The sequence below is a fragment of the Pholcus phalangioides genome, unplaced genomic scaffold, assembly GCF_987345545.1.
Source record: "Pholcus phalangioides strain wild (caught in Gottingen) unplaced genomic scaffold, Ppha-v1.0 ptg000004l_1, whole genome shotgun sequence".
Classification (NCBI taxonomy): domain Eukaryota; kingdom Metazoa; phylum Arthropoda; class Arachnida; order Araneae; family Pholcidae; genus Pholcus; species Pholcus phalangioides.
Window position 1 is genome coordinate 27,045,692 of NW_028301597.1, and position 121,896 is coordinate 27,167,587.

General features: G+C 35.9%; 1 long non-coding RNA gene across 1 annotated transcript; it reads right to left on the minus strand.

The window, feature by feature from the left end:
* Window positions 1–10,662: 10,662 nt before the first annotated feature.
* Window positions 10,663–120,107, minus strand: LOC149087025 (uncharacterized). The gene is made up of 3 exons (XR_016192567.1): window positions 120,011–120,107; window positions 19,413–19,511; window positions 10,663–10,888 (listed from the first exon to the last, which is right to left on the minus strand). It is a non-coding gene; the product is annotated as an uncharacterized LOC149087025 (long non-coding RNA).
* Between the last annotated feature and the right edge of the window lie 1,789 nt (window positions 120,108–121,896).

The following is a 121,896-nucleotide window of genomic DNA, read 5'->3' on the forward strand; positions in this document are numbered from 1 at the left end:
CTATCAGTAGTTCTGTAATTATTTCTCCTCTCTCTTTCATTAATTCTGTTATCATTTTTTCATCGATTATAAATTTTCATCAATCATGAAATTATTTTTTTCGAATCATTCCAAAGTCATTTCTTTCATTAAGGGGTCTTTTTGCATTTCTGTAAATTCTATAATTATGCATGCTTTTTGGATGCCAAATAAGAAATCATAGACCCAAAAATTTGTTTTGGCTCAGGGTCCTCCGAATTCGTTACGATGACTCTTTTAATTGTATCAAATGCACACTTTACCATTGAATCTAGAAAGTATCTCACAGTTCTAAATGCAGTAGTACAGATTACAGTGATCAGAACGCTTTAACTATTTCTTTTTTCAGAATTCAATCGTTTTTCTATGTTTAGTAACTATTTTCTAAAAATGGCCGGTGGGCCACAGCATAAAGCTCAGAGGGCCACATTTGACCCGCGGTACATGGGTTGAAGAGCTCTAATTTAGAGGATGAAAGATGTGTGTGATTTCCGAGCTCAAACAGCCTTATATTTTCAAACACGTACGTAGCCTTTGACAACGTTGGAATAGGTACTTTTGTTGATTTATTAGATTCCGTTTCGTCTTCTCCGATAGGAAGATTCATAACGTGACTTTATATTCTTCACCAATACGTCCGCATTTGTAAGTGAATCACAATTTCTTGTTAGAATTAAACAAATGTATGAACCTCGCTTGGACATGGCGAAAAATGTTGCTAAGCTTTATCGATACAAAAGTAAGAGAATATAAAGAGTATTCCAAAAGGAACGATCATTAATACTGAAGAGGCATGAATGTCCAAACTATTCGACAAGACAAAATTGACTGGGAATACAGCATTCCAGCTTTTAAAGAGTGCCACCAACCCAAACATACGTGTTTTCTAAGTACAAGGGTACATTTGCATCCGTCATTAGCGGGTGATAATGAAGTCACTGAAGATCCAGTAAAACACCAAACACAAACTGCAGCGGGAAGACAAAAGCCAGTGTGTGTAACAGTTAAAGAAATTTTTGCTTCTAATTTACATCCATAACAACAAAATCATCATATTTTGTTCATTGCAACATTTTACTTTAGGCTCTACATGTTTATATTGTGCGGAAGATCAGTCATCCACGGAGCAACAAGAAAAGGTGACTGAAAGTTGATCATGAATTATGAGAAAAGTGACATTTTGCAAACGACACATCTGAATCAAATGTTGAATTATCTAAAACATTAAACAACTAATTGGAATAAAAAGGTGATTTCAACATTAAATTGCATAGGAAACATGATCCGAAAATTAGAATCAACTATGTTTTGCCCGTATTATTTATGTTTTTCATGTCACCGATTTTCTTGAATTCATTGCAAACATCGCTGTTAATTTAGCTCGTAAAAGAAAATAAATAAATAAAATATAAATAAACGGGAATGAGAATCCCGTCATCGATGTCATCTTACGATGCTATCGTAAGAAAAAAGGAAACGAATGCTCATAAGATGCGAGGAGCTTTTTACGCCTTCCTTTATTCGACTATTTATTCTTTCCAGGATCGGCTTATGGTATCTCCGGCCACAAAATGTCAAGATGATTAGATATTACGGTTATGTGTAGTATATTCTTTCACTGATAATGCACATTCCCCCGGAAAAAAAAAATATTAAGGAAAGATGCCAGAGTCATCTCCCGCCAGCGTTTGCAACTCTGACTAACATACAAGATAGCGAATGGCGTAATGAGAGGACATAGCCAACGCCGAAAATGATGCCCTAGGCGCTGAATGCTATCACAGTCACTAAATTACTTATACAGCTACTAAATGCCTTCCCTTCGAGGAAACTTTCGGAGATGCTGTTTATTTAGTTCTCCTTTCTCGGAATAAAAAGCCGAGGCACTCGACGCCTACGTGACGAATTTAACATTGCGACACACAGTTTTCGCGTTGCAAGGCCTGAAGTCGAAGAATTTTGAGAATTTAAATCACGTTGAATTTGTCTAAGAAATGAGAATGCATCAGACATTCACCTACAATTCTGTATAATAAATGGAAAAGGAAATACGGGTATACTTCGGAAAATCTCTCCCTCTCGAGAGAGCTCTGGAGTAGGTGATAATGCTCTAAATCGGGAGGGCGGCCAACTTCTCTGTGCTCGAGTGACCATATAATAGTCAGACGCAGTGAGCCGCACCAGGGCCAAAAGAGACGTACTTTGTTCTACTGAGCGACCGAGAGTCAAGATTTAGTATCCGACTCAAGTGGGACCCTCGGTCAGCTTTTTCCTCTGAAGATGACACCCATTCTATGTCAAAATGCATTAGGAGTTTTTGCATTTTCGTGTATTTGCCTCGGTAACTTCTTAATATTCTTGGGTAAAGTTGATATAGTCTTCCATACGCAATACAATTTGCATAGAAAACCACCCCGTTAGCACTGATTACTCTCTCTCACTCTTTTTTTGCTCTTAATTTCTTTTCCATACTTTAAGATGTTCCCAGTCTCTTACATTTCTGATTGCTAGTTGAGAATATAGACAGCTCACAACATGACTACTTTAATTATTGACACCCTGTACAAAATGAGATCAATAAAAATTATCCTACCAAAAAAATACATGCTTTTTAAATCCAGAAAATGAGAAATATATCATTTCAAAGCTGAAGGAAATATCAAAATTCGCAAACATAGTTTAGTGCTTAACCGTATATATAAAAGTTCATAATATCATATTTCACACTTGAGCGCATTTAATGGCTTCAGACGGTAAGAAATTTACTAAAAAAACCTGTTATTTTTATGTATCATACCATGTGAACACGTCATGAAAACTAGCCAAGAATTTACGAGTCATGTGATACATGTAATGTATTATACGTTCGGTAATACACATTTCCACGAGAAATTGAGTGAATTCAACGTTCTGGAATGAAAAGGGCATTTCGAATATATTGGATAAATATATATATACGTAACAAAATTTCAGATCATAAATAGTTATGAATCACATCATAAATAAAATGAATTTCAATGCATGAGTACTTGCGTCCCTGATGTGATTATTATTACTCACTAGCTATATAATACCCGACGTTGTCCGGGTTTTCTTCAATTACTGGGAGGATTGAAAAGGTGACAAACCATTATAAAAAGGAGTAAACTATTACATATAATACTGAGCGCATTAAAGAAGTGATAAACCATTGTAAAAGCATACGCACGCGTCCGAAACTGATTGCTAGGGAACCACGGTAACCAAAGTAAATATTCCGAAAGTGATTGTTGAGGCCCAAAAATCATTGTTGTCCGACAGTTTTGTTGCCCACTTCGGCATTCGCTCAGCTCTGACGAAGTTTTAAAGTAGCCTGTCGTTCAATCCGGGTCCTGTTTCGTATGTATGCAAAATTTGGCGGCGATCGGTCTAAAATTGTAGATTTGTGTGGAGAACACACACACACAAAACAAAACAAATAGTTTGCTTTTGTTTGATCAAAAGCTGCTCCTTCTCTGTTTGTAGAGGGCTGATCAATCGATTATTGAAGATTTAAATTACTGTAGACGGCTTGAAGTTATTAAAATGGCATATAGATGGCGCATAGATATGTTGCACTCACGCACGACACACACACACACTCTCACGACTTTTGCGGGGGTCGCCAGAGATCTTCCAAAATAAAAACATTCGATAGGAAATTTATATTGCAAATAAGAATTGATAAAGGAAATAAAATGGCTTTTATATAACTTCGAATTGAACTATTTACAATATATGTAACATACAATGGGAATTATACATTTACGATATCCAATACACACACTATTTGGAATTAATTTGTATACAGGGTGTCGCATAAATCCGTAAATAGTTTAAAATTTATGAAAATTAAAGGCATCGGTATAATTGAATGCGGTTTGCAAAAAAAAAGTTATTCTCAAGGAGGGATGTTTTTTTTGGTACAGAAAGAAACCTAGCTGAAGTTTTTTGTCGATAGAGGACATCGAAAAACGAAAGCAAATCGTAGAATTCTATCCTGAATCTTTCATATCACAATCTCTTCTGTGTCCGAAATATTCGTGAAGCTTCAACCAGCGATTCGCAACTGAGGTAAATCAAGTTCACCAATAGTGCGTTATCCACCAATATCAACATCACTATGAAAACCTTATGGAAGAACGAGTATTCAAAAATGAGCTGTTAATTGCACATCCTGTATTTTATACCGATTTGCATATTTCTAGCGATTTGATTTTGTGTAGCACTCTCTATTGACAAAAACATGAACTAACTTTCTGAGCCAAGTAAAATTATCCTCCGCGAGAATAATTTTTCTACAAACCACATGCAAAGGAACCGATTCATTTTTTCGAATTTTTATACATTTTACAAATTTATGGGACACCCTGTATACAGAAACAATGAGGAACAAATGAAAAATTAATCAAAAAATCTTATGATAGGACATGGCTGTCACTGTTTTCATTAGAATGAATAAGAAGGTTGACAGAGAACGAACAGAAGAGATAGAGCAGCCCTAAGGCTCTCTCACTCACGTGGTTTTCGCTCATTGCCCGGGAGGACACGGTCACGCTGGAGAAAATTCTGAAAGACAAGGAGGAACATTGGGGGCTCCTTTCGTAGGGTACAAATACATTCGCGAATCGTTATATATCGTGCAATTCGTTATACGTACAATCGCTGTGACAATATACATTCATTCGAGATTCAAAAATAGAATTTACGATGTGTAAATGCAAAATTACAAAAAGAAAAATCGGCAGCCCTATCGTAGGACCCTAAAGGAGGTGGAGCCTGTCACCGATAAATTTTCAGAGACATTAATGCCATAACTATCATTATGTCTACGATAATTGTCAAAAAAGGGCGTCACTGATGTACTAAATTTTATCAAAGCAAAGGTTCCGATTCAGAAATATTTGAGAACCACTGACTTGGAGGACCTAAAGATAGTACAGAAATTTATCTTTTTCAGAAATAAATTTTTTGACGTGATGCTTTTATGATGACGGGCTACAATTTGAGAAAGCTTTTTGTGTTGATCGAAAGTGCCCTCCAAGACTAACTGTTTAGATGCTGGGTACTGACACCCTGTATATACAGTCGAATCCCGTTATAACGAACTCCAAGACACCGTAGAAATCACTTCGTTATAACGAAATTTCGTTATAAAGGAATCCCAGGTTATTTAAAACTGTCCCTATGTAAACTTATCTGGGGAATTAGAAAAATGTTCGTAAAAACGAGATTTTCACTATAGCGGTATTCGTTAAAACGGGATCCGACTGTATTACAAATATAAACAAACTATACATCTCACAGAGATACAAACTGCCGTAATCACAATGTAGATCCCCCATAGGATGGCTATCTTGCAAGCCACTGGAATAACCTGGTACTCTCTAAGGAGCTCAGTATCCTTATTAGGAGTTTTCCCGGAACCGTGTGTTTTAAGCTTCCTTTCGATCCAGAAACTCGGAAAAAAACCGGATACAACCACGGGAAAAAAGAAACAATTCCTTTATTTTCATTATTATTATTGTTATTTTTTTTAGTACATACGATCCTTATAACCGTTAATGGTCCCAAACCGTGAGGAATTTTCTTAGCAGTACAACGTGAGAACATTTCTGCTAATGCCTTGTACGTGTCTCCGTGAAAACGGCTGTTATTCTTCGTTTCCAGGAAAAGACCACTGGGATCTTTTACTCGTTCAACAGTTCCAATGATATAACATACTAATTTCTCTAGTTTCTTTCGATATCATCCCTTATACGAGTATAGAGAGCAATTCTATCAATCCTTATTTCTTGAGTGAAACAATTGCTGACTGGCTTTGAATGTATTTCACAAGTACATTCGTGGAATGCTCAATCAGTTATATGAAACATTTATTATGCAGGGTGATTCCTTAACGTTTCAAAAACAATTAGAGGCGATATTTTACAACAAGACTAATAGCATTTGCAATGAAATCTAGGGGATTCCATTCATAGTGCGAGAGAAGTGGGTGGTGGATTTTGGACGTAGTTTGAGCTGTAGCATGACTTTTCCTGGACCTTAGCTACATTTGATTGGTGTCCACCAGTAGTACAGTCCGTAGAGCGTAGGTCTACCACTCCAAATATCCCCGGTTCGATTCCACCTCAAAGCATCCAAAATTTTGAAATGGTATTAGGTTGCTTCAGTGGTTAATGTACCGGGATTTGGGGCGGTTTAAAAGAAATAAAGATTTGTTTTTTAATTATTATCTTTTAATTTCATTTTGTTCTTCGTTCACGTAGAGCAGTGCCTCCCAAAATACCTCAACAGAGACGGGACAGACCTACAACATGATACTCACATAACATGAAAAGAAAATTCAGGTATTTACAATCTTCAATTCGAAATATGGGAGAAATATGGCAGCATCAGTATAATACGAAACAAGAGAACTCCAACAACATGAAATACGTTTTAAGGCCACACATGCACCCAAAACACAAGTTCCGGTATGTACTGATTTGTTAGAAAATTCGTAGAAGAATGTGCGCGAGATGCATGCGCTGTAAAGTAATAGTAGTTGTAGTTCCCAAGGTGTGGGTCGTGCCCCCCCGGGGGAGGGGTCGTGTTGATGGGAGGGGGTTGCGAGAGAATTTTCGTGATAAGGCCTCGTGATAAATTTCAATTTGAATCTTTCGCAGTGTTAATAAAATATATATCGAAACAATAGAGTTAGTGTCTTAACTCTCAACTGACCTGTTAAGTAGATACGTATATATCACTACATTATATTTCACTTAAACGCAAAGCTCCTATTATGCAAAGGGTCCTTTAAACGTTCATTACTGAGGCAGTTTGAAGATCGAACTAAGAATCGCCTTTGCACATAAGGTTACGACATATTCTTTACATTTTGTATTTTGAATTTGTTGGTAGATATCCAGCAGACAACAATATCGACAACAGCTTGTTGCAGATTACGTGTGTGGCTATGATTTCCCTAATTTATTAAAATGTTTTGTTTGCTTTTGTTTCACCTTGAAGGTTACAATCCAAATTTTTTTTCTTATAATAGTTTTAATCATAAAGATGGCAGTCACATAGCTACATACGTGTCATTAACTACAAAAAAATATTAGCTCGAAAAAGAAATCATACATTTTAGATTTGAAATTCTACATTTATAACAACCAATGTATGTTTAAAATAAATTAGTATATTAAGGAGCTACTTGATATACGATGATAGCAGATTGCAGAGAGTCGCTGATTTTCCCTGAATGATGTTCATTACGAAAAAGCTTGAAATTTCTTATACAAAAATTCGGGGGTGGGGGTCACCGATGAAGTTATTTTAAATATTGGACGTGGTGGCTTGCCAATAAAATTCCAATTTAAAGGGGGGGGATAGCACTTCAAAAAAGTTTGTGAACCACTGGTGTAGAGCAGGGGTTCCGACTATTGATGCCTCAAGTACCACATAAAATTTCCTATGCGGTTCGTGCGTAACCAATGAAAATATTTAGCCAGCTCATGTACCCTTAGGAAAGTGTAGAGTATTTACCCCCCCCCCCCCCCCATAGATATGTGTGAGGAATTTACTTGCAGATTGCTTTACTCTCAGATATGTGTAGGAGACTTGCTTTTCTGTTAGAAAAGCTCCTCCTAGTTCATAGGAGGAGCACATTTCGCTAGAAATGTGTAAAATAAGATTAGATATTTATTACTTTATTTTTTACGAATGATTCTTTATGCTAACGTCGATTGGATACAGACTTAATTTTTATTTTTGTTATCGAAAGACCAAAAAAGACATTTAACTTTATTCTGTTCTGGTATTATGAGAGAAAATCGGCCCTATAAAACACGATTCCATTGCAAATACTTTTTCGTCTTAGTGGGTGCTATTGAAATTTTTTTTTTAAACAGAGTTTGCGATCACCATGTTGTAGAATCGAAAACCGAAGAATCTCTTTTAACTCGTGCTGAAGGACTGAAGTTTGTTAAACAAGTTTCCCAGAATACAAAAATCGTTTCGGGTGTTAGTTTCACGGAAGATTCGGAAGACAATCAATCATTTCGTAGACAAATCGAAAAACTGCGTTTCTCTCCTTAAAACTTTTGCAGGTTTCTTTCACGTGTGGTGTGTGTGTGTGCATGTGTGTGTGTGTGTGTGTGTGTATGTGTGTGTGTGTGTGTGTGCATGTGTGTAGCTTGCCGTTTTCCTCTCAGTAAATCCTACACAAGAGAAGGGGAAAAGATTTTTTTCCCGATCATTTTCAGCATTTCTATCTTTTATTCTCAACAGTAGAAGATTTTTGTAATATGGAGAACTGTAAATAAATATGATATAATAATAAAGCTATTGATTTAATTAAAGATATAATTTCTTTTTATTTTACTTAAGGGGTGTCATAAATCTTAAAGTCGATTTTCCAGAAATGACTTAGAAAAATAACCCATTTCGACGCAAATCAAACGTAAAAAAAATCATATCGATCCGTCAATTTTTCCTTTAAAAATGAAAAGAAGTCAATATAGTATAATTGTATACAAGAGAGAAAAATACTTAAAACGAAATTTTTCTCAGATTGTAGTTTTTGAGCTTGTCTGTAACATTAAAAAAAAAAAAAAAAAAAAAAAAAATACTGCACTAAAAATTCTGAAATTTTGTAAAAATACGTGTGTTAGTAAACGAGTTCAAAATTTGTTACAAGAATACTTTTATATTGCCATTCCATTACTCCTTCTTTTCATTTTGAAAGAACCAATCAACCAGTTCACAGGTTTTTTTTTTGTTTTTGATCTGCAATTAACTAAAATATTTTTTAATATTCATTTTTGAAACATCGATATTTTGGAGTTTAAAAGTCCGTGACAAACCTTAATTGAAGTTTCAGATATTAAACCAGTTTCCCCTCGGGTAAATATAACAGTTGTTATGTTAAAGTTAATGATGTATATATAAATTATTAAAAAATATATATAAATTTTAAAATATATAAAAGTACAAATAGTGCAGGGGTGTTCGTTAAGAAAGGGTTTTACTGTTTATCGTTGTAGTGGAATTTATCGTTGTATCAGGTACCGTTGCAGTGTGTATACTATTTATGTATATTTCCCCTCATTGAAAACTCTCATATCCCCTTTCAGACTTCATCAATCATTTTTTTAGAATTTTAAAGACGTTTTTTCGCATTTTTGATACTCAAAAAATTCATTAAAAACATCAATGTCTGCACAAATCTTTCTTTTTTTTTTAATGTACAATTTGATTTTTTTGTGAAGAAATAATTCATTCCGTTAAACTTTTTTCTGCTCAAATGTGATGCAAGGTATATATATGTTCATCTTCACATACAATTTTTAATTTTTCAAAATTTCCATTTTTAAAATCTAAGAATTTCGTTCTTCAATTTTATGTAATAAGTCACACTTTTCACAGAAGCGCTTTCTCCTTGAAGCCATCTTAAAAACCCCTAAAAGTTCAAAAAGAAATACAAATATAAACACAAAGGTCCACAGGAGGCAAATTGCTCAACGAGGTGGATGAAAAAACGATGTCCATAAAAAATACGGATACACAAATATAACCAAAATACAGCAACCTAATATAAAAGCATATATCACAAAAGAAAAAAACATTAATAATATATAATAATTGCCTATAAAAAATATTATGATTGTCATATTTAAGTATGGATAGCTTCTCGATTTACCACAGTATGTCTATCGTACTTCTTTTTAAACGTGCCAATTGTGTTAGAATTCCCACCAGGAGGTAAGTCATTTCATTTATTAACAACCCATGCGACACTACGACTTGGAATTGTCCCTTACTAAACAATAATGGTGTCCATAGGCGTAAGCAGACTTTTCTCGAGGCGGTTTCAGAATTTTTTTCTTTCTGGGGGGTGTTTCCTGCAAAATAACAGTATAATCTTTGGCTCGGGGGGGAGGGGGTTAGAACCCCAAAGAAACCCCCTTTGCGTACGCCAATGCTAGCGTCCCCTTGTCGAAGAAACTGTTGATTGATGGTGTATTAATAGATTCACGGTCCATCGCATCCATCGCGTTGAAAATTTTGAAAATTTCGGTCACATCGCCCCGACATCGCTGCGTTCTTCCAATGTAAAACATGTTCAAGAAATCAGATATCTTTTTAAACGCCAACAAGAGCTCGTGTAGCTCTTCAAAGCTTCAAATTCTACGACTTTATGTGCTGCCCTCATAGCTTAACTCTCTGAGGTTAAAAAAAAAAAATTGTACAGTGAGAAAAAAAAGCAACCGCACATTCGTGCCCGCAAGGTCTCAAAGAGTTATGAATGAATGATATTTGTGGTTTATTGAAACAAAAATATATCATTTATTTTAGGAATGATATGAATCACAATCTCATAAAATATGTCACACTGAGACAATTAATCATTGATAAATATAAAAATAATTTTTCACTAAAAAGTGTGATTTTTACATGATTATTTTTACTTGATTTCAATTCACAATAACCAAAGACCACGATACAGTACGTACATTTAAGTACAATACATTAGAAAAAGAATAAGATGGACGCATATTGTGTGTGTTTTTTGGTTGAATTCTCGATCCGTTCCGAAAAGAGCAAAAAAAAAAAAACGAAACCAACCTCATTTACCAGAAAACAAGAATTTTTTATTTGCGCCCCTTCGCGGAATAAAGCGTATGGAATAGGATCATTAGCCAGATGTGCATATGGTGGGATTTCCGCGTCTCCAGTTTGTCTGTTTCTTAGCGGCTTTTGGTTTATTTTCTTTTGCTCTCGTCTTGTCTGCAGTTCTATATCGTGTACGTCGTATATGTTAAGCTGATCTGCTAATGACGGCGACACATCCGACAACCAAGTAAATCTATGGCCAGAGCAAAAAAAAAAAAGAATATAAAAAAAAACCAAGTTGTCTCATGGAAATGTGTGTTCGAACACACCATACAAACATACATAAAATAATAATAACAGTATAAAAAGAGCGTGGTACACGCTATCTGGAATCGATAGCTTCTGGATGCAAATTTCTCGAGATTTATGCAACGGATATCATTAACGACACGAAAAGAATTGGGCATACTTGAAATAATGATCTACTGCCATTTATTGTTCTATCGACTAATCGATAAAGCAAATTAGCAAAGAAACGGACCAAATGTGGCCCTTCCAGTCATTTTATGCGGCCCGCGACCTCAAACCTATAACTTTGTAAAAAAGAAATAAAGTCCACATTTACCGACCACTAAAGTGACCCGCGGTGCAGTTTTTACATCATTTAAGTGAGTTTTGGAACATTTTCAGGTCACTTAAGGGATATGAAGCATATTCACAGATAATTGAGTGACCCGCATCCCTAAAGTGACCCGTGGCCCATTTACACATCACTAAAGTGACCCGGAGCACATTTGCACATCACTTAAGTGACCCACAGCATATTCGCAGATCACTTTATTGATATGCGGTGCAATTCTAGATAATTTAAGTTACCTGCAGCATACTTCTAGATCACTCAAGTGGCCCACGTCAATTTTTTAGATCTCCCAGGGGATTCGCGGCATGCTTAGAGATCACTGTTCACCAATACGCATGTAGACGCGTGATTCATGTATGAAAATTCCATTTTACTCCCCCAATTTTCGTTGAGAATTGAAAATACTTATTAAAATTGGAGGCAAAATTTAGTTTTTTTAAATAGAGTTATATTTCTCACTAATAAAAAAAAATACTCCTTAAAATTTTGGAAAAGAGAGAAAATTACACAAACTTACTCTCAAATTTATACTCTTCAAAAATATATTTTCGGATAACACTGTTACTGATCACTAAAATGCCCGCGACACGTTTGCAAACCTTTACTCTCTTAAAGGCTGAGCGCCCTTATTTTAGTACAAAAATCACACACTCGTAACCTCACAGTAATTACAGTTGATGTTGATTATGAAGCCATTACAAAAAAAAAAAAAATTTGAGGTAAAAATAGAGTATGAGAACTTTCTATTTTCTGCTTATGATCGGTGAAATTTTTGCTAACAAAATATGAATTTAAGTATTAACTGCAGCTTTTTTTTGAATGTTTTAATTGAAATAGGCCAAGGAAAATGATTTCTATCGAAATATTTTTAACCTAATTTTATTTAGAACTCATTTTTCTTTTATAAAATGAAAAAGAAAAATGCGAAAGTAGAAAATTCAAAATGTAGTTAAATTATCCTCTTCTCTTTCCTAAATAAACTTACAATTTAAAAAAAAATTATAGATAGCATATAGATTGTGAGTAGAAAAATGTAAATTATTTCTTCAATAGCGTGACTGAAAACGCTTTTCATTCCTCGAGATTTCATTATTGGTGAATAGAATTTGCATCTACAGGATCAGACATTAGAAAATACGATAATCGATCTGTAACAGTTTCGCTTTCGGAAATCTTCAATTGAGAAGTATGCAAGAATCAAAATTTTTATACGGTTCTCAATCAAAAAATTTCAGTTAGTGAAATATTTTTGTCAATTTTTCTCGAAGAAATAGAGTTTTGAAAATGCGTCGAGCAATTGATAAGTAAAATTCTTGACTTGCAAATTTTTTGCGTATTAAAATGAACAAATTTGAAGGGGAAAAAATGAGTAATTGGTCTTAAAGATGAAAACAATCACAAATTTTCAGATCAGAAAAATTCACCTCCGAACACCGCCCCCTGACGTTTAAAATCACTAATATTTAACCCCAGACGAGGCCAAGTGAGCAGGTGAGTGGCCGTATGAGTGAGTGATAGTTTTCGTGACCGAATAACGAGTGACCGTACGAGTGCCGAAGTGAGTGGGTCATTGACCGTATGAGTGACCAAGTGAGTGTATGTGTGACCGTAAGAGTGCCCAAATGAGAGGATGAGTGACTGTATGAGTGAATGAGAGACTGATCGTGTGAATGAGTGACTGTCACCGGAAGCTCTGATTATTCCCGTCGCAGTGGAGGATCTGTGTGTGCACGTATTGCATATCCCGTAAAAGGAAAGAGAAATAAAACTGCCCAGCACTGTGGACGGAGGCTTTGCTTCTTCGCTTCCCGTCACAGTGGAGGCGTTGTATATATGTAATTTGTATTCATTGTATATTTAGACCATAGTTTCCCACCCTTTTCTGCCCCATCTCGCCCCTTCAGAAATTTTTTTCTCCCATCGCCACCAACGCAATCTAACCCATAGAATCCTATGTTATACCTGTCGCTTCTACCACCCCCTTGGAACATTCCTTCACCCCTAAGGGGGCGTTGGGAATCACTGACTTAGACCATTCTCAAATCTCTCCCACTTCAATATATGCCAGCTTCTTCTTCTTTCCTGCCCAGAAGTCTTTTCCACACTTCTTTCGAAATCCCAGGCTGCGGTCTCCGGCCCTTATGTGTCACTGGGCTCGCACGTGCAATTTTTCTCCCTAGTCATTGGGTTCAGCTATCGATTTTAGTCAAATGGCTTGTACGTTGCATCAAGTTGATGGCTGCCTTCATGGGGAGAAAGACGCGAGTGATTCGATATTTACGAGCACGGGGCATGGGGAGCCATCACTATAAATATATGGTAACTTTTCCTACACAACTCTGCTTCTTTTGATGTAACGGAAGTAAGGTGCTTTGCGTGAGTCCGGGGTTGTGAGCGGTTCTATCTATCTATCTGTGATTGAGTGGGTGAGTGATCGTATGAGTAAATAAGTGAGAGTATATGAGTCAGCTGGTGAGCGAGTGAGTTTTTCATACGGGCACTTTGTCAACCACTCACTCAGACCGACCTACTCAGTCGGTAACCGACATATTCACCTGGTCAATCAATCGCATACTCACTCGGTCAATCATACTGTAACTTATTAACTCACTTGGTCACTCATGCAATCACCCACTAACTCACACGGTCACTTACACTCTTAAGTGGCCCCCGTCACTTGAGAAATGTCGGGGACAAAGTTTCCCATACACACCATTAATTTCAACCACCTATTATGTCGACGAAAGTTTCTTAAAATGTTCCAGGTTCAGGGCCGGGTACTGGGTTATAAAAAAATTTAAATTTCTTCCTCGCAAATGTTGCTAAGGCCGGTATTACACTATAAAAGTTTGATAAAAATCCCTTTTATAAAACTTGAAAAATCTAACCAATACCGTTATTGGTTACATTCTAGAAAATGTAACCGTTGACCTTATTGGCTGCATTTTTCAAGTCTTATAATAGGACTTTTATCACACTTTTATAGTGTAATACCGGCCTAATTGACATTTTTTGTTAAAATTTTTAATCTTAAACTGAATTTTCCTTTACTGCTAATATTTTTTTCATGCTTATAAATTTAATTTTAAAATCTCCCGTCGAATCTTTGTTGCTTCCCGGCATTCTTCATAATAAGTAATTGTATAAACTATACTGAATCGGAAAATAATAGCTATAAATATTCCCGTTGATGACGCGAGTGTAAAAGAACCACGATTTATATAATGAATATTTATTCACCGGATCGTGACTTCAAACAAAGATGACGCCGAGATTACGCCAGGATTGAGAGGATCAAACTCCATCATTTCCGACACGAATACTCATTTTTCCGGGAGCTAGTCTCAAAGAATTCCTCGAGTGTACTTTACACTAATTAAACTCCAAATGACATTCATGTATGTATTTTGCTTAGGGAGAGAGACAAGGTAAAGGCGACGTTACAAGTATGTTTCCGATGAGCGTTCATTTTCTGATAATACGCGACTATTATGGCTCCCAACTTCCGAAGACATTACGAATTCACACAGTTTATTCTTTCCTAGTCCTTCTTCTCTAATTTCGCTAGATCCTAGCCATTGTGTGTAGCATTAATAGCACGTTGTCGAAACTAATTGTGGTAATCTTGGAAATCGTTTCGAATTTTAACGTATATAATCTCTCCTCTGTTTTTGAAGTATAAGAGTTAAAATGGTTTCCATTTGCATTTAGTGTAGAGAGAGAGAGAGAGAGAGACTTTATCATGGCATTGTTATCTTCCGCTCTCATTGGTGAAATGCTATTTAATTTGCTGTTCGTTGTTTATGCCGATAACCATCAAAGGCAGCCATTAGTAATGTAACCACTAAAAAGTGTTCATTTAGTTAGTGTACTTTTGTCTGGAGTTCCACGTACCTAAGTTTCATACGTTATCTTAACAGAATATTTAAAAATAGTCTCAATGATATTTTTTATAAGAGATTAATGTCTTTACGTTACCCGATTTTCTTTAGGCTTTTCTATAAAATGCAGTGAAAGTGGCTCAAAGTGGTGAAAAAAATAATAAATGTTGGACTACCTATGTGTCATTTTCTATGAAAACGGTTATTTTTAAGCAACATTCATGTAATATTCGAAACACGATTGCAAAAAACTTTTATGAATAAATGTTTTGTTTTTCACAGTTACATTCACCTAGCAATGATTCATTCATTCAAAAGGTTATGGATTATTATTCATATACTGTGTAGAACATTTTTTCCTCAATGGGGGGAATAAGAAAATTCTAGTACTGGTTTATGGTCTTCCGTGTTTGACGCTTATATATACAGAGGGCATGATCTATGGTCAGGTTTACAAGTTTGATGTCCCACGTAACTGGATAATTACATCACACACACATTTTGTGTCTTATAGCTCATTAAAATTTGTCATATATATGTGAAGAGATTTAATTTTTTTTAGAATAAAATTTTAAGAATTTATTTCTAATTATTCTTTTTTAAGAATTTTAGTAAAAAAAAACGAAAGCAATTATTAGAGTAAAACTGGTAATTTTTGAGACTTACTTTTTCTTAAAATATGGTATCAATTTTATTTTAATGAAGTTTAGCATTAAATTATCTAGTTTTTACATTTTTAAAGACAATTTTTAATTTAAATGCTTCGTGATTGCAATAAGGATCAGAATTTTTATAACTTATATACTAGTTGAATGATATCTGACTACTTAACCGTACATTCACCACGTATATATACCTCCGCGGAATTTCTAACATCTTGGTACACTCGAAATGTGTGTTCTGTGTGTAAGTGTGGCTCCAAGGCCGGGATTACACATAATGTTTGATAAAAGTTCTGTTGTAAAATTTGAAAAATGCAATCAATGACTGTATCTATTACATTCGCGCGAATGTATCCAATAGCCTCATTTGCTGATTTTTTCAAGTTTTGTAAACGATCTTTTACCAAAAGTTTGTAGTGTAATCCCGACATAACGTATTCATATCATCAGAGCTATACTCGTTTCGTTTTGAATTCTTTCTTTCAAACTGGGGACAACTCTAGTCTATCTTCATGGGCATGTCGGAATGAGTCAATTTTGTGATGATTTCATGTAGTGATGCAGAAATATTGTTATTGTTCTGTTATTTTATATACTGGGTAGTAAGGGAAGTCCCTTGGTCGCATGTTACAGCTGAACTGGGAAGTCTAGAGGCATACATTCAATCACAGAATAAATATCCAAATAACGTCATTCATTTTGCAGAGGGGGGGGGGGGGGGTAGTTAAAAAAAATACAAAAATTAACTTTTTATGCGGATATCGTGTCCTAAAAACCACAATTGGAGATTAGAGTTGTTGCCCTGCCTCTCCTGAGACCAAAGAAAAAAAATTCTACGTTCAAATAGCAATATTCGCTGAGATAATTGAATTCTAAAACACTGAAAATGTAAAGAACATAACCTAACGAATAAGCTCATTATGTTGTTCTTACCCAATTGTTTCATGTTTTTTTTCTTTAAATTCCAATATTTCAGTGAATTGCATTCCGAAACATGGAAAGTTTTTTTTTTTGTTAGTCTCAGAAGGGATAGTGTACAAGTTGTTTTACTTTAGCCACGAATCGCTGGATGAAGCATTACGAACTTTTCGGACTCAGTTCCAATCACTTCCGATTTGCTCTCGTTCAGCAACAAAAGTTTTAATTTTTTTTATTCCCTTTGTTCCAAATATTCTTTCGTGAGAATAACTTTTTCGTAAATCCCGTATTCAAACATACTAACTCCTACAATTTGTAAGGGTTTTTTTAAACAACGGTCCATCCCGCTTAATCGGATAAACGCGTATACCTCGGTTAAACGGATAAAATCGTCCGGTACCAAAATTTCTGTCTTAGAGAGACTATGTTGAAGTTCCCCTCTTAATATACACTCATGTCCATAAATTAAGGATAATTCAGAATCACTAAATCGAATCAGAAATCAAATCTAAAGTAAAAATTTCACCTGTAGAATTATCACACACATCTGCAAGAATGATATGCAAATTTCAGGAAGCCACAAGATGATGCCGATAGTACGTGACAATGACGAGAGTGTAAGAGGGGGGTATATACGGAATGGTGGCAAACAAGTGAAATTGTTCACAAGAGTTCTGTAAGGCGCTCAGTGCCATAAGCGAATAGTTATGACACAGAGGACGCATGTGGATGATTTTTTACGTGGTAGAATTATCGGCCGCCTGGAATGTGGGCGTACTCAGATGGAAGTATCCGAGGAACTTGGAATTGCCCAAAGTGTCATCTCTAGGCTTTGGCAACGATTCCAAGATAACGGAAATGTCAGTAGACGTTACAGTACAGGTCGCCCCCGAGTTACAACGCCGAATGAAGACCGGTATTTGGCAGTAACTGCCAAAAGAAGCAGACGGAGCACAGCATCCGACCTGTCTCGTCAGCTATCTGTAGTCACGGGTACCACAGTTTCAAGGCAAACCGTGTACAGACGTTTGGGAGATATTGGTCTATATGCTCGCAGGCCTGTCAGATGTGTTCCGCTCACGGCAACTCACTGTCGGCAGCGATTAACCTGGACCACTGTGACGATGTCCACATGCAATGTGGACATCGTCACAGTGGGCTTGTGTGATGTTTTCCGACGAGTCCAGGTTTAGCTTGCAGTCTGATTCACATTCGGACTTTCATATGGAGAACGCCAGGTAACCGTTACCACCAAGACAACATCATTGAACGACACAATTACGGTGGTGCAGCATTGCTCGTTTGGGGTGGAATTATACTGGGTTCCAGAACAGATCTGCATGTTCAAACCGGAACCATGAAAACCCAAATTTATCGGGACATCATTCTGGAACAACATGTACGTTTGTTTAGGGGTGCCATGGGCGCAGAATTTGTGTTTATGGATGACAACGCCCGTCCTCACCGAGCAAACATCGTAAACGAATGCCTTGAATCTGAGGATATAACCCGTAGGGAATGGCCAGCATTCCCACCTGACTTGAACCCGATAGAGCATGTGTGGGACATGCTTGGCCGACGAGTTGCAGCCCGTCACCACCTCCTACATGTGTACCGGAACTTCGGAGAGCATTGCTTGCTGAGTGGAGTGATCTTTCCCAAGATCAGATCGATAATTTGATACTCAGCATGCCTAGGCGTTGTACGGACTGTATTTCATCGCATGGGAGACATACAATGTATTAACCATCATACCAACCATGTAATAGTAAGTTTTTGTAAAGGAGATATTTTTTACAATTGCTCCAGGGAGCAAAAATCGTAGTTTTCATGAATGGCATCATACATACACCATCGTTTTTGTTCTTTATCTTTTGTTTAATAAATGGGCTTTATGAATAAGTAACGTTTGTTTTGTTTCTGAACCTTTATTTGCCGGAGCTGGCATTATCCTTAATTTATGGACATGAGTGTATGATAATTTCAGCAACTCTCCCCCCCCCCCCCCAATCGAATATTACGCTTCACACGTCAACTGTTAATACACATCAACCACTATATACATAATGTTTTTATTGAATGAAACATTTCGAATTAATAAACAATATGCTACCAGATTAAGATAAATAGATTTGGTAGTAGGTACTGGGGCCTCCAGGTATTAAAGTTCTCTTTTCAATACGTGCATTTAATTATTTCATTTTTGTTCCCAGTTGAACCAATAGAGGGCGCTAACTTTCTTGATGAAAAGTAAAAAATCTTAGGTATTGTGATCAATGTCATTAAATATAAATTTCATTCCATTTTTGATGTCTGATTTATTCGAGAACCTTTATTGGTATTCATCCTCCATCCCCAGTTTTCACCATACAAACTACACTAGCTTTGGACAATGGCGATTGAATTGATCCTCGCATAATCCGATATCGTGCGCTGGAATCGTTGATATCCGGTTAAAAGGGGCCCACTGTGTTCACGAATTTATGGGACACGGTGTATTATCAATATTCTCTATTAGAGAATAATAGGCGTCTATTCATATTTTTCGGTACTGTATCTACCACACGAGCTAAATGAGAAAAACTGAAGCTTAAAAACTAAATTATTTATTAACATTCAAACGCGTATTTAATCAGCTATTTTTAATCAAAATCATTAATTAATTCAGCCAATTACCTCCTTTTCATTTTATTAGGCAAAACTGAGCTCATCAGAAGAATAATGACCATAGAGTTTTCCATGAATGTTATCCTCCAATGTTTTCAACTTTTTTTTCTGCGAATAAACGAAAAAAAATAATCAATTTAAATAGTCAAATTATCAATAAATAATTAAAAATACTAATTATAAAACTGAAAAAAAAAATATTAATTACAGTGAAGTCGGGAAATTCAAATAATTCTCATACCATAAAGAACGCTCTATATTTATCTAATGTTATTAGATTTTCCGAGTTGATTTTTTTTTTTGAATATAATTATTTATGATCATAAGATACAAGCGAGAGCAATAGCTCTCCTATATATATTTGAATATTTTATAACGTTACCGTACGCCGCAGATTCCTCTGGATAACAACATTGACTAATAGAGAAACCATAAAAGAAGAAAAAGCTAAAGCAACGTGAAATTTATTTCTAGAAGTATTTATAGGGATTCTTTAATTAGAATTGAAAATATTAATGAGAGAAATCGAGAAAATTTCTTTTTGTTTTTACTCTTGATTAAATTTGTAGAGAAAATGATGAAAAACATTTATTAATACAAAATTAATTGCATCAACTATTTATTGTTTTACGATAATTAGTTTAGTAGTGTATAATTTTTGAACATAAGGAAATGAATCGTAGTCAAGCTGTGATTACACTATAAAAGTTTAATAAAAGTCCTTTTATAAAACTTGAAAAAATGCTACCAATAATTTCACCGGTTGAATTTTCTAGAATGTAACCAATAATCTCATTTGTGGCATTTTTCAAGTTTTATAAAAAGACTTTTATCAAATTTTACAGTGTAATCTCGGCCTTAAGGAACGATTTGGATATGTTATATACTGTATAATATGTTACGGTAAATGTAATAAATCTGTTATCATACATAATGATCTGTTATTATGCATATTTGGCAGTCGACTTGGTAAGTTTGATAAATTTATTACTTTTATCGACGAATGCGCCTAACCTACACACACCCACAAGCGTCGTTGCTAAATTTTATAAATACTGGGAACATTTTATCACTTTTACTGGTAATTATGCAGAGTACAAAGAGTGACATCTTTATGCATAATTACTAAGTGCATCAGTAAACTTGATAAATAATTGAAATTTATGGTCTTTACCTGTTATTATGCCTTTATGTTTTATATTATGTCTTTATGTCTTACATTTTGTCTTCATGTCCTTATTATGTCTTTATGGCCTTATTATGTCTTTACCTTATTATGCATAATACCCTGGTGTACTGTGTTAATTTGATAAATATGAAAAAAATTATTTCAAATCAGTCTAATATTTGTGACGAATATAGTCGGACTCGGATATAATGGTAAGAAACTTTATGATCGTACTTATATGTATTCATTACAGTATATCGTACAGTACAGTATTATTCATCATGCTTATCAACGATTCAACGCTTGGGTATTATGCATAATCACCGGTAAATTGATTAATTCAGGGAAATGCATCAAATTTACCAACGACGTTAGAATACTACTCATAATCACCGGTGAAAGGGATAAATTTAGGGGAAATTCATGAAACTTACCAAAATGCTCGGCGATTATGCATAATTAACCGAAAATTACGCATAATAACCGAACATTACGCATATTCGCATATCTTAGTCAGAAATAAACTCAGTGTTTTTCCTGAAGGAAACTTCTTCATTCCATTAATTCTTCATTTCCCTGGAGCTCGCCACCCGTACACACGCCGAAATTTTGTATTCTACTGTAATTTCTCCTCATTTATTGTTTCTATTTCCCCGTTACATCGTTTTCCGGGATTGTTTCGGCCCATCTCATTTGTCCGAACTGACGCAACACACTCCGATGTTACGGTCCTGTAACGTTATCGGTCTTTTTCTTTTCTTGCCTTTTTGCTGAACGATATAAATCTCGGCAAAATGTTGAAAGAGAACTCGGATATACTCCCTCCTCGTTCAGATTATCATCAGGAATTCCGGATGATAAATAATTTACAGCGTACGTTGGTTTCCTTTGGGATGCGTTTATCTCAGCAAAACCCCCTTACATTCTCTTCCAATGTGTGTAACAAGTCATACGAATAAATCATATACACGTGTGTGTGTATTCGAAAGTTTTATTTTCCATATTTTCCTGTGGTGATCATCGTCGGCGTTGCTTTGCTCGGAGCACTTTCCACGAACTTTTCGCTGCCCTGTGCGAGTAAATTGAAATAAAGGGTGCCCCATAAACGTGTAAACAGTTTAAAAACTCGTAAACATTTAAGGAATTGGTAAACTTGGATGCGGTTTGCGAAAACATTATTATCACAAAGAAAATATTTAGTTCCAGTACAGAAAAAAACTAGTTTAAGTTGTTGTCGATAGAAGACGCTGCAAGAAACCAAAGCACTGGAAATATGCAAATTAGAGTCCTATGAAATACAGGCAGGCGCGGATAGGGAGGGTGATCGCGGTGATGATGACCCCCCCCCCCCAAAGTGAAATGCGCATATGGTAATATTGCATTCAATAAATCTGTTGTAAATTATTGTATCAACGTTTTTTGATTGAATAACAAATTTAAGAAAACTTTGACTAAAAAACTGAATAAACTGGGGAATTTCTTTTTTCTTTCAAAAAAGTCTGGACGGGGAGAAAACAGAGACTGTCCCGGAATATACCAGACAAAATACGGGGAGTATAGTTACCCTATCCCTAACAATGTGAAAAAATCACCCCTCTCAATAGCGAATTCTAGATCCGCCCCTGATGCAGGGTGTACGATTAACAGCTCATTTAATCATTTTTGTCTCACCACGGTCATTTTCTGTGCACGAAGTCTAGATAGACAGATTGAACCGCTCACAATCCCGGACTGATGCAAAGCGCCTTACTTCCGTTACTTCAAAAGAGGCAGAGTTGTGTTGGAAAAGTTGTCAAAGATTTATAGTGGTGGCTACCCTTGCCCCGTGTTCGCAAGTATCGAACCGCGTCGTTCTCCCCATGAAGTCAGCCATAAAACTCGATGCAACGTACAAGTAATTTCACTAAAATGGATAGCTGTATCCAATGATGGGAGAGAAATTGCACTTGCGCCCGTTGCACATAAGGGCCATAGACCGCAGCCTGTGATTTCAAAAGAAGTGTGGAAAAGACTCGTGGGCAAGTAAGAAAAAGAAGAAGTTGGCATGTTGAAGTAGGACAGATTTGAGAGTGGTCTAAATACACAATATATACAAAATATATGTACAACAGTGCCTCCACCATGACAGGAAACGAAGAAACAAGGCCTCCGTCTACAGTGCTGGGCACCATTTCCTTTTACAGAATATGCAAAAAACACACACACACACACATGCACGCACGCACACACACACACAGAGAGAGAGAGAGAGAGAGAGAGAGAGAGAGAGAGCCAGCCTGCACTGCGACGGGAATAATCAAACAGAGCCTCCGTTGACAGTACTGGGCATTAACTTTACTCACATATGTTATTTACATTACAAAAATTTCCCTTTTTCATACTATTGGGAATGCACATAAACATTACTATGAAGGTAATACATATTGGGAACAAATATCACCATCAGCTCATACGAATATTCAAGGTAACAAAAGTATTATCATACTATGAAAATGCGAAGGGAAAAATCAATCACAGCCTACACGAGGGCTAATTAGCCCTATAATTTATTGCCGATTCTGAATGGCAGCCTTTTTTTTATACTCATCGAGAGGTTGTTGCGCTAACACCTCGATGTGGAACTCCCTGCGGCAGCAATCTTTTTGTGAGGTTATGTCGCCGTTTCTGTTGTACCCCGTGTCATGAAAGTTTCTGACTAAGACGAACCGGATATCGAAGTCGCGACACCTCTAAACATCTTTTGGTAATTCAAGCGAGTATCTCATCGACCTGGGCTACCGCGCCCCAACAGCTCATATCTGAATTTTACTGTTACTGGCGCTTACATAAGGTTTTCATTGTGTTGTTGGCATTGGTGGATAAAGCACTATCGGTGAAATTGTTTTATTCAACCACGAATTGATAGCTGAAGCTTTACGAACGGTTTCGGACTCATTAGAGATCGACGAAAGGTTCAGATCCAATCACTCTGACCGGACTCGCGTTCAGCGATTTCTATTGACAAAAATTTGAACTATTTTTGCACTAAGAAAAAAATCTTCCCTTTCGTGAGAATAACTATTTTGCAATCCTCATTCAAATATACCGAATCCTTTGATATTTGTGCAATTTTAAACTGTTTATAAATTTATGAGAAACCCCGTGTGGGGAGCCAAAATTTTAGGATATCTTAATGAGACCACGAAAGAGAGATTTATGAAATAAAAAAATAGTCCAATTTTTGACCACCAGGGGAAAAATGGAGAATTTTACTGCGTTTCCTTTTTTCCGTGGTCCATACATCGTATAGACCAAGTTTATGTAAGCGCCAGCAACAGGGAAAATTCAGAAATGAGGTGTTAATGTTACATCCTGCATTTTCTGAGGACTCTTTATTGTATTATTCCAGTGGTTTTCTTCCATGAAGCACCATTTATGAACAAACTATTTAAATAATTTTTCTTCCGTACCAAAAAAACATCCCTCTTCGTGAGAGTAACTTTTTCGCAAACCGCATCAAAATATACCAATTCCTACGATTTTTATGAATTTTTAAAGTATGTACGAATTTGCGGGACACCTTGTATAACTTTTTCTTTCCACATATTGGGTGCATAAGTGCATTTTCTTGAGTATCGAGAAGCATCGGAACATAGCATTAGTACCCATCGCAGAGAGTGACGCACTATTTGTAGAATGATTACATTAACGCCTCTCATCCCAACGTCCAACACTCATATCGTTCTTATTTCTCCTTTGACTTATCATGAGCGGTAAGTGCATTTGATGGTCACTCGCACATGTCATTTCGCGCAAATGAAGATTTACTGTATCGCTCCGAATGCACCACGTAACATCACGAGACACTTACCAAATGGGTTTTTTCCCTGATTTATGAGTCAATGACGTTTATGTGCCCTAAAAAAATTAGTCTCCTGAACATTTCCCCCCATCATTTTTATCATAGTCTATCGTTCCTCGCATGCCATAAGCCCGAATATGCAAATATCCACTATTTTTGTTATGAAGCTATGTTGCTATGTAAATTTTGCATGAAAAGCGAATGTGTATGTATTTTCAAGACCGCTTTTCGACGAAGAACATGACCAGACTCAATCAAATACTCAATGCATGAAGTTTTAATTTTTATTCTACTGTGATTAGAGTAATTGGGTGGTTTGGTTGTGGAAAATTGGGAAAAAAACAACAAAAACTAACGGACAGCACTTCTTTTCCAACATTTCTCCGATATTTTGATTCAGATATCTCTACGAATATTGCACTTACAAACGTGGGAACTTTTTTTGTTGGCCTCGGGTGATACAGGGCAACAACTTTCCAATTGGAAGTTGGGCGACAAGGAGACCGTATTAAAATTTAGATTTTTTTATTCCAATAACTATGCAATCCCTTGCAACATGAACGACGTAGCTGAAATTCTTGACTTCGTGCATTTCTAATCAAAACAATCACTTTGCCCGAAACTATACAAAATATTCACAACGTGAAGACAAATGACATTTTATTTACACACCGACATATGTTTTGGCATTCGTGTCTCGTGGATGCCGTTATCAAGGTGGCAAAAACATTCTGTCCAAACGAAAAAATGCTGTCAGAATGAAAGAACGATCAGAGTTGTTTCCTTCACTTCAGTATTTTTATTATCAGTTTTGACGTCACCTCGTGATGCAACGATACTCTGTGAACCAAGAAAAAATATCGTTGTAAAGAGGTTGGTTATATCACGAGGCAGCATTATCATCAAGCACCGCCAAATTTATGCTATTGTTGGTATTTATTTTCACCCCCCCTCGCCCCCCATAAAATGCATTTAAAGTATACAGGGTGCTCAACTACCAGCATGCACCACATTTTACTGGCAAAACGTTGATCCTACAGGCATGCTTCCAATTAGTAAAAAGTATCCAAATAACCTGTAGGGACTCAGATACGTCACTCATGTTGCAAAGGATTGTATAGTTATTAAAATAAAATAAACTGTTTACACGGACATACTGTGCTTAAAAGACATATGAGAAAGTTGTTGCTCTGTCTCTCCTGAGGCCAAATAAAATAAAAAAAATTCCACGTTGCCAAGTGGATATATTTGAATTCGAAAAACGCAGAAAAGTTGGATAAAACAGGATAAATGCAGGTAAAGCGTGTTTTATCCCCTGCTATTTTACGTGTTTTACTAGTGTACTTGAGATTCCAGGCCTGCCCATTAAACGAAATGCTCGTTTCATCTTTCTACCTGTTACCGTTTGCAAGTTATGCCATGCCAAAGTTGGAGAATCTTTTCCTGAAACACCCGGTAGCCATATTTTAATGTCTGTAGCATACCAATATGGAATTTCATCCGCTGGAAATTCCCACACAAACCCTTGGATTCAACAGCGATTAATTGATAGCAAACGTAGTTTGTTATCGAAAATTCTATAGCTAATTATCGAATGAAAAGCTGGAGGAATAACGGTCCCGCCGCATGAAAGGCACGCTGTTCCACTTTCTACGAAATCGATTTGATAACAATCACCTCGGAATAAGTATAATGACAAACTTAACATGCGCGTAATAATTCAGATTGGTGTATTCCCTGAGGCAGGTTGGCATCTGAAGAAATAGGATTTGAATTTCCTGGAAACAAGGTGAGAGAAATTTTACCTTCGCACCCCCCCTCCCCCCCCCCCCATATCATCATGGTGGATTATACGTCCGAATTAGAATCTGATTCGCAATCAATTATCACGCCTCGGAATCTTCCGGATTCGCTGGCATCTCCTGTGCCGAGATATCAAATATTATCGCTGCCGTTTTCTACTTTCATCTCCGATAAATGATGGAACATTGTCAAGTCGCAGAGAAGGAGCAGTTTATCTTTAATTAAATCATCTCCGATATCGATTGCTGGCTTCGTATTGTATATACGTTTTCGCCAACGTCTGAAGACGTCATATAAATCATAAGGGAATAACATCTCTAGAGTTATCTTATCAAACCTGATGCATTGAAAATAAAAGTAAAACTGTTCCAGTAAATTTAACGTTTAGAGATTCCTGTGGATTGTGCGTCAAAATTTAAAAATTTAAAGTATTCATTATATTTATGTATTTTCAGTGTTAGTTATGGATTTTCATTAATTCCCAGTTGAGGATATTGGGTTTTAAAACTGCATTAACTTGAAATTTATTTCTTTCATCAACACGCAGCGTTTTCAAAAGGAATAAAAATTCTGCGTTCGATTCCTCAAGTTGAAGTAAAATATGGAAAGGAAAAAACTTTAAAAAAACACATAAAATATTCACACTTCCATTAAGTTGTTCCGTTTATAAGAGAAAAATCGAAATATTTTAATTTTTGTCAATCAAAATAACGTGCGTGAATTACTACAATTCACTCCTTTGTCTATGATTCCGAAAGTAATTTATCTCGCAATGTTTTGATAAAAATTCGCCAAGATGTAGGTGACTGAAATCAAGGATTTTTGTCAGATTCAAATAACAGTCATTAAAATTTCAGCACGAGAAAAGTGGCAAGAATCAAGAATTTCAATCATCGATTAGGTCGACGAAATTTTTTCTTTACGTTACGAAAATACTGTAAATGGTTTTCGGAGTAATAGATGTAATATTTGGGTGTATTTTATATAAAGTCCTTACATTAGAAATTGACAATTTCTTTTATTCAGGTCATAAAAAGCACGAGTTTTCTGTATCCCTTTACGATTCCAGTCTCACTGTAACAACTATATTTTTCTCTTTTTACTGATCACTGAGAAATGAATGGGAAATTAGTATACCGGGAATCATCGGCCGGTACACATGCAGATTGTACGTAAAAAATATCGACTTTGACATGCCTCACGCGAAGTAAATGTTGTGGTATGGTTGCGCAATTTTCATGTGCGGAACTATTGACGTCGATCTCTTCGAAGATGACGTCTGGGATGTACTCGTTGTAACCGTGAACGATCTCCAACTTCGAGTCGTGAATGCGAGCTGGTATCCCATTTGCAAAGTATCTCTGCAGAGAGCTGGCAGGTCTACTACATAGGACTTACATAACATGAAATTTCAAGCATTTACCATCTTTACTTCAAAACATAGAAGATGGCATCACCCACAAAAACGAAAAACAAGAGCTACTCTGACAACATAAATACGTTATTAGCCAACAAATCCACTCAAAACACACATTCCTGCATGTACCTATTCGTTAGTTCTGCGTCACACTCCCGGAAACGCAACTGGTAAAATGTTAGGCAAAATATATACAGTAAAACCTCTTTTTTGGACATGAAATTTTGCCCATAAAAGAGGGATAATCTTTAATGACAGACAGACAGATTAGATATAATAATAATAGATAGACAAAGATTATACAGCTGAGTAATTCAGACTAACGTACTGAGCCTGAGAAATTCTAGTCTTTGACGTGGGTTGTAATCGACTAGCTCTCTCGGATGCTCGTATTCGGAGTTTCCCATTTTTTCAAAGTGTTCCTCTGAGATTTGTTGGATTTAGCTGAGGGTAGTTGGAATATTCAGCTCTTTTCTAATATCAGCTCCCCCCTAATGTACTTTGGGGCACGCACAAGGGTTCTCAGTATTTTATTCTGTTGACTTTGCCCCCACTACATATTGGTCTTTGAAACATGAGCCCATACTAAGGTGGCGTAGGTCATGATAGGTCTAATGATCGATTTAAACAATATGACTGTTTTTATTTGTCATTAAAAAAAAATCTGGCATCTTCAATTATTAGCTTACGGCATATTTCTACATTCGATGGTAGATACTCGACATACACTGAAATTTACATCCAATAACTCTCTAATAACTTCACAGTCCTCAACAAAACCATCATTGCCAGCATCATATTGAGCTCGAATCCAGGGAAAGAAATTATCCGCAAAGGTTTCGAGATCCCTTCCTTTGCCTGCGAAGCCCGAAAATTTGGGCCCTGTCAATGGAATAGATACAGCATAGTGGCATGACGCAGTTGAAGAAGTGTAGAACATACCCCGACGAACCGCATCTATGGTGGGTTTTTATCCTGGGCAAGATACTACGACCAAAAGAAACCCCGGGAGAAGCTTTCAGACAACCGCTGCCCGTTGAAGTAACAACACCGTTGGAATGCGAGCCGATCTCCCCGTTAAAAAAAGTCTCGCCACAGAGAGCAACAGTCCTACAAACAGTACAAATATTCAGTCACTACACATCACTCACTTCACTTCTGAGACTGAGATATAGATGGCAGCACTGAAAATTATACACAACACTGGATACGCACTTAGACTGTTAGGTACACGCACTTACACTTCCGGCACAACTCACTAGGTAGTAAATTGAATATGGCAATAGACCTGAGTTGTGCTCGGTTTGAAAAAAAACAAAAAAAAAACAACACCGTTGATTCGTGACGATACGCGAAAACTATTAGGCGAAAACACACGTCATTATACTGACGATTCGAAATAACGCTATTAACAGAGCAAAAAGCCGCTGCGACTAGTCAATCCGGCAGCCAATAATCTTTAATGAGAGGTATGAATTACATAAATCTTATATATAAATGTGAAAGTATGTCTGTTCTTTATACAAATCTACAGTTTTAGACCGATCATCGCCAAATTTTGCATATATACTAAACAGGACCGGGATTGAACCGTAGGCTACTTTAAAAGTTCGTCAGAGCTAGGCAAATGCCCGAAATGGACGAAACCCGTCGGGCAACAATGGTTCTTCGGTCCAACAATCACTTTCAGAATGTTTACGTCGTTACCATGGTTCCCTAACAATGCGTTTCAGACATGTATATATGCCTTTACAATGGTTTGTCACATCTTTAATAATGCCATTATAACAGTTTATTCCATTATAATGGTTCATCACTCTTTCACCTACCAGTAATTTCAGAAAACATGGGTATTTTTTGCTAGTTTATTATACAAGTATAAAATATTATTTGGCCGTAAAAGAAATGTGACCGCATCTGAGGAGTACCCGTTATATAAAAAGGGGTTTTACTTATATTTACATCATACTACATGATTGTTCATTTTAAGCGGCAAACCGGTCTGAAATCAACAAATAATTTCATTCAAAGACCATCACCGATAGTTGTATTTTTTTTCGATAGGTGACAGCACTAGTCCATCACAAAAATTTCCCCTTACGTATAATAGAGCATATTAACTACTTATACTTTTAGACTTGGATATGCTAGTAAATACATTCAAAACTGTAAAAAAAAATTACATCATTCATATAGTTAGCATCAATCTTAAGGGGAAAGAAACGTTTTCTTGAAGTGTATCAAGTAAAAAACAAATTTCCATGCTGGATATTATCCAGGATTACTATTTTGTTTTTTTCCCACTTATCGTTTAGAAATCCTTGAATTTTTACAGATAATCTGGAATAAAAAGTTATTGTAAGGATACAGGAAATTTTTTTTCCCCATGAAGAAATGAAACCTCTCTTGTTTTCTATGAAGACGGCGTCTTCCAGAAACTGATGCGCCTATTTTTTGTTTTATAATGTATATATTATTATTCTTCTACAACTAGTGATTTTGATGGATGCTCTAGGATTAACCCCCGAAAATCCTCCTAGATCCTTCATGATTGAAAGCTATAACAAAGTTAACTGTTGAAGAGAAAGGGGGTAAGGATAAAGAAGAGTAGATGGACGGTATTGTCTAGACTTCGGATTATGATGTATGCTTTCTATTGGTGATGTGGAGGATAAACTCTTCAATCGCATCAAAATTGAGAGGAAGGGGCACATCGGATAAAACCACACAAAATAGGATATTGCTTTTCTTTACCCTTTTGCTCTTTTCCCCCTTAAGCTAGTTTGGAAAGAATTTTCGGCTTTGTTTGCTACAAATTATACTTATAGTCTTGTTACTGGTTGTCAAGAGCACTGCGAGATTAAGACAATAAGAAGATTAATTAAATATTTATGATGAGGATATCTTTCGTTAGAGCGCGAATTCTTAAGCAATCGTAGTCGTGAAAAAGAACTTGGTTCAAGTTTTGAATTTTTTAGTGTTAAACTGTGTGTGTGTGTGTGTTATTAGATTAAATTGATGGTGCTATTGAATGCAAGACAATTTCTTATATGCTTTAACGCTGAGCGTGCTCCTATCATCCAATGATGATCAGTATATAGCAGCTTACTCAATTATCTAGGGATGATTACAATGTTTTTGCTTTCAAAATGGAATAACGTATACATGGCACATGCATATATATGTATGTTACTGCCAAAGCTAGAAGTCTGGCCAATTCGCGACAGGGCCGGCCACATCTCGAATTGACCAAGTGTTTTGCCCAAAGTCCGAATTGCAGAAATGATTCGGACTTTGGCCAGCCATTTTGCGAAGTTTTCAGAGATCTCTGGACAAAGGTCAATGTGCTGATGAAGTGAACTGATGTGAGGCGGCCCAGTAGACGTAAGACGTCATTTTTTTTAATCGCCAACGTGATACATGCCTATATATAGCAGTTATAGAGTTATTACTGTCAAATTTTGGAGAAAAAGTGATGAACGCATTGTGACTGCGGTTTGATGGGTTGCCATAATGTGGACATAATTATCAAAAAAAAAAAAAACGCCAAATGGGGCCGATAATCACGAATCATGTCCTATGTTATCGGACTTTGATCGGGGATCACCACTTTGAGTCCGAAATTCGGACATTGGCTGGGTTAATATTTAATGAAATCGGCGAATTGGTCGATTCCGTAATTTGGCAGTAATATATATATGTTACGGTAAATGTGTAAATCCGGTATACTCAATAACTGGTTATTATGCATAATCGCAGAGCATTTTGGTAAATTTGATAAATTTCCTTAAATTAACCACTTTTACCGGTGCTTAAGCATAGTTACTCAAGCGTCGTTGGTAAGTTTAATAAGTATTAAAAACATTATCACTACCGGGGATTATATTCAATTTGCAAATCCGAGTTTGATTGCCATCTATCTTTCACAAATGTCAACTGAAAAACAGGGATTTTTTTTTAATTAGTCGCATTGAGAGCAGCTTTTTGGACTATTTCCGCAGCCTAGAGGAACAAAATTCAATTCAGAAATTGTGAGGAGTTCGAAAGGAACCGTCCGGTCCTTTTTATGATAAACTGTATGTTCCATAGTTTCCCTGATGAAAGTGTCCCGGCCGAGAAACTTTGAATGTGTCCATTTGAAAGAAACTGACCATGAATTGATATAAAAGGGTTTCTTTTTACCTTACACATTCATTATAGAAAGTTATTGCAAAAGGAGCTCTACACATACATGGATCATGTGGTTATTGCTGCCCGATTCGTAAATTATGAAGTGAATACAGAAATTTTTGTGAATATAGAGCCTTTTTCTGACCTCCTTCACTCTTGCTGATTCGTAGCGATAACAAATAATAAAGGAAGAAATGAGTCTGGTTCAACTTTAGCTTCAAAATATGCAAAAAAAGAAAAACATTTTTCGTCAAAAGTGTTTTCCTTTTTTGCGTATTTTGTCCCGTTGGGGAAAAGTCCAAAGTCCCGTTGACTATAACGGATTTTTTCTTATGCTATGATATCAGTACGTTCAGTATTTAGCGAAAGTGATGTGGCGCTGATTGTCTTGTGAAATTTTTACATTTTCATTATGTTTTTTATGCCACCCACTAGCTAGGCATTATCTAGTGTCTTCATGTATTGGAGTTCAGTCTGGCTCCAACTGTCGACCGAACATGTTGTAAAAATCTCTCTCTCTTCTATTTCTTCTATTAAAAAACTTAAAAAAGAAAAGGAGTCACGACTCAGCATGTTTCCAAAAATAACGGGACATTCACCAGCACTCGCGTCACCACAGTGATAACAATACCCGTGATGCTAATAAGCGACACGTCTACTTCCATTCGAATACCAACTGATTAGATTGCATTTGAACTTTTTCCGAAGCATTTAGTTTCTCACTCACAAATATTTAGCAACTAAAAAGTGTTTGTTTTGAGAATACGGGAGAACAATGATTATGAAATAATAGAAAAAATGCGGAGGATACGCTGATGAGCGGCTTACTTTAAGCTCACAAAAATATTTCAATTTTTCTACTGTACGGTGAAGTGCAGTACGAGTATTTAACATTTTCGAGTACTGAAATAACATAAATCATAAATTTATTCCTTTTTCCTGTTTAAATAGGACACTATAGATTGTTTAACATGGCATTTAAAATAATTTAGGAATATAAATTCTTTCTTTTCACTTGCACAGAATATGAAAAAAAGAACCTTCCCGAAACTTATTAGTACGTTTAATCCCAACATAATTTAATAATTTTATTACTTTTGTTCCTAATTACAAACGCATATATCGTCACGTCCAAATTGTTGGAAGTAGTTTTTCTAATTTTGATAATTATACGTATATAAGGGGGATAAAATCCATTACACTGCTCATTAACTGAAAAGTTTTCCTCATCATATTAACACTTTTTTTTTTCTTCTCATTTCTTCGAATCTATCTGTAGGAATCTATCTTTTCTTATTATTTTTAATTTAAGCAACTTTTGCTAATCTCTCGCTTTCCATGAAACTGAAATATAAAGTTAATCCGATACGGTATATTTTGTTCTTTTTTGTCTGATAGCTAGAATACGCAATGTTCATCGGTTGAGTTTCCTTATTTTTCATTTCCTTGAGAATCGTAATTGCCTTTTGCTTACTACTTTCAGTGAAAGAATGGTTTTCGTCATTCCCTTTTATTTTTCCGGCAATTTTCTTAAAGAGATTCAGTTTGAGTTTTAGAGCAAATCAACGAACTGAAAATTAAATCCCCACTTAAGCTGGGATCCACTTAGGATTCTTCGAGCATTAGAATGAAACAATAATAATAATAATAATAGTGATAAAAAGAAGGGTCCTTTTCTGCGAACAGATGAAAAATTCGGAATTTCTAGGAGAAATGCATGTTTTTTTCTTTCCCCGTGTATTTATTTCTTTTTAAATTGAATTAGGAAATAAGGTAATTATCTTATCATTTTTTATTATTACCGAGTCACTTTCAAATTTACTTAAATTATGTTATCATTATTTGATTTTTTCTTTTTTAAATTTCTTTATTATTTCAGTCTTTTCGCATTCCCGTTGTTATTATTAGCGGAGTGCTTCAAATATTCAACGGTTTTAACTCGGATTGACGGAGAAAGAAATGATCGAAGCATCGTTATTTTCTACTGTAAAATTTCTGAATATTTTTTACATTTTGGGAATAAATTCAATTTCTTGGTAAGACATTATTTTTATAATTAACGGGGATAATTGATTACCCAGCCTCGGCAATAGTCATCGTGCAGTCGACGGCCTGGTTTCGATACTTGCAGGCACAGTGGTGGCCAACTGAAGTTGATTTTCTGTGGTTAACAATTTCGAGCCGATTTCCCCGTTGAAAAGTCTCACCACACAGACTTTTTAACGTAACAAGTATTCAATCGCCATATTTCACTCATTGCTTGAAAAATAGACGGCAGAAGTGAAAATTCAAGCACAGCACTAGATACGCACTTAGACTGTTAGGTGTATATACACACGCACACACACACTGCAGTGGAGTTGCGCTCGGTTCAATTGAACGAAAGAATAAAACTGAGATTACACTAAATGTTTTATAAAAGTTCTTTTATAAAACTTTAAAAATTCAACCAATATACTTATCGGGTTAAATTCAAGCGAATGTAACCAACAGGCTTATTGGTTGCATTTGAAAAGTTTTATAAAAGAATTTTTCTAAAATTTTTATAGTGTAATTCCCGCCTTTGTCACAAATATTAGCAAAATGGATATCAATGATCGGAATAACTTTCTGATAAAATATGTGTTGAAATGTAGACAACTTTCCACCTTTGGTGCCCGAGGGGTTATTTTTTTTAACAAACTATCTACCACATTAAGGTAGAAGAAAATGGTAATATATTCTATCTTATATATAAATGTGAAAGTATGTATGTATGTATGTATGCTCTTTATACAAATCCACAGTTTTAGACCGATCGTCGCCAGATTTTGCATATATACCAAACAGGACCGGGATTGAACCGTAGGCTACTTTAAAAGTTCGTCAGAGCTGGGTAAATGCCCGAAATGGGCGAAAAACTGTCGGACAACAATGGTTTTGGGGCCTCAACAATCACTTTCGGAACGTTTACTTTGGTTACCGTGGTTTCCAACAATGCATTTCAGACGTGTATATATGCCTTTACAATGGTTTGTCACACCTTTAATTCTGTTATTATAACAGTTTATTCCTTTATAACGGTTTGTCATATTTCCAATCCTACCAGTAATTGAAGAAAACCCGGGAAGCGCCGGGAATTTCTGCTAGCCTATATACAGGGTGTCCTGTAAGTGATAATGCGGCCTTTATCTGATCCGCCCATCGTATAGGTATAGTTTCAATTTAAAAAATGCGTAAAAGGCGTTTGAATAATATTCGCTGCACAAGCTGGACGTATGACGTCGCTAACAACAGAGAACAACAACTACGCTGGCAAAACTGGGAATAAAAATGTTCAACGCCAACTGATGAACTCAATGCTTGCCTCAAATCATCAACACTCTGGCACGAAGTTAAAAAATTATCATTATCCACCAACATGCGAGTTCAACTGCAAAATGACTCAGCACTGCTATCATTTTCACATCAGTTGACCAACCAGTAGACCCAAGCACTGGACCGATTACGTTCCCAAATGGATTTTGCCAGTTGTTAAACACAGTTCAAGAACTTGCAGACAAAGTCTTCCCAAAAATTCAACAAAATGACCAAAACCATGAGTGGCTTTCTGACAGCGATTCTGGCACCGAAAAATGACAGTGTGCACAAGATCAACGAACAAATCCTAAAAATTATTCCAGGAGACTCCACATCTTACAAATCGGTTGACACTGTCACAGACATTTAGTGCTATATCCTGCAGAATTTCTGAACTCCTTTGGATATTCCGGGTGTGCCACCACACAATTTGACCCTCAAAGTCGGAGCACCTATAATGCTTTTAAGAAATTTGGACACACCGAGACTTTGCAATGGCACCAGACTCTGCGTGACGAAATTGCACAATTGCATCATTGAAGCAACGATTCTAACTGGATGTGCCAAAGGAGAAGACATCTTCATTCCACGTATCCCAATTATCACAAAAGAAATGTCATTCGCTTTCAAGTGATTCTGATTCTTTTAGTTTTGCCATGACAATCAACAAAGCGCAAGGCCAGTCATTAGCAGTGGCAAGGAATCAACTTACTTGAGCCCTGTTTTTCACACGGACACCTTTTCGTCACCTGTTCGCGTGTTGGTAATAGCAAAAATTTGTACATCTACACACCAGATGGAAAACGAAAAAATATTGTGTATCCACAAGCGACTGGCTGAAGATTTTAATTAAAATATTTAAAAATAAAAGTAATTTTTTCTTACTTGATGCAGAATTTTTTGATTAACAAATAATTAATAAGCTATACGTATATAAATTTTTTACGGGGCGGGCAACGTCGCCGGGTATCAGCTAGTTATATATATAAAGGGTGAGCAAAAAGTTCGTAAAGACTTTAAAAGTTCATAAAAACGGGGAAAAATAACAACCGAAATAGAAAACGATTAGCAGGGTTAGCATCGCTAGGACAAGGGGATTTTTTTGACAGGGAAAAAAAAAAGGGAAACTAAAAAACCCGCCGATAGGTGGCGCTGACGTACCCAAGTCAAGGAAAAGATACGCAAATAACGAACAGAATGCCTCCTAATCGTTTATTATAGAATAGTTATATCAGTATGAGTTATTACAATTTGAAAAATTAATATTAAAAAAGCGTGAAAAATGTATAGAGCAGGCGTAAAAAGGCGTTAAAGGTAAATTGAAAAAAGGCATTAAAAAATTACTCTGCACCAGTTTTGAGAGTGAAAATACAGTGTGTCACAAAATAAAAACACTTATCATCTAACTTTCAACTAGAAAATTGTTGGCCTGTCTTTCCTGAAGCCAACAGACATAATTAAATGTTTTAAAGTTCTAAGTGCAATGTATCCTATGAGATGAAGGCCGCATTAGCATTTACATGATACCCTGTATATAAAATTGATTTTCTATGTACGTATGTTCTGTATGCAAATCAACAATTTTAGACCGATCGTTGCCAACTTTAGTATATATATATATGCGAAAAAGGACCCAACTTGAACGAACTTAAAGGGCTACTTTAAAAGTTCGTCAGAGTAGGGCAAGTGCCCGAAATGAGCAAAATAAAAACCAGTCTGGTGACAATTGTTCGCGGTCATCAACAATGATTTTCGGAATGTTTACTTTGGTTACACTGGGTTCCCTAACAATGCATCTCAGACATGTTTATTCCTTTATACATGGTCTGTCACTTCTTCAATACTCCCAGTTTACTGAGAAAACCCAGGCAGCGCCGGATACTATAGGTAGTTTGACTATGATATTGCATAGTCACGTGCGTAATAAAATCCACGCCGCTTAATGTGACCACATCGGGCCACAAGGTTTCTGATAATAACCGAATGATACTATATAAATATCCGAAAAAATCCTGTTTTCAAGTTCGTGACTATACATCCCTTTTGGTCAAATGGGACGTATAGTAAACAGGTATTGGTAAAACGTGACACACACGCACACATAGCTATCTTTTTCTTTTCTACGTGCAAAATGTTCAATCGTTCGATTTTTCCTTATTCTAAAATGGGACTTTACCCCCTTTTACCCCCTTCAAACTAAAAACCTGCTTTTTTTTTCTTCTATTCAGATATTGTGAGGTGATAGAATTGACTGTCGAATGAATATCATGAATTACATTTTTTAATGTGCAGTACGTTTCTTAGATTCCTTGAGAAAACCTGCCGGAAAAATAAACTTGAATCTGGTCAATTGAAAGAAACTAATCAAGAACTCAAGGAAGGAATGGGTTTTTCTTTTACACATATATCAGCGAATAGGGGCCGTTCAAGTATTACGTCAGCAAAATTTTTAGCCATTTCTGACCCGCAGAACTCTAACCTTCCACCACCCCCCCCCCCCGTCAGCAAAATTTCATCACCTTTGCCCCCACCTCCTAACGCATATGGATGGGATCAGAGATCTACGCCGGGGGTGGGGAGGTGGGGGTGCTCTTGGCCCCCTTCCCCCATACGATCAAAAATTTATTTTTCTAGTGCAAAAATATATATTAAAAGAAAATATCTTTATATTTTATTACAACCAATTTCTGCAAATTTCAATGCTATTTGAATAAATCAAAATTTCTCTCTAGGAAATTCATTGCGAACCACCCTCCAAGCTATATATATGGTAAATACTTGGCACCGCGGAACACCAATGTGGCCCTGGGATTACGATGTGGTTTGTACCTCTCAAACATAATTTTGTAAAAATGAACTAAACGGCATATTTGCATATGCTTACGTCACCCGTGGCACAATTCCAGACCATTTAAGCGGCTGGTGGAACCTTTTTAGATCACTCAAGTAGGCCCGCAGATCACTTTGGTGACCCGCGACACCAAATATAATTGAAAGTATGTTTCTAAAATCCACGGTTGCAGAAATATTTTCTGTGCAAACAATTTGAGACAACCTGTATCGGAACGTGATTGTTTTGACAAACGCAATAACAAACGTTATAAACATTAATCACGCATCGTTTGCATCATATTTTATGTCGTTTTCTATGATTCAGCGCCATCTGTATTTAAAAATTTTAACCTTTTATTTTATTCATTCAAAAAATCCCTCTACGCCATGACAAGAATTTCAGTACTAACCACACTTTTTTATACTAATTTTAAGCGATTTTCTATTTCTTTTTTAAAATGTGTCATGGATTTTCCATCCATTCTATACATGAAAATTAAATTTGTTTTTTTTCTAAATAAATTGCCTGTAAATTGGGAAGCGGAACAAATTCATTTCTAATAAACTAAACTAATTTGTGATAATTGGGAAAAATCGTCATCCGTAAATATACATTATACGATCAAATTAACAAGTTTTGATTTCTGAGACTATCCCGAATACATTTCTCAAGTGATTTCTACAGCATCCTATTCTTACCCTCCAGAAATAAATTAATTTCTCCCTGGAAATGGAAATTACTCGAGTTTCAAATTTATAATTGGATGATTTCAACGAGCGGAACGTAATTATACGTTTTGTGTAAAAATCGATTCTCTCAATTCTCTCTGTTTTTATACGTTCGCCGGCTCCTGAAAGTTCCGGTTTCCTCATTCTTAGAAATATCTATCGTCTCCTTTTGTGTTTTGAATAAGTGACTTTTCAAGGCGAAAAGTTTTCCCTTTATGACTATCTCATGAATTTACTCGTGGAAATTTCTTTTAAATTTATTTTTCATATATTATGAGTGTTAATAAACTGCTTCTCTCACTTTTGAAGAGCCTCACAAAAGTTTGTAATTTCAGTGGAAAACTCTAAATTTGAAGTTCGTACGTATGTGTGTGTTTAAAAGAGTGCACGCATATCTCTGGGAATATCTTAAGATTCTTCTCACGGCGCCGACGGAAACGAATCTTCGCCGTCATTTGTTTTAAATATCTATTTGTTTTAAATATCGCAGTCCCTAATATTAGAAAAATTCACTGTAAACAACGATGTTATGGAATTTCAAATTAAAATTCACTAGAACACTTGAGTACACATACATACAAACCCTTTGCATATATACCTCATTAGCAGAATGCTTCTCCCTTATTCGAAAATTTCTATACTCACTTTTGAAGAAACATTTTTCCCATCAATGATGTGTTTATTCAATCTTCTCCGAACTGAAATTTAAAAATTCTGGAAAAAATTCTGTTCAAAAATTAAATTCATCTCCTCCTCCTTTCTCACAGGTTTCTGAGAGGAGGAATCGGTCGCGAAAAACTTATGGCGTGATTTTTATCCTTACGGGGCGAAGTAATTAAGAAGATTCAGGAAATCTAAATTTCAATGTTGGATTATAATTGAATTTGAACATTTATTTTATTTTTTAGTAGAGTTTCGAATCGACTATTTTCTGAAAAGTTAAGCAAAATGACATGCAGATGAAAAGAGTTTTAATTTATGAAATGTCTTTGTATAAATTGTTCTATTCTAGTTATCCGCGTGGTATTAGTGAAGTTATATTTAAGGTGGTTGGGATGCACGCAAATTTGAAGTTTTTGTCCTACCTGTAATAAAAAATAGTTTTTAAATATTTTAAATATAACTGCTGGCAGGCATTATATATGCTAATGTTTTTTTATTAAAATGCGTTTTCCTCAAAACTAAGTTTTTTGTTAGATAAGGAAAATTTTTTCGAATGCAACTCATTCAAATGTCTTGCAACTTTGTGCGTCTCTCAACACTGTAGTGTTACATACTCGAACGCGGGGATTTTTTATTTAAATCATTCAAAAACATTTTATGGAAAAATATACAACTTTCGTGATTTTTGAAAAAAATTGAATTTTGTTTAAGTTGAAATTAAAGAAAAAAATAACCAAGAATTAAAAACTTAGGCAGGCGCAAAGAGTGCGGGTGCACTGGGCCGTAAAATTTTAGAGGGGGGGGGGTGGAAACGGGATGAAAATACTTCGCTTACATTTTGACATAACGTTCTTTGACGTTTGATTTAACGTTAACAAAGCAAATACATAGCTCAAAATTCGTATACCATAGTGTTGAGAGACACGCAAAATTTAAAGACATTTGAATGAGTGGTGTTCGAAAAAATTTTCCTTAATCTAACAAACAACTTAGTTTTGAGAAAAAGCACTTTAGTGAAAAACATTACCATATGTATATAATGCCTGCCAGGAGTTTATATTAAAATATTTTAAAAATACTTTTAGTACAGGTAGAACAAAAACTTGAGCACAGATTAGTCACAGAAAATTTCAAAATTGAAAAATTGGAAAATGCGTTTTTCGGAAAATGTGCGTGTACCAACCCCCTTAACAAAAACACCGCATTATGAAATTCTGATCAAATAGGAAAATTAATCAAAACATTTTCATTTCCGGGTGCGAATGGTATTTATGGATGGTGATTTAAGGCTTATGTTACAGATTTTAAGGTATGGGTAAGGCCATGGAGATCCCTTTACGAAATAATATTCAATGCATAGCAATGTAAAAACAATGAGTTAATTGTTTTTGCGTTGAGTTCACGGAACTCCTGAAATCTCTAAAAGGCGTTCGTAGGCTTCTAGTAATGGTTGAACAAAGAATGCATGAGACGCAAGTGACGCTTTACGGCTTTTGCTGTCTATTTAGAAGCCATTGATGCACTATTGAATTAAAGTGTAATTGCGAGGAAAATAACAAAAGAGCTACAATTTTTTTTTCGCAGCATTCCTGCTCAAAAACGGCATGTCTGGCTTTTCGAGATTCATAAATAAGCCCATGCACAAAACCAGTCTTAAATGATCAGTCTAGGTTACTGTGATGAACATTCAGGATAGTGGATATATTTCAAGTATACACTGAGCCAAATAGTTCCTTTTCAACGTGTGGAAAAAAATTCATTGTGAATGAAACAAAACAACACATAACAAATAAGGAACTATTGTTTGGACATTGTTTTCACATAATAACACTAGGAATGGATCGTTTATTTCAGAAAGGACACATGCCACATTTTTTAAAATTTAAACCAGATACATAAAACTGTTTGTTTCTACCCCACCCCCGAGTCTATTCCTATAAAAAGTAAATTTTGAAAAAAAAAGTGACTTGTGCATTTTCCGAAATAAACTATTCAATTCAATAATACATTAATGGTGCTCAAATAGACCGCTAGAGCATAAACGAGCAACGTTCACCAATGCATACATGCTTTGACAAAAACATTTTATCATACGAAATCACCCCTTGAACTTTGTACCATGAGTTTAGAATCATCTTGTATATATATGGCTACCAAAAATACAAACAAACTTATTTTGTGAAAACAACGTATGTCATAAGATTTATGGTCGAGAGCTTTCCAAGAGCCGATTGCCTAATTATTGCCTGAAATCATATCTATCAATCATTAGATGGAGTAATGATTAAATGCAATGCCGTCCTAAGGCATGGGCCCACCCGGGCATGGCCCCGGGGGGGGGGGCTTCGAAAAATAAGATCTGGTTGAAATTTTACAGAATTTGCTTAGTAGGGCCTCAGAAAAATCACTCTTCCCGGGAACTCATGGTGCTTTTTAGAATGGCATATACAGCGTAGTCATAAAATAGCTTTGCTGGTATACGTGTCCCTTAGCGGCCCAAAAAATTGACGAATCCAAATGAAACTTGAAATTTTGTTGCTTCGAAGTATGTGCTCAAGCTTGAAAAGAGAAATAAAAACCTAGCTCTCTCGTTGTTACGGTTTTAGCAACGGAATTTCGAATGATTCGAATGGCAACACACTTTAATGCATTGCAAAGTGATCGGCACAATAAAAAACTATAAATGGCGTTGGAACGGTAACTATCGCACTTAAACAGACTAAGAAAAATGTGGAAACATTCAATGCACAATACATTAGTGTCACCGGAACTTTCCTACCCGGGTTAGCGCCGATCACGTACGAATACAGTTCGAGCCGATTAATGTGATCACATCGCGAGTCGGGGTTGCTGATAACAATTACCGAATGATAAATATATCTGAAAAATGTCCCGTTTGCACGTAGGGTGACAATATATCTCGTCTGGTTGAACGGGACCTGTGGTAAATGGGAGTTGGCAATGCAAGGACAACAGTTTTTCTTTTCCAAATTATTTGCAAAAATGTCCAATCGTTGCTTTTTGTTTTTCTATTCTGTGTAACGCGCGCGGGACGTCATTTTTTTTCCTTTAAGCTAAAATTTTGCATTTTTGTTAATCCATAATTATGAGGCGTCAAAATGAAACTATATAATATATATCGTGGATTACAATACTTTTTTTGGTGTACACAATACGTTTCGTGGATCCCTTGGGAAAGTCTCTCGGGAAGAGATTTGAATTTGGTCAACTGAAAGAACTGATCAAGAACTGAAAAGTAAAGTGCTTTTTTTCATCATATAATTTATTTCTCATCTCTACAGGAAGGCCATTGCAAAAGCGGCTCCACACGTACATGGATCACAGTAAATAGTGTATTATGGAATCATTATGGCATCAAGTACGGAAATGCTTGTCAAGAAGGGGGAGGGGGTGGGAGAGAGAACACTTTCTAGGCTCCTACATAGTCTTGCAACATAATAACAATAATTTCAGGGAAAAAATTAAGTTTGGTTCAACTTTAGCTTCACAGAATGCGCAAAAAATACTTTCCATGGGAAAAAAAAATTGTATTATCCGAAGTTCCGATAAACGAATTTCCCCCATGTTACGATATTGGTCCGTTCCGTTCATTGCAAAAGTGATAACAATACCCGCATGATCACATTAGCCATGATTCTAATGAACCGCGTCGACTGTACATAAAACTTAGTGTTGGGTTTTTGAATTTTTCAAAATTTTGTTGCTAGAGATACGAAGAGCAGGAAAATAAATATAAAATAATTAGCCGGACCTCAACTTTCGAGTCGGATATCCATGCAATAACATTGATTTCAACCGTTAATTTATATCTTCTCAAACATGAAAATTAATGTCTCCTCTTATTGTCTTTTAATATTTAACTGCTTAAATTCATACAGTTTAGGATGTTTTAAAATTAATTATGCGCCTGTAAAGTACATCGAAGAAATTCCACAGCTTTAATTAAGCATTTTTTGAAGCAGGAACAGACAGATGGATAACTTGAAGTTCAAGAAGAAAAAATCGTAATACCTAGAATGTGCCCATCAAAAAGAAAAAAAAAAACTATTAATTTCTACGTTTCTTTAAATCTAGATTTGTTTCTTTCATGAGTCGTGGAGGAAGTCGCCATATTGGTTAACTTAGACACGGTTTGCGTGTGCCTCAAAGAAAGAGAAAGATATCACGTGATCCAAAAAGCCTCATTGAAGAAAACCTGGTCAGCGCCGGGTATTATAGCTAGTCATATTATAAAACTTAATATGAGTATTAATGAGTACATTAAATATTTTTATCAGTCAACTCCTATATTATACTTCGTTCATTTATAGTCATCTCATAGAACTAACTTTATTTTCCTCAGTTGAAAATTTCAGGGTTAAAATATGTAGCCAGGGGGACTGTTGAACCACAAAGTTCTTCGAATGATTTTGTCAAGTTGATTTCATATTCATTTCCCAATTCTCTAAGAATTAAAATGAATCCTAGCTTCTAAAAGAATCTAAATATGCTTGGAAAAGAACGCACTCCCATTGGGCACATCTAGTTAATTTTACTCATGTTAAGTTCTCCAATTATTAAAAAATATATCAGAATTTATCAGAAAATTTTTTTTCTTCTAATTATTTCCTTCCCGTCAACTATAAGTGTTCCCACAATATCAATTTTTATCTCTGGAATAAAAACCTCGGTTTAACATTCATTAACGTCAAGATGTTTCATCTTAACACACTGCGGAGAGTTGAAAAAAAGAAAAAAAAAATCCAATTTATCATTTTTGTGCCCGAAGGGAAGCAAGAAAAAGAGCATGAATTTGGCAATTTCTGTTTCGGTGCTTGAAAAACGAGTCTCGCGGTAATTGCTTTCCCAATAGCCTTTCCTCGCAATTTTTATTTATGAATATTACATTTTTATTTGCATTTTATTTTGTCTTTTTCCCCCCTTGTTTCCCATTTTAACGAATGATAATTTTTTTCTCTCTCTAAATATTTAACCTTTAAATTATAATTGAAAAAGTATCAGCTAGATTTTTTCGCAATAAGATATCACAAAATTAACGAGAAAACTAGCTATTAATTTTAATACATTCAATTAATGGTTACTTTGTGGAAGTTCATTCATCTCAACAGTAGTATTACAGTAGGACCTCAATTACACTAGCTAATGCAGACTGGACCTAACTCGGATAGTATGGACCTTACACATTTTTTCTTAAGTTTAAATGACATATATAAAGCCGCTAACGATTGAAATTGTCAGTGAACAAATATTCATTTGATTTTCAAGAGAGTATTTTTCCCTTGAGAATTATCAAAGTTACATGAAGTAATGTAATGTATTTACACTTCATGCAATAGCATTTAGACGATTATTTTTCATTCGGTACCAATTTTACATTAATCGGCCTTTCTTAAATGCTTCAGGGAGTACCAGAGCTATCTTAACATTATCATGGGCACCCTAGGAATGTGATGTTCTAGGGTAGGGGTTCTTAACTTTTCGGAAAATGCTGGCCACTTCACTGGTTTAGAAACGTGTCGCGGACTCAGTTCACAATGTCCTAATGGGCCTGTAATAGCCGCTTTGATCATTTACGTGAAGCGCTTCTTTTGCAATTTATTTATTTTAGTGAAGCCATGTGTAATGTAGAAAAATAGTTCCTTTTTCTTCAGTTTATGATCAGTTTCTTTCAACTGACAATGCGTCCTATGCATGTTTGAAGGTTTCTTACATCATCAACCACCCTTTTTGAAAATATGTAATATTCTAAGCTGCTGACGACGGGGGAGGGGGGGGGGTCAGTGTTTTGCTGACTTTTGCTGACAAGAGGGGGGAGGGGGGTCAAAAATATCTAAAAATCTGCTTACGTAATACTTGAATGGCCCCCCAAGCACCTATCTAAATCATTTAAGCGACCCTCGTGACACACCTCAAGTTCGCTTAAGGTGTGCACGTGGTACATTTGTAGATTACTTCAATGGATAGCGGTATGCTTCGAGCTCACTCGAGTGACTCGCAGCACACTTAAAAATCACTTATAAGCGACCCGCTGCATATTTATATATCAGTTAATTAATTGGTTTGTGACACATTTCCAGATGACTCAAGTGGTTCTTGACACATTTTCAGACCATCTGAGTGGCTTGAGGCAGATTTCCGGATAGCTCAAGTGGTCCGCGACACATTTTCCGAAAAGTTAAGAACCCCTGTCCTAGAACATCACATTCCTAGGGTGCCCATGATAATGTTAAGATAGCTCTGGTACTCCCTGAAGCATTTAAGAAAGGTCGATTAATGTAAAATTGGCACCGAATGAAAAATAATCGTCTAAATGCTATTGCATGAAGTGTAAATACATTACATTACTTCATGTAACTTTGATAATTCTGAAGGGAAAAATACTCTCTTGAAAATCAAATGAATATTTGTTCACTGACAATTTCAATCGTTAGTGGCTTTATATATGCCATTTAATCTTAAGAAAAAAATGTGTAAGGTCCATACTATCCCAGTTAGGTCCAGTCTGCATTAGCTAGTGTAATTGAGGTCCTACTGTAATACTACTGTTGAGATGAATGAACTTCCACAAAGTAACCATTAATTGAATGTATTAAAATTAATAGCTAGTTTTCTCGTTATTGTCCCGGATGAGGGGGGCTCGGTGATGTTGGGTGCTTTATTGAGCATATATAGCAGGCCTGTAATACACGAAAATAAAACACATTAAAAAAAAAGTAGACACAAATTTATATAAAAAGTTACAATTAAAAAAAATTCCCAGTATACAAAATTTATGTCTATGACTTTGTATCACGAGCCCTTTGTTATTTACCGTGGCCAGGTCATAGACTATGTCTACTCTTATCGGTTTGGTGGCTCGGAGATGCCCTTCGTGTCGTAGTGGCCAGCCTAGGTGCAGGGCCACATCTCCCCTCGGCTAGGTGGCTCTAAGTGAGCTCTCTACCGTGACCAGCCCAGGATCTGGACCACGTCTGACCACGTCGGCCTGGTGGCTCGGGTGAACCCTTCGTGTCGATCTCAAAATATACAAGAAAAAAAATTAGACTAAAAAAAATAGCAAAAACCGTAGCCCTGATAATTATAAACGAATTTTTTCCCATGTGACGACACTGGTCCATTACGAACTTTGCAAAGGTGATAACAAAACCCAAATGATCACATTGTCAGTGATTCTAATGAACGGCGTCTACTGTATTTTTTTTTGTTTTATTGATAGATATTTCATTCTTTCTTTGTATTTGTTAGTGTGATATTACCATAAATATTCTCCGAATAAATAGGAATTTACTTAGAAAAGCCTTTTTTTACAATAAGTCACGCATGAGTCACGCTTATAAAAGAAAAAGTAAATTTTTCATTTTTTTTAAGGTCTGCTAATAATATCACACACACGAATGTACGCCCTTTATTGGAATTACATTTTCCTTACCTACCACCCTCCCCTACTCCCACGAGCACCCCATAGGATCCCATGTTTAATCTGCAATTTTCATGGTTCCCCATAAAGATCAATATCGCCCACTTTTTTGAAACAATGATGTTAGTTAGCATCATTTCGTTAACCAGTTCTGCCTCGACAACAGCTTCTTCACAAGTCATTGCATTGCACCAAATCGTTAATAAAGTATAATCGCCATAATATTCTTTATGGGCATTGTATCATGTGTACATCCATATTTGTTATGGGCATCTTTTTCTCAGCCACCTCGTTGGACATTTTGCCTGTTGTGCCGTTGTATTTGTATTTGCATTTGAAATCAGTTTATGAAAATTGCCTGGGATAACCCAAAAACTCGGTTCATCGAGGTTAGTATAATCGAGGCCTTTTACTGTACTTCGAAAACTGTTCATAAATTTATAATAAATTTCCTGTCCACAAAAAAGTATTCCTTTCTTGTTTATACACATTTTTTTCCTTTCACGTTAGTTAGTGTACCATAAAATTTTTGCTACATAAAAAGGAATTTACTTGAAAAAGTCCTTTTATAATAAGCCGCGCATGACTCTAATGGTTGTAAAAGAAGGTTATTTTTTTTGAGGGTCCACTAACAATATCAGACAACGGAACGTTTGTTGAAATTACGTCTTTCTTTAACTCTTTAAAAAAAAAGACAATATACATCGTTAATCTCTGAAACTTTTCTGGAAGCCATTTTTTTTTTGCTTATTTTATAACCAGGGATTCTCTTTTTTTTAGAGCGTTTTTCTATTCTGTCTTTTATAACGTCTATAAATCCTTAAAATATATCTTTTTCCCCCCTTGTGTGTTTGTTTTTCTTTAACCAGAACAACATCTGATTGTGAAATATACATCCCAACACTTGCATTTTTTTTTTTGCTACTTGGAGGACTGTTTTCATCCTCCATGAAGTTGATCCCTGAAATTTTTTTTTTGTTATCCCGACTTGAAAATCTTTCTTTTTCCCAAAAAAAGGAAACATAAACAAATGTCTGTCGTTTTAACTTTTTCTCCCGTTTCTCATTATTTTGATGATCTTTATGTGAGGAAAATATTTTACTAGATACTAATAGACTCGAAATAAATGAAAATAAATAATGCATGTCGTTTCTTTTTTTTATTTTTATGAATTCTTACGATGATAGTATGGATGTAATTTGATAATGGATGTGAGATGTAATGCTATCTTATGGGAGGAGATACGGGGGGGGGGGATTGCCCTCCCTCCCAGCGTCAAAGGTGGAGTCGACCGATCTAATGTATATATGAATTGACATCATCATCATAATCGTGCCCCCCCCCCCCCAGACTTCCAAGTCTATCTCCGCCTATGTGCTATATTGTGCGGAAACACACATGGTTGTGTAAATGCATTTGATGACTTGGAATGTATTATACGTGTGTAGATTACCTCATGAACATCAAGATGGATTAGGGTTTCTTAGATGTTGTATTTATTTACTGCGAAGTATATAAAGCCCGAAGTATTAACATCGTTGGCCAATTCGCGAAGTAGCCAAGGGTTTTGGTCAAAGTCCGAATTGCAGAAAAGATTTAGACTTTAGCCTGGCATTTCGTGAAGTGGCCGGTGATCTCAGGACAAAGCTCGATGTGCTAATGTACGACGGCGCGGTAGAAGCCAAATCAATTTTTTTAATCGCCAACGTGTGATACGTGTCTATACATATAGCAGCTGTATTGTATTAGCTCCCTGTGAAATGAGAGCGAGAAAAAAGTGAAATTTTAGAGAAGAAACTATATATAAAAATGATTATATAAACATATAGTTTTTTCTGAAAAGTTTTTGGAGAAAATAAAATGATTACCGCATCGGGACTGTGGTTTGATGCGTTTCCATGGATAGCGTTTTATACATTGATATAACGACGTTAGAAATATATCGTGGACATAATTATCACGATGAAATCCGCCAATTTAACGATGATCCCTAATCATATCTTTTTTTGGGACATGACTTTGGCCAGGGATCACCAGCCACTTCACGGACTGCCCGGTCAGTGTCCAAAAATGTTGGACATTAGCCGGGTCAATATTCAACGAAACTAAACGAATTTCGTGAATTTGCCGGGTTTTTTACTAGTGTTATGTTGCAGGAAAAAACGTAACCCCCCCCCCCCCCACCTCCCCGACAAAATTCCGCGCAAAAACGCACGCACCCACACAAAGTACGGTTATTAATGAACTCCATGGAGAAGACTAACTTGTGAACTTGGTTGATTAACATTATTGTGCGTGGATTCACTCTCATTTTCTTATATAAATTTCGTATTGCAGAAAATTCAACAAATCCCGTATAGTAGAAATTCAATTTCAAGGAGATTCACATGAAACTTTTCGTTTACGACGTTCAATTTGGTGGCGTTATTCATCAGCATCTTATTGATGGACAGCTAATTATTAGTGGAGAAAATCTAATTGAAAAATGCAACTAATTTCCAAGTTTTGTCTGCGGATACATCTTTTCCAAGGATGATGTCACTCTCCGCTATCCATACGAACGTTTTTAATAGCTGGCTCATGCGAAGATGAATTTAGGAAAGAAGGAAAATTCAACGGCCGTACCGGGGTATCGAACCCATGTCCACTCACTTGCCAGGTGAGTGCTCTAGACCAGCGTTTCTTAACCTTTTCTTCTCCGTGGCCCCCTTTGAAGCCCATTTTTTTCTCTCGTGGCCCTCCTGTCTTACCCAGAGTCTTCGACCCTCATCTAGAAGCAAGATCCTTTATAGCTATTGAATTGATTTTTTCAGTGAATTTATACTGAATGAAAATTTTGCAAATAAGATTGGCCTCCAGACCAGACCACTGGCCTACAGAATGTATTGAGCTCCTCGCTAATCCGAGTTCTATTCAGGTCCGTCTCAACATCATGGACCCCTAGGCAAAGTGATGCTATGGTAGTCCCATACTTAGCCGGAAATAAAAACAGCCTACATATTTCCTACTTATTTTTAAAATTTATTGTACTATACAAAATATCATAAGGTGGGGTCACTTATGGACCTGAGAACACCGGACATGACCTCTCACAAGAGTGGGACTGACAGAGTTGCAGCCCGGGGCCTCATATGGTTTTCATCATTTTTTGTTTTTCACACTATAAATTTAATATAGAGGAGGGGGCCTGCGAAAAACCCCATCTTAGGGAACCTGCTGCAAAATGTAGGCGGTGAGGCCCGGGTGGGTCCATGTTCTAAGACGGCTCTGGTTTTGTGGGTGGTTTTGTTGGATTCTGTAAGTGTATAGTCATAATATAAAATCATTATTTCTTCACACCTTAATTTTTCTTCTCAGCTCTCCGGAGCCCTCCAAACCACCTGTCATGGCCCCTATCTAAATTTTCTTCCGTGGCCCCGTTGAAGTATCCCAGTACCACTAGGGAGCCATATGGCCCCCGGTAGAGAACCACTGCTCTAGACCACTATACTGCAAAGAGAACGAGCTTCACCTTTGGCTGCATTGAACGGGACCGCACATGGCAAGTGAGAGGACGTGGATTCGACTACCCACAAGGGCAGTTTAATTATATTTTTTGAATTACTCTCCGCATTAGCCAGCTGTTAGAAATCTTCGTATGTATAGCGGAGAGTGACATCATCCTCGGATGAGTTGCCATCTGGTGGCAGTGTCAGCAGCACTTATGAGCTTGGCCTGAGTTGGGTCCGACTGTCCACGTACGGTCCTGTTCAGTGCACACGAGCTCTATTGGAAAGATTGAAATTCGTTGCGCTTGTAGTTTAGTGGTCTCGGGTTTCACCCGGCAATTCCCAGCAAGGACAGTTGGATTTTCTTCCTTTCCTAAATTCATCTTCGCATCAGCCAGCAGTGAAAAACATCTTTATCATACTTACATCATACATACATCTTTTACGAGTATTCCGTATTCTTTATTTGCGTTATGCATATTTGGTGTGGATATGGTTTAAAAATCGGAATGCTTAATTGAAACTTCGGTCGAATGAAAAGTGTAATTTGTGCATATGTTAGCTTGTTTTTTTATGCTCTTGCGTCTGTTACACTATACGGAGTGATTCTAAATCCAAGGAACACACTTCAAGAGATGATGTAAGACTCCTATGCCCCGCTTACAAATTAAATAGGAAAAGCTGGCTCTATTCCGTTTATATGGACCGACACTTGACAGAAGTCCTAAGAGGTAACGTGGGTCGGCCCGCTCATTTCGCCGCGCAAAGGATTATAGGAAATTAGATTCATTTTTATGGGCATCTTTTTTTTTTCAGCCACCTCATTGCGCAATTTGCCTGTTGTGGCCCTTATATGTGTATTTGAAAAGAGGTGCCTTACCAAGTATCCACAACAAAGAAGGAGCAATTCCTGTTCCCCCATTTCTTTCCCTACGAGGAGAAAAAAGACGTCAAACGAGTTCCAGCACTCCGAATGCTACCGCAATACAGGGTGTGATATCCTGGCCCCCTATACAGGGTGATTCTAAGTTCACGGGAAAAACTTTAAGAGATGATATGACCCTCTAAACAAACATTTTTGGTCATAGAATGTGTGATAGAATCGAAATAGCAAAGGCGGTAGAGAGTGATTTTAGACTGACGGATTTGCTGCAATACGTGCAATAAATCATTCGAGTGTGTAGGGTATTGTGATGAGGTATGCCTTTTAATGGTGAAACCTGGTGAAACAAATTCCACCACAAGTCATTCTACTGCTTGATCATTGTGTGGCGAAGCATAATCTTGATGGTCCTTGCACCAAATAAAATTCAAACTCCAATCTAATCCGAAGGTACATGTGTACCCGCGAACGGTTGACATCACATCGCAGTAAATCCTTCGGACAAATATGATATTTGTTTTTTTTTGTGAAATGTGGTTGTACACTCTCTAAAAATACCCTCTACCGCCTTTGCTATTATGATTCGATCGCACATTCTATGAAAAAAAAGTGCCTTTTTTTTTGGTGTCTTATATCATCTCTTACAGCTTTTAAAGTTTTGTCCCATGAATTTAGAAGCATCCTTTATAATGTCAAAATTTACTTTAGACAACAAAACCAAACTGTTATTACCCTTAAAATCTCTTATGTAATAGGTGCGTTGGAGAATACAGCCACCACTGTCAATGAACATACCATAAAATTTCAGCACCACATTTTGGATATGAAAAACTTACAGACATATCATAGGAACCTACAATTTACAAAAATACCTTTACAAGATAAGTGATCGGCACGTTTCAAGTTTTGTGACTGCTCTACATTCTTTATATACGTACATAATTCTTTAATTAAAGGGGGGGGGGGTCTCATATTTTTAAATATGGTAAAATGCATCAGAAACTATGTTCTAGTGAGATGCTGTTGAAAATATTTTTGGTCATTGATTAATTTCAAATTTGGTGCGGATATGTTCGGTTGTATATGCTATGCTATGTATGCCAACCCAAAGTTTTATAAATCTCCAATCCTTTTTTTTGTAAAGTTGTAAACAATAAGAAAGAATAATTCGTTGTTAAAACCTTGCACGACTGATAAAATAGCATGCCATCAATATAATTGACTAAAAATTTATTTAAAAAATTGATTTCATAATCCATTAAATGGGGCAGAAAATTCAAAATCCATTTATAAACACTTGTTTTTATAAAAATATTTATTTATTTATTTTTTTTTACATTTTGAAAATTTTAGATTTGCTTCTAAATAAGAATGAATCAATAGAATTTCAATCTTTTGCTTCATTTTATGATTTGAATAGTTTGATTCATTTTGAATCATTCTTATTGAATTACATAGATGCCAGGTTATTGTGCTTGCAATGTGTTAATATTACTAATTCCTATTCTTATAACAATGTGTTAATATTTTTCTAAACACTAATTTACTTCATGTTTGAAAATTCATAAAATAAAGTAAGTATTAGAGATTCGTAAAACATTGCATTTAACGTAGCATAAAAATTAGCCGTACGTGTACCGAATTTGAAACAACTCAGGGGATAATTAATGTTTTTAAGAATATTCCTATCAGAGCATGGTATTTGATGATTTTTCACCATGTTAAATGATACTTGAAGAATAGACGCATTTGAATCAATTGATATTATACAGAGTGTCCTGTAAGTGCCTAAGCCGCATTTATCTCATCAATCATCTGTCGTAGAGGTATAGTTTCGGTTTAGAAAATGCTCAGAAGTCGTTCAATAATTAGCCTGTACCAGATAAATGAGAGTGAAAATATAGTGTGTAACAAAATAAGAAATTTTTAAAATTTTATATGGTCCCTCCGTCACCTAACTTCCAATTAGAAACTTACTTGCCCCGTTTCTTCCGAGGTAAACAAAAAATATTTAAAGTCCCTAAGTGCAATAGTCGCTGAGATATTCTAATTCAAAATACGGAGCAAAGGTAGGGGAAGGACAGCTTGAACGAGGAAAAGGAGCGTTGTCCGTTGTTAGTTTTTGCTCTTCTTTCACAACTTTTCCCAGGTTTTGAATTAAAATATCTTAGCGAATATAGCAAATATTCCAAACATGAAATACTTTCTGTTGGTGTTGGCCTCAGGAGAAACATAGGACAACGACTCTCTAAATAGAAGTTAGAAGACAAGGGGACCGTATGACAATGCAGATTTTTTTTATTTTGTAACACACTGAATATTAACCCTCAAAACTGGTAGAGGGTAATTTTGAATGTTTTTGAGCATTTCTTAAATTGAAATCATACCTCTACGACGGACGGTTGACTAGATAAAAGCCGCATTAGCACTCACAGGGCACCCTGTATAAAATATGCGAATTTGGGAAACCAATTTGCCACATCAATTCATCAATTGGATCAAATTGTGAATTTTTTTTTTGTTTTTTATACTTTGGAGAAAATTACAAAAAAAAAAAAAAAAATTCTTTTAAAATAGAAAACAAATGTGTGCCGCTTTTTGTGCATTTGAGTTCGCCCAAATTTACCACGATTGTCAGAATTTACTGCTGCTTCATTTAACATATCTTTCCTTTTTCCTCCTCCGAAAGTTCGTCATCTACTGTTTGTACACAATCAACTCTCCATGTAACAACGAGTTCCGATTCTAACAGGAAAATTCCTTTTTTTTTTTGAGAAATTGAAGAAAAAATACTAGCGTTAATTCGCTACATAGATAAAAAAAAAATATATTAAGGAATAAAATTCTGCTGCATACTGTATTTCTCTTTCGGCTTAAAATGGTGCCCGGAATTTAATTTCGAACATGGGTGCAGACATCCACATCGAAACTTTTTCTGTATGGCTAATAAATGCGTCGTAAATTACTTTAAATAAAACTTTTCAAGATACCCAGCATACAAATCATATAACTAAACGAAAAGGTTTAAAACTTTAACCGATATTATAAATAACTTTACTCAAATTAATTTCTTCGTATGGTATAAGAATAAAATACCTATATATAACAATTGAACAATCACGCGAACAAATTTCTTATCGTAAAAACCCTATATAACAAGCAGGAAAAAACAAAACATGGCAATGGGCAAAAAGAATGGGCAAAATAAAACCTCTATCCGGTAAACAAAAAAACCGCGTTTTTAAGAGGATTCCTTTAGAAATGTAAGGAAACAATGCGAAAATCTCTCTTAACTTAAACTGTAAAATTTGACGGGAAGTGGGTGCAAAAGAAGATTCTTATGAATGCATTTGAATATCGAAGAAAAAGTTTCTCTGCCCAACGCATTTAAACAAGGAAATAAATAAGCGTTGGGGAAATGTTTTCTTGTTATAATGTTGTGTACGAACTTCTTTTTCTTCCATTGCTGTTTATTGAATAAGAAACTACGAGCTAAGATTTTCGATAGGACATAAAATTGTGTATTTTTGACGACATCTTCTGGATAAGACATGTATTATTATTACTGATATTTCTTTTTTCGTTGTTGTTGAAAGAATCGGAACTCCCAAAAACGATTTCAAAATCGAATATAAGATCGCATTACTAAGTCAAAGAATTACTTTATCTATACGTGTATTTTTTTTTCTCTCATCTATTTCCTGGATATAGTACATAAATATTTAACTCGATAAATTCGGATGGCTCCTTTTTTTTCATTTTTTTATGAATATATACGTACAGTATATCGTTGTAGATATATAGAGATAAATGATTGTCATGTCGATGAACAAATTTCAGAGAAGTTACGATCTCTTTTCAGATGTCTTGATGTTCTGGCATTTATGTTCTTTTTTTTACGCTTTATAAGGATTTATGAAACTTTATTTGCTCATTTTGTGTGCGTTATAAGAGTTTATTTTGTGGAATTTCGAAAGGGAAATCGTAGTTTTTGAATTGCTGGAGAATGATGTAACTTGAATGAAGACTGAAAGCAATTTTTTTGTGTATTTTGAATTGAGGGATTAAGTACAGTAGGGCGGGACAAATCACAACCGCCAGATAAACATAATGACTAAAAAATTAGTTAATATTGGCCAAATATTAATCAATATCTCCGCTGACATATGAAAGAGCTATAACGAGCTAAAAATACAGGGTGTCTCATAAATTTGTAAAAGGTTAAAAAATTCAAAAATTAAATTAATCGGTATATTTGAATGCGGGTTGTGAAAGTTATTTTCCCGGAAAGGGAGATTTTTTCTTTTTTGGGTACAGAAAAAAAAATTCAGTTCAAATTCTAGTCAATGGATGATGGTGCACGAAACTCCGGCAGGATGATTGGATCTGAGTTTGTCTTCAATCTCTTCTGTGTCCGAAACGTTTGCACAGCTACAGCCGGATATTTATGACTAAAGCGAAACACAATTTCACCAAAAGATCCTTATCCACCAATGCCAACATCACAATGAAAACCTTAAGACAGCGCCAGTAACAGGAAAATTCAGAAATTAGCTACTAATCATACACATTGCATTTTATAGGACTCTTGATTTACATATTTCCACTGATTTGCTTTCGTGCAGCATCATCGGACCATATAGACAAAAATCTGAACTGAATTCCCCTTCGTGAGAATACATTTTTTGCAAACCACATTCAAATATAACGATCCGTTCAACTTTTATTGATTTTTAAACTATTTAGGAATTTACGGGACACACTGAATGACTCGTCGAAATTAACTTTCTCATAAGGATTCCCATAAGGATATAAAAATGAGACAATGTGCGTATTAAGAAATAAAATATAAAATATTGCTTTTCTAACAAACAGAAAAATTATTTCTGGATTTTATAAAACTTTTAGGGGGGAAAATTCTAGTAAAATGAATAAACCAAGAGTATTACAAAAAAAGAAAAAAAAATTCAATTTCCTACATGTTACAGATGACATCGCTGCCGAATAGCAATAAAAAGTAGTTTAAGGCGGTTAGTGCACATGATTTTGGCATCCCATGTTCTCCTGTGGGAAAAATATCTTTCCTTAAAGGAACATTTAAAAATTTTCTATTCACTTGAAGCAGTCTATGTCTTTTTCTTAGATACTATAGATATTTTTATACAATTTAACACCAGCTTTTAGGATTTTAGTTGTTGGTTAATACTCGAAAATTTTAACTTCAACAAAACTTTTTCAAAGATGAGCAAAACTTACCCATATTTTGTGCCATAAGTTTCTTAAAAATAATTTTAATAAAAAATCCTCGCTTTGAAGTACGTAACATTATGTAACATCGTGTAACATCATAGTGTTAAGAGGCAGACAAAGTTTCAAGACATTTGAATGAGTGGTGTTTGAAAAAATCTCCCTTATCTAACAAAAAACTTAGTTTTGAGAAGAGAGCATTTCAGTGTGGAAAACATTAGCACATGTATAATGCCTGCCACCAGTTTATATTGAAATATTTTAAACATATTTCCGGCACAGGTAGAGCAAAAAAAACAAAAAACAAAAAAAAAAACAAAAAAAAACAAACTTGGACACAGTTAGACACATAAAATTTCATAGTATTTGAAAACTGAAAATTTCGAAAATGCGTGTTTATAGGAAAATTTTGCGTGCACTAACCCCCTTAATGCATGCAATAAAATGATGAAACGTGAGTCTAGATTCACTGTGTGTGTGTGTGTGAAAATTACAGCTGTAGATTTCTTGGTTTTCAAAAAAGTAATATAACCTTATACTAACTTGTGATGAAGGGTGCTGAAAATATCTAGGACATGAGCGAATATATATACATTAGAACCTCTCGTTAACGGACACCAATGGGACCAAAAAATTTGTCCGCTAATGGGGGGAGGTATGATAATGATATATACAGTGGAACCTCGTTTATACGACGTTTGGCGTCGGTCGCAATTGCTTCCTATGCACATTTTAATGTTAAAATACATACCTTACTGCAAAAGTGATATACGAGTGGTTGTGCATAGCCACGAATCGTATCGATAAAAGAAGTTCGATTAAATTCGACAACATTTAATCACTTTTACCGATGATTATGCATAATTCCCAAATAAAGTTGGAAAGCCTGATAAATAAATGGAAAAATTTATAACCTTTCTTCTTGTTCATTAAACCAATTAATTATTTTTTCCATGCATGATAGTGCATTTCACATCTTTTGCAATAAAAATTAAATTAAAATAAGTGTGAGGAGAAAGTAAAAACCTTCATAGCAAAACATTATCAGTCTTGTAATGTTGGTTATCTTCACACGTGTTAATATTACCATTGGAATTCAACATCCTAGTTATGCTCAGTTAATTAAATAATTAATTGAAGACTTATCATATTCACCAACAGGAGTTTGGGAATAAACATAATCTTAGTTGAATATGATAAACTCTTGGCTTGTGATCGAAAACTAATAAATTAGAGTTTGGCCGATTTTACTGTCCGATCGACAGTTTTCGCTAACGGGGATGAAAATTAAATACATTAAAGTCCTATTCCGCGGGACCGGGGATCAGAAAAGTGTCCATTAAGGGAGGTTCCACTGTATATATATCCGTAGAGCTATGAAATAGCTATAACAAACTGAATTTATGTCTTACTCATAATTGAAATATTAATAAATATAATAATATTAATAATAATATAATATATATTATATATAATAATATAATATAAAAAATAATATATATAAAATAATAATCATAAAATAAAAATAATAATAAAAATAAACACACACACACACACACACTGGGCACATTTGTCAACTCATATCACAATATCATGCTTGCTTAATAAGAAGCATAAATTATAAATTGAAAACAAAAAACCCACTGAAGTATCCAATATTGCTTTCTCATAATTAACACGAAAAATATTGCTTGCGATTCGGTAATTTTATAGAAAAAAAAAGCTTGTAAATCAATGTAACAAAATAAATGAATAAATTTCCTGTATGTTATGGACGACACACGAACCAAATGTCATTAGTGCCAAATACAAAAAAAAAAAAAAAAAAAAAAAAGCAGTATAATACATGCAAAAACGAGTACAGATTTATACTGAATGTTACAATTTCTAATTACTATTATATAATTATTAATTGACAGGAAGAGAAAAATAATGAAAGATAATGCATGCTTAATTGAATGGGCAAAAAAAAAATAATAAAATAATGTAGTGTGATAAGTGCGATGAGATAGGGGGGGGGGGAGGAAACCTTTTAGCCGTGTAAAAATGGAAGAAAATGGTACTGGAAGTACATTTTTTTTCTGAGATGAAAAAATATGAAGAAAACAGAAAAATTTCACGCACATAAAGGATAGGGGAGGCAAAAAAAACTCAATATATGGTTCTTAGGTTCCTTCAAGATTAATTTTCCTCTCCTTCCCAACGAAGAAGAAAAGATCACGAGGAAACGTAATTAGTTAGAGATTTTTCTATCTCTTATTTTTTACTTAGAAACTCAGTTTTTGGTCAAACGCTAAATGCATTTCCCAAAATAGTGTCTACGCTTCTTACTATGTTATAGAACAAGACTTCGGCCGGCCACGAAAATGAAACTTGACTAGCTTTTTTTTTTCCTGTCTCTTATTGCTTCTGTTATAAAATATACTATTGTGTGGTCAGTTTGTAGTCAACTCTAAAATAAGCTCTGTTCAAATAAATAGTGACGTCGCGATGTTTGCGATAGATGCTAGGTCTATATTGCTGGAGGGTTGTGTGAAAATAATTCGCGGTAGTTCGACGGACTTACGACCATTTAAGAAACGATTGTGAGGGTGCGAAACTGTGGAATTAGCATCGGAGAAACAGCTGGATTTTGAAACATTCGATAAATCTAGGGATAATAACTTTTAAGCTTAAGAAAGAGATGCCTTAGGCCAATGAAAAGTGTCTGGTAATTCCCATTTATTGAACGATGTATTTGAAAGCACCGCACTTCGTGGGTTTAAATGAAGGCTACGTGAGAATATTATGTGAAATAAGTGATGCATTTGATCATTATTTAGTTATCAGTAACTTTATCAGTTAGATTTCCGATTGCATTCTAAAGTATTATTCTTAAAGTATTCACGGGATCGAAAATATAGTTATTGCAAGGTCAAGAAATCAGGTAATATAGATAAAGAACTCAGGAAATATTGGATCAAGAACTCGGGATATTTTGGATCGAGAACTCAGATAATGCAATATACATTATACATTGTACGGTATAGGGCAGGCATCTTCAACCCGTTGCTCGCGAGCACCACGGTGCACCCTGAAGCACCCAGAGTGCTCGATGCTCGTGTCTGATTTCGTGCTCGCGAGCACTTGATTAACGTTCCAATGAAAGACCTTGTACTAGGTGCATTCATGGCCTGAAATCATGCTGATTTCATGCATTCGTACGTCAAACTTGGCGTAAGGGTGCTCTTCTCTTAATGATGGACACGGGCAGTGCTCGCGACTAGAAAAAGGTTGAAGAGCTATACTATAGGGAATGAAAAGAAAATGAATGATTACGAAATACACTACATGTTTTTCCCTACAGAGTCTTGAATGACATTTTGTGTTTTCATTACCCTGTTTTTCTTTCACTTTTTTTTTCATCACCGAATTTAAAATGTTTTTTTCTCACCTCCCTTTACTTTCTTTTCCTCATTTCCCCATTTTTCAATGTTTTTTCTCATCTCCCCGTTTTACAACTTTTCCTCACACAACCCTATTTTCTTTCTTTCTGATTGCCCCATTTTTCATTTCTCCATTTTGCAATTTTTTTTCATCTCCTCATTTTTATTATTTTATTTTCTTCGTTGCCTTATTTTTCAATTTCTTTTTCTCCTTAATGTTGCACCTACTATGACACTCCCCGTAAGATCTCATGTTATATTTGCAACTTCTATTTTACTTTTGAAGGGGTGACATCACACATTACGGGAAACGCTGAGCTACACTATCATTAGTTGGCTAGTGGGTGCAGAGTTATAATGGGCGATTTACATTTCCTAAGAAATTTCGTTACAGTTATTTTTTGCTGTCTTTTTCATACTAACATAATTATCCATACTAACATAATTATCCATACTAACATAATTATCCATACTAACATAATTATCCATGCTAACTATCCATATTAACATAATTATCCATGCTAACTATCCATATTAACATAATTATCCATGCTAACATAATTATCCATACCAACATAATTATCCATGCTAACTATCCATACTAACATAATTATCCATGCTAACTATCCATACTAACATAATTATCCATACTAACATAATTATCCATGCTAACTATCCATACTAACATAATTATCCATGCTAACTATCCATACTAACATAATTATCCATGCTAACTATCCATACTAACATAATTATCCATGCTAACTATCCATACTAACATAATTATCCATGCTAAATAGTCATATTAATATCCTATGGTAGCATACCTAACAAACTTTAGCAGAAAATATTTCACACTCAGATACTGATTTGTCATAGATGCAGGACGATACTTGGCAAATGACTACTACTAAACCAGGCACATGCACCTCGTCCATATTCCTCTGCGGAGCTTCTAACGAATTGGTACACGTGTGTGTGTGTGTAGCGAAGCTTCCGTGAAGTTTGTTATGTGTAATGCTGCCATCAATTTTTCTAATTATACATGAAGTGTAATGGCTTAATCTCTTCGGCGAGACGTTTTAACGGTCGGATCAGCTCTCACATTTGTGAATCGAAGTTGGGAACCACAGAATACCAACTTCAGCCGTACACCACTGTAGCGACGGTGGGGTTCGAACCAGGGTCTTCACGATGCGAGGACGTCACTATGGCCACTCGACCACCACACCGGAACTTGAAAAATGACTGTGAGCTCTGATATATTTTTCATCCACGTCTCCAGATAAATACTCGATGGTTAGAATGTACGTATAACTAAAATCAAACTTCTGTAACACATGGTCCGAAAAAGATGTAATCACGAACAAACCGCGAACGAGGGTGATGTTAGTAGTTTCATAAAATAAAACTATGAATCACGTATTCTATTCTATCACTTTTTTCAGCCGTGAAATCCGAGTATTTATTACCAAAAAAAGATAGTATTATAATATGCCAAATATTTTGTTTTTCATCATATTTATAGTGAATAAAAAGGAATGATAAAAGGAAAATGATAAAAGGAAGTGAAGGTATTTTTCCCCATTGTTTTACAGATCCTGTTAATATTTTTATCTAGTTTTTTATCACCCTCGTTTGACTTGTAAATAACTTAATTATCTTAAGAAAAATAATACGTGAGATAAAATGAAATAAAAACAAATATCGGGGAAAAAATGGCGAAAGGAAAATCATTCCGTAAATATTTGGAATATATACGGAATGTGAAACAAAAAATTCAAAATACAATTCAAAAAAAAATATTTTGGAAAGAAATAAAGGGTTGCTTCGGAAGATAAGATTATTAAAAGAAGAAAACACAGTAACTAAAAAAAAGTAGAAATGAAGGAAAAAAAAATGATGATTTTGTCTCATGTTAAAGAATTCCAATTAAGCCATTATCATAAGAAAAATAACGTGACTTTTCTGGGGGAAAAAAATACGTGTATTAATATTTAATTTCATATATAACTTGCTTCTATGATCTCTATGAATTTTTTTTAGGATCCATTCAATGTGAGATTCTTTTTGAAAAAAAAAGTCAATTATGCTATTGAAAGGAGCGTAATTTGATTGCAAAATTATTTACCGTGTGCGCGTGTAATACGTAGAAGGTATTGAAATAATGAGTCAGAAGATCAAATATAATTCTTTTTTTTTTGAATAAAGCAACAAAAATTACAAAAAATATGTACTGAAGGTTAACAAGAGAGTCGAAATTCATGTTTATCAATTGCCATGCTGTGAAATTGGACATGCACAGATTCTTATAGGTGTTCTCGTGAAACGATCATTTAGGGCTTGATTACAGTTGCGGTTGATTTTGAAAGAAAATTTCCCATTAGCAAGATATATTAATATCGGGTCATTTGTCATAATATCTACGAAAAATCTACATATTGAAGATGTGACGCGGGTGTATGCGGAATGTGTAACCAGGGTCTGTTCAGCAGAAATTTGAGTTAATTTTCCGGACCATTCAGAAAATACAATTTAAAGTAAACATAAATAAGTACATTTCATGCTTTCTGGGGTTATTATTGTAAATAAATTTTTCGTTTCATCTTTTATGTGATAAACTAACTAGATTGTTTTAATTTCAACGGAATTACATAGATTTCAAAAACTTAGGGACGATTTTCACAAAAATGCGGAACATTTTCCAAAAAAACAGGCCCGAATAAAGAAAGGTCTGAACAGACTCCCTGATTACAGTCAACGCTCATGATAAATGTTTGGTGATGTAATTGCGTCAAAAATCATCCAGCAAAGTAAACGACAAATCCAGGACTATATAGAAGCGTTGTCTGATCCTATTGAATTTTCTCTTGTCACCTTGGCTCAGCGGGCGTGGTCTCGGATCAGAGATCACTACTCCAATTTTTTTTTTAACTAAAGCGTGACCTTGAAATACCATGGTAGCCAATGGTGTCAATGACAAACGGTCAGGGTGATGACGTCAGCTGGTACCGACTCCGGTGTTTCATGAGACATTCCTTATTATATGGTCCTGGATAAATACACGAGCCGCAATTCGAATTCCACACTGTTGCTGTTCCGCAACTCGTTATAAAAGTAATAATATTAATTTTATCACAAAAAATGAGTAACTTTGCCTGGTTTTAATTTATACAAAAATTGCCACGTTTTTAAGACAAATAAATTCAATTGGTCGAATGGTCGACGCGTTTCGGCTCTTCAATGGAGAGCCGTCATCAGGACCTCGTGGTCAGAACTCACACGAATGAAAAGTGATGTTTACGTCTGGTCGTCCGAAGAGTTCGCCTTTGTATTTGCTGCGTCCGAGTGGTCTTTGGATGCGAATTGGGGAGCCATCTGTTGTAAAGTGTTGAAAGTTTTTTCACGACTGAGGTTAATAAAGCCTGTCCAAGCTGACGAAATAGGTGGTGTGTTTCTTCCATCATTAACGAGGAAATTCTGGCATGTTCTGATGAAGTATCCCTCGAGAAAATTCAATTCCGAATTGTGTATTGCTTTTTTAAAAAAAAGCCACCTCATGCAAAATCCTTTCATCCTCCCAATCAGAAACTTTCGGCATTTTCTTCTTTTGTTCATCGAGCACTAAAACTTTGCAGTGATTCAGCCTCCCTCCAGAATGAACTCAATATCCTTCGTGACATCGCTTCTAATCGGGGTTTTTCACCTTTTATCATCGACAAGGTCCTCAGAAAAATGACCCAGACATGCACCACGAACCTGCTTCCAGCTGACTCAAAACAGTTTTCTAATACCGTTGTTCTTCCATTCGTTTCTTCAAGTTTCATGATCTCTTCTATCTTCAAGAAATTTGACTTCCATACAATATTCCAGCCAACAAATATACTCACCTTTTCCCATCTGAAAGATCCTATCTCACCCTCCAAAGAATCTGGTATCTACTTCATCCCATGCAAGAATTGTGAAAATGGATATATTGGCCAAACTAGAAGAAATCTAAATATTCGTGTTCTCGAACACCGAAAGCATGTTGAGAAGGGACGGACGGATAATTCGGCTATTGCCCAACACTTTTGGCAACATTCACATCATTTTGATTTTGACAAAGCATTTGTTTTTAAAAAAGCAACACACAATTCGGAATTGAATTTTCTCGAGGGATACTTCATCAGAACATGCCAGAATTTCCTCGTTAATGATGGAAGAAACACACCACCTATTTCGTCAGCTTGGACAGGCTTTATTAACCTCAGTCGTGAAAAAACTTTCAACACTTTACAACAGATGGCTCCCCAATTCGTATCCAAAGACCACTCGGACGCAGCAAATACAAAGGCGAACTCTTCGGACGACCAGACGTAAACATCACTTTTCATTCGTGTGAGTTCTGACCACGAGGTCCTGATGACGGCTCTCCATTGAAGAGCCGAAACGCGTCGACCATTCGACCAATTGAATTTATTTGTCTTAAAAACGTGGCAATTTTTGTATAAAATAATATTAATAACATCAATGACAATATCGAACTTCATCGTCCCACTAGTCAAGTGAGGCTTTTGCCAGACAGAGTTTGTTTTGTTTAGGTATAGATGGTGATGAAAGATCCATAAACATAGCGAGAGACATTGCTATTGTTTGACAAAAGGGTCCTGCTAAAAAACCATACATGCATTTCGTCCATTTTCCTCGATGGAATTTCTAACGAGGGCTACATGTTGGAATGTGTGAGTGTGTGTTGTTAAACAAATGCGAAGCTTGTTTCTTAGGAAGGCTTCTTATGTGTTGAAGTAGTACTGTGATCTGACTTCCTAATTCAGATCCATACAACTCGGCAGGTTAAATTTTGCTTACTGTGTCATGTCTGAATTTTTTAAATGTTGTATATACCTTGAAGTTAACTCAGAAATAAATATCACACATTGTTATTTTCACAAGCGACATCTTCCTTTCTTTCTTTCAAACCGGACACGGTCCATGCTAAATCGATTTCGCGAAATTTTAGCCATTTCCCCAGTGGGGCTGGACCGTACCGCATCAATGCATGATGCGATGGCACCAAGTAAAATCAGAAAAATTAGAGAATATATACAAATAGGTGAGGGGCACACTGCATGAGGAGTGTGAACTCGTAAGAATAACGAGTACGTCGGATCACAAGCTAATCCTGGGTCACCGGAACCTTACAGATCTTCCGACCATTTGTCGAGTGTGCTCCACGTGGTCTGCGTTTCTGGTCTGATCCTTGTGAGGCTCCCTAGTGGCGTGATGGTAAGATGCTCGTCTACCACAGTGAAGGTTCCCGTCAAGTCCCAGTTTTGAAAAGGGGGAAGAATATGCATTCATTTTCAACACAACTAGTTGATGGCAGCAAATTACAATGTAGGATATGGCCGGAGTTCGTGAAGAGGCGTGATCCCTGACCATCTGCGGAATCACCTTAATGATTCGAGTACATTTCAAGCGACATCGCAAACTGATAATCACATGTTATGTTATGAAGCGTTGGGTTCATCTCCATCATCCACCCTACGGGCGGAATACTCGAAAATTTGATTGACCCTGACGAAATCAAATCTCAAATTCAATCTACAAATTATTTTCGAAATCAGCGTCAAAAATTCATCTATTCTCTCTTCGAATATTCAACATGACTTTTAACTCATGATATGGGGAAAAAACCCCCTTTCGAGGACTTCGTCGACGATTCACGAAATCACTATCTTGAATCAGGTCAGACGTATCGATGCTGTTTCAACCACTCAACATGAGTGCATGTACGATAAGAATATCAAAACCAATCACATTTCCAACACCGCATGAATAAATTTAAAATTACGACAGCAAAAAAAATACCGTTTTTTTTTTGTATTTCACATATTTTTGAAAGAGAAATGAATATTTTTATATTTTCCATTCTTTTTTTTAAAAAAAAAGAAAAAAGTGAAATTTATTTTGACGTCACATTGGCTTTCCTTTATCATTTATTATTATTATTATTGCTTTCTTCGCTTTCATATTTATTTTTCACTTCCCTCCATTTTGTTTTTTAACTCTTGAATTCGAAATTCCATAGAATTCGAAAGCAATGGAGGAAAACAGCAAGGGAAAATAAAATATGATTTTTTTTGTTTTTTATCTTCTCAGAATAAATGTAGAGAAAAGAAGAATTCACTTTAAAAGGTGTGAACATGGAAGAGAATTTGTGAGACATGCGAATAATAGAAAAGTATGACCAAATAGAAAAAAAAACCCCGTTTTTTTTCAATGTCATACTATAGATAGGAAAAATAAAAAGTTTCTAAAATAATGGAAAGCATTCGAAAGCAGGTCGATCGAATTCCTGTAATGTCAAGTCGATTCAAATTCAGTACTTTCTTTTTTTCAGTTCCTTTTTTTCCCTTATTTTTCTCCATCACTGTACATTGTTTCAAATGCTTTGTAGTTCGAATGGAATGGAAATTCTGAAAGCGTGAAAGAAACGAAGTGAAGAAAAAAAAGAAAAACCTGGAGAAAACCTTCGATTTTGGTTCCCCTCAAAGATTCCTTTTCCCTATCTCTCTTATGTTATTTTCCATTTTTTATTTTGCTCCGAGATATTTTCAAGCCCCTGTGGCTATACGAGCCATGTTCCAATTTTTATTGTCTCCTCTTTACTTTATCCGTCAATAGAGAAAAAAAATGGACCGAAACTCATGGTATTTTCTGTAAATGTGGGTAGATTGGAAAAACTTGCTTACGCCAAATTTTGTCATGAACTGCATCTTGTATTGGTTAAATATCTCTGATTAGTGTGTCTCGGATGCGTGACATTTTATAATGTTTGGAGTTTTTGGGTAGCATATAACATCAGCTAATTTTTTTTTTCCTTTTATGACTTTGTTTCTTTCGGCTATGTTGCTTTGTGTTTTGCCTTGGTGAGCACTCATTTTACAAATATTTGTAAACAATCCTCTTCTGGCTGTTTTTAATTCTCTGCACATGCATACATATCCTGCATATTTTTTATATATAATATAACAAGTGTAAGATAACAGATGAGATGGCATGGGGAGGGGGAGGGCTCAATTGCTTTTAAAACATACCTCCATCCTAATATGTGTAAATTCATCTTAACTAAACCCCGAAACTTCTCCAACTCCTAATCCCATCTCGTCTTTAATCACCACAAAATTTGTTAATCGCGACAGTACCCAATTATCCGGGGAAAATATGCTGTAAAAGTTTGTATGTTTTTTTTTTTCTTTTTTTTTACACAAAATAAAGTGTTCCAGACTCCGCCACGATGCCTGGCTGGAAGAGATCTCGGCAATTGGATAAGTCTAGTGGCAAAGTTCTGGCGTTCATTCATTCATGCACATACATACACTAAAAAACTCACGCACATACAAAAACTTGTCTTTCCCCTTCACATACCGCCTCTGCTAATTTGTAAGTCGCCAGACAACCTGAAAGGGCTACGCGACAACAACGGAAACGTTCAATTTTCTTGTCTAGTATGGTCTGGTAGGTATATCGCGGACGATTGATCCAACCATTATATTAATTTGATTTTGAACTGTCCAGGCTGCGATTGAAATCTACTAATCTTCTGGAAGGTAACCAAAATTTCTGGATGTTAGACCAGCGCGGGCGCGTCCTGTTTTTCGGAAAAAAATCACTTTTCTGAATTTTTAGTCTGAGTGCAAAGGTGAATTTGACGCTAAATATGCAGTAGAACCTCTTTTGTCTGACTATACTCAAATATTAGTTTACAGGAGGCAGTAGGAACTTCAGGCAAAATTGAAGACCGGTTTTAGGCTGATTTGGCAACCTTTCTGGCTATATGGAATTTAGGTAACTTTTTTTCCGTTTATAAAAACAAGGCACAAACATTATTCTTAATTAGCACTGGGTAATGCTACGTATATTCTAAATCATTGTTCTTCAACCGCGAACCGGCACGGAGCCGTGGGAATTTCCTGCCAGTCTGCCAAAAATTTTGCTAATTTCTAGAAGCAACTACACGATTAGGAATCTTGTTCCGATATGATATTTTTGTACAGAAGAGAAATGCTCATAAATATTGCTTGAAACAAAGAAGCTTTGTGATGAAATCATGTTGCCATTTATCATATGAGAACAGATGTATTTGTTTTTAATTTTTCAAGTAAAATTGACTATTGGTTTGATACCACTGTGCAGCATGTAGCCGAACAATATGTGCGATTAATATCATACATTTTTTTATTTCCATGCTGCATACCGATGTAAAATTATATATATGCGCCGTATATATAATACCGGTAACTAGATTTTTATGTATGCTATAAATTAGTTTATGGTAAAATTAGAAAGATAAAACAATAATGCTCATAAAATTTATATAATCTCTAGCACAAATACAATTATATGTATGATATCATACCGCGTACTATGTATCTTCATGTCACACACCGGTTTAAAACATTTAGCCAATTCAAATTCAAAAATCATAACAATTTACTTGTTTTTATTCGATAGATGGCAGCTGGGGTCCAAGTGTAATTTTTTTTCGTAATGGGTCACAAATGTACGTATTAAATAGTAACAGGTATTATCGTTCTTAATATCGGCGTGCATCATAAAAACAAACAAAAAAATTGGTATCACACCATTTAATATTCATTTTAATGCTGCAAAGCGGTTTAGAAACCATAAAAATTTTATATGAAGAATCATAACAAATAGTTATGCTTTAATTTGATAGATGGCTGGATAATCAGATGGACAGAAGTCCCACACATCGGCAAAGTTTCTCTCATGGTGTATTAAGTTATACAAGATTAGGAATTTTCGCTCCCAAATTTTTTTCGCCTGTTCGTAAACTATTTCTCTAGTTCATGCCGGACCGCGAAATTGTTCAGTTAATCTCATCGTTCCGCAAGTAGAAAAATGTTGAAGAACACTGTTCTAAATTATCATAGTGTCACTCTATATCCGGAAATTTAATCCAAATTTCTTCCTCAGTTCAGTAGAATTTGGTTATCACAGCAACGGAACGCTGAATTATTTTCTTTTTCAACATCTCACCTTGCGTAGCTTCACGCCACGATAGTCTTTACGAGAACTTCGTGATCATTTCTTTCAGACGAGGAATTAATAATGAAGAAAACCAGATGCAATCTAGGAGAATGAAAAAGTAACAGCCGTAAATGAAAATCATGCAAAAAAATTTAATTAAGAAACTTCCCTGTCTTTAATGAATTGCGCAACTGCTCATACACTATTATTTCAAAAATTACAAGAATCTACTAACGTACGGTCAGGAATAATAAACCAACTAATCCTACAAGATGTACAATCAATGTTGAAAAAAAACAAAATCTGTGTATCCATATACGTTGGTTTTTATAGATATTTCACCGTTTCCTTGATTTCCCAAAGTAATAAAAATTTGTTAGAGAAATTCAAGATTATTATATTTTGTTTTTCACCGCGTGAATATTAAAAAACATGGCATCAAAAGGTACAAACTTTAGTTTCTAGTGGATCTTTCCCGAGAGAGAGGGAGAAGAGAGAAAAAAAAAATCATTAAACAGCATTGTAATTTCATGGAGACCGTCATCGGATTGAACGGGTACAGAAACAAAAATAATAACGATGAAAGAGAAGAAGTTCAATTCTCTCGTGAGAGCATTGCAATGAGTGAAACTGGGAACTTTAATTAGTGATTTTAAACTGCAAGAGAAAACTGTTCGAAATGTGGTGTCTTATTTCTTTCCAGGAGGAAAAAGAAAATAAGAGAAGGAGAACGAATATTTATTAGTTTCCGTTCATGTTGAATACTAATCCTCAACATCATTTGGAGAAGGTTATTGGCTTGGAAATTATTCCGTGTGGAAGCTCGGTTTTTAATCTAAGTATTCCGTTTTTGAATTTTTCTTTATCAGGGGTATTTTTGGGGAAATAAAATTTCACAGTTTAATGGTTTGCCCTTTGTAATGTGGGATTTTGGAACATGCGGTGAACGTCGATAGGACGGCTTATCGCCAATACAAGTATCACGAAAATAAAGTTTTTGGATCTGGTTGCTGGATTTGAATTCCTTTTTCTGAATGGAATTAGCGAAGCGAAATTTTGAGATATTCGACGAAACTTTAAGTGACTGTTCAAACTTTAAGTCAAAAATGGATGATGGAGCATGTTCTTCGTTATGAAGCGGTATTTATCTGATCGGGTTCCTATTGCACATTCAGGTGATTTTCTGTTTGTGCCGTTTGAAACTACAATCCACGATGCTTAATATGATCACATTGAGACTCGGGGTTTTTGATTGCAATAACCGAATGACAGTTGTATCCGAAAATACGCGTTTCGAAAGTACGGTGACCATATATATCCCGTTTGGTCAGATAGAGCGTATGGTAAACGGGTATTGGAAAAATGCGACACACACAACTGTATTTTTCTTTCCTAATTTCTTGTAAGATATTCAATCTTTCCCTTTCAATCCCTTCCCTTTTCCCAATCAATTCCCTTTTATTATTATTCTAAGACGAGATATTTTTTCCCCTTTGAATCTTGCATTTTTTATTCAGCCATATTGTGGGCGTTAGAATGAAACTGCCTAATGAAGGGATTTTCAAACTTTTTTCACCCGTAGCGCCTCCTTACCCTAATAAACGCTTATCCGCGACTCCCCAGAGCAGTTAAAGAAACTTTTGAAATATTTGATAAATATTAGAAATTTATCGCTTTTATCGGTGATTGTGAGTAACACGCAAAATAGTGTAATTGGTGAATTTGACAAATGTGGAATAAATTTTCAACTGAACGTAGTTTGAGTAATAAATATAATCGGATGCTAAAACCTACGCGGTTTTTTTTTTTTCCAATTTTGACCAATACGTGGAACGAATTAGACGATTTTCTATAGAAACCTATGGGAAATCCCGTTTCGGCTAACACAAATATGATTCGGAAATGAGTTATCTTCGCTAGCAAAGGTATCATTGCAGTGTTGGCAACTTTATATTCCTTTTAAATTTTTTTCGGCAATAATTGGTGATGCATGAGTCCGGTTCATGAAGGAAATAATGGTCAGTCAAGGGACAATTATATCGTTTTATATATATATTGGCAATTTTCTACCAGAACACTTTTTGTGGGTGGGATGGAATGTTTTGGCGGGCCGCATTTGTCCCGCTAGTCGGAGGTTGCGCACCTCTTATATAAGTAGTTCGAGCTTATAAGTGGAATTACGGGCATTTGCGATGTTAACTATCGACTCACAGTGACTACTTCATTCCCGACGTCTTCATTGACTACGTCTTCCTGAAATATATGTGTTTTGATAATCACTAAAGATAAATTCACTTGAAATTGTGTGAATCATCCAAAAAACTGACCCGTGACCGAGTGAAAAACGAATAACACTGGAACTATTCAAATGTCTTTCGAAAGCTGTTATTACGTGACCGATCATTCTCGAAGAGGTTCCGCTGGTAGAGAACAATCAATCATTTCCACAGTAAAGTGTTGCTGGATGATCCGCAGACCTCAGCGACTTCGTACGGATTTCCCCGCAGGCCACACGAAATAATTAAATCCACTCGACCACTACTGATTCGCAATTGATTACTCTAATTACTGGCGTAGACTGAAGTGGACGCTCGTCATGAACGCCTGCTTCGCCACTGTTTGGATATCCATTTAGCGACGGAGCACTAAAAATATTCCGATATTTCAACGTGACTAATGGTTCCGGAGTACGGCATCGTGATTGCCTACGCTCCTGGCACGGATATTACGAAACGTTATCGGTCATTCATAGAAATGCTGTATCCGTCTGTGGTACAGAGTTGAGCAGTCATTAACAATGTACGGTTAAAACAGCGTTGATATCACTGGAATACACATCTGGTCTGGTGATGGATATTAATTTCGAGACTGAAACACGGGAAGAGATGTGCGGATATGCCGGGTGTTTCACAAAAAGTGCCCTGAAGAAGTAAAAGTTAGGGGTAGTATTATGCACACTTGAATGCGAATACGCTGCACTATTACTACTAATACTTTACCGTACATGCACCTCGTACACATCCCTCTACGAAATTTCTAACAAACCAGCATACGGCGGAATGTGTGTTCTGAGTGTACGTGTGGCCCTCACGTATTTATGTTGTCGAGTTGCTCTTATTTCGTGTTCGTGCTGTCATTTGTTTTCAATTTTCAAAGGTAAAGACGGAAATGTTTGAATGCTGAATGTTCACGTTATGTTCGTATCGTATTGTAGGTCTGCCAGCTTTCTTGATCTCTGAGAGACTTTTTCTAATAAAAGACCGGCCCACATCCGTGCCTCGAAGAATACTTTGCACTGCAATTCGAATACTTTGCACTGCAATTCGAATACTTTGCACTGCAATTCGAATACTTTGCACTGCAATTCGAATACTTTGCACTGCAATTCGAATACTTTGCACTGCAATTAAAGAGAGAATACTTTGTACTACTAATAGAATACGTTGAACTATAGTTGGATAAACTAGCGGATATTGAAAATTGGGAGGTGAATTGACTGCACTTTGGATGATATCTACTATAAAACTTTGCAGTTTAAATCAGATACTTTTCACTAAGTATCCGTTTCTCAGCACAGTCAAATCCCGTTTTAACGAATAGCGTTATAGCAAAAAAAATCTCGTTTTAACGAACACTTTTCTAATCCCCCAGATAAGTTTACATAGGAACAATGCAAATATCTGGAATTCCTCTATAATGAAATTTCGTAGTAACGAAGTGATTTCTCCGATCTCTTGGAGCTCGTTGTAACGGGATTCTACTGATCCAACGGGGTTTTCGTAACAATTTATTATCGTTATTATTAATCATTTTTTAGTTGCGAAGTATCAAAAGTGAAATCGGTAATTAATTAATTAACGATTATACTAAATTCAACTGAGTTTTTGAAGGATGAACTATCATTTATCATATGTCAATCAACATATGTGTTAGTGGGTGAATGACCATATGAGAATCCAAGAAAGTGACTGTATGAGTGACAAGTTTGTTTGTGTGTGTGTGTGAGTGTATGGTCATTTTCCTACTGACTTGCTCACGCATACGGTAGCTCATGGACTTAAACGGTCATCCATATGGTCACTCACATACTCTATAACCGTCGATATACTACACTGGCGTAAGAAATTAAGAGAATTTGCAGACTTGGTCGATTATCCCTAGAACTACTGTACCGATTTTAATGAAATTTGATATGTACATACATTGATACAACACAAAACAAATAACCATTCAATAATTGTAATACACACGCATGATCGTGCGTAACACTCGTTAGAGTCGGAAGGTATGAAACAGCGGTTGCAGAATAAACAAAAAAAAAAGGGTTAATAGATGGGTTAATAGGGGGTATGGTACCCTCTTACAGATATACAGGTTTCGCAGCGTGATTTCATACTTGAAATAAGACAGTTTATCATTCAGTTCAGTTCTTTTCATGAAATTCGATAAAATATGCAAATTCTCTTAATTTATTTCACCAGTGTAGTTTTGATGCATATTGGAACTAGGATCTTTGAATACCCCATGGACGGGCTTAGATACCAGAAAAGTATCCCTTTCTTAATTTTACAGGAGATACTGAAAATTAATTTTTTCGTGATAGTTGTTCGAATTTTGGGTTGCTGTATTCAAGTTTTATTTAATAACCCTATTTTAATTATGAGCATCTTTTATTTTCGGCCACTGGGTTTGTTTTTTTGCCTGTTGTGGCCTTTATATTTTTCAATTTACAGTCAGCCCTGCTTAATCGGATAAAGGGATATACAATCCTTCCTCACCAAAATTTCTCCTATAGAGACAATGTTAATGTTCCATGACTTTTCCCCGCTTGTATAATTAATTGAGTATTATGCTTCGCAGGTCAACTGTTAAACTACACATCCAACCACCATACACATAATGTTTTGATTGAATAAAACATTTGGAATTAATGAAAAATATGTAACCAGATTAAGATAAATACATTTAATAGTAAGTACTGGCCTCCAAGTATCAAAGTTATCTTTTCAATACGTGCATTTAATTATTTTATTTTTGTTCCCAGTTGAGCTAATAGGAGGCGCTAACTTTCCTAATAAAAAGTAAAAAGTCAGGTATTGCGATCTCATCGTAATTAAATATAATTTTCATTTCATTATTGATGTCTGATTTATTCGAGAAGCTTTATTAATATCGATCCTTCCTAAGTTTTCAACATACAACCTATACTAACGTTATAAAATGAACTGAATGAACAACTGAATTGTTCCCCACTTAATCGACACTATATGCTGGAATCGTTGATATCCGATTAAGCGGGTCCGGCTATATTTCTCTATTTGTATTTTTTTTTCTCCTTTCTAAATCCATCCTCCATCTGAATTGTAGAAATTGAATTCCATCAGAATCTCTCAACCCATGCATATAAAATTATTACGTCATCTGAATTAAAAAAAATTGTAATCGCAATCGCATTTTCCTGCTCCGAATTGCGAAATCTTTTCATAAGCTGTGGTAAACAACCACAGAACATGATACTCCATTTCAAGAGAGATAACAAGATAAACTAACTCGGGCACCGGACTAAGCTTTGAACAGATAATACTCTACGTTGAGCACACACACACACACACACACACACACACACAGTTAGAAAGAGAGGCTCTAGTTACCGGGAGTGAGTAAATGTATACACTTCTGCGTAAAATTCCCAGTTCCCTTGTCCAGTGAAGAAGGTGTAGCAGTAATAACATCCGTGCGAAGCTTCTTTGCACTCACGCGGGACTACGGCGTTAATTCGTTACACCGTAATCTCTCAGCCAGTCGCCAAATAGCGAAGAATTCGTTCCCGAGTCCCAGATGAGATTAATCTCCAAGCAGCAGCCGCTAATTAGCAGCAGGGCGGTGCCATGATTTTATCATTTAGACCAGAGGACTGACTAATACTGAGTTCTTTCGTATAAGGCAATAGCAAATATTCGATGTAAGGTCACATCAGTGCTAAATGAAGATGAAAATGAGCATTTGCTTTAATGTATTTGTACCAAAAATATTGCTCTAGTAGCAGAGTTCAGTAAAACAGATTGAATAGAATTTTTAGCGCTATCGAAACTTCCAGTTTTTAAAATTTTGTAACGGGTAGGACTATGCAGGGTGCATAACGAACAGTGGTGGGGGGGGGGTATATGACATTTTAACTGGCGAAATGTTGATCATAGAGGGTGCATAGCGAACAGAGGGGTATGGGATTTGATTGGTGTACCGTTGATCTTAGAGACATAATTCCAATTAGAAAAAGTGTAGTACTCAGATATGTCATTCATCTTTCAAGGGGTTGTATCGTTATCAAGGGGTTGTATAGTATTCATCGAGATATTAGAATTCGAATAACGAAGGAAATTTGGGGGAAAAACAGCTCTAAATGTGGAAAAACCATAGAGTAACAATACTACATATATCTTTAGTCTATGGGAAAATCCATTTTACCCGCATTTAGAGCTATTTTTTCCCAAAATTTCCGCCGCCGAACGTGGTTTCAGCTCTTTGTGTATGGCATTGACTGAGATTTTGCAAGTTGGCACGTAAAGTAAAAAAACATATGTGTTCTTGTTTTTTGCTGTTTTTCTTCTCAACATTTCAAGTTCAGCGGATTATATTTACTAATTATAATCTATGAAATCACCTGATGAACCATACCAAGTGTTCAATCGTACAAAGCATCATGAAAAACGTATTAACATTTTTCACAAATAATAGAGCATTGTGTACCTTGGAACTGTATAAAAATTGAAATTTTCCTAGTTTACCTTGGAATATTAAATTTAAAAGAACAGACTTGGAAAACTTGGAAATTAAAGGAACAGACAGAACTAAAGATTTAGAAACATAATCCACAAGTATAATAAAGAATAATTATGCATTTTATCCATATGTACGTAAATATGTTCCTATCTGAATTATTGTTATTATTGTTACTTTTTTAAATATATATTAATAACCATATTTGCGTCATTATTTTGATATTTTATATTTTAACATACGATTTATGTTTTAAAAAAATATATTATTTTTCCTGTAAAATTTGTATTTTTTTTTCGTCTTTGTAATTTTACCCTTTTTCAAGGTACAACAGTGCATATTTCAAGGTACAAGACTCCTTGTTGTACCTTGGGATATTTTTACTTTTGCAAAAATCCATATTTCATGATTACAGTCAGCAAGAAATATAATTTAAATTTCACATGAGGTTTGGCACAGTATGCAGATACTAAAAATGAATTTAGTGAAATTTTTACGGTAAAAATTGATTGGGAAAAAAAAGTTTGAAAAATAATGTGCCTAAGTATAAGTCTCTCCAACGTCTATATTTTGAAGTGAAAACGACAAATGATTGAATCTTCATATGCAAGTATCGCTTTGAAGGTCCTCTCTTCGGGGAATTTTTTTTTTCAAATGAGAGACGAATATTGGAGTAAAAAAATGAGTAATAGTGGATGGTAAAATCGTTAAAAAGGCAAAAATATGATTCAAATATTCGATAGTTTGTTTTAGAAGCTTTTCCGAATCAACTGAAATGCAATAGAGAAATCGCAAAATCGACGTATAGTCAACACTTGCATTCGTAATTCAGGTATAATTTGAACGCCAAGCGAAAATTTTTCATCATTGAAGTTTTTAGAAGAAACAAATTGGAGGGAAATCGTACCAAGAGGAATTTGGAAGAAGATGTCATTCGATTACAAGCGCCAGTTGCCACAGTGCCAACTTCATAACTTGATGATCGTTCCAAAATCGGATTCGGTTCTGGAGTTGAAACTCATCGCCGAACACATACGTGACAAAAGTAGAGGTTTCGAAGGGCAAATCGAAGCCGTCCAGAAAGTGAGAAAGCTGCTGTGTTCGAAGAATATCAACAATACGCTGATAGGCAATGTCATCGATTCCGGGATGCTGCCCGACCTTGTCCAATGCCTCCGGGAGAACGACAGTCCGATGCTTCAGAGCGAATGCGCGTGGGTGCTGACGAACCTTGCCTACGGGAACTCGGAGCACACGCTGGCCATCACCAGCGCGGGAGCAGTGCCAGCTCTCGCTGACCTGTTGCTTTCGCCGGACCGACGCGTCTGCGAACAAGCGGTCTGGGCACTGGGGAACATCGTGGGAGATGGCGGCGAGCCGAGATTGCAAGTCATCAGTCAAGGCATCGTGGAGAGGATCATATCCCTCGTGGGACCAGATACGCCGGAGAAATTTCTGCGGCTGATATCGTGGGTGATTTTGAACCTGTGCAGGAACGTGCCGCCGTTACCTCCAATCGAAACAATCGCAGAAATAGTTCCCGCGGTTAAGGAACTCGTCCAGAACTCGGATTTGGAAGTCGTGCTCGATTCCGTGTGGGCTGTATCGCTACTCGCGGGCAGCAGTTACGAGAAAATACAGATGTTGATCGATTTCGGGATGGTCCCTCTCATTCTTCCTCTGCTGAACAACCGGGACCAAAGGGTGGTGAAAGTAGTCCTCAGAGCGATTGGCAACATAGCAGTCGGGAGCGACGAGCAGACGCAGGTGCTACTCGACAACGGCCTGCTGGGATACCTCCCGGAAATGCTGCATCATCCCGTCCAAAAAGTCAACAAGGAAGCGCTCTGGATTCTGTCCAACATAACGGCGGGGAATCGACGGCAAATACAAGAGGTTCTAGACTCGCATCTGATGCCTTCCGTGTTCACTCACTTGAGAAAGAACGACGCTCTTTTGCAGAGGGAAGCGACGTGGGTTGTCCGGAATCTTGTAGTCGGCGGCTCGCATAACCAAGTTTCCGAAGTGATCCGACTTGGAGCGGTACCTCTCACTTTCGACGTGCTGAAAGACAGTGACTCTCTGGATACAACTCAACTTGCATGGGAAATTTTGCACCTCACCGTGGAAGCTCCAGGAAGGCAATACGTTCTCCTCTATCCCTGAAATGAAATCCATTTCTCTGCAAGTGTGTGAATCATTATGATTCTCTGTGCTAATCTATATATACGTAGAAAGAAGAGTATCCGTTTGTTTGTATGTGTGTGTATGTGTATAATTCATACAAATCTACACTTTCATTCCAATCTTGATGAAATTTTGATTTCGAAAAACCACCCCCACGTAGGGTTACCAGGTTCGAAAACTGAGAAAGAAGGACGCCTGCGTGCACCCTTAGTGACGTCACTTTCCCCAATTCAGATTATTCTGACCGTCAAAACCGGCCACAACATTTTTTTCTCCGACTAAACCACAACCAAAAAAGAAAAAAAAACTGGTAATTTTGACGGTTATTGGTTAACGGAAAAACCACAAAAAAACACTCATGTTATTGAAAATATGTTTTTCAAAGTGGAAATTTTTTTTTTCTAAGTAGAAAAGGGAAAATTATGCCACAAACCTGAAGAAAAGGAGGACAAAATCGTGAATTTTCCGAAACGTAGGAAGACGCTTGAAATTACATAAAAAAAAGCAGGACATGTCCTCCTAAAGCAAGATGTCTGGTAATTTTACTCGCCTGAATTGCGAGAGAACGTAGGTTTGAGATTCCAGTTCGAAAGGAGTTGAATTTTCTTTCCTCTGTTCATCTTCGCATCAACCAGTTGTCAAATCATTTATTTCAATTGCGGAAAGTGGCATCATCTTCACACAAATGAATCTTCTAATTCAGTATACAGTAATGCAACTTTGGTACCTCTTGTTGATACCAACCACTAGCATTGCGGAAGCATTAAGAGGGAAACTATTTCGTATCGACGAAAATCAAATCCAATCCGAGGTTTATTACTGATATATCCCGTATCATTACCAAGCATACTTTTCTGTTGCCCGTCCACAGAATATTTAAGGAAGATCCTGTTTCCGATATGCATAAAAACTAGTTTATGTCTAAGAGAATATTCACGTAGATAATGAACAGCAAACCTCCCTATGGTGTTTCCTTTCTGCAATGGCCCATACACGTTATTTAGTAGGGACATTAATAGGCTGCGTCAAGGGCATCGTTCACGACGCAACTGCCGACCATTACAATACCCCATGTGGATTACGCCACTGCACTTTCGCTCTTCTCTCTATATATTGCAGGTATGGGATGAATAAACCATTGTAAAGAGTCGCGTGGCTCGACACAACGTTGATCTGAAACATCATTTTTTTTCTCCTAATGTAGTATCCTCTTGGAGTTTCGGGATTATGAAGCAAAAAATTGCTACATAATCTCATAGTTTATCTTGTTTACTTATTGGTCAATTCATAATTTCCGTAGCCATATAACTCCCATAAGATTTCATCTACTACATATCCATACGTGATGTGTGAATGTACTATGTCGATATGCTGGCTGCATACACAAGGTGATCCAGAAGTCACAGAAAAGATAAAATTCAGAAATTTCATATATGGCTTCAGAAACAAATAGCATAGACCAGAGGTGGCCAACCCTTTTCCAAGTCGTGTCACGAGAACGATCATTTTAAATGCGAGTGCTACTCTATGAATTTAACACTCAGACCATATGCCCTGTTTTTACGGGACATGAGCATTGTCTCCGTTCCTGCAGAATATTGTTCGGCTGTTTTATTTTTGTAAAAATGTTCAAAATGTTCAGTTTAACATTTTTTTGAGTTCTAAATTGGTTTATTTTTGAGTCATAATTTCGATTACCGCAATGCAGATTGTGTATGGACGTATATTGGTAGGAGTTCATCTTACGTACACCATGTTGGGCATATATACCGGAACCTGAAGACTCGGGGGGGGGGGGCTTGTATCTCCCAATAAATTTTGTAAGATGGCTCACAGCCTCCCCCCCCCCTCTCCCCAAGAATTCTTGTATATACGATGTAACTGTATTATTACACCTGTGTTACTCGGAAACCCACTGGTCACTTAAAATGCCACTAAACTGTACGAGTTGGTGGCACACCTCGGGCTCTGTAGGAAGTTTCAATTTGGCTTGTCATGTCCGGAGGTTGAAGACCTCCCTGATATAGTTGAATTTTTCTATCGCAATTATATGAAATACCCATGACATCTTCCCACGCAATCTATTTTCAAGCAAACGTGAGCTTAATTTACTAATTTTCTGTACTTGTTATAATTACACAACAGAAAATTTCTTTCTACAATTTCGTTTTGCCAATAAAACGTTAATGAAAAGCAAACATTCTGTTAACTCAAGTGCAAATTTTATTTCCTATTTGTTATTATTATTATTATTATAAGACATTTTTTCGTTTCTTACTCGTGGTGGATCGAGGAATTCTTAATGTATCGAATCGAATATCACAGAGAAGATGTCGGGGAATTCCGTCCGATATGAGTTCGGTAATTGAGTTTATTATCGTGGCCATTGTTTAACTTCTGTTATTCCATTATTTGTGTCTCTTATGCTCTCGTAATTATTTCTCATTCATTAGGACGTATTATTTGATGGCGGCAGGGCTAATTAGAGATTCTCAATCATGAAACGAACATGCACTGTGATAATGCGTTTTGAAGGTTTATTAGCGGGAGACACAATCGAGAGACTATTATAATTCCTCGGAAATCAACGAACATAATCATATCGGAGAGATAATACATATAAAACTGAATATGAATGACATATTGGAAGTCGTATCTTGGAATTCCTAAATAACCTAGGAGTTTTCTTCGAGTACTCGTTTCTATGTGACCTCAGTTTTAGCCTGGGTTTCAATCGATAGCACATATTTAGCGGAATCATTATTCATCGTTAAGAGTTCGCAATTATGGATTCCGACAGCTCAACTAGAAACCTCTAAAATCCATTATGCAAAAATGATATTTTCCAATAGTTATTGGACATTCTCTTGAGATAGAAAATGATAGGCCTGATGCAGGCAAATTCGCCAAAAAAAGAAAAAAAAAATTTAACACTAAATTTTTCTGCGTCTGTGTTTTTGGTTTTTGTTCAGTGAAAAGTACGTATTTTTTAAGTATATAAACCGTAGATAGTTATATATAGTACCGTGACAGACAAAGTGATTGTGGTCACTCACTTGGTCTGCCATACGGTCACATATACTGTCACTCACTCATAAGGTGACCCCACTCACTTGTTCACTCACACAATTACTCATCCCTTCAATTGGTCACTCATACATTCACGCATCCCCTCATCTGGTGACTCATTCACTCACTTATACACTCATACGGTCGCTCATACCTTCGATTGCTCACTCACGCATTAATTTTGTCACTCATACATTCACTTACTTGGTCACTCACATACTCTAGGGACGGCGAAAAAGGAGTTAATTTCAGGGGCGAAATGTACGGGAGACGAAACGTTCCGGGGGCGAAATATCAGAAGCGAAATTTCCATAAACTAAAAACTTCAAAGCATTTTATAGACCGACATTTGAAATTTATTTAATTCTCTCGTATCATCACCGTTTCTTTTCCGAGAAATAACATTTTCTATCAAATGTGACAAATTTGCCCCATTTTTTCCGCGAATGAAAATTTTCAAATTCCGATAAAAACGAAATTAAATTCTAAAAGATCAAAAGTCATAAAATATACGTAATATATGATGACATTCTTTACACGGAAATACCCGATTTCTGTGAATTGACTGAATTTCTATTCATTATTTAATTTCAAAATAATCTCCTATTGAAATTCGTTTCTGAAAGGTCCCATTATACTTCGTATTGAATTGAAAAATATTATCAACGTAATGAAAATTAAGGAAAGCAATCTCACTTTAAATATCGAAAAATTTCACTAAACTAATAGGAATTTTTTTTAATCCCATTGAAAGAGAGGTAGAATAAATTTCTCGAAAACGGTAATTCCAGAATTCTTAAGAAATCATGAGAAATTATATATTCAACGAAATGATAAATTCATGAAAAAGAAATTCCGGAAACTGTCTGAAACACGCGAAATTTAACGAACGTTCGAGAGACAAATTTTCCTTTTGACCGAAATTCTCGGAATTTTATTAAAAGTTCTCGTAAGAAATTTCCTTGGACACAGAATAGGAAATTTCAGTGAGAAAAATCACAGTCGGTTTTGACTTGCGTGGGATGCAATTTGTATAACGCGTCGGATTTAAGTTAGGAAAAATTATTCGGGGAAAAAACCACGTTATTCAAATTCTGTATTCGAATTGGAATTCTTATTTCCCGTTTATTTATTATTGCTGTTGGGTTTTTTTTTTATGTTTCGCATCTTGTTACGTTCCTCGTCTGAAAATTTCTCTCTTTTGAAAGCTCGAATTCACCGACTGCGAGTTTTTGAACAAAATAATTAACTAATGAGCTCGTACTTATTTTACATAGCGAAATTTGATGATATTCTGTGAGTTCTATCTTTTCGTAGAAATCCCATTCCTTCAACACAGGTTTCTTCAACGCATTGTTCGCAGGCCACATTTGGTCCTTGGGGCCATTTGTCGAGGCCCGCCGATCATTTACAGAGAATTATTGAATCATAAAAAAAACAATTATTTCTGGAATTGAAGAAAGAAATTAAGAATTTTTTTAAGTTCATATTTTTTACCTTGACTACATTACATTACTACATTACTACATTATTAACTATATATACATTAATTTAAAAATATTGTGTGATCAAAGTTAGCGAAAACGTGGTTTTGTTATCATAAATTGCAAGGAAATGTAAAAAAAGGTTCAAAAATCGCAGATATAGCGTTTTTGCATACAACATATGCCATATAGTCATATGTATGATATACCTATATATCATGTATATGACTGTATGATATAATATACATGATATAAGTCATATATTATATATATATGACTTATATCATATATATTATAACGTTTTTTACCTCAATTGAGCAAATAGTTTAGTTTGATACGGTTTCCATTATAAAGCCCTCAGCAAAAAATTTTTAATCTCACTGATGAGTTGCGTCCGAATGTGTTAAGATTTGTATTGCGCCCTATGGAGGGTTAAAAAATGTACAAAATGTGTTACAGGAATTACTTTTTATGTTTCGAGAGTGAAAATATAATGTGTGATAAAATAAAATTTCTAAATTTCTATACGATCCCTCTGTGCTCTTCGTGGAAAAAAAAACAAGCACTTTACTAGTGTGCCGATGTCATCTGCTTATACAAAGTGTTTGAGCAGTGACGCCACTCAATAGCTCTGAGACCACGTCCACTGACTTACAGCGGCAAGCGTGACTTCAAAGGGATGAAACAGCCCTTACAATATACAGACCTGATAATACATATTACTTTTTTTTATATTTTACGTAATAACTGTGAAGAGTGAAGAGATTCTATTGTAGTCTATAGCAATCAATGCTCTTAATACCGAACACTAAAAGCCGATAGTTTCCAAAGCATCAAAGCGTGAAGTTTTAAAACCTGCGCGAATTATTCCCAGAAACCAACATAATCCAAAAACAGGACTTTAGAATTAAATTTCCAGCAAAGGCTGTTTTCTAATCAGAGACTCCCAACAGACAAACGAGATCCTCGATCGTAATTAATTACAAGCCAGCTCAAATCCCAAGAATTAATGATTATTATAGTGATTTCGCTCTTGTGTGAAGTGAGATTAAACTTACACTTGAGATATTGAAATCGTCTTACTGATAATGTTGTTTTCTATAACTCTATAAATTGATATGTTACAAAAATTTGATAAATGTGGTTATTGTACATGTAATAACCGGTTAATTATGCATAATCACTGACCATATTAGTAAGTTTGATAAATTTCACTAAATTTATCGCTTTTACCAGCCATTATACATAGTGCCCAAGCATCGTTGGTAAATTTGATAAATGTCCTTAAAGTGATCGCTTTTTTACCGGTAATTATGCATACCACTCGTCATTTCTAAACATGGTAAATCGTACTATACGACTATATGATATACTATACATCATAATTCATATAATTTCCATATTAATCATACATACTAGACTCATTTGGAATTTTTTGCATTTGTATCAAATTCATTAATTACACTAGGGCAGTGGTACGCAGACTTTTCAGACCGCGTTCCAGATATGCGGTATTTATATCACTCGCGGGCCAGAAACGTGTGTGTATAGTGTGACGATATGGCTTGTATTTTGCGGGGCATTCCCATAATTTTGGACGTTACAACTTTGTTTTACAAAGAGTTTTTCTATTTCCTCTCTCACTTTCAATGAGACTTATTTGAAGTTTTGAACTCACGAAATAAGACTTTTTTTCATGAATTAGTTATAATTATCATGTCATATAAACATATTCGTCACATTTTGTTATGATTCAAATTTGCGTTTTGTTATGATGTTTGGTGAAAAAATAAATTTTAACCCATTACGCCGGTAAGGAGATCCATACTTACCGCCATTGGCGATTTTAGCGATAGTTGGGAACTTTATTTGACTTTGACTATTTTTATAGCTGTAATTGGCGACTTAACCTACATTTGATAGTTTGGCGATAATTTGTGATGCCCCGTATGGATCCCGTGTGTATCGATACTTTTCTAGAGAAACACGTTCGGCAGCCAGGATGGAATCACTTGTCGGGCCGTAGTTTGTCTATTATTACACTAGGATATTATGAATAATCACAGACAAAAAAAAAACATTTCAATTATTTATCAAATTTAAACCAACAGCAATTGGTTGTTATTGCATAATCGCCGGTAAAAGTGATAATTTTTTCAGCAATAAAAAAATTTACCAACGGCGTTTGTGTGTGTAACTAATATGCATATTCACCGGTAATTTATACAAATCTACAGTTTTATGTCGATCGTCGTCAAATTTTGCAAATATACCAAACAGGACCGGTATTGAACCGTAGGCTATTTTAAAAGTTCATCAGAGATGGGCAAGTACTCGAAATGGGCTTAAAACAGTCTGGCAACAATTTTTTCTGAGCCTGAACAATGACTTTTTTTAATGTTTACTTTGGTTATCGTGGTTCCCTAGCAATGCATGTAAGACATGTACATGCCTTTAAAATGGTGTCACTTCTTTATACTGCCAGTATTATAGTTAATTTCTTTGTAATGGTTTGTCACTTCTTCAATCCTCCTAGTAATTGAAGAAAACCCGGGCAGCGCCGGGTATTTTTGCTAGTGTAAAATAAGTCCGAGCTCATTAGTTACTTATTTTGTTCAAAAACTCGTAGTCGGTGAATTCGAGCTTTCAAAAGATAGAAATTTTCAGACGAGGAACGTAACAAGATGCGAAACAGTAAAAAAACCCCAACAGCAATAATAAATAAACGGGAAATAAGAATTCCAATTCGAATACAGAATTTGAATAACGTGGTTTTTTCCCCGAATAATTTTTCCTAACTTAAATCCGACACGTTATACAAATTGCATCCCACGCAAGTCAAAACCGACTGTGATTTTTCGCACTGAAATTTCCTATTCTGTGTCCAAGGAAATTTCTTACGAGAACTTTTAATAAAATTGCGAGAATTTCGGTCAAAAGGAAAATTTGTCTCTCGAACGTTCGTTAAATTTCGCGTGTTTCCGACAGTTTCCGGAATTTCTTTTTCTTGAATTTATCATTTCGTTGAATATATAATTTCTCATGATTTTTTAAGATTTCTGGAATTACCGTTCTCGAGAAATTTATTCTACCTCTCTTTCAATGGGATTACAAAAAAAATTCCTATTAGTTTAGTGAAATTTTTCGATATTTAAAGTGAGATTGCTTTTCTTAATTTTCATTACGTTGATAATATTTTTCAATTCAATACGAAGTATAATGGGGCCTTTCAGAAACGAATTTCAATAGGAGATTATTTTGAAATTAAATAATGAATAGAAATTCAGTCAATTCACAGAAATCGGGTATTTCCGTGTAAAGAATGTCATCATATATTACGTATATTTTATTACTTTTGATCTTTTAGAATTTAATTTCGTTTTTATCGGAATTTGAAAATTTTCATTCGCGGAAAAAATGGAGCAAATTTGTCACATTTGATAGAAAATGTTATTTCTCGGAAAAGAAACGGTGATGATACACGAGGGAATTAAATAAATTTCAAATGTCGGTCTATAAAATGCTTTGAAGTTTTTAGTTTATGGAAATTTCGCTTCTGATATTTCGCCTCCGGCACGTTTCGTCTCCCGTACATTTCGGCCCCCCGATATTTCGTCTGCCCTAACTATGTGAGTGACCAAATGACTGTATAAGCAACCAAATGACTGTATAAGCAACCAAATGACAGTATAAGCAACCAAATGACAGTATAAGCAAATGAGTAGCTGAGTGATCAAACGAATGCGTGAGTGACCAATCGAAGGGGTGAGTGAAAGTATGAGTGGATAAATAAGTGAGTGAATTACAAGATGAGTGGGTGCGTGAACGTATAAATGACCTTATACGTTCTCATCTTGTAACTCACTCACTCATTTATCCACTCATACTTTCACTCACCCCTTCGATTGGTCACTCACGCATGGGTCACTGTATGAGTCAATGACAGTGTATGGCCGTATGAGTCACTCATACGCTCATTATTCACCATACTGTCACTCAAATTCATTTAGCCATGTGCATCATGCTGGACTCTTATCGTGAGGATCCTGGTTAGAACCCCATTGGCGGTGATCGGTTGAAGTTGGTTTTATGTGGTTTCCAATTTCGAGGTACGAATGGGAGTCGATCTCCCATTTGAAAATCCCTCCTAGGAGAAACCTTCAACTCGATATTTACATAACACAAAAATTCAGACATTTTTAATCCTCGTTGCAAAATATAGAAGGGTGTCATTCAAGTATTACGTCAGCATCGATGGGGGGGGGGGGGGTTCCGATTTGCTGACAACTTTTTGATGACAAGGGGAGAGGGGGGGGGGTTTGAATGGTGCTTACGTCATGAAACACCCTTTATGAAGATATGAAATATTCTTAATGGCATCTTCTTCGGTGCACCAAAAACGAAAATACCTTTCGATAGTTATTGGGCACCTGAACTAACATTCTACCTATAGATAAGTCCCCTACAGAGCCACTTTAATGATCTCTAAATGTTTCACGGATCCTTCAAGTGCTCTGGAAATGTTTCCGAGTCACTTAAATGATTTAGAACTGTGCCACGCATCACTTAAAAAATCTGGAAATGTTCTGCGGGTAATTTGAGTGATGTACAACTGCACTGGCGGCCACTAAGTGCCCTAAAACTGTGCCACATGCCACTCAAGGGATCTCTAAATGTGCCACGGATCGTTCAAGTGTTCTGTAACTATGTCGCGTGTTACTTAGGTGTTCTTCTTTGAAAATGAAAGTGACTTGTGAGGCCTACTTCAGTGATGTAAAAATGTGCCACGGGCCACTTAAATGTTCTGGAATTGTGTCACGGGTCATTTAAGCGATTTGTAAATGTGCCGCTTAGTTCATTTTTGAAAAAATTAGGTTTGAGGGGAGCAAGCCGCATCAGATAACCTTCAGGGCCACATTTGGTCTGCGGCTCAAGAGTTTACCATATATGGCTTGAAGGGTGGGTCAGAATGAATTTCTGAAAGAGAAATTCAAAATTTTTTTTTTCCGTCTGGGGGGGGGGGGAGGGAGGCGCACGAGCTCTCCATGCTCCCCCCCCCCGCGAACGTTCCGCGTTAGGAGGTATGGGGCAGTGATGACGAAATTTTGCTGACATGGACGGGGGGGGGGGTCGAAAATGGCTAAAAATTTGCTTACGTAATACTTGAACGGCCCCCAAGGTAGATGGCAGCGCCTGTACAATAAGAGACAAGCATAGCTATGACAACACAAATATGTCAGGGTCACGCATACACACAGCACGTTCCTGCATTCAGCAAAACAGAACTTCCCCAGAGGAATGTTTGAGGTTCATACGGTAAGTTACAGAAGTAGTAGTAGTGGCAAATGCAATCAATTATGAGTAATCACTAATCATTGCGGTATTTTTGAGAACTTTTACTATATTTATCAATTTTACTGGTGACTATGCATGATTCCTAAACGAATCTTCTTTCTTTCTTGCAAACCGAGCACAACTCCGGTCTATCTTCAGTAAATTAAGTCATTTAAAATGAGCTATGTTCATTAATTTGTTAGGTATACCCGTCTCACTTCGAAAAGTAATGGAAATTTACATTTTATTGAAGAACAATATACGTGAAGAGAACAAGTTTTTCTTTAAACTCATGGGTAGAGCTCAGTTCAAATCTAATTTTCGAAGTTATTTTTACTTAATTTGATAATCGATAAAAATATCATTGAAATTTTCCGGTTATTTTTCACGCGCAATAGTTTCCGCTCACTAAAAACCAATATTGATTTCACTTAGAGGACGGCAATTTTATCGATTCAAATTCATTCATTAAAGGAATTTCAGAAGGAAAAAAAAAGAAACCACAGCAGATATAGTATATAAAAAACTATAAAGCCATTTTTTTGCCTATTATGCGTATTCTTTAGTATTACCGAGTATTTTGTATTTCAGTTTTTCCACTGACTAAGAATAAAATTTGTTCATTCCGTATCGAAGATGCATCTGAATGGTTCATCATAGCGTAATCAGAATTTCGAAAGAAAAAAAAAAAATCTATAATCGAAAAATAGATTCTGTAGAAAAGAATTTACTGTGTGTATGTTTATACAATTTATTCAAAAAAATAAATAAATAAAACTTTTCTTTCTCCTACAGGTAAGTACAGGAAAAACATTTTTTATCGGTATTTCTCCTTTTTTAGAATTCAATACTTTCTCGCGAGAGTTCAGGATTGACGATATCGCCTCAGGTAATGTCAACGACGTGCGGTCTTGTACTCGATTTCCATCATAAATTTATTTAGTTCGGATGCATTTCCTAAAGCTTTTTCAGGATTTCTTTAATTCTAAGGAAAAGTTGAAGAGACTTGTTCCCCCCCCCCCTCCGCCCGAATTTCTTGAAATTGAAGAATCACTAGATAAAATTTATACTTTGGTCGCGAAATGAATTTCCATTATTCTAGAATTATTTCTTCCATTTATTCCAAAATTATTCCTTCCATTTATTTCAAAGTTATGCCTTTCATTTATCTCAAAATTATTTCCTTCATTTATTTCAAAATTATTTCCTTCATTTATTATACAATCATGTATTACATTTATTATACAATTATTTATGATAAAAAAAAAAACCTGTGGCAGATGGCAGCACTACACATAACAAGCATTAAAGAGAAACAACAAAAAACTTCACGTCAGGTTTCACTACACGTACACGCACATTCCCGCATGTACCGATTCGTTGGGGGGTTCCACGCGGGGGGGGCGGGCGGGGGGCATGTGTGGTGTAGCAGTAGTAGGTAGGGCCTCCAAAAAATGGCTCGGGGATCCATGATGTTCTTAAGTCAGCCACCTCGTTGGGCAATTTGCCTGTTGTGGCGCTGTATTTGTATTTGTATTTGTATTACATTTATTATACAACCATGTATTACATTTATTATACAATCATGTATTACATTTATTATACAATCATTTATTTCATTTATTATACAATCATTTATTTCATTTATTCTGAAATTATTTTTTCTAGAGTTATTTCTTTCATTTATACTACAATTATTTTTGCATTAATTCCTAAAAAACATTATATGTTTTTCTTTTATTCTAAAATTATTTCTTTAATTCTAAAATTATTTCCTTAATTCCAAAATTATTTCCTTAATTCCAAAATTATTTCTTTCATATACTCTAGAATTAACCGTTTTTCAATGTTTTCTACCATTTTCTGAAAATGTTCGACTGGCCACGACGAAAAGCTCCGAAGGCCAAATGTGACCCGCGGGCCATACATGGAAGACCCCGCCCCCCATAGAAGATAAATGGTTTAAAAAAACATTCTCCCCTCCCCAAAAAAAATGCAACATATCATCAAGATTTTACTGATAAATAACAACAGTAATAGAAGGAATAGCTTACCCCCCGGAGGTAGTAAATTATAACACGTTTGATTGACACGTTTAAAAAGAAATACGATAAGCATGTTGGGGTAAATCGAGAAGCTATCCATACTGAGAATAAGACAACCATAATATTCTTAAAGTGCATTGTATAATATTTTATGTATATATTGTGTGTTTTCATTGTATATATTGTGTGTTTTTATTGTATATATTGTGTGTTTTTATTGTATATATTGTGTGTTTTTATTGTATATATTGTTTATATATAATTTTTGTGATTGTGTTGTTAATTTGGGTGCAGTATTTTTGAAATATATGGCATCCATATTTATTATGGGCATCTTTTTCTCAGCCACCTCGTTGGGCATTTTGCCTGTTGTGGCGTTGCATTTGTATTTGTATTTGCAAGGTATATATAGATTATTTCGCTTCTTTTACAAGAGAAACTTGTTCTAATAAATTTCGAAGAATATATAAGCATTTATTTTAAACGTTCCATGAAGATGATTTTCTTGTATTAGTGCAAGAGAGGCATTTAGATAGACATAAAATAACTCTAGTACTGTATTTGCTTTCCGAAAAAGCAATTCTGCCATATTCATTTACAACCATTTGTTTTCTTAACAATTCGATACTTCTCAGGCTGTTCCTTATTGTTCTCTTTACAAAGAAATTTTTACTCACGAGAAACCATCGTCTCTTGAGGGCCAATGGGGTTCCTAGAAGTAATTGAAACGTCCATGTATCGCTCACTCAAAGTTTGATCTTCTATCCTGGGAATATTCACTCAAAGAAACACGTAACAACCTTAAGGTTAATGGAGTAGCTACTGCTGCACAAAACTAACACACATAAAGAAAATATTTATATTTTCCATAATATCTTATAATATATTCTATAATATATATCTTATAATATATTCTATGATATATCTTATAATATATGTTCCATAATATCTTATTTATTAATCATAAAATAATGTTGTGTAATGATTGCAAATTTTTACCGTTGTAGTCGTGTTGCTCAGTGTGGCGAGAGTTTTGAACGGTAGACCAGCTGGCATTCGCCCCTCGATATTGGGAACCACAGAAAACCAACTTCAGCCGACCATCACTGTGGCGACGGTGGGGTTTGAACCCGAACCCTAGCGATGCGAGTCCGTCACTGTAACCACTTGATCAAATTTTTGTTCAACTGAAAATGGACATTATATTGGAAGGTCGTTATATCTGAAAATTTTCTTGAGAGAATTGGGTATTTGTAGGGAAAAAAATAGGTCGGGGTCGTATGTTTTCTCATTTTACGGAAAAAGGGCGTGATATTGCCAGATCGTTATGTCGAAATAAAAAGGAAATCTTTTCTGAAGATAATTGTATATATTTTTTCATTCTGACATTATAACGACATTTTAAAGATTACAGGTCTTTAGACGTAGGGGGAAGAGGTCTTAAACATTTTCATTTCACCGAAAACGGACTGAATACTGGGAGGTCGTTATATCGGAATTTAAAAATCTTTTCTTAAAAGAATTTTATATTTGTTCGGGAAAAAAAATTTCATTCTGCTATTATAATGACCATTTAATAAGGCCGTAGGTCTTCATATAGGTGGGGGGGGGGGGGTCCGTAAGTCTCCTCATTCCACGGTTAACGGCCGTAAAATTGGGAGTTCGTTGTACCGAAACAGAAATTTTTTTTATAAGATAATTTCATATTTTTACATGGAAAAAATTGTAGTTTTAATTCTACTATAATGTAAGCAGCTGCAGTGAAAATGGTTGTAAAACAATATACAGGGTGCATAGCAAACAGGAGTATGACATTTTACTGGCGAACCGTTGATCCTAGGTGGGTATACCTGTACTTCAAATTAGAAAAAAGTTTCCAAATATGGTGTAGTACACAGATATGCCGTTCATCTTCCAAGGGGTTGTACTGTTATTAAAATAAAAACGAAGAACTTTCTATACAGCGTCCTTGTGGGCCCCAAAACCCAATTAAAAAGTTGTTGACCTGTCTCTCTTGAAGTCAACAAAAAAAATTCCATGTTTGTAAGTGCAAAATTTATGGAGATATTCTAATTCGAAAAACGGGGGAAATTTGGGGAAAAACAGTGTTAAATGTGGGGTAAATCGTTTTTCTGCATTTAGAGTTGTTTTTTCTACAAATTTCCTGCGTTTTTCGAATTCGAATATCTCCATGAATGTTGCACTTAGAAACATGGAATTTTTTTTGTTGACTTCAGGAGAGACAGGTCAATAACTTTTTAATTGTGTTTTGGGACACACAGGGACTGTATAAAAAGTTTTTTCCTATTTTAATTACTATGCAACCTTTTGAAAGGTGAACATATCCGAGTACTACACCTTATTGGGAAACTTTTTTCTAATTGGAAAAGTATACTCCCCTCCCCCAGGATCAATGTTTCGCCATCAAAATGTAATGTCATACTCCCTCTTTGCTATGCACCTTGTATGCAGGGTGTTCTGTTAATGAACCGAAAAACTCAGAGGGTTGTTGAGTGTGTAGCTAGTGTTGTGTATGATATTTGAGTGCTGCCATCTATACTTCAAATTGTGAGTGAAGTGTAATGATTGAATATTTGTAACGTTGTAGGCCTGTTGCTCGCTGTGGCGAGACTTTTTAACGGGGAGATCGGCTCGCATTCGCACCTTGAAGTAGGGAACCACAGAAAACCAACTTCAGCCGACCACCACTGTGGGGTTCGAACACGGATCCTCGCATCGCGAGTCCGTCACTATAACCTCTCGATCACCACAGCGGCGGGCTAGAAGATACCAGGTATGCTTTTGATGTCTGCCGTAGCGACGACAATCCGCGCCATGAGATCCTCCGGGGTGTCTCATAACGAGAGATAACGGCTCATAAACGAGCGATTTAAGGTGATCCTATAGGATAAAGTCACGCTGATTGAGATCGGGAGAACGTGGAGGACACTCATTGAAACAGTCGACTAACTGCCACACGTGCTTACTACCGCAATAGCGCTAATTTAGGTAGTCCACGGAGCGTGATCCTACCCCAGTTCATGCGTTTCGCGACGCCGCTTACGTCAGAATGCCGTCTTACGGTGAGGGAACCCACGAATTCATTGAACGATCAACTGACATCGACCTTTCGTCTTCTCTGGACTGAGAGCCTGCATGCGTTTTTCGCGATTTCCACCCACTCAACGTGGTTTGCGACACCATGTTCTATTGCAGTTTTTGTTCTTATTGATACCTACTAAAACCCATCTGAGTTTTTCGGTCTATTAACAGAACATCCTGTATGGATTGTGATAAAATTTTTTATAGCTCTCTATCTAGAAACTGGCGACACCGAAACGAAATTTGAAGTATAGAGTTTTCGAGAAATTGAGTATTTTTAGTGAGAAAGAAAAAACACGCCAAAATTCGGAACAGAATTCAAAAAATTCGATTGATAGAAAGTGAAAAAATTACCTTACTATATTTTACTACATACAAATAAAATTGTTGTTTAAGTCACGCATTCAATTTTTATTCCCACTGTATGCTAATACACTGAAACACAATCGAATTTTTTTTTGTTCAATTCAAATTTTGTTTAGACTTACCTCATGTAAAATAATATAAATGAACTCAGATTGATGGATATTTTTCGCTGTTTGGGCAATTACAGTTTCATATACAGGGCGCCCTGTAAGTGCTAATGCGACGTTCAACTCATCAACCATCCATCTATGATTCCAAATTAAAAAATGCTCAAAAGTCGTTGAAAAATCACCTTATACCAGTTTTGAGAGTGAAAATACAGTGTATTGTAAAATAAAAAAAATCTAAATTTTTATACAAATACAAGGCCACAACAGGCAAAATGCCCAACGAGGTGGCTGCGAAAAAGATGCCCATAAAAATATGGATGTCATATATTTCAAAAATACAGCAACTTAATTAACAAAAACTATAAACAATATAAATGTCCCTCACCAATTGATACTGGTGTCCCCTTATAAAAGCAGTCGATTGGCGGTGTACTAAAAGTTTATGGTCCATCCTATCTATCCCATTGAAAATTTTGAACACTTCGATCATATCTCCTCGACACCTGTGTTCATCCAATGTAAAAATATTCAAAAAATGAAGTCTCTTCATAACTCGAGCCCCGTGTGCCAATAAGGACACGAGTAGCTCTTCTCTGCACCCCTTCAACCAAGTCTGTGTCCCTCTGTAGGTATGATCGCCAAAACCTTAAAGCATACCCCAGTCCCGGACGAACTAAGCCTCGAAAAAGCGGAAGAATGACTTTAGGAAAACGCGAAGAGACCTTTTTGAAAATGAGACCAAGCATTCTATTCGCTTTTTTATCCACCGCTTATGAGGTCCACTTGTCCTCTGTCCTCCTTTTCTCGTATTTTGTTACACACTATATTTTATCTCTCAAAACTAGCACAAAGTAATTTTTGTACCACTTTCAAGCATTTTTTAAATTGAAATTATACTTCTACAGCAGACAGTCAATAAGATAAAGGCCGCATTAGCAGGACACTCTGGATACTGGCAAGAGCTGCAAATATTTCGGGTCCTACTCTTCCTCAGTTTTCTCCAGAAAATAGCGCAGCGTTTTTACAGCATATGTTTCATTTTCCACACTGCTACATTTAACTAACTCCTTTGGAGCATCTTCTCCTGTATTAGTATTTTTGTCAACACATTCAGCAATAATTTCGGTATCAGTCAAGGTGCTGCAAGTTTGTAGTGAAAACTGTTTTCACTGTAGTGAAAACATTTCCACAAAAGCGGAAAATGAAATTTCTAGCTTCAAGTGTTTTTTGTTTTTTTATAAATGCCCTAATATTCTGAAATTCAATCTTCATCATTGTTCCGAGATTCACTAAATTCGAGTGAACACCAGATCTGATCCTTCATCGCAGAGAAGACTCTGATTCCAAACCCGCAGCTTTCTTGAAGCAATTTTGAATTGTCTGTTGGCGAATATTTTGCCATGATGAACAATCCATCCATATGGCAGCCATCCCCTGTCAATCATATTATCCGCCTATGACTGACAAGATCCATCAACACAGTGGGCTAATACGAAAAATCCTTTCTTATCAGTTCCTTGCACCTCCGGAGAAAAGAATGATTTGTGTGAAAGGGAAGGAATTTCCGTGTTTTCCTTTAACCATCACTAGGCTTGGTCTTCGAGATAGTTTTTCGGAAATTACTTCGAGACAGAGATAGATAGAGAGGTCAATATGCATTGATTTTTTCTATAACAAGTATTCTCAAGAGATCCGTATGATCTCTCCAGGGATTCAGTACAGTAAATGCAAGAATTTCGTTCTATTTTTTGAGATGTGGAGTTTTTTTGAGAAATAGTTTTAGAGAAAAAGTGGTTTGACTAACTGATTGCATGCGCGCACATATGTACCGGATTCTTTAATATCAAACGTGAAGAAGTCAAAGTTTAATAGAATTTTATCGAACCAGAAAAAATACAGTCGATGCTCGTTCTATACGACTAGCAAGATACGTCCCAAAATGCTTCAAAATTTACCTCCAATGTATTTTTTCATCCATTACCCAACCCATAAAGTTTATTAAATGCAATACAATTCCAAATAAAGCTAAGTTTGGTCTGTTTTCCCTGGAAAGAAGTGCACAAAATCAGTGTTTTTCGTTTTCCGAAATTGTGCTTCACCTTGAACCTTGATGTAGAATTCAGTGCATTAGTGTATGCTTGTAATTAATTCTTACATATTTATTATTGTTTTCCAATTATTTCTTTCATTTTTTTCTAGACTTATTTCTTTCCTAATAATTCCGAAATTATTTTCATTTACTCTAGAATTAACCGTTTTTCAATATTTTCAACCATTTGTCTGGAAATGACGGGCGAGCAACGACAAAATGATCCAAGGGCAAAATATGGCCCCCGGTACATTCGTAGAATAACCCTGTAGTAGATAAAAGGATAAAAATGAATTTTTTCCTCTAAAAGATACATAACATCAGGATTTTACTGATAAGTAACAAAAATAGAAGGTTCATACAGATTGAGATGCATTTTTATTGCTTACATAATAAATGAATAATATAATTTTTTAATTCATTCAAATATGAATTCTCTTAAGAAGGTTTTTTTTTTTTTTTTCAAAATTCGATATAGTGATCTTCTAATAGGATGTCTGTTTTCTGTTGAACGATAGAGGGTCGTTTTAACGAACACGTCAACTGTAGTTTTTTTCGTACATTTCTTTGTAAGATAGAGATGGAACAGAGCCAAATTGGGACGCGGTATTGAAATTAAATGGTCTTTCCTGGTCGTTACATCGAATAAAAAACATGGGGTTATTATTATAATGGGTCTATCATAATTACGCTTGGTCGTTATAACGATCATCGATTCTATTTAAAGGGTGAGAAATTTCAACCATGAATATACAATGTGGAAGAGGAAAACCTGCACACATTTTAAAAATTAATACCAAACCACCCAATTGACATAAAAAGGTGCGGCTTACTCTAAAATAATTATCATGGTTTGGATTTTTTTTTCTTTTTGATGAATTAAAAAAAAAGATAAATCTTCACGTACAGGTGGCGCTGTGAGACAAAACATCCGACATGACAAATAAAATGCAACGCAACCGCAAAATTAATGTTTATGCCAATTTGGGTTACATAAAATTATCAAATTTCAATATGAGCAAAGAAGACTCATGTTGAAATATGGTAGTTTCATGTGACGAAAAATTGCCATAATCACAAATTACAAGCTGTTTATATTGTGTTTTATGTGTTATGTCGCGTTTATTGTTTTACAGTATTTCCCAACTTCGTTGTGTACTTCATCGTTTTACAACTTATTTCTTCTAATTTATCAAAAAAATAAACAAAAACTTTAAGCCATGATAAATGTTTTAGTGAACGCACCTTTTTATGTCACATGAGTGATTTGTAATTAGTTTTTTAAATGTGTCCAGGACTTCTCGTCCACCTTACGTAATGTATTTTTATTTATAGTTCTTAAAAAAGGATATTGCCGTAAGAATTATAAGAAATACTTCGAATGTAAGATATCTTAATTGAACAGCGAGGTTTTCTTTATACCTCAAAGGAAGGATTTCACAAAAAAAATACTAATGAAATACTCTTCCACCTTTAAATTTTAATTTCGAACTTAGAACTGCAACCAGAAGAGAACTTTCGGGTCTCCTTAAACCCTTTTATTCCACAAACTAGTCTTGCAACTGTTCTCGTATTATTTGTTTTCAAGCGAATAAAAACTGTTACTTGTTCTTGGAAAATCTGCTGAATATTGTTCCTAAACGAGCAAAAATAAAAATCAACTTATAAAACCCGCAAGGCAAAATAAGAAGTAAATTACGTTGATTAGGGGGAATGTGTGCAATAGAGCAGAAAGTAAACGATTACTTAATTAACACTGATTAGATCGTTATTCTAATATCCGGGAATTCCTTGTTTGCACAAAGGGCAGTGGTTCAAGGATGAACAGGTTTGCTAAAAAAAAAGTAATTGATGTCCATTTACATATTATTATTATTATTATTATTATTATTTTACTACTTCTTAATCCGAGTTATCTCGTAGAAGACCTCATTATGATATATTATTGTTAGACCGTGCATATCGTTGGAAATTTAATTTTCTTTGAAGAATAAGACTTTTCAAAACTAATATGATCAAATATATTTTGAAAATGAAGGAAAAACTAATCTATCGGGTATGTTTAGTAATTAATAAAATATGAGGAGGGAAACTAGACCCTCTCTTTTGAAGTCTTTATATTTGATTAAAGTTAATTTTATCTTAACGGGTAATCAGAGTATGTTTCCTTTATTTTTTTGGCATTGATAATTTTATTAAGGTTCAGTTTCAATTATACCACGTTGATTTTCAATTATTTCAACTGAAATTTATAAAAAAAGATAAATTTTTTGAAGCGTCAGGTAAACGGTTATTGAACCGTGTTTCCATTATCAGAGATCCATTCATAAGAGTATTTAATTGGTTTTACTGAGATGAACGTTTGAATTTAGGAAATAGTGTAGTTGATTAATTCCATACTTCAGCGAGCTTAATCATTTCCTTCTTTATTTGGTGACTGATATTATTGGCTTTATGTTACGATTGCCTTATTGTCACATACAGTAGAATCTCTTGAGAGATAACGAACACTCATAAGACCATATACTTTGTCCGCTAATGGGGAGGTACAATATATAGTGGGATCCCGTTTATACGACTTTCACATTTAATCAACTTTTGACTTCGGTCGCTATTGGTTCCTATATGTTTAAATGTTAAAATGTATATTTTACTATGTAAAAGTGATACATTGGTGGCGTTATGCATAATTATATATCGTTTCGATAGAGAAAGTTTGATTAAATTCCACTTTATTAATCACTTTCACCAGCGATTATGCATTATTCCCAATTAGAATTAGAAAGTTTGATAAATATGGAAACATTTATAACCATTCTTATCTTCATTAAATCTATTAATTATTTTTTTTTAGCCGTGCATGGTACACTTCTCGTGCACTGCAAATATTTTGCAATAAATATCAAGTTAAATTAAAATAAGGTGAAGAAGATAAAGACATTTTTTCATAACAACACTATCAGTCTTGTAATGTAGGCTTTCTTCACACAAATCAGCATGTGCAAATAAAATCAACATTATCATGCGGAATTACCCCCATCCTGGACCATAGTTATGTTTAGTTAATTAGGTAGTTATTAATTACTTCTTTTTCTCAACCACATCGTTGGTCATTTTGTTGTGGCCTTGTAATTGTATTTATTTGTATTTGTGTATTTAATTGGTGATTAATCGGGATTGAGATTAAACATAATCTTAGTTGTAAGATAAAGTCTTGGTTTATGACCAAAATTCAATAAACTAGAGTTTACCTGCATTTTACTGTCCGATATCGAGGTTTTTCGCTAACGGGGGAGTGAAATACACACAGCTTCGGGGATCAGAAAAGTGTCCGTTAACGGGGAGTGTTCGTTAGGGGTTTCACTGTATCTTTCAACTGTATGAGAAAATGTTTGCAAAAAACATCTTGATTATATAAACACCAATAACCTTTCAATAGTTGAACAGTTTCGATTCAATCAAGGACATGACACTGTGAATCAATTTTTGCTGTTTGTCGAATGCCAACGTTATTCAACGAATAATGGCGACGGCAAGCAATCGATAGTAAACTAAAGCTTTCTGTTAGTACGCTTCCATTAAGCTCCTGCACATGCTAACTAATTTTCAGAAACATTTGGGCATGAAAATACACACCGATGTGGCAGATGGAGTGTTGACTAATAAAATTATATAATGTGTAATTTTGGTTAATAGTGCAGTTGTAAAACGTGTCATTGAAATAATAAGGAGGACCAGTGAAATTCACGATGAAACTCAAAATTTAATAATTATCAAAAAAGAATGTAACTGATGATTAATAAAGCGTGCCTCCAAGCCCCTCCTACGAACGGAACACCTGCGAATAACGAAATTTCCTGCCGACATGAGGATGGAGATGGATGAAATCAACATCCATACGAGGTTCCTGTGGCTTATCCTATCTGGGATGCAGTGAAATGCCGACCACCGGCTAGACTTCGACATATTCCAGATAGACGGCATCGACGTGAGGACGCTATTGCTGCATCTGACGCTATCTATCAGGCCGTGAATTGTATACCTCAGAATTGACGAGACTTTGATACTGTTCAGGAATGCGGTTCTCCTCCCTCCGTTCCGGCCGCTAGAATAAGTAGGACTCTAGTTGACTCTCTCCAGACAATTAAAACTCTTAACTGACGCCTTTGCTATTCCGATCAAATCCATTGGTTAAGTGTAATGAGAAAATGCATATATATTCTGCAAATTTCATAATTATTATGACTAAAAACTCCAGACCCGAGTTAATAAAAAATGTTCAACTTCTAATTTTTATATTTATAGGATTTCAATAATTCATTGATATTGTCATTAAACAATCATTATCAATTATTGAAATAACTGATTTGATTGTTAAAAATAATTGTTTTAATTATTGAAATAATTGATTGATTAACGACTTTATTGATTGATAAAGGCATTTCCTATTCGGTACCTGTTTTTTAGGGTAAGTATTGAGTTTGATGTAATATTTTTATTGTCTTTCCCATATATGATCATTGCCACCGCTACCTTATCCTAATCGAAGGGCAATCCACAACACACAATCGCTCTTTCACAACACAATCCCTAAGAGATTTCATTTTTTATGAATTAGATGTTGACGTGCCGATTCATATGCCGCGGACTATACGATGATACTTATTCTAAAAGTAGCGGAGTTCACATCTGCGGACATCATTCACATCTTTCCTAGCGGTGAATTGCATGGCGGTGAATTGTTAGTCGGTGAATTTTCCTAGCGGTGAATTGTTGGTCGGTGGATTTTCCGGCGGTGAATTGTTGTCGGTGAATTGCTGGCGGTGAATTTTCCGGACACGCTTTAGACGTAGGGGGAAGAGGTCTTAAACATTTTCATTTCACCGAAAACGGACTGAATACTGGGAGGTCGTTATATCGGAATTTAAAAATCTTTTCTTAAAAGAATTTTATATTTGTTCGGGAAAAAAACTTTCATTCTGCTATTATAATGACCATTTAATAAGGCCGTAGGTCTTCATATAGGTGGGGGGGGGGGTCCTTAAGTCTCCTCATTCCACGGTTAACGGCCGTAAAATTGGGAGTTCGTTGTACCGAAACAGAATTTTTTTTTATAAGATAATTTCATATTTTTACATGGAAAAAATTGTATTTTTAATTCCACTATAATGTAAGCAGCTGCAGTGAAAATGGTTGTAAAACAATATACAGGGTGCATAGCAAACAGGAGTATGACACTGGCGAACCGTTGATCCTAGGTGGGTATACCTGTACTTCAAATTAGAAAAAGTTTCCAAATATGGTGTAGTACAACAGATATGTCCTTCATCTTCCAAGGGGTTGTACAGTTATTAAAATAAAAACGAAGAACTTTCTATACAGCGTCCTTGTGGGCCCCAAAACCCAATTAAAAAGTTGTTGACCTGTTTCTCTTGAAGTCAACAAAAAATATTCCATGTTTCTAAGTGCAACATTCACGGAGATATTCGAATTCGAAAAACGGAGGAAATTTGTAGAAAAAACAACTCTAAATGCAAAGAAACGATTTACCCCACATTTAACGCTGTTTTTTCCCCAAATTTCTCCCGTTTTTCGAATTCGAATATCTCCATGAATGTTGCACTTAGAAACGTGGAAATTGTTTTTGTTAACTTCAGGAGAGACAGGTCAATAACTTTTTAATTGTGTTTTGGGACACACAGGGACTGTATAAAAAGTTTTTTCCTATTTTAATTACTATACACCCCTTTGAAAGGTGAACATATCCGAGTACTACACCTTATTGGGAAACTTTTTTCTAATTAGAAAAGTATACTCCCCTCCCCCAGGATCAATGTTTCGCCATCAAAATGTAATGTCATACTCCCTCTTTGCTATGCACCTTGTATGCAGGGTGTTCTGTTAATGAACCGAAAAACTCAGAGGGTTGTTGTTAGTAGGCATCAAGAGAAAGGGAAATTGTGAATGGAACATGGTGTCGCAAACCACGTTAAGAGGGTGGAAGTCACGAAAAACACATGCAGATTTCGACGTCACGCTTGAACAATAAGAATCACAATAATAACTACAAAAATATTTATTTGATTAATTATTACAAGAGTTGTTGGAGTGGCGGTCATTACACAGTCTACAACGACGTAAAAACGATTCCCGGGCGGGCTAGAAGATATCAATGAATGAACGCCAGGGTCTCTGCCACCGGACTTATCCCATATATGATCATTGCCACCGCTACCTTATCCTAATCGAAGGGCAATCCACAACACACAATCGCTCTTTCACAACACAATCCCTAAGAGATTTCATTTTTTATGAATTAGATGTTGACGTGCCGATTCATATGCCGCGGACTATACGATGATACTTATTCTAAAAGTAGCGGAGTTCACATCTGCGGATTGTACACTGCTCGAATGTCCAGGAAATTATGTAATATTTTTGACTTTTCTTATCAAAAATCTAACTTATTCAACAGGTATTGAATATGACCAAATGAAATACCTCAATTCAATGTCAGTACCACAATGTTCTTAATGATAAATAAGGGAAAAAAAACAACAAAAAATGCGACCAAAAATAAAAATGATAAACCGATAATATAGTATAACGACTACCATTGCGTTTCGAGTGTGACCATTGTACTAACCCTAAACTGCGTTCCGGGGGGGATCCTTCGTAAATATATTATTTATTGTACCGTAATACGGTAGATTAAGCAAAAAGAAAATAAATGTATAAACTAAAAGTTAGATAAACAGACTGTTTATAAAAAACAATAACAAAAATCCGAAACACCTCAAAGAATATCTTTTGCCCCTTTTCTTTTATGTTCAAGAGGGTTTTAGTCGTAATCGATTCGTTCAGTGGAACGTTTCATCATAAAATTCGTTTGCCTTGACACTATAAAACAAAAATAAAATTCCTCCATTTTTTTGGTTTTACTTCGAAAAATACGAAAGAACAGTGATTTCGTAAGAAATATATATTAGTTTTTATGTTATAGATTTCGCCAAATATATATGTTTTTTCTGGATTTAAGCTCTTATTTTTTTTTTCTGTCGTATTTTATTTCGCTTTCTTTGTAATATCACTCCATCATTGTATGTATTTTAGACTGAGGCAACAGCTTGCATTTCGATCGGCTTAAGTTCAAGAAATATATGTGTAAGAAACAAACATTAAAACATTAGAAGGGCTAAACAAAAGAAGGATTGCTTTTAGATTATATATTATTTAATTTTTTTTTCGAAATTCTTCGAATTCCTTTTTGTTTGTGTGCGTTTTAATGCATTAAATCCAATGCGCTTACAAATGTTCTCATTAAACTATCGGGCATTTTAAAAAAGGAATTTTTTTGTTCTTATTAGAACGTCAACTGAAAGTGAATAATTTTTTTTTTCTCTTGTCTTATTGATCGGTTGCATTCAGTTTGTTTTTAATTGAATAAGTAATAACCGATGAAATAGCGGATTTTGTCCTGAAATTTTAAGAATTAAGGGAAATCAACGGAAATGTATCACTTGTGAGTTAGAATTCAAAGTTTTGGGGTTTTTTGGCTGACGTGAAGTATAGTTTTGTATTTTCGACGTTTCGTTCCCATGAGTGGCGAACATTTTCAAGAATCACGTAACGGCGGGCAAAAGGCTACTGCTTACAACTTCTCCCTGTTTGAGTTGCACTGCCTCGTAAGTAGTAGCCTTTTGCCCACCGTTACGTAACTCTTGAAAATGTTCACCACTCGTGCGAATGAAACAGCGAAAGACAAAAACTAAACTTCGCGTCTGCCAATAAACCCGAAAACTTTGAAATTGAATTATAATTTACACGATAGCCACGAAATACTTTTTTTGTTTCACTTGTGGAGTGAAACAAAACGACAGTATTTATAAATTCTAAATGAAAATACAATTCACGCTGCTTAATGTGATCACATCGGGACTCTAGGTTTCTTATAGCAATAACCGAATAATACCTACATCCCAAAAAATCCAGTTTGCAAATACGGTGCCCATACACCTTAAGACAAGGTTACCATATTTATCACCGATTCGTCAAATAGAGATCATCCACAATTTTCAAGGCCCAACGAGTTATGCCATTTCTATGATGACATCTGATAATATCTTAGTTATACAAAGAACCAACATCGCGATCACAATTGAGGAAATTTATTCAATTCATGTGATATAATCACGCTGTCTGTTTGCCATGTCCGACTATATATTTTGATGTTCAGTTCAGGGCGGGGTGAACAATCTTTCCATTTTGTTTAACAGAACGAACTCAAGTTACTTAAAGTTGTAAATGAATGAAATTTTATAACGTAAATATGAATTGAAACTATTCAACAGCTTGAAAAAAGACTGATGTTTATTTTAAACACGCGATTCACTCTTAAAAAGAATCAATACTCACAGAAAATAGCTTGACTTTATTATTTGTTCCAGGGCGAACTCATGAAATTTTCGTTTGAACCATTCCACCTGTGAATTTTACTGCTTTAGCTCATGTTTACCTTCCTATTCCGGATTGGTTTCCTAACTCGTTCAATATAAGATTTAACGTATTTACTAAAGATAGTACGTGCTTGGAGATTTGGAATATGTCAAGTTGTTTTCTGCGTATATTCACTTATATTGCAAAGAAACTACCGATATGTTAGATTTTTCTTCGTAATTCTCCTTCGTTCTCTTCGAAATAGGAATTTGAATCTCATTTTTTTCTAGTAAGCTTACATGCTTATAATAACAAATAAATTTACTTGATTTCGATTTTAACGAGTAATTTTCTATTTTATCGTAATTTTTCGTAATGTCCCGCTTCAAAGAAGACTAATAATATAGTCAGATTTTTAAAAAAATGCAATTTCATTGCGTTGTTTTGCGTTACTTTTGTTGTCATTGCAGTTCTCTTGGCAGCTCTTGTTGGTTACATTGCCTCAAATCTGCTCACATCGTTGTTATATACATCGCGCAAAAGCAGTTGGCGATAAATTCGAATGATATGAATTAAACGTATAGGCGATAAATGTGGTAGCCTTGTTCCACGTTACAAAAGGAAGAAGGGAAAGAAAGCAAAAATGAAATCAGGGTGGGGGAGGAACAGTACAGAGATAATTGAATAAGAGAGTACTAATAGTAAGTAATCTTGCTTTTTTTCGCCTTCAGCTACAAACTTCTTTTGTAGTTTTTTACTTGTTCTCTTTCTCCCTTCTATGTACAGTACATAATAGAAGGATTAGTTCTGAGAAAGGTACTCTGTCTCTCTCTCTCTCTCTCTTTCTTTCTCTCTACACATTATATATATATATATATAATGTATATTCTTCATGTATATATATATATATATATACATGAAAAAACAATCAGCTAGATTGAATTGATTCCACTGGCGTTTTAACGCAATATTACGTCACTGATCGTAAAGGGGTTAAAGTAAAAACTGCATAAATCACATCTACGAAACCTGAACCAAACATAAACATTTTATTTTCGACTCTCCACCAACTGGTAAAATTAAAGCTTTGAATTTGATTTTATTAACGAGGCTTTTAAAAGTCCCCCCAGTTGACGGTAACTAAGACATTTTAATCATCGAATCATACGAAATTATATAATTGTAGCACTATTACCTAGACATCATTTAGTACAAATATACACTTGAACGCGAGTTCGGTTTCCCGAGAGCGTAGTTATACACACACGCATACTATTCAAGTTATTTGGATCGAAGTGAATCCCGTGAAAAGAATACGCTGCCATGGAAGACGAGAAGTATTCGGACTTTGTGTTGCTGCTATTGAATATTCGTGATCACACACACACACGTGTGTTTGTATGAGAGATAGAGAAAGAGCGTTCTCTCATACCGATGGGAAGTTGTTTGACGATGCCAGACAAATCTGAAAGGCCGCGGTAAAGTTGTGGGATAAGAGCCAGGACCTCGCTGCTGGAATGGAAAGAACAAGAAGAAGCCCTCGCAACGAAAATGAATTCCTAACACGGCATGGATCCCATTCGCTGAATTAATCTTTGGTCTGGTGAAAGGAACCGTTTGCAAAGTCATTTATTTCATCAACGGGTGTCTTGTTCGAGACAATGGCTTCGAGGCCGACCACAATTATTCCGACGGTCCGCGATGTCTCTCTGCCCAAAACGTCAGGTTCGGAGCCACAAAGCGATTAATACGCGCTGCGATAGAGAATCGGCAGAATCCATTTATTCGTTTTTCGAGCGAAAGGAACTCTGAAGCGACAGAAGATCTTTGAAGAAAAGGATCGGGCTCGGTTCTCTACGAGCAGAACGAAAGTATTTTATGCCCGGAGCAGATTGCTTCAGATAAAAGCGGCATATTTTCCATAACCAAATGCCATTGGGCACAGGAAATGTATTGATTTTTAGGCAAAATCTCGACCACACATATTCAACATCGCTGAACTTGATCTATGAGTTTTTCAACCACAGTGGAAGTTTTCCACCCTTTTCTCGTCACGAGCACCGTTTTTGCCAGCCCAAGATGGAAATCACACCCATATGAAAACTCTGAGGGGTGTGGGCCGATGTCCTGATATAATTCTTACAGAATCATCAACTACAAGAATAAATGATTGGATCTACATTCTTAATTGTCGTAGACTCAGGCAGAAGCATCAAATGCCCGTGAGTGCTTCATAATGATGACAGAAATCCTGATTGTTTGAAATCAGTTTTATAGGTTCTTTGTACTGTAAAAGATTACATTATAAACCGTTGTCTCTCACTTGTAATGCAACCGTGGCAATCTTAAAAAAGTATGCTGCATGTTCCATCACATCATCCGTGAGCTAAAGAATTCCTAGTTATGAATCAATGTCCGAATATCTTGCCCGAAAGGCTTGCCCATCATTGCTATAGGCAATCCCAAACAAGATTTATAAAATATATATCCTTGTATAGGGGTATATCATTATATCGAGCATTATTGTCGATATATTTATCGTTATATCGTGTATCGTTGAGTGAGGTTTCCCTGTATTAAAACAAAAACGCATAGTGAATCATTTGACGAATACATTAAGAAAAGAATCATTTCAAATACATTAGAACAAATAAAAATAAAGTATTATTTCAGCCCCAATTTTATAGCATCATATATTTATACGCATATATAAAATAGAACCACGATCTCGCGGGTGGGTTACTTATTATCCACGTGGGAATATAGCGGCACGCTAAAGGTGAAAATATTTAGTCCACAGATATTTTTCCCCTTCCGTATAAAGAGAGAAGAAATCCAAGAACAGACTCACGAGAGGAGAAAACAAAACAAAACTAAATATCGAGAGGAGAAGTCGCTTGTGTGTTCTTGTCGTCTTTTTTGCTCCGCTTGAAGATCTTACGTGATTCCCACCAAATCTGCATAAAAAAAAATAGAAAAAGAAACAAACAAGAGCACTTTAGCATAGACAAGTGTGTGTGTGTGTGTATACCGAAGTACCATTTCGCAAAGTACGCATCTTGAAACAAGCAAAGAAAAAACAAAACTAAATAAAAACACCGGAGAAGTTTTCCGCCTCGTACTTCTTTCTTTTTAGAGTCTAAAAAAGAACTAATGTAAAAAGAAAATGCTTGAGATAAAACATTCAAAACAGCAGTAAAACCGAACGCACACAAATGCGCATCTCAAAATAGAGCGTTCTCGTACCATTACGTTTTACTCTCTTCCCCCTACTCTCTGATGTTCTCTTCTTTCAACTACCGCAAAACAGTACCTTTCTTCTTTTGTCATCATCATCATTATTGCTATTATATGTGAATGGGGCTCGATGTGGATGTTGTTTTCGAACCCATTTTCTGAAATTATTTTGAATAAAACTCGCCACAGTCTCTATTAAAAGGCAACTGATTACGTACGAGGAACCTTTTTTTTTTTTTTTTTTTAAATACTGTGATATTCACAAAACAAGTGTGGGTTTGAATCCAAATACTGTATGAAATAAAGAAATACAGTAAAATTTCTGAAATATCTCTGAAAATTTTTGAGATATTTTAAATTATGTCTTCGAAATTGGCTCGATTTCAGTACTTACGCCAGACATTGTACATGGAAAACCACATTTTTTTGAATAGTTTTGATACTATATATTTCTATGACTGTTATCTGTGCAATGATCTAAAAGCTTTAAGATACACAAAGTATTTTCTGAGATATGGCAGTGTTTTGTGAAACAATACGTTGATTTTCGCACAAAAAATCCAAGGTTTTTTTTATTCCAACAGCTGTAAAATACTAATTTCTGAACATATGACCAAGATCCGAGTTCATTGCACAGCTAATGTTATTTGGAATACTGTTGAAAAATCTTATGGGAGTATCTTTCACAGTTGGTGAGAAATTTGGTTTCCCGTGGAATAAAGTAAAGAAAAAAAATGAATCTTCAAGAACGGAGTTTGCAAATTGTTTGTTTCCTTCGAAACCATTGTTGCGGATGATTTAAATCAGCCATAACGTTGTTGTTACTTATTGCATTTACACGAATGAAATAGTTTTGGATTGTGTGTGAAATATTTTTCCAAATGAATTTATAATATCATTTTCGACAATTTTAGAGAAAAATCGTCATTTGAACTTAGTCAGTTGCCGAACCTCCTCAGTTTGGCAAAACAATCATCGAGAATTGGGGTTTACACGTGATCCAGGGATATATATACAGGGTGATTCCACAATTCCCCTCGCCGCATTTTACTGACAAACCGGTGATACTAGAGGTATACTTCTAACTAGAAAAAGTAACGTGTGGAACCTCAGAACGTCATTTATATTGCAAGAAGTGGAAAAGTTATTAAAATATAAAACAACTGTTTATATAGCCATCTTGTCCTCAAAAATTCAATCAGAAAGTCGTTGCCCTGTCTCTCCTGAGACAAGAAAAAAAATGCACGTTTCCAAGTGCAGTATACGTTGAGATATTTCAATTAAAAGATTGGAGAAAAGTTTTGAAAGAGTATCATAAACTAACGTACACCACCTTTTCTCCGTTTATGCTGATTTTTACCAATGTAAAGATTGATTTGCTACTTGATTCTTTTTGATATTTGTATTCAAAAATTTTCGAATTCAAATATCTCAGCGAATATTGCACTTAGAAACGCGGAATATCTTTTGTTGGCCCCAGGAGAGACAGGGACACAACTTTCTGACTGGACTTTTGAGGAAGGTAAGCGTATAAAAAAATAATTTTTACATTTTGATAATTTTTCATCCCTTTGCAACACGAATCATGCATCTCAAGTGTACACGTTATTTGGCTACTTTTTCTGATTGGAAGTATGGCTTTGGGATCAACGGTTCACCAGTAAAATGCGACAATGGGAATAGTGGAATCATCCCTGTATAACTGTAAAACTAGCTTTGCTTAGTATGTCCTTTTAAAAGCATATTGTAAATTTCTATATATACGTGATGCTTGAAAATTAAGAAGGTTAATAGATCATCAGAAACGAAAAGTTATACAGCAAACATACCATGCCGTTATTCCTCGGAGGAATCATAATCGGCATCCAGCAGTTTTTGGCATTTCAATCTTTACTTCAGAAAATGAAAGACAGAACACGAAACCAGCACAACTTGACAACATAAATTCGTTAGGATCACATATATACACTCAGAATACATATTCCATCATGTGCCGATTCCTTAAAAATCCCGTAGAGGAATATGAACGAGGTGCATGTACGGTTAAATAGTAGTAGTAGTAGCACTTTTTTGGCGACCCCAGGTTTTTGGCTGTGCAACTCCTTGGCGGTAAAAATCAGGAATCTTGGACTCCACGAATGTCTGTTGTTGGCCTGCTTTATTTATGAAGCATTTTCCAAGAATGTGGATGTAGGAATAGAAAGGTGAAGCCAGGTTTTACCCTCTAGAAGTGGAATTTCCGCTCCATGTGCAGCGTGACCGAGAAGATTGGTTAAAGATTGGTTTTTTTTTAACCAATCAGCGTTTTCACTTCACACGCGGCGTAGAAAACCTACTTTTAGGAAAACCCGGCATAAGAATAGGTGACGTGATAATTACCGGGGTAGACTAAGGCGATGCAACAAAAAGCGTTTAGTCTAAGCATCTCGATGCACTGTTACTAAACCGTACATGCTCCCCTACACACATTCCTCTACGGAATTTCTGTCGAATCGGCAAATGCCGGAATGCGTGTTCTGAGTGTATGTGTGGCTCTAACGTATTTAAGTTCTCGAGTTGCACTTGTTTCGTGTTCGTGCTGCCATCCGTTTTCCATTCTCTGAAGTAAAGATGGAAGGACTTGAATTTTCATGTTTTGTCAGTATCATGTTGCAGTTGTGCCTGCTCTCTTCGGAGAGACTTTTTCAAATGGGGGAGTGGCTCGCGGTTCACACCTCGAAGCTGCAAAACCGCAGACAACTAACTTCAGCCGACCGCCAGTGTGCTATGGGCCACTGTGCCTCAGGGTGGAAGTCCAGCACGATGCCCACACGACCGCACAGCGGCTACTACTACTTTTACACCATAACTCGTAAACATTCTTCTAATGAATTTTCAATGTATTGGTGCATACTAAAAGGTGTTCTTATTCCAGAAGCGAGAGTAACGATAACAAAAATAATGATCCTATGCTTCAAAGTAAATGGTGGGTTTTGTGTCATTTTTATGGATTTGTTACTTGTAGAATTTGAATTGTTCGCTGTGAGAACCGGAGTTGTAAGCCAGATTTTATATTTCTGGATGATATTTTGCTCCTTACTGCTAGAGCACAAACATTGCACTCTGGTCGGGCAGATAAGCTTCGGTTGAGCCCAAATCATTTCGTTTTCTTGTTTTATATAGCCACATATTTCACAGTTTGAAACATTTGTCACGGCACATTGAAGACGTTCAATTTCATTTGCTATAAATACATATTAGAAACGCGTGCCATGCAATGTAGCCAAAATTCACGAATTTCCCTTTCTTGAAGTTCTGTAACTCGTGGCAATTTTCTACTGATGAGGTTGTTGTAATAGGGTGGGGGGGGGGTATATTTTTTATTCGTTTATCTACTGACGTAGAAACATGATCAGCATAAAGTAACGCAGTGAAGTTAACATTACTGTAAAATAGGGAAAATGAAAATGTCATATTTCTGTCCTAATTTGAATTCACAAAATTATTAAAATATCAAGAACTGTTTCTTGGACGTCCTCGTAATTTCACTCAACAACTGAAAACAGCATCACCAATGCATGTATTTTATTTCCATTACTATCAAAACATTCTTTTGGTTTCTTTTAGTGAATTTCCTAATTGTGTCTCCTACTTTAATAATAATGATATACAGAAAATAGTCTTCATTTTTTGATACGAAGGTGGGCGAGAGAAAAAAAAGTTGTTTACGTGATATCATAAGTAGAAAAGAGGAAATTTTCTCATATGACCGCCTTTTTAGATAGCGATATGATAGAAAAAAACGGGACTCGAAAGCGAAGGAAACATTATCGGAGATTCCTTCCGACCATCAGAGATCGATTTTTTTTCTCTCATACATATTTTTTGTCGTGTTTCTTGGTTGCCGACACTCCCTTCGTTTGCTGAAGGATAGTTGATGTCAGATTCCATTACCATTTTCTTATTTCCTTATCCCTCCCAGGATGTCATTTTTATAAGTTATTATTATTTTTCCCCCATGTCTTCTCTTCTTCTATTCCCATTTTATATATATGCTTTCATATTATTTTTCTTAGGTTCTTCTCCGCTCCCTCCCCTCCCCTTTATATTATATATCCTCGATCTTCTTCTTATTTTGTACCTTTGGCCAATGTTCTACATCGTTTGCTGTCTCTCCGCAACCAATTCTGAATAACAAATGACGAACGCACTGGGAAGGAGAGAGCTTAGGTTCTAGGAATATTCGTCGAATAGCAACGATTGGCGGTAGTGGTGATGGTGGGATGTGTGTGTATATATAAGGTTAAGGTTGAGCGATTCGAAAGGTCCCGAATGTTGTTCATTCAATCATCCGAATGCTGATTTCGTTCAGTTTTTTTTTCCTCTAAAGGAAAAAAAACCCGCTTCTGGAATTTTCTCAGGAGAAATTCTATTTTGCTGTTAAATTTGGGAAGTTTTTTTTTTCTCGAAAATTTGATTTTTTTATGGCTATGGAATAAGATGAATTTTATACGTGTATAAAAATGTACATAGGAAAATATATATATATAAATACATATACCCTTTGGTCTTTCTCTTAAGCTATTTATCTAATAGTTGGAAGTTTTCCTGGAAGAATCCGATCGTTGTTTGAATTTGATGGTAGTCAACCTACCGGAAGCTATTTTCAGTGCCTCGTTCGAATATTATTCAATGTTTATTAATATCAATCTAAAAAGGATTTTTTCTTTTTATTCTCTTGAATTCCTTGCCATGAGTTTTAAAATTTTTTCTCGGATTGTTGCTGAACGCAATTCACTCGCAGACGTTTCTTTCAGTTTTCAGCTTCGATGGAATATTTCGTCTCTCTGAAGAAGTTTAGGTACTTCTACATTGCTATGGTGAAATAATATGTCTGAACATATAAAGAGCTGGAAAACAACGTCCAATATGGTAATATTCTTATATTATATTCATTCGAATAAGAATTCCATGGATTCCTGAATAACGTGAATTTCAGTGTCATGATGAATGCTTAAACGGTGGTTTCTATTCAAACGTTGAATGGTAATGCAAGATCTTCTTTTGGGAAAAATATTATTTTTTATAATGTCATATAGGTTTACGTTAAGAGGTTAATGCAAAAGTGTTTATAATTAAAATGCACGCCACTTGAATTCATTAAATGAGGACCCGGAGAGTTTTTGATAACAATAACCAATTAATAACTATATCCCAAAAAATGCAGATGATCATATTTCCTGTTTTGCGTGAAAAACAAGTCAGCTCTGGTTCTTTTTAACTCAAAACACAATAAAGTCGCAGATCCTTTTCTGGACATCTAATTAATTTGAAACACTGCAAACTAATTTGTACTGCTATGAGGGTTTCAAAGACTGAGCGAATTGCATTATTTGCGATTCCAAGAAGCAATGTTTACTGCACTAAATTTGTATTGTATTAGTCGCTTTATTCGTGCTGCAGTAGCGGGATTGGGTAAGACACCAGGTTAGCAGATCAAATTCTCAGGGAACTGGGGTCAAATCCACTGCTGGGAGGTTGAAATTTCTCTCACGTCCATGTTTTTATCGACATAATTTTTCAGCCACCTCGTTGGGCAATTTTCCCGTTGCTCCATTTGTATACTATTCCATCCTCTTACAAATACATAAGAGAAGAAGTCATAATTTTTCAATATTGAAAGCAGTTGATTAAGGATCAATGGATTATTTTATAACTTTGGAATAAATCCTGATTGTGCCATGCCATTTTTTTTTCAAGTATTGAAATCATTATTTCAAACATTATTGTTTCTGGTAAAATACTTGATGCCAAATTTAATTTTTTCAGTGGTTATGGAATGACATGAATTCTATGTGTATATAAATATATAAGGGTGGGTCACAAATGAAAAGGGACGAGTTGTTATAATTCCGTTTATTTTTTAATGAGTGTCACAAAACTTTGTGTAGAGGTAGAGCACAATGCATTCGTTTGCCGATATATTTCAGGAAATGAAACTCCTGGGTCTAGTTGCTCTTCTTTACTCGAAATTATTTCGCAGACCCAGATAAAAAAACAACCGATTGTCTGTTGGACGATGTTGTCGGTGACCGCCAGCACATATCACGTGATTTCGGGCGACTACCTAGGGCAAGTTCATTCCGCAGTAAGTGTTGTCTTTTTTTTTTATCCCGCCCTACCTCTACAAAAAATTCCGCCGAACTCATTCAAAAATTAATCAAATTATAAATGTTTCGTTTTCATTTGATCAACCCCTTATATGTACGGAAATGTGTTTTGGTCTTTCTCTTGAGCTATCCGTCTAATACAAATAGTAATACAAGGCCACAACATGCAGAGTGCCGAGCGAGGTGGCTGAGAAAAAGACGCCCATGACAAATATGGATGTCCTATATTTCTAAAATACAGCGACCCAATTAAAAATGCAATTATAAAAACTAGAAACAATATATATATACATATATAATAAAATATTATACAATGCCCATAAAAATAATTATGGTTGCCTTATCTAAGTATGAATAGTTTCTCGATTTATAACCCAACTTGATTATATTTTCAAACGTATCAATTGTGTTAGAAATTACAACGCTCGAGGGTGAGGGGGGGGGGGTAAGCTATTCCATTAATCAAAAAACCCTATTAGAAAAAAAATTCTCTGCGACTCCACAACCTAGAATTGCCCCTCACCAATCGATAATGTCGCCCCCCCTTGTCGAACAGCCAATTGACGATGTATTAATAATTTATAGTCCATCCTATCAATCTCATTGCAAATTTTGAACCGTCGATCCCCCCCCCCCCCCACCGACACCTGCGTTCTTCCAATGTAAGCATATTCAAAAAATTAAGTCTTTCTTGCCAAAAAAGTCCCGTTTGCCAAAAACTGACACGCGTAACACTTCTCTTGTGCACACCCTCAACAGGAATGTCCCTCTGCAGGAATGATTTTCAAAACCTTACGGCATACGCGCCAGTCCAGGACGAACTAGGCCTCAGAAAGCGTAAGAATGGCTTTAGAAGGACGCGAAGAGACCTTTCTGAAAATGAAACCGACCATTCTATTCACTTTCCGACCACCGCCGAACAATGTTCACAAAATGTAAGCCGTTCGTCAATGAGAATTCCCAAATCGATGAGTCTAGTTGCATCCGGGTTTAGTGACACCCTTCTAAGAGAAACATGGGTTGTTCGAACGGAAATTGAGCGATTATGCACTTGTGAACGCTAAATGTCACACTCAGCTAAACATCATAATAACAGGACGTTTTCCTATAAAATATACTGATGTTTGTATCGGAAGATAGTCTGCTTACCGGAAGCCATTTTCAGTGTTTCGCTCGAATATTATTTATTGTTTATTAATATAAATCTGAAAACAATTTTTTTAATATATACACTCATTGCCATAAAAATTTGCGCACCCAGAAGAAGCCGTCAAAATGAAACGAAATTTTACACATGTAAGTACTACGTTGATATAAGTAAGTGATTAGAAAATCCAAGAAAAAGGATCATTTATTGCAGAAAAAAGTACAGATGAACAGAAGTTTTAGTACTCTGTTGGACCCCCTCTAGCGCGAATGCACGATGCGATACGAGCGGGCATTGAGGCATACAAGTTCCGTATGATGTCCCGAGACATCTCGTTCCACAGTTGCTGTAAATGCGCCTCTAGTTCGACCAACCTCGTAGGCTGTCCAACTTGCCGTCCCAAATGATCCCAGATATGCTCGATTGGTGACAAATCTGGGGATAGAGCAGGCCAGGGAAGGGTGGTAATGTGGCAAGGCAGTCTTGTGACATCCTTGCTGTGTGTGGCTTAGCATTGTCTTGTTGAAAAATGGCTCCTGGGAGCCCTGCCATGAGTGGCAACACATGTGGCTGAAGGATGTTATGGACGTACCGCTGGGCTGTCATTGTGCCATGGATCAATATTAGGGGTGACCGTGTATCGTAAGCAATGGCACTCCATACCATGACACCAGCTGTGGGAGCGGTGTGCCGCTGTAAAGCGAAGGCAGGATTGAAGCGTTCACCACGGGGCCTCCACACACGAACACGATTGTCATCACTGCTCAAGTTGAATCTCGATTCGTCGCTGAAGACGATCTGGTTCCATTCCGTTGCAGTCCAATCCCGTCGTGCTCGACACCACTCCAAACGGAGGCGTTGGTGGGTGGGTGTCATTGGCAGCACACGTAATGGGCGCCGCGATACCAGATGTCCTTCAGCCAGGCGCCTTGCGATGGTTCGAGAAGACACAGGGGCCCGTAGTGAAGCTGCTGCCTATGTCTGGATAGCGGCCAATGAGGCAGTTGGCTCTACGCGTGCGTTTCGGATGATGTGACGGTCTTCTCGACGACTGGTCTGTCGAGGGCGTCCTGAACCTGGTCGCCGTGTAAATGACGTCTCTTCTGTCCACTGGTCCCAACACCTCCTCACAGTAAAATCAGAACGGCCTAGTTGACGAGCTACTCGCCGAGCTGACCACCCAGCTTCCATCATTCCCGATCATTCTTCCCCTATCGAACTCTGAAAACTGCTCATATGGTCTTCGACGGCGGCGTAACGGCATGTCTACCTCAGCATTTCCTTTGCAAACGATTAAAAAATACACTCCAGCAAGCTCTGCTTACCTGTTTTATACTCCAAGGAGAACGAAGTTCAACGCCCTCTAGTGGCATTACGGAATGCGCAATCACGCTGCATTTCTAATCATTTGCATATCTGCCCGACATGTACCTTCAGGCCAACTTTCGTTTCAATCCCACAATTATTTCTTGGTGCGCAAATTTTTATGGCAATGAGTGTATATATTCGCTTGAATTCCTCTCCATGAGTTTTGAAATATTCATATTGAGCAATTCATCTATACCTTCGATAGAATATTTCGTAAGTCTGTGAAGAAGTTTAGGCATTTCGATATTGCTACGGTGAAATAACATGTCTGAACGCTATACAGAGCTGAAAACAATATTAAAAATATGGTTATTTTAGTATACTAGATGCATTCAAGTAAGGATCCATGAATTCAGGCATTTCAAAATTATGGTGTCCCTATATTTTCAAGTGATGAAATAAGTTTTTACACATGATGATTTCTACTCAAATAAATACTGTATATGGCATTATAAGATTTCTTTAGGGACAATACAATTTTTTTTCAAGTTACTTGTACTATTACATTTCCTTACAAAATATGAAAAAGTAAGTGTCGTATTTTTATGTTTCGAAAGACTGTCGAATAGTAATGAATTGATACAAAAATTTAAAACTTGGAAATGAATCCTAATTCTGCCATATAACATTGAACTGTTGAAATCGAAACTATATATCAGGGGTGGCCAACAGCTGGCCCGTGAAGTGATTTTATGCGGCCCGTGACAAGGTAAAAGTACCGTGGAAAAATTGAATTTGTGATCATTATCTGAACTATCGGCTCCACCAGCAGATTTCTTGATTAACAAACTGCTTACAAACTTCTTATTTCTAGTGACGAAATTAATTTAATAATTAACTAATTAATTCAATTAATAATGGAGCGGCTCATACACCGAAGTTGCACCACTGATGTGGCCCGCGACGTTATAGCTGACCATTATGTTGGCCCGCGAACAGAAAGAAGTTGGCCATTCCTGTAATGTATGACTGCTTCTTGTAAAATATTTGATGAGGAAATTGGATTTATTTTTTCTTTTTGGCTATGGAATAAGATGAATTTGCAGCGTGTGTAAATGTATATACCCGAATATCCTTTCTGAATACCCTTTGGTCTTTCTCTCTTAAGCTCTCCATCTAATAGTAGGATTTTTTCCTACAAAAATCGTTGTTTGAATTTGATTATAGTCAACGTACCGGAAGCAATTTCCCGTACCTCGTACGGATATTATTCAATGTTTATTAATATAAATCTAAAAAGGATTTTTCTTTTTATTCCCTTGAATTCATTGCCATACGTTTTAAAATTTCCGGACTGATACCGAACATAATTCCCTTAGACTTTTTTTTCAGCCTCGATGGAAGATTTCGTAAGTCTCTGAAAAAGTTTAGATATTTCAATATTGCTATGGTGAAATAGCATGTCTGAACACCATAAAAAAAGCTGAAAACAATATCCAATATGCTCATATTCCTATATTGGATGCATTTGAATAAGAAGGCATGAAATTGGGAAATCAAAAGTTTCAGTGTCCCATGACTTCAAGTCTTGAAATAAGACTTTTTATACATGAGGTTTTCCAGTAAAATATTCAATGGCATCACATATAAAATCTTTTTTAGGGACAATATAATTTTTTTCATGTTATTTATATGTATAAATACATGCTTATTTCATTCTCTTGCGAAACATGAAAAAGTAGGAGTCGTATTTTATTTTATTTTTATTGAAAGGCAGTCGAATAAGAATCAATGGAGACAGAAATTTCTAAGTTGGAAATGCATAGGAATTCTTTCACGTCGTGATTTTCAAGTGTTGAAATCCAAAGTTTTAAACGTGATAGTTTCTAGTAAAATATTCTATGTCGACACGTGATTGTTTCGACAAACAATTTCGTTATTTATGAAAGAGATATGGGATTTTTAAATGCCGAAATACATGAAAATTTTGTTTTTAAATTAAATTTGGAATCTTACACCTTAAACAAGGGAAAAATAATCAAGTGCCCTCATGAACAAATTTTTTTTTCCTAATTAATAAAACCTATGATCCCAATTGAGAATATTGGCCGTGTTAAAACCGAATGGGCTGACCCGTTATTTCAAACACGCTGGTTGATTAGTTACAACTGTGGCTAATAGATAGTTCCACAGATTTTTATATACATTGTATGATATTTTCCTTCACATAAACGACATCGTGGTAGATTCAAAAGAGTCATCGTACAGAGCAAGGATATAACAAAAGTGATGAGTGAGTTTAAAGCGTATTTTCAAGCAATGGATTGCTTTGTCGCACAGACGTATTATTGAAGCTATAACAGCGTTTGACGGCTCATGCCTTCAAAAGTGTGCATTCAACAGTGATCTTCAAATGGCCTAAAGATGTTGTGAATTAAAACGACTGTGGCACCATCTATCAGTTAAAATCGTATTACTTATTTTGTAAACTGGTGAAATTCGAAATTCCAGTCCTACCCATGAAAAAACGTACCTCTTGTTTCATTTTTCTTTCATCCACCACTGTTTTAAAGTTTTGTAATTTAAAGTTGGCAAGTCCTTACTGAAACACTCCGTATGTTCTGGTGTATAACTGATTGCAATCGAAATTGGAATGAATGGATTCAGACGTCTGCGAGCAGTATAGGGGCTGTATTCACATCACATTGTTCAACTATATTTGTAGGGATGAAATCAACTGCATCTTAGTTTGAGTCATATCCGCTAAAGAACGGATATTTTCACTTCGAGAATAGCAAATAAACAGAGTTTTTGCATGAATTAATAGTTATTATTAATCGTTATAATAAATAATTAATCGTTATAATAAATAATTAATCGTTATAATAAATAATTAATCGTTATAATAAATAATTAATCGTTATAATAAATAATTAATCGTTATAAATTAACGATTAATTATTTTATATGATAATATATGTTTTTCTCCCAGTTTTTTAAACAAAAACTTCCGCATCGTGATCGAAATATTATTTGTTTCCTGTGTGAATCAATATAATCATTATACTGAGAGTTGTGCCACTTCCTACGATCCCGTACCTCTGTCTCGCCGCTTTCACAGTTGAGGGACGACTTACATCTCGCCGACCTATACGTCTGATATTATACGTCTTAAAGAACAATACAAAATAATTGGCACGATTCTTTAGATTTCAGTGGCGTGATTTCATGTGGAGATACAGCCCCTTTCAACTTCAGGTCATTTGTGGTAGGGAAGTCAGGAAGAAAAACGCAATTCCCATACGCTGAAATGCACCGTGCGCACCTGTCTATACCATAGTTTCCCAACCCTTTTTGTCCCATCGCCCCCTTCTTCAGAAATTTTTTTTCCCAACGCCCCCAACGCAATCCAACCTATAGGATCCTATGTTATACCTGGAACATTCCACCGCCCCCCCAGGGGGCGTTAACGCCCACGTTGGGAATCACTGGTCTATACACCGTAGATGAATACGAGTCTTTTCATATCATGTGTTGGATTCAAAACTTTTGCACATGACGGGGCTTAGTGAAATATTCAAAGGAAATACGAAACTTTCCAGGGTAAAAAGTATCTCGTTATTTCTAGAATTTATATGGTTTATAGAGTTTGATTTCCCAATATCACAAAAATATGAATAATAAACAGTCATGAAAATGCATCAACAAATATTTCAGCTTCTTATGACCAAAATACGAATTCCAATTTCTATCGCAAAAAATACCAAGATGAGAATTGCATTCCTTGCATATGAACCTTGCTTAAACATGTACAATCATGAAAAATTGGAATATGCTTACAAATCCATATGATCGGCTTGATGAGATGCATCATCATCTGTAAAATATTCTGACAAGAAACGTCAACGCGATATTTCGATTTCCCATGTTTTGAAAACATAGGAATAGAAACGTGCTATTTGTATGCATTGACTTATTTTTTTCATGTCTTGGAGATGTGTCTAAGAAAGATAAGAGAAAGGTGCCTAAAGCAAAACTATAGTTTGTTTTACAACTTCGCATATTTATCTCTTTCTATCACAGATAGCGCTTCCTATTGTACTACAAGCTGAGTTGTGTTTCCACGAATATTGACATCAGACGAGAATCGCATACAAATACTATGATCGCCTCACAGAAATCTGCAATCTCGGTGTGTTTCAAAGCCTTTGCATAGATAGACGTATGCTTTAGAAAAATGTATGGAAAAACATAAAAAAATTACAATAAAAATGATGGTACATACTTGCTGAACCCGCTGCTGGCCATCTCTGTAGCTGAGTCCACAGCATAGACTTATCCCGTGTAGACCCTGCATGAGACAACGTGGTGGTTGCTTTTTCTCACTGTAGAATGTTTTTTAGTCTTTAGCGAGAAACAGCAGTGAAATTCTGCGTGAGGGGGAAAGAACGCCACACAAAAAAGTGAAACGTTTTTGTTTTCCTCAGAACTGGTTCTGTATAATAACTGGTGTGTGATTAAGTACCGAGAAGATGATGAGTGGTGAGGGATGTTAAAAGAGACTTGACCGTGTAAGGTGAAGAATATAAATTTGGTTTGGTGGAGCGGGAGTGTAATCAGTAATAGAGCCCTACTATGAAATACCCTACTGCCCTATTCTGAAAAATGCATCTAACCCAGAGTTTCGTGTACTCGGAGGTTATTTTTGATGAAAAGTGTTCATTTCTCTCTCTCTCTCAAATTCAAATATAATCACGGGCTAATTGCTGAATTGGTAGCTACTTTCAAGTTACAACCGATAATTGTTTCGTTGATCAGAAGAGGATTGGTATGACATCTACTTTTTTCTTGAAGACTGGTCACGATTTCCAACGTCACTCGGCCAGCCTTTGAAAAAAAATCGGCTAATGCGATGCTCATCAATGATAATTCACCAGGTCGGTTCAACTTGTCGCGTAATTTCAGAATATCACTTTTCGTATATTTTTGTGTGAGTAATTATTTTCCTGCCATGAGTGCGGAGGGGGGGGGTTTCCATGTTAAATAGGAGTGGGGGTGGGTGGGTGTCAATAGTTATATACAGGGTGTCCTGTAAATGCTGGCACGGCCTTTATCTCATCAACCATCCGGCGTAGAGGTATGATTTCAATTTGAAAGAGATATTCAACAGGCGTTCAAAAATTACCTTTTAAAAGTTTCGTGAAAGAAAATACAGAGTGTAACAAAAAAAAAAAAAAAAAAAATCTAAATTTTTATTCCCCATCCCGTGCTCTAACTTCCAATAAGAAAGTTTTTTCCCTTCCTTTTCTGATGTCAACCAAAAAAAAAATTCCATTTTTTTTAAGTGCAGCTTTCACAGAGATATTCGAAAAAAAGGACGAAATTTTGGGGAAGAACAGCATTAAATGCTAGAAAATCGTTCTACTGCATCCCCTATATAAAGGTCGAACTGAGCATTCACTGGTGCATATACACTTGCGACACACCTCTTGATCCCAATTTGGTTTAGATCAGTGGCATAAAAGTCATGCTTTGACTTGCATCATTTTGCAACTTTTCGAAAGTTCGTAAGATTTAAGGACATCAAACACCCGTTTTATCTGTAATGAAGCGATATTAGGAATCAAAAGTTTTTATATCGTATTTTTCAGCTGGCACAGACAAAATACTTTAGAAGTTAGTAGTTATATTTAACAATCTGAAGTTTTACTTCTACCGTACGAGATTCTCACGTTTTTTCTACCTGAAGGAGTTGAGCTCTGACTTAAAGGAATGTGTAAATTTCGAGTTAGAATAAGGTAATATGAACTTTGAGAAATTGTCAGCAGAGGGCAGCACTCAAATTTAAACTTCTAGGAGGGGCTATTAAGATGGCTTCCCGGGGGGGGGGGGGTAACCGGAATTTATTACGTAAAACTTATCAATAAAATTCTGGGAAAAGAATTGTATCTGAATATAAATATACCTTGCATCATCTTGGCTGAAAAAAATTGAACGAAGAGGAGTATTTCTGCAGAAAAAAATTTAATTAAAAAATTTTAAATTTTAAAAAGAAAAAAAAAAGATTACCGGACATCTCTTTGTTTTTAATGAAATTTTTGAGTATCAAAAAATGCAAAAACATGTTGCAAATTCCAAAAAAAAAAGAAAAAAAAATGAATTCTCGTTTCT